Source organism: Pygocentrus nattereri, chromosome 8, assembly GCF_015220715.1.
Source record: "Pygocentrus nattereri isolate fPygNat1 chromosome 8, fPygNat1.pri, whole genome shotgun sequence".
Taxonomy (NCBI): domain Eukaryota; kingdom Metazoa; phylum Chordata; class Actinopteri; order Characiformes; family Serrasalmidae; genus Pygocentrus; species Pygocentrus nattereri.
The window spans coordinates 35813797-35957975 of record NC_051218.1 but is presented as its reverse complement, the minus strand read 5'-3'; the positions used below and the strand labels follow the sequence as shown (position 1 = coordinate 35957975).

Below are 144179 nucleotides of genomic sequence, written 5' to 3'. Positions count from 1 at the left end.
ATCTGTATCTGTTTATTTGTGATTGTGCTGATTTCAGTCAGGATCTACAATCATGTGCTTCACTTTGCTCTGAGATCAAAACTGCATGACTGAAAAAAAGCAGTCTGGTCTGGTATGAAGTGTCAGTTCTCTGAAGGAGTCGAGCGAGAACAGTTTTAGAGTGTGTGGTCACTCAGACGTGTGACAAACACATTCATGAGCTCAGATGGTGTCTGATATTGTGCAAATGTAGAAGACGTGTTTCAGGCTGTAGTGAGAACAGATCTATATGCACGACTGAACAAAAGTGTGTGGTCACTTTAGACATTTAAACGTGGCAAGCATGCGCTCAGATGGTGTCTGATATTGAGTTCATGAGGCTGTAGAAGACATATTTAAGGGTGTAGTGAGAATTTCCATATAATCAGTCTAAAATAAAGCTGTGGTTGCTGTTCAGGCCTTTAGAGATTGTGACTGATAGTTTGAAAATGAATTCATGCTCCACCTGTTTATCTACGTTTAAAAACCTCTGTTAATAGTGTTCGATTTCTTTGTTGACTGACGTATTGACAAATAATTGCCATAATTATTCACAAGTCAATGTTTTGTTATTTATTAGGTTTTTCAACGTGTTTAATTGAGCATATAAACAGTAATTGTTTACTAAAGTGTGCAGAAGTGTGTTCTCTGTAGAAAATCAACATTGTGATATTTACTTATTATTATTTTTACTTTACAAAGTATGACTTTTAGCAGCCAAATAAATACACTTCACATTTCAGGTGGTTGCAGGTTGCTTGTTGAATATAAATATAATCTTCTTATTATTTATTTGGTTCTGAATAGGTAAACAGACTTGGTGACACAGAGAAAGCTCTAATTCTTCAAGAGGGCACGTTTTAGTGTTTTTTGAAAGATGAGGTTGTTTAATTGTTTAAACCATCTTACATTGTCTAGACAACATACATTTTACATGAAAAAATATATTAAATAATTTTTTCCACTTATTCTTTGAGGTCACAGGGCAGACTTTTCAGCTTCTTACTGAGACTTGTTTTCTCCCCTTGGTAATGTAGAGTAAAAAGATGTGTGTGTTCATGGGCTTGTTTGTGCTCCACTGTAAGCACACTAGCACAGTGAGGAGTTTGTCATCATATCAAACCACACCACTCTTTTTTTTTAAACTGATTTTCCAAGTGTGTCTCAGAGGACTCTTGGGCTGGTGGTCTGATGCAGCCTGACCGCTTCAGAGACCTGATTGAAGTGATGTCACAGCCTGGACTGGCTGCTTGATTGACAGGTCACTGCAGCTGTGGGGCTGCCTGGACTGCTAGTGTTTGGCTGCATGATCAGCACTACAGCAGCACTAGAAGGCCTCTCAGGTTGGTTGCCTCAGCGACGCTACATCACACCTAACTGGCTGCCTGTGACGGCTACCTGGGTGATGCTGCATTGCACCTATGAGGCTGCCTGGAATGACGGTGTTTGTCTGTGGGAATATGCTAGCTTTTTGTAGCTAAGGACATTTTTGGTCTTTGAGGCTTTTGGCCTCCTGTGTGATGCATCGTAGTTGCAGGACTAAGGACTCCTTCCATGCCAATGAAATGACTCTATACCATGGTCAGAGAAACCCCCACCCCCGCTACCTGTGGATACCATGAAGTTGTGCGTGTGTGTGTGTGTGTGTGTGTGTTTGTGTGTGTGTGTGTGTGTGTGTGTGTTCTGTGATGTGTATTTAGGTATTGCTGATTACACATTTTGTTACTTTCTGATTGGAAAGCGTCTTGAGCATGGGAAAGGCACTATATAAATAAAAGTGATGATAATGATAATAAAGATATTTCATGATGAACTGATTGATATAAAAGTTGCCTGATATTTTTTTTTTCTTTCTCTTATAAAGTTACTGCTTTAGAGATAAAGGGTTTTATTCAGACAACAACCATATCATTCCTGTTTCAATCTCCCACCATAGTATACATCTGTCTTTTATATTAGTACTGAATTACTGTCAGTGTATTTCATAAACCTTATCATAATGATGAGCAGTAACATGATAGCGAGTTTGGTTCAGTGGTTTTAATTCTCATGTTGATAAATGCCTGGCTGGTGAAATTTGCCTGGTACTGGACCTTTTATATGTATTAATGGCATTATTTTTAATACCATATAATGTATTAAATATTTTATCTCAGGTTTTCAAGTTTTTGGCTTTGCCATTTATACAAGGTGACATTACAATGTTTATTAAGTAAAATATGAGTTATTTAGTTATTAAGCACTTAATGAAGATTTAAATAAATAAAATAGAACAAATTGAAAACAAAATGAATTGCAATCTAAGGCCAACCCTTACTCAAACAAAGGGAGACTGAATAAAAGAAAATGGCCATATGTTCCTTTGCAATATATGAGAAATACATTGTCTACAAGGATGGAAGTAGTTGAAGGGAAGTAAATCTCTAACAGCACAACTGAAAACCAAAACAATCCTACATTCTTTATTCTACAATGAAAACCTTCACAGGCAGATATTCTGAGCTGCTCATATATGACGGCTTCTCTATAGAGAGCTTATGACAGCTGCTGTTAAATATAAGACTATGACAACCAAAACTATTGATAAGAGCTCAAACAGAGCCCAGAGTACTTTTTATGGCCAAACAGATCAAGTCAAGCAGACAGAAAGACCCATGTGACTTTTACCAGCCAATGAGCTTCAGTATAAGACCCCAGGCTAATGCAGTTTGGTGCTTTGGTTCCATTCTTGCCTACATATTTGCCTTCAGGTTATAGCTGTTGCTTTTTCAATGATGGTTCAAGCTGCGATTATCATCTTACTTCTCTACAAGATATGTAAGTTTCATAAAGTTCAATGATTAAAAAAAATATCTATCTTTGTATTTATTATTGTTAATTCTGCTTGTTTTAAAATTAATCCACATTTTTCGAATTGACTGAAAGTAAACTTTGTTTTACAGACTCTGTTCCAGCAGTGATAAATTCAGAGCCAGTAGTCATCTCAGCTGAGCCTGGTAAAGAGGTCACTATCACCTGCACATTTGTAGATGACTCTAGTGCAGGTGTTGGGATTTGGTACAAACAAAGACTGGAGAACGTTCCACTTGAAGTGGCATCAATCTTTAAAGATAGGAAACCAGTAATGTCACCACATTTCAAACAAACAAGATTTAAAATAGACAGAATAGCGAATGGCATTTCTCTCAGGATTGAAGCTGTTACTAAAGAAGATGAAGGAATGTACTTCTGTGGGCTGGGCAGACAGAATGGGATGGACTTTTCTTCTGCTACATTCTTGGCTGTAACAGGTGATATAATTGATTCATTGTTGTCAGTGTTGCTTTAATGTAAAATGTCTTTTTTAATAAGTCATATTAATGTTTTGAGAATATTTGAAATCATATGAAGCCAGTAGTAAATTTGTTGGCATTGATAGTAGAAAATTTCTACACTGTCTTTATTATGCTTTCTAGGCCAGTCAGACATATCAGTGCTCCAAACTCCAGTACGGGGGTCAGGTTCTCCAGGAGATCCGGTCACTCTGCAGTGCACGGTCTTCTCTGAGATCAGAGCAGCAGATCTCCGAGTGCTCTGGTTCAGAGCTGCTGCAGGACAATCCTTTCCTGAAATCATTTACACTCATCAGAACAGCAGCAGCCGTCAGTGTGAGATCAGCTCTTCTACAAACTGCTCTCTGTATGAGTTCTCTAAGAACATCCTCGACCAGCACCACACTGGAACTTACTACTGCGCTGTGTCTGCTTGTGGGAAGATCATTTTTGGGAATGGAACAGCTGTAGAACTGAGTAAGTTGTTCTGTGTACTACTAGGCACTCATGTAGTGTGTATACACTTACAAACACTTTATATATCAACTTAAAAATTGTTAAGCAAATAAAAGGTTCATAAAAGAAATTGACAGTGCATTAGAGCTGTATAGACATACATTCTGCCACAGATGTGGGCTTCAAAGTCAATGACATGTGTCTACATCAAAACAGAAAACAGAAAATATGACAGAAGCAGGTGTTGTAATCCATATCGTGAGACTATAAATCATAGAGCCTTGCTAAACTATAGCCATGACTTTACAGTTTTGATCCCAAACTTTTGTTGCACCTTAAAGGAAAATTCTACAGTTGTTGATCTTAGATGAAAAGTAAACAAAGTAATTCAGAGCAGTTTAACGTGGCATGATTAACTTCAGAGACACTTAACTGAACCATATTTCTTTACAGTGGTGGTGATAAAAACCAGGGACCAGGGGCCATGAAATACAATGCAAAGTTTACTTATTATCCAAAATAAATATTTTTACAGTATGGTGCAAATATCTTAGAATATCTAAGAATATATGAGCTTCTTGTGAATAAACAATACTATTTAAGATACATGCAAACCAGCATAAATATATTAAAAACTAACTAAAAAATGAACATTACTGTGTCTGGTCACAGACTTCTCACTGCCCCCAGTCATTTTATAGTTAAATATATGTTATATATACATTTAATAAATATATTTAATTCTGTCACCAGCACATTTGATTTAATATATTGAGGTACTGATGAGTAAAATCTAAAATATTGGATGACAACTACAATTACTACTGGACTACTTCTAGGAGAAAATTGGAAAAGGTTGAACAAACATACTGATAGCTGTATTAATGTTATTTGTATTTATTCTAATGTTAGTGTTTGTCCGAGTAGATGCTTGCTGACCAGATAAATAGCCTTTTAAATCTAATTTTCTCAGATGCTTAAAACTTTTGCACAGTACTGTATGTGATAGTCATGAAGGGAAAATAGAAATGAAGATTCTTTCTCATTATTTATTTATTTATTTATTTATTTATTTGTTTGTTTATTTATGTACGGTGATCTATGTTGTAACCCTGCACATATTTCCCAACCATTAATGGAATTACAAAAAAAATTATATTTCACATCAAAAAATATATCAGGCATTTCATGCAATAATTTTCTGTGACATTAAACATTTACAGTCTCTGGTTTCTATCACCACCACTGTGAACAATTCTGTATGTTTCTCTACAATACTCCACCCACTGCAGCAAACCCCTTACAATGTGTTTATGTATTTTTTAATGATGCAGATTTTATTTTAATGGTGGAATGCCCCTGTACTGAGAGAAAGATGCGTATAAGACCCAACTGAACTAGCAGACCCAACTCAGGTCTGTACTGTGAGAAATAAGTATACAGCAGCTTGAGGTACAGGACGATCAGGGAGCCAGAGAAAGAATATAAACTTCAAGCAGACACAAAACTAAAATGTCTTTGATCATGTTTAAAATCAACTTTCTCAACACATGTAAAATTACTTGTTCAAGATAAAAATGTTTACATGGAAAATGGATTTCATGGCTTGAACTGCTGTGTTCATGTAAACAGTATTTTAAGAATTCCTGTCTGTAGATCCTGCAGGTCATATAGATCCTGTAATGCTGACTCTGGCAGTTTTCTCAGCAGTGTGTGTGGCTGTAATCTGCGCTCAAACCATTTTAATCCATAAACTGAGAAAATCTGAATGCCGTGCTGGTGGTAAGAGTTCATTCTGAGATTCAGCTGAACATTTTAATAGAAAGAAAATAGAAAATATTGTTAATACTTATTAATACCTTTAGCCACATTAAACTGTATTTGAAAGTGACTGTAAAGTTTTATATCCTCTACAGAGAAAGCTCAGGAGGGGGCTGTGAATGAGAGGACCACCAGACAGGTACTCTTTATACACTTAATCTTTAATGCTATACGTTAGTTTCAACCAGCAATAAATCTGCCTATTTCTATTTTCATTATGCTCTGGCTTTCAGCTGAACTCTCCAATAATTAGTCATCACAATGTAAAATAAATGCTTGAATAATGTAGCTATATGCAAAAGTTTGGGCACCCTGGTCAAATGATGTCTTTTGCTGATCTGTGTGACAATATGTTACACAAATAAGAAAACACAATATGTTAAATTTGTCAAAGTAACAGTAAATGGGTATTAAAATGTGCAGACATCTGTTGATGACAAAACATGTCATTTGACCGAGGACATCCAAGCTTTTGGACATATCTGTACTTTTAATGCAAATTATTTAGCATAAAGCACAAATTACCATCTAGGTTCTCATATTATTGGTATGAAATTTTCATCATTTCTTTCTTTTATGCTGTAGGTAGTGTCAGGTGACCTTTGGAGCTTATTGCTTTAGAGCTAATATGAGTTTAATAAGTCAATATAATAAGTTGTGTTCCATAAACTAAAGTAGACAGTTTTGATCATTACTAATTAGAGGCTAAAAAACTCTGAATGATTTTTAATAATTTGTCAATTTCTGACTGAAATTCCAAAGTAAGGGTCATTTCACAGGCAGTTAACAGAGGAAAGTTATAAACAAATGTTTTAATAATTTACACAAATCTAGTTATTAAAATGTGATTAATGTCTAATTACACACTCAAGATCTAAGCCGTTTATCTTTCTAGGTCATGGGGGCTGCTGGACACACACACACACACACACACACACACACACACACACACACACACACACACACACAGAGAGACCAAGGGGCAATTTAGACATGTTGTACCTCATGTCTTTGGACTGTCTTTGGACCTCACCCATCTGGAGAATGGAACCCAGGCCCTTCTTGTTAATGTGTTAAAAATCATAACACCACTGCGTCGCCGCGTTGTGGCCTACTAAACCCTGATTAGCTCTAATAAACTCCAGACCTGACACAACAGCCTATAAAATGAAAAGGAATGAAATGGCAATATTATGCTAATACGATGGTAGAACTAATTTGCATAAACAGATTAAGTAGATGTTATTATGTATAACTGTTTATTATTTATGATTACAACAACTAAAGCCATTCAATTTTTATATAATAGACCTCCCTGAATAAACTATGCCTTAATTTATTGAATAAAGAATGAGACCTTAATAATCCCAAATATGTAATCCTTAAACTAAAGTGTTGCCTTCACAATCAGGAGTTTACAGTCTGTCCTGTATTTGACAGACATTTTTCAGTTTCATGCTAGAGAACTTTCTTCTGTATTGTTTTAAGACAATTGTGTAAGTCAGTGAGTAAAAGTAGATGGTCTTTTGAAAAAAATAAGTCTGTCATTCATCAGGCAACTTGAAATAACTCTGGAAATTCAGTGTTTTTTAAGAAGAGTTTTTATTTTTTTCTCCATAATTACATCATTGTTTCAGTAAACGATTGTGTTTATTTCCTAGGAACAAAATCCTGAGAACCTGCATTACGCTGCCATCCACATCAAAGAGAAGAAAGCCAAAGGTGGGAGAGTGAAGAGAGAACAGCCTGAAGACGTTGTTTACTCTCACGTGAGAAGCTCCAATGCTGCTGCTCAGCGCTCACATCGCTAGTTTCCTAAGATGATCATGAGTGAAGATTTGAAGCTTTTCATGCCTCAAATGAGCTCCAGTCTTTAATCTGTAGCTTTTATTTCTTGTTAGTGATTGTTCTGCTGATTGAAATGAAGTCACAGTTCTCTGAAGGATGATGTGAGAACTGAGCTTTAGAGCGTGTGGTCACTATGATCACACAGACTGATGGGCTCTGATACTGCATTGTCTTCATGTGAATTATTGATATTGGCCAGAAACCTATGCCTCAAATAATGCATGAAAAATGACAGTGATGTGCCAAAGTCTAAGCAGCTCAGGTTAAATGACATGTTCAAACTTCTGCATACGACTGTAAGCTTGTAAGTGGTTTAGCTTCAGATAAGTAGCTGATGACCAATTGGACATTCACTTTAAATTAATAGTTTGTTTTTCTACCCCAAGTGCTGTTTTAATCACAACTTTACATTAAAGACAACAATAATGTTTTGTGTGTGGTGTTTTAGAAAGTGCTGCTTGCTTAGAGCTGCTTGCTTAGAAAGAGAACCAATGATTTTCATATATATATATATATATATATATATATATATATATATATATATATATATATATATATATTTCCAAATAGACTGGAAACACTATGAATGCAATAAAAACATAATAATAAGTAAATTACTTTTAATTATTAAATCCAATAACATTGTAAATTATTTCTGTTATTCAGAATCAAATGATGATGTAAAAATAGAATGTCACACATCATTCATGTATTCACACATATAATATTTTAGTCAGTGGTGTTTTCCTTTCATTTTCCACTAAATATTTTTATTCAGGGGGGCTTGGATAGTCACATCCACTAAACTCAGAATGGGAACAGGATTCAATCAGTTCTGAGTTGGAAGACATGGAGCTGAAATTCCACTCTCCTGCATTAATATATATAAAACTGTAGTAGATTATATTTTATTACTTTATTCATATACATTCAAATTCATGCCAGATTTACATTAATCCATCTATGATGCTGTTTTCTCTTCAGTGCAGATTTCAGCTGGTTTAACTGGTCATTTAAGCAGATTTAGATTCAAGCAAGTTAAATGTTTTCTAAAGTTCTTAAAGGACACATGACATTTTACACGTCAAACTCCTTTTCCTTTGTGTTTCTTTAAGGAGAACTATGATGATGCAACTGTGATTAAATATTCTATATGTCGTGTTTATACAAGAATCCAAGAATACAAGAATTTGTTCATTCTTTTATTTACAAGCAGTCAGTATTAAAATAGGAAAGTCATAAATGATTAGAATTATAACTGGAAATGTTATTATAAAGATTTATTCCCAAACAGTTACCAAAACTCTGTATTCTTATTTCTAAATAAAATATAATTGAAAGACATGATTAGATCAAGTGAATGAAGCACATCACTTGATTCTCTGATGATTCATAAGTCATGATTCATTAAATATTACTGAACAGACATTTACAGAATAATATAAACAGGATAACATGACTTTGTGATTGTGACAAAACCAAATCTCCATTTATTTATTTATTCATTCATTTTTATTTTTATTTTTGGAGTTACAGTTTACATTGCGTTAAACTAGTATGATCAGCAGACAAATAGAAATGGTCCAAAATGACTTTCAAAAATCCATTGTATTAAATTCTATTAAAAGCTATAGACTTTTCCTCTTTTTCTGTAAAATTTGTATGTTGGAGATACAGTTATATGCAGAAGCATGTGGAGGCTTTTTCGGTCTTGTGTTCAGTAAGTGAGGCGCTTCTCAATGGGGTTCAGATTTAGTAATTGACTTGGTACTTGAATAAAATTCTGCTTTTGAGCACCGAAAACTCCACAGTTCTTTTACGTATGGATGCATGTGAAACTTTCAGAGTGTGGCAACATGAGTGTTTGCATTTTTTTCTGTATTTGGTCCCAATTTATATTAAATGTCTAAGACAATGTAAATACAAGAATACATGCAACAGCAATGTAACTGCTGGTGATGCATTCAGTTTCCAGTTTATGTAAACACCGTTTATGTAAATACATATATGTATCAGCTTTAGTTCACTTCACTCATCAAATAGTTGCAGTTGTAGTTACAATGTGTAATAAAGTGAACTGCTATTTTTCCAACAATACTGTTCTGACTGTAACAAGAGATGCTACTGTGCATAGTATTAGAGTATTTTCACTGAAGCTGCTCAGCAAAAGCCAACTTTCCTAACATTTAGCTAGTTATAGTAGAAAACTTTAAATAGCCAAAGTTGTGGGTTTGAACCATTCTGTAATATAATGGTAACAGCACATCTTTAAGTGTAGCATTTATTAATGCATCTAATTATTTGTGTTGTATTATAATCCCAAAAGCTATGTCTGGATTATTTAATTTCACTGTATCTACAGGGCAGCTATATTTTCAGTTTTTGACATAATTTGAAAATGCATGTTGGTCTTTATAATGTGTGTAAATTTCATGAAGGATGGACCAAAATAAATGGCAAAAAATTACTTTAAAATATCTGGTTCCATTCACTTATAGATAGATAGATAGATAGATAGATAGATAGATAGATAGATAGATAGATAGATAGATAGATAGATAGATAGATAGATAGATAGATAGATAGGGCTTTATTGTCATTCACATCACATGTGGTACATGAGGTGGAATGAAACATTTTAACTCCCAAAGTGACAAACAATAAACAATAAATAGAAGGTGCATAAAGGGGAGGAGAGATAACAGCAGCATGGACCCCAGCAGTAGGAGTATGAGGTAGAAGGTGTACATCTTAATACTGGTAATGTATAAAGTGACATGTGTAGGCATGATATAGTGGAGGCATTGATTCAGTACAGCAGCAATAAAATAAATAAGGGGACATGAAGTGCCATTGCAGTGATTGTTCAGTTGGAATTTGAGAGTCTTACAGCTTCAGGGAAGAATCTGTTCCTCAGTATGGTAGTTTTGCTCTTAATGCTCCGCAACCTCCTACCTGAGGAAGTGGTAACTTGATCAAATTCATCAATCAATTTCTTGAATTTTGAAGATAATAATAAGAAAATATGTTGTTACAGATATCAAAATATTTGTGTAAATTATGTAATTCTATGTAAATGTAATTAAAAACTAGCTGACACAAACATTTATTCAAATAAACTGCATTGTCTGTAACATTGAATACACAATAAATAGTAACAACGATGTTCCATGTACTATTAATGTGTAATTACACAGTTATTAGAGGTGCTACATATAAAAAGAGTTACGTTTTTGTTTCCTAATTTTGAATCTGATTTTTTAAAGGTTTTGGGAAGTGAAGTATAATTTTAATTTCACTACTTTTCCATTAGAATGCACAAAAGCCTGTTGTTACCAGCAGGTGGCAGTGTGAGCATTGGCTGTGTTTTAAGTATCAACTGTGGTTTCATACTTCTTTTCTCTCAGACTTGAGAGACTATAGTGAATATAAGCCACATCTTCTGTCTAATTACTTCATTTCAACCCTGTTTTACAGGAACATTGTCAGACATACAGGACACTGACTTTTAAAAGAGTATCATGAAGAAAATTCTGTAACTGTTCAAATGTTTTTTATTAATGGCTCAAAGTATTTATTAGTCACTGTTGTAGTCACTATTGTATGGTATATATGACTGAGAATATATGTGAAATTCTAAGAAAACATGCATGGAGTTATTTTTGCAGTTAGCCTGTTTTTCCAAATCCTGACTTTGATTAAAGATGAATTCCACCCATTTAAAGAACATTCTGCATAATTCAAGTGAGGGGAAGTAAACTAAGTCATTCAGAGTGGTCTGATGTGAAATGGTTCACTGTATATGATACTGCACTGCGTTGGTGTTCTGACTTGGCCTGAATTAAAGGCCTAGCTCTAATAGTCTCATTATACATTCATGTCTTACATTCTTACATATCTCACATATATACATTCATTTCTTTGTAGACTCCTGATCATTCAGTGTTTCTTCTGAAATCAAAGCTATTTGAAAACTATTTGAAAGCCATTACTTATTACATACTAAGTATTATTCTTGAGTAACTACAGGGACTTCATTGCAAAGTAGGTGAGCTATTCTTAGGTTATAGAAGTGTGTAATAAAACTTCCAGCCCTGGAAGAGGTTACACAGCAAGCAGACCCAAAAACCTCAAATTTTAGCAGCCAATGACCTTTGGATTTGATCTACTGAGGCCAACCAGCTGATTGTACTCTGTACTTAAAATAAAAGCTGTGTTCTTCTTCTATGTTGAGTGTGAGGTTAAATTAATTTAAAGTTTTTACATATCTTCACTAAGAATCAACTGGAGTGGACTGTTTTTTTTTAATGGTACATAAATCATTATTAACAAGGAAGTCAGAAGAATGACTGGTGGGAAGAAAAAAAAAAAAAAACCTTGTGACATTTCCCAGTCAATGAGAACTCTTGAGCTCAGCATACTAATACAGTTTCCTCCTTTGCTAATAAGGTCCCTTTTCAAGTTACTTCAGATAAGCTTCTTAGAATGAGGATGATGATGATGATGATGATGATGATGATGATGGCTCCAATTATTCTCATTTTATCTCTCTACATCATATGTAAGTTATGAATTTCACAAAAGTTATTTTTAAATTCTGCACTTGTGTAACTTCTGTTTGTAGAATGTCATCCACTGTTTTTCTTCTTGCTCATAATTGATTTCATGTCATTTCGTAGGTCTTGTTGAAGCTCTGCAGCTTAATGAGCAGTTTATCTCAGTTAAGACTGGAGAAAATGTTACTCTGTCTTGCAAAGCTGAAAAGTCTGATACTCACGTTAAGGTTTGGTACAAACAACAACTGTGGCAGAAACCTAAAGAATTGATATCAAAGTTAGACAAGAAACCTCCAGTCATTAAAAATGGTTCAAAATTCAGTGTAAATGAAGATTTTTCTCTGACTATTAAAGAAACTTCTGAAGATGATGAAGTCTTGGCTGTGACAGTTAATCATATTACTGCTTTTAACATATAATCATTTAAACTCATTTAAAACTTTTCACAATAGCTTTTTTTTTAGTAATGTTGCAATCATATTACACAGGATTTATTATGTTTAGAACAGAACATTGGGTTAATGTCTTACACTTTAAATGATTAATATAATACCATTTTTGATCATGACATAATGTATCTGTAAGTAAGACATCCTTATTATATTCACCAGGGCATCCTCAGTTAAGCATATCAGTGCTCCAAACTCCAGTATGGGGGTCAGTTTCTCCAGGAGAGTCGGTCACTCTGCAGTGCACGGTCCTCTCTGAGATCAGAGCAGCAGATCTCAGAGTGCTCTGGTTCAGAGCTGCTGCAGGACAATCCTTTCCTGAAATCATTTACACTCATCAGAACAGCAGCCGTCAGTGTGAGATCAGCTCTTCTACAAGCTGCTCTCTGTATGAGTTCTCTAAGAACATCCTCGACCAGCACCACACTGGAACTTACTACTGCGCTGTGGCTGCTTGTGGGAAGATCATTGTTGGTAATGGAGCATCAGTCCACTTAAGTAAGTCTGTGTCTGTTTATGTACCTTAAAAAGTTTTAAATAGTATAAAGCTGTTGGTTCCTGGTTAACAGTGAAATGAAGGTGTATCACAAAGTCTAAAATTGTTTTAAATTTGACAGCATTCTAAAATCATGTGGACTAAATTCATTAGTTTATGCATGCTGCCATAAACCAAACATTAACTAGATATAGGCCTGGTTCTGTGGGACTTTAAAAGTAGGCAAAGAACTGTCAGAAAAGCTTTGCTGAGAACACCAGTGCTGTAGTGTGCAGCTCACCTTTCTGGTATGTAGAACGGCTCTGACAAATTATACTTCTTTTTTCTGAACATTAAAGAAAATAAAAAATAAAAAAAAATAAAAATCTGTAAATTCACAGTAAATTAAAGTAGGTACTGTAATAAATATGAACACGCAATATAAAGTCTTTTCTAATAATAACTTCTCGTGAAGTATTTACTAAACATTTCACTAAGAATCTGCAGGAAAATATGTTACATACAACATACAAGCTCCATTATTAAAATTGAAGCTGCAGCTATATAGTACTAAACGCAATGTGGGAGAGTCAATGTATGCCTGCGTTAGCTTGGCGCTATCATAACACTGCAAAACCCAAACACTCTTAAAACAGAAAGTTAACTTGAAATTGTAAAATATAACTGTATACACTGCTTTTCACTGCGTTCATCTAAATCAAACTTCCTAGTTCAGTCAAACGTTCTAGTAACTTTGAACAGCAACACTTTCATTTGTTGTGCAACTTTCTAAGAGGTCACCCCACCATCAGGAGATTGTAAGTTTGAAACCAGGTGAGCCCACATTCATAGGGATCCCTGTCCATATGAGAAAGCCCAATTCATGCCCCTGTTGCCCTTTCTTCCCCTTGATACCCTTGATGCATGGGCCTGTTTGCATCTTCTGTTATTGGTCCTCATGTTTACTTATGTTTACTTATCCAACTTATCCATGTAAAGCTCTTATATCATGTTATTCCTGTGAACCTTCCACAGAACATTGTTGTGTTTTTGTCTTGTGGTTGTAAACTCCACAATGTAAGTTAAAGCCTGGATTTTCCAGTAGTTTTGATGATATATTGACGAATATTGACGATATATTTCCAGCTGGCTTTCCTTCTATTTTTGAATAACCATGCATCTTTGAGTGAATACATTCATTTGTTTGTGATGCATCCACACTTCTGAATAGACGTCATTGGAGTCATGCTGAACAGTATTTTGTTTGCAACATTAATCTAAAGAAGAACTTTATCTCTATGACCTGTGCATCATTCATAGATTGAACTGAAGCTCTTTTCATTGCAGTGAAAGATCATGATCTGCTGCTGTCCAGGTTTGAACATCCGTGAATGTTAATATACAGTAGTATCAATTGTAATGTCTTACAGCAAGTCCCACTGTGTTCTATCTGGGAACAGCTTTGGGAATCTGTGTGATTGTGATCTGCATTCAAGCCATTCAAATCTGCAGGGGTGAGTGTAGCTTAATCTATTATGTACGATGTCTTTATGCTTTTGTAAATAATGATTGATTATGAATTTTTAACAGACCCTTTACATGTCTCTCTTAAAAATGCAATGGTTTGGTAATATTTACTGAACATGTACAAAAGAAAGAAACAAACAAAATAATAAAAATCAAAAACTTTGGTCAGGCCTGACCTCACACTGCATGATGCTAAGACAGTATATGTTTGTTTTCTGCAGTTCAGGTTATTGTAATACATTGTTCTCTGACATCTTCAAAAAGAGTATAGACAAACTACAGCTTGTATCGAATCAGCACAAAGAGTTCTTACATCAACACAGGAGAGTGAATATATTACTCCAGTACTGGCCGCACTTTACTGGACACATGTTCAGTATTAATAGACTAACACCATTTATTCAGTTGAGCTCAACATCTGCTCCCATTTCTTCTTTTATACTGGCTTTTATTTGCCTTCCTTTTATAAGCATTTCTGCATTTTAAAGTGACCAGCACTGAGGTCATATTCTCTGATCTAAACTGTAAATATGACACTGTGATCTTTCTTTACTACATCATAGGGAGAGATCACGATTCGGTGGTGGAGAACAAAGCCAGTCAGGTACTACATGTTCTCTCATCCACACTGACGCTGTCTAATTCTTATAGAGTTCTCTAATCTTCAGCCTTTAATATTTCATATTCATCTCTACAGAACTCTGCTGCTGTGGAGCTGAATTATGCAGCCAAAAGCCTGAGAATGAAGAGTGGACGCTCTGGACACAGTGTTTACTCTGAAGTCAGATACTTCTCAGTTACTGACCCCAACAATCACTGACTCACTGGACTCTCTTCTCTTGTAGCAGCAGAAGTGAAGTTTGGGGATGTTTTCTGTTACTGTCAGCTTTGTAATCTGTATCTGTTTGTTTGTGTTTGTGCTGATTTCAGTCAGGATCTACAATCATGTGCTTCACTTTGCTCTGAGATCAAAACTGCATGACTGAAAAAAAGCAGTCTGGTCTGGTATGAAGTGTCAGTTCTCTGAAGGAGCCAAGCGAGAACAGTTTTAGAGTGTGTGGTCACTCAGATGTGTGACAAACACATTAATGAGCTCAGATGTCTGATATTGTTCGCTCTCAATGGAAATGTAGAAGACGTGTTTCAGGCTGTATGGAGAACAGATCTATATACACAGTTACTGTTTATTTGCTTTGTTTAACATATTGGGAGAAAAATAAAATAAAATGTGGCCTCCACAAAGTTATGGAAGTTAACCTTAAACAAATACATAGAGATGTACACAAAAATTGGTAGAAAAAAACCCCAAACAGATTTAAATGTGTTCTTTGTAGAGTTTCTATACGTGTGATGTGTTTTAAGTGTAGAAGGATTTTTTATTACATGCAATGACTCTCAAGATGCAAATAAATGCTGAGTTTTTAAAGTGTTCTGAATGTGTTCTGAATGTCTTCTGATAGGTAACTTAGAGGCCACTCTGGTGATGTTATATTTTATTTTCCATTTGAAGCATTAGATTTGTTACTTTACCTGATTTTAATTATAATTTGGAAGAAAAAATAAAACACTTCAAACAAATCAAACGCTTTTGCAATGAGACAACAATATATAGATTTCAAATTCAGATTTAATGGTATTTTAAACAAGAATAATTGTAGAAAATGTTTTACTCAAACGTAAAATTGCAATAAATGGTTGTTTTACTCACTAGAATAAGTCTTTACTGTTTACTTCTCTTTGCAAAAGCATCTAGTTGTTTTTGATTAACTTGCTGTGGTTCCACACAATCAAGCCAAGTTTATTTGCTGGTTTGCAAGTGTAGTGAACATAATTGGCAAAAGGCTGTGCTATGAAGATTCACACTGAATTAAATGGAAGTATGTAAAACTTACATTAAAAAATGATTTACTACAATGTTAGTATTACACTGTATGTATTTTACATGAACTTACATTTAGAAAATTTAGCTTCTTCATGAAGCTTGTCTTCCTCCAGTTTGTCACTGAGGGGGTATTTAGACTGTCATATTACATTTACCAGTTTCTAGTTGCATATCATCACTGTCAGGAAAAAATGTTAAATCTCCATTTTTATGTGTTTTATTTTTTGCATATTTTGAAAAGTTCAGTTTAAGTTGTGTGAACATGTGGTGAATCAATCAAAATAAACAGATTAAAAGTATTGAATTAATGTCAGTCTGTATCACAAACATTCCCTGAATTTTAATAATTTTTATTTTTAAAAATACAAATCAAATACAAATACAAATTATTTTGTAATTCTAAAAGTCTAATTTACTAATTAAATATAATAAAATAATAATAAAATGATAAATGAAACCCAAATAAATAAAGAATGAGAAGCCGGTCAAAAGAAACTGGCAGAAAGTAACCTGTATGTAGAGCAAAACTAAATATTAATTGAATTTATAGCAAAAAGTTGTTTGCAGCCTAAATTTGTATATTAATTTCTAAAACAGGGGTGAAATTTTACTGTATTAATGAAAACCAAACAACCCTAGACCCCTATTTCTGCAGTTAATCTGGTCTTTAAACCCTCACAAGTTGATATTCTGAGCTTCTCATATATGAGCGTTTCTCTGTAGAGCTGCTAACAGTCTCTGTTAAAGACTAAGACAATAATAACCACAACTACTGATAAGAGCCCAGAGCCCAGAGCACAGGGCATGTTTTGTGGTCAAACAGATCAAGTCAAGCAGACAGAAAGAACCATGTGACTTTTAACAGCCAATGAGCTTCAGTATAAGACCCCAGAAGCTAATGTAGTTTGGTGCTTTATGCGGTGCTACAATTTAGAATATTGGCCTTTGAGTTATAACTGATGTTTTACTGATGATGGATCCAGCTGTGATGATCGTCTTACTTCTCTACAGAATAGGTAAGTTTCATAAAGCTACCATAAAAAAGTTTTTGTTTTTAATTATTTTTAAATATATTCAAGTTTTTTTTTTTTTATTCACTGAACTTTGTTTTACAGATTCTGCTCAAGCACTGAGAAATTCAGAGCCATTGGTCATCTCAGCTGAGGCTGGTAAAGCGGTCAATCTCACCTGCACATTTGGAGACAACTCTATTAAAGAGGTTATGATGTGGTACAAACAAAGACTGGAGCATGTGCCACTGGAAGTGGGATCACAGTTAGAGGGAAAGGCGGCCGTGATTTCAAATCAACTCGACAAAACGAGATTTAAACTCAACAGAATAGCGAGTGGCATTTCTCTCAGTATTGAACGCGTCACTAAAGAAGATGAAGGAATGTACTTCTGTGGAGAGACTGGAAAGAAAACTTCAGGACAGCTGAACTTCTCTACTGCTACATTCTTAGCGGTCACAGGTAAAATATTCATTTATTGTTTTCTGCTTCAGTTTTGAGTCTAAAGCATTGAATCATTCTCGTGTTTGAAATGTTATAAATAAACCTTCCTTTTCATTGTACATACTTACAGTCTGTTATTTGAGGCCAGTTTCAAATGCATCATGGCTATTTCTAGTGAAAATATACATATTATGTTTCTGTAGATGTCCATTAGTTATTATAAACACGCTTTAGCCTCTTAATATCTGCACTTTTTTACTGTTATGCTGTTATTGTACAGGTTTTATCCTGTGATGACACTGTTACTATTTAATATAATTACTTCCACTGACTGTTTTCTATTTTCCAGGGCAGTTAAACACCTCAGTGCTCCAAACTGTAGAACGGTGGTCAGTTTCTCCAGGAGAGTCGGTCACTCTGCAGTGCACGGTCATGTCTGAGATCAGAGCAGCAGATCTCCGAGTGCTCTGGTTCAGAGCTGCTGCAGGACAATCCTTGCCTGAAATCATTTACACTCATCAGAACAGCAGCAGCCGTCAGTGTGAGATCAGCTCTTCTACAAACTGCTTTCTGTATGAGTTCTCTAAGAACATCCTCGACCAGCACCACACTGGAACTTACTACTGCGCTGTGGCAGTTTGTGGGAAGATTATCTTTGGCAATGGAACATCAGTAGAACTGAGTAAGTGTTCCTGTGTGCTACTAGGAACTTGTAGTATACTTGTTTTATTTATGTGTAATTCTATCAACACTTTGGGCTTCAAAGCTTCAAGTCAATGATATGTATCAACATCAAAAGAGAAAATAGAAAATGTGACAGAAACAGGTTTTGTAACTTGTGTTGTAAGACCACACATCATACATTATTTATACAGTATAGTGTAGCACTTACTACAATGTTAAAAGACAGTTGTTGTTGTTGGACTAGAACTAGATTCGTAAAAGAGCAGTAATTGGTTAAAGAGTAATTGACCATAGAAAACGGAGAAAACACCACAGACCAAAAATTAAGTTTAGAATTGCCGGCTTTATCAAAAATAAAAGAGAAAAGAAAAGTAGTAGAAATGTATTATTAAGAAATAGGATCCTTCAAGACATTACAGACACGACATATAACAGAGATAAATAATTGCATATGAATGCAAAGAGAGTCAAACAAGTCTTACTCAGTTACCCTTTAAGTTAGGAAAACCGATTTTTGAATTCTTAACCTCTAGTTAACTTAACTTAGTTGGTTTTAGTAGTTTAATTAGTATCTCAGTTGAGCTCTTATTAGTGTTCTAGTATTAGTTTGCAGTTATTTGATATAACAATTTTTTTAAATTATTTTTAATTATCCATCTTCAATGTTAATCAATTTAGGCCTATTTTTGTTATAACTAAATGAAAAGCATTTGGTATTACCCTCTATCAGTAGGTTATTACAACCAAAAAAAAAACATAGGGCATCTCACTAAGCCCGCATGAGAAAGTTAACACCAGTAAATGCAGTATCAATCAACCTTACAGTTAAACACGTTCAAAGTATATACATAACATGAACCATAAAACGGTTAACTGTATCAATGTCCATTAAATCGAGTCCTTAGTGCAAAACAGTCCTTTAGCAAATGAAAGGGAGACGCTCCCTCTCACTCAGCAGCGCGAGCACTCCACGCACTGCTCACGTGATTCAGAGAGAAAGTAACGGTTCAAACTTGAACAGTCTTACCACGGTTGGTGATAGATCCTCAGCAGGGAGAGGAAGGGAAAGGCTGAAGCACCCGGCCTTCTCTGCGATGTCCACTCTCCCCGGATGGGAGAAAAAAAAAGACGTTTCTTTCGACGCACAACACACAGTTCAGTCGTAGCTCCTACCTCTGGTGGCTCGCCATCTATTTTCCCTGATCACGCGCTGGATGCGTGCTCCTCAAAACTTTTCTTCCGCGATTCTCGAGAGTAATTCAAACTAAAACGCTGAACAAAACCACAGTCTATCGACATAGACAGAAGGGTAAACAAAACTCTTACAGGAACAAAATAAATAGTCAAATACACTTAGATTTCTTTCTTCTTACTGGAGCTATTGTCAACGCGACTTCACCTGTTCTTGCTTCCTCGATTCTACACCAGAATCCTCCGGGAGAGAACGACTATCAATGCGGTGATTTGCTGATAGATATGATATGATATATCAACTTTAACCAATGATAAAATAAATGACCAAAACCATGAAATAATGTTTTTAATTCTATTTATCTATTTTAGATGTTTATAATATCACTAAAGTAAATTATTTAATTGAATTGAACTATTTAATAACCAATGACTACTTTCACCTGGGTTACAATAGACATTAGTTCATAGTTTTGATTTCAAACTGAACTTGAAATGAAATGAAAATGAATGAAGCAAAGTTAGTCAGAGTGATGGAGTGAAATGGTTCATTGTAGAGAAACTTTTTATGCAAATTTATTTACAGTGGTGTTGATAGGAACCAGGGGTCATAATATCAGCAACATATATTTTATTTACTATCCATGACCACCAGTCCAACCACACAAGTTTATGAATATTTGCTCATTTGATTAATTTAATGTTGGTGAGGAAATAAAGGCTGATTCAGATTTTCTTTTATGCTGTGGAAGGTAGTGACTTGTTAGAGGCACTAAACACTTCAAGTCTTTGATTCTTGTCATCAGCATTGTGAATAAATCTGTCTGTACTATGAGAGAGTAAAAGTAAATGATGGAATATTAACATAAAATTCAAACTAAAATAGTTAGATGGGAAATGGCTTGAATTTCTCTATTCATGTTTACAATGTGTTGATGATTCCTGTCTTACTGAAGATCCTGTAGGTCCTGTAATGCTGACTCTGGCAGTTTTCTCAGCAGTGTGTGTGGCTGTAATCTGCGCTCAAACCATTTTCATCCATAAACTGAGAAAATCTGAACACGGCGCTGGTGGTAAGTGTTCATTATGACACGTAGCTGAACATTTTAATAGAAAGAAAATAATTGTAATGCTTTCAAATGAGTTCTGCCTCATTAAACTGTATCTGAAAGTGATTGTGAAGTGTTATCTGCTCTACAGAGGAGGTTCAGCGGGGGGCTGTGAATGAAAGGACCACCAGACAGGTACTCTTTATACACTTACTCTTTTACTGCTGAGGATCTGATATGGGTGAAATTTCTTTAAGTGATAAATCTGCCTGTATCTGTTCTCCATGCTTTTAATAATGAAGCACAATGAACACTTGGATAATCAGCCATGTGTAAATCTTTGAACAGTCACATGACATTTTTCTGATTTTCTAAGTGAAAATAAGTTAACACATCCACAGACAACACAATAAAATAAAAATATGCAATTTCAATTTGCTTTAAGATGTGAAGAAAAGAAATAGAAATAAGAAAATTAAAAAAAAAAAATGGCCATATTTTTGCCATAAATGCGTAATTATATAGCTATATCTTGTTACGCAAATTGTCCAGCATAAATTATTATCTAAGTTCCCATTTTATAAATATAAAATTGCCGATATTTGTTTTCCTATAGGCTCTAAATAGCGGCAGATTTTTAATAAGAGTTTAATGAGTCAATGACACTTTAGTAATTGTTCCATATTCTGTAGTAGATTTGTATTCATTAAATTGTATTAAAATTCATGTATTCAAAGCTCAAAAGTGCTTAAGAAATTTTCAATAATTTGTAAGTCATATCTTAAAGTAAGTATCACTTCGAAGATTTTTAATAACCAGAGACATAGAAGTTGGGAATACTGTTAGACTGAAATTAACCGAATGTGTATTTTGTTTAATTTAATTTTTAAATTTAACTTTCGTTCAATTGTAACTGATGCATTAACTTTGCATAAATGTTCATGAAGATACATTATAATATGGAACAAATCTTGACATATTAGTGACTTATTAACCTCAATGCAATAAACTCCAGACCTGACACTGCCTAAAACTGATGAAATTAAAAGAAACTAAACATACCTTACAGTATATATGGTAGGGTAGGGTATAGGGTAATGGTCATTTTCATATTAAATTGTTTATTGTGCATTACTACATATAATACTACATAGAATAATTTATTATATAACAAATACAAAAACACATTAATAAACCCACAACATGTGTTCCTTCAAATAAAGCTTTGTCTTGCTGAAGGGCAAAATCAGGAGTTCTCAGTCTGTCCTGTATGTAACAAAATTTAATATTTCAACTTTTATATATCACAACTTTTATATAGGAATCAAACAATAAAACATTTAATCTTCTATAGAAAAATGATTCTCTTTGACATTCATTCAGTATTTTGAAGTAGCCCAGCAAATACTCTTCAAGTTTTAAATGGAGTATTTTTCAGTAAATGATGATGTTCATTCTTACAGGAGCAGAACCCTGAGAACCTACCTTACGCTGCCATCCACATCAAAGAGAAGAAAGCCAAAGGGGGGAGAGTGAAGAGAGAAGAGCCAGAAGACGTTGTTTACTCTCACGTGAGAAGCTCCAATGCTGCTGCTCAGCGCTCACATCGCTAGTTTCCTAAGATGATCATGAGTGAAGATTTGGACCTTTTCACACCTCAAATGAGCTCCAGTCTTTAATCTGTAGCTTTTATTTCTAGTTAGTGATTGTTCTGCTGATTGAAATTAAGACTTGGTTCTCTGAAGGATGATCAGCAGATATGAGCTGCGTTCACTGCAGTGTAGTAAAACATTGAGATTGACCAGCAACATATTACTAAATTAAGGCCTGAATATAGTCTCATGAAAAAGTTCTGGCTTTATGGATTTTCAAAGTGAGAATAAGAAGCAGAACATCTTCTATAGAGAATCACACGTCTCTCATTTTAAAGCACAGTTACTGTTCATTTGTTAAAATAAACACATTGAGGAAACACAATATGTGATCTGTGCTAATATGAAGGTACATTTTATGGTTTATTTATTTGGGGACTTCTCTGGTCTAATTATACGCAGTTAGTACCGTTCACTGTGAAATGGTGAGTCTTTGTCTCCTATTCTCTCTGGTGGATTTGTTAACTTATTTTCACTTTGGAAATCAACATTCAGGTGGATTGTGGGTAGGTTGATGATGTGCTCATCCTTCAGAACCTGTAAAGAACTAAGACTTTATATGAATGGTTGATATTTGTAGGGCTGAATTCCAGAAAAGAGAATTGAATTGTGAAATAATGAATGTCTGTGTTTGAAATGAAAAACATTGCATTGAAGAAAAGCTACGTTAGATGAGAGTCAGTCAGGATGGAAGCCACGTGTGTCCTTTGCAGGAGTAAAAACATTCAGAAGTATAAAAAAAGTGTTTGAAGTATAATTGTATGCATTACTCTGTGTGTCCTGGTCAAATTCTATGTTTTGCTGATTAATTAGTTATGCATCTTCTACTGAGAACACACTTATGCCATTTCAATTACTGTTAGTTTGCTAAATTTAAAATATTAGAATAAAATAATACATACCTTGTGGCATCTACTGTGTTTTATTTTATTTTTACAATATTAAAACTGCAAGGTCAATGAGATTTATCAATAGAAACATATTAAATGAATATAAAATATGTGGAAGTCACCTTTAAGGTGGACCTTTTCTTAACTTATATATTAACTTAGAGCATAACCAAAGCACTTATTTATTATTAGTGATTTTCACATATCAAATTACAAAACATGTACTAATTCGCATCAAAATAAATAAAAAATAAATGAGTTATATTTACTTAATTTCAGTGTTTAACTAAAATATATATAATATTGGTTTGAATCATGAAATATCAAAATTATATTAAAAATGTTCATAAAGACATGCACACCCTCCTCATCTACAAACATATCATATAGTATGTTACATTTTGTTGGCTACCAGAAACTAGAAGTGGAGATCTACATTAGGCATTCCCAAAACAACCTGCTTTGTCTGTGGTGCCTCTGTCCATGGTGCTGAAACAGATGAATGTTGCTGTCCACGGTTCTGAAAATCACTGGCCTCATTTTTCAAAGCTGAATACATTCCCATCCAGCCTTTAGACTCTCCTTTAAAACCTTTTACTCTCTTTTAATCTCACTCTGTCTCTCCAGTGATAGAAATATAAGTTTTGACACTGAGGATGTGCTGTGCATTTGGCTGACTGCATTGGTGTATAGCCACTAGAAATGTTTGGATGTGCATATGTGCTGAATCAGCAGTACAGGTGGAGTGACCTTAGTCTCGATAGAAAGGAGAGCACCTGAATCTGCAGGAGCTGCATGAGAAACTTAATAGCATGCATCACCAGAGAAATTATCTCAGAAAGTGAAAAAAATACTTAAAATGCATTCTATGCACTTACAGTGCTAGGTGAAAGTTTGGGCACCCCTGATAATTTTCATGATTTGCCCTATAAATCATTGGTTGCTCGGATCAGCAATTTCAGTTAAATGTATCATATAGCAGATGAACAACGTGATGTTTGAGAAGTGAAGTTAATTTTATAGGATTTACAGAAAGTGTGCAATAATTATTTAAACACAATTAGGCAGGTGCATAAGTTTGGGCACCCCCACAGAAACATTTACTTCTATATGTAGTAGATCCTCCTTTGGCAGAAATACCAGCCTGTAAACACTTCCTATAGCTTCCAATGAGACTCTGGATTCTGGTTGAAGGTATTTTGGACCATTCTTCTCTACAAAACATCTCCAGTTCAGTCGAGTTTGATGGTTTCCAAGCATGGACAGCCCGCTTTAAAACACACCACAGATTTTCAATAATATTCAGGTCTGGGGACTGTGATGGCCATTCCAGAACGTTGTACTTGTTCCTCTGCATGAATGCCTTAGTAGATTTTGAGCAGTGTTTAGGGTCGTTGTCTTGTTGAAGTATCCAGCCCTGGTGCTGGATACTTCAATATCTGCTGATATTGACTGGAATCCATGCAACCCGCAACTTTAACAAGATTCCCAGCACCTGCACTGGCCACACAGCCCCACAGTATGATGGAACCGCTACCAAATTGTCCTGTGGGTAGCAGGTGTTTGTCTTGGAATGCTTCTTCTGCATTACTCTCCCATATAGCCTCTCCTTGTGCAAAGAGCGCTGAATAATTGAACAATGCACAGTGACACCATCTGCAGCAAGATGATGTTGTAGGTCTTTGGAGCTGGTCTGTGGGTTGACTATGGCTGTTCTCACCATCTTTTTCTTGGCCTGCCACTTCTGGCCTTAACTAGAACTGTGCCTGTGGTCTTCCATTTCCTCACTATGTTCCTCACAGTGGAAACTGACAGCTGAAATCTCTGAGATAGCTTTTTGTATCCTTTCCCTAAACCATGATGTTGAACAATCTTTGTTTTCAGGTCATTTGAGAGTTGTTTTGAGGCTCCCATGTTGCCACTCTTCAGAGAAGATGCAAAGAGGAGAAACACTTGCAGTTGGCCACCTTAACTCTTTCTCATAATTGGAATCACCTGTGTATGTACGTCAAGGGTCACTGAGCTTAAAAAAAAATTGTGTTCCAATACTTAGTGCTAAAGGTATTCAAATCACTAAAACGACAAGAGTGCCCAAACTTATGCACCTGCCTAATTATGTTTAAATAATTATTGCACACTTTCTGTAAATCCTATAAACTTAATTTCTCTTCTCAAATATCACTGTGTTCGTCTGCTATATGATATATTCAACTGAAATTGCTGATCCGAACAACCAATGATTTATAAAGGCAAATCATTAAAATTATCAGGGGTGCCCAAACTTTTGCATACCACTGTAAATGCCAAAGCCAATGACAAGGGACAACCTATCTCTAATTAACCCCACCCTCTCAGTCCACCCACTAAAACGTAAAATGTGCTGTTCCATAGAGAGGACAATAACAACAGTAGTTCTTTCCACCACACACTTTGACTATTAAGGCATCAACTGTTAAAGCCTGAAGGTGTGAGGAGGAGCTACAGTCCACATGTTCCTCCTCTTGCTAATAAAAGTCCCTATAAAACACTTTATACAAACCCTTGATTTCAGAAGAAATGAGGCCAACATCATGAAGTGACCAATAAGTGTAAGTGCAAGCCAGGTATATTAAATAATGAGTGTACAGTATAAAGTTTTACATCAATTTTTATTTTTAAATATGTCAAAGTAAGTATACATTCATAGAGCTGTGTAAATTGATCCATAAATTTCACACATATATACACACACACACTTATGTATGTGTGTATATATATATATATATATATATATATATATATATATATATATATATATATATATATATATATAGTATTTCCAAAAGTATTTAGTCATCCATCCAAATTATTGAATTCAGGTGTTCCAATCACTTCCATGGGCCACAGGCACCTAGGCCTGCAGACTGCTTCTACAAAGAATGGGTCACTCTCAGGAGCTCAGTGAATTCCAGCATGGTACCTGTGAGCCAGGCCTTCTCATCTAACATCAGTGCCTGACCTCATAAATGTGCTACTGGAGGAATGGTCAAAAATTCCCATAAACACACTCCTAACCCTTGTGGAAAACCTTCCCAGAATAGTTGAAGCTGTTATAGCTGCAAAGGGTGGGCACATCATGTTAAACCCTATGGATTAAGAATAGGATATCACTCAATTTCGTGTGTGAAGGCAGATGAACGGATATTTTTGGCAATATAGCATATATGTATGTATGTAAAGGTATTAGGCCACACCTCAATCATTAAAGTTAGTTGTTGTATTTAGTCCTATTGCCACAGGTATAGAAAATCAAGCATCTAACCCTGCAGTTTGTTTACAAACATTTGTGAATAAGTGAATCATTCTAAAGAGCTCCCTGAATTCCACCATGGTGCTGTTATAGGATGCCACCACTGCAAAAACTCAGTTCCTGAAATTTCTTTCTCCTAGATATTCCTTAGTAAACTGGCCTAGACCCCTTAGTTCCAGTGAGGGGAAATTGTATTACAACAGCAGACCACAACATTTTGGACAGTTATGTGCTTCCAACTTTGTGGGAACAGTTTGGGAAAGAACCTTTTCTGTTCCAGCATGACTGAGCCCCAATGCACAAAGCAAGGTCCATAAAGGCCTGGTTGGGTGCTTTTGGTGTGGAAGATGTTGACTGGCTCACTCAGAGCCTTGATTTCAAACCCATAAATCACCTTTAGGATCATCCAACATCAGTGTCTGACCTCACAAATGCTCTTCTGGATAAATGGGTAAAGATTTTCCCAGATGCTCTCCAAAATATTGTAGAAACCTTCCCAGAGGACTGGAAGCTGTTATAGCTGCAGAGGGGGACCAACTCAATGTTATGATTATGGATTTAGAATGGGCTTCATAAAAGCTCCTGTAGGTGTAATGTGTAGGTGTCCATATATTTTTGTCAATAGTGTATATGGGTAGATTTACAGTATACCCACATTTTTCTTATTGGAATGAAGAAGTCTTGGGCCATCACATCCATCCATCCATCCTCTAAGCCGCTTCTCTGTCAGGGTCGCGGGGAGATGCTGGAGCCTATCCCAGCAGTCTTCGGGCGGAAGGCAGGATACACCCTGGACAGGTCACCAGTCCATCGCAGAGCAGACAGACAGACACAGACAGTCACTCACACCTAGGGGAAATTTAGCACGTCCAATTGGCCTGACTGCATGTCTTTGGACTGTGGGAGGAAACCCACACAGACACGAGGAGAACATGCAAACTCCACACAGAGAGGACCCTGATCACCCGGCCGGGGAATCGAACCCAGGGCCTCCTCGCTGTGAGGTGACAGCGCTACCCACCACCCCACCGTGCCGCCCTTGGGCCATCACAATTATCTAAAAATAGTATTTTTTTAAAAATACAATAGTAGAATAAAAAATAAGTTTTTCTCGATACCTTGCTGATTGTTTTACATTTTACTTCAGCTTGGAGTAGTTCCAAGATTTCAGAAATTTCATTAGTACCACACCAGATCAGCACACTGTGCATTTTATTGCGTTTTATTATCATTTTAATGCAGCAGCTTCTCTCTCACTTGGTACAGAAGTCAGTTTTTCAGACACTCTGAAAAATTCACACAGAATGTGAGCAGTGCAGAAGTACCAATGTGGTTTTTTAATAAGGGCAAACTATGAGATCTCACACCGTGTCGTCCTCTGCTGACTGTGAGCTTTTAGATTTCACACCTGATTACACACCAGAGACGCTTAAGGTGGAAAGAGAACAGAGCAAAAGAAAGACATTAATAGACCTGTGTGTGTGCGTGTGTGTGTGTGTGTATGTGTGTGTGTGTGTGTGTGTGTGTGTGTGTGTGTGTGTGTGTGTGTGTGTGTGTGTGTGTGGGTGTGTTTGTAGTATTCTGGCCAGAGACAGCTGGGACAGGCTCAAGCACCCCCTGAAAGGTATTGTAAATAAAAGGCTGAGATAAGGAGTGTGTGTTTGTGTGTTTTTTAATATCATCAAAAAGATTCAGGAATTCTACAGAAGTATGTATGTTAAAAAATACAAGACCATGAACCACAATGAACGCCCATGACCTTTGACCCCTTGACTGTGTTAAAAACGAATATGGATCTGTGATGGATATCACCACGTGGCCTCAGGTTTACTTGATAGACTGTTGTCAATAAACAGTTTTTATCCCTGCATCCAGAAATGCAAGTTCAGGCTGTCCTATGCACAGTGGCCATATGTGGAGAACATTCAGAATCTTTAACAGGCCGTGTTTTTGATACACTGTACTGTTCTTGCAATATATGAAGTCATATCATATCATTTCTACTTTTGCTGAAGTGAAATATTAATGGTGAAAATCTGCTGGAGGTATGATTTCTCTTCATTTACATTTATGTACACAGTATTAATAAACTGGACCTTTATGCTGTATGCAGATGTTTAATATTTGCATGTTGTATCTGAAAATAACCGGCGCATGTCCTGTGACAAACAGCTATAGCTGAGTCGGGAGGGGGGGAGGGTGCTTTTCTGAGAAACCTGATCAGAAGTGGTCAAAGTGGTCTGCAGAAATAGCAGTGCAGTAGGTGAAGGAGTGAGACGTAGAGGAGAAGAGCAGAGCTGCAAAAACCACCAACGGCCTAAACAGCACCTAGAAGCAGAGGCATCCAATGACACATCAAAGACTGAGTTCTAAAATACACACAAACACATGACCACACATTCTACATGCAGTACTTCCAGATCAAAATATAACAGCACATGCTTTACCCTAGAAATTCAGTTCTGAAAATATTAGCATGTGTTTCTGTAATTTAAAAAATAACTATAATCAAAAGAGTTGCTCAATATTGTTATCAACAAACACATTGCGCTTATCGTGCTGTGCAATATGCTGTGCAATGTGGATATTTAATGTGTATGTACTTGCATTCAACTCAAATTTAGCACAATATTACAGTTGAATGTTAAACACTAACAAATTCATGTACAAGTACACTGTGTGCCAAAGTTACTCAATACCAGTGCTAAAATTGAGCTGCCCAAACTCAGCTACTTGATTCAAAGAGAAAATTTTCTCTAGAATATCTTAGCATTCTAAAGGAGGAGGCTGCTGAAAGATGAACAGTTTGGAAAATCATGATCAAACATCATGACCATCATTATATGACCAAAAGCATGTTGTTACTTGATCATCACATCTACATGAGCCTTTTGGACATCTCATTCCAAAACCATGGACATTAATTTGGAGTCTGTTCCCACTTTGTAGCTAAAATATCCTTCAGTCTTTCCAGAAGATTAGAGTCTGTCTGTGGGAATTTGTGCCCATTCTGTCAAAAGAGCATTTGTGAGGTCTGATGTTGGGCAAGAAGGCCTGGCTGGTGTTTGACAGTCCTACTCATTGTCATACTCATGTGTTTAGTGGGGTTAAGATCAGGGCTCTAAGCAGGCCACTGGAGTTCCTCCACACCAAAATAATTGAAATCTGTGTTTTTTGCCCATCACAAACCCTAAAATATAGCCTCCATCAAACTTTACTATTGGCACTGTGCTTTCTAGTTGGTAGTGTTCTCCTGGAATCCACCTGACCAAGATGTGTCTTTCAGTCTGTCAGATAGAGAAGCATGATAGATGAAGCATCACCTTGGAAAAAGTGCAGTGGTGGCATCTTTTATATCACTTTAGCCAAGGCCTGGCATTGCACTTTGTTTTTGATGCACAGTTCTTGTTGTGATGTTTGCAGAGGCTGTTAGAAACTCTGTAGTGAGTAGACGTAACAGGGGATAGGTGATGTTTATGTACTATGCATTTCAGCACTTGGAAGACTCACTCTGAGTTTACATGATATGGTATTCCGTTGCTGAGCTACTGTTGCTCCTAGATGCTTCCATTTCAGAGGTGGAATTCTATGAAACTGCCATATAGTGTATGTAGTTCATATCTGTCTTCTCTGCATTTGCAAAGGAATTGCACCCATTTCAAAAACGTTGGTCTAGTTCAAGTTCATAAATTGCTCTGATTCATTGAGATGAATTAATCCAGTATTTGTGCCGCAACACTGTTGGTCCCTGAAATGCATATTCATGAAGTTAGGTTTGCTAACATCTGAAGCTCAGTGGAGTCCTCGTGTACATGTGCAAAAAGGCCTCTGCGCACCCGCAGTGCAAAAAAGTGCATCAATGGCAATGCAAATATTTAATAAATCTTGCACTATATGTCCAAAAGTATTCCGATATTTCAATTAATGAGTGAATTCAGCTACTTTAAATTGCACTAAAATGCTGGCAGGGATGTGTTCAACCTTACTTTATTGTTTACACATATCTTGTATTGTCTCCAAAGCAAAGTACTGTCAATATAGTGGTACATTCTGGAGCAGCCACACACATAAAGCCCCATATAAAACCCTTGCATTGGATTGTGGAGCATTGGAGCTGAGATCTCTGAAGTAATGGAGCACCACCTAATAACTTTGGGATGAGTTGAATTATCCAGAACTGATCATACAGCATCAGTACCTGACCTCAGCAATGCTCTTGTGGCTGAATGCAATCAAATCCTCATAGCAATGTTCTAGCATCTAGTATAAAGACATCACAGAAGAACAGAGGATGTTAACACAAAAAAGGAAAACAAACTCCCTATTAATACACTTCCATTTCATTACATTGCATATTTTTCCAAATTAATGATTCACTCAGGATCAGTTCCAGGAAAAATTTATTTTATTTGTTATGAAGTTTGAGTATAGGAAGTATGACTAAGTGAGAGAAGGAGCAAGAGACAGAGAGAGAGAGAGAGAGAGAGAGAGAGAGAGAGAGTGGGAGGATGTGTGAGTAAGTGAGAGGGGAGGAGCGAGAGAGAAAGAGAGAGAGAGAGAGAGAAAGAGAGAGAGACTTGGAGGATGTATGAGTAAGTGAGAGGGGAGGAGCGAGAGAGACAGAGAGAGAAAGAGAGAGAGAGAGAGAGAGAGAGAGAGAGAGAGAGAGAGAGAGAGAGAGAGAGAGAGAGAGAGAGAGAGAGAGCAATATATGATTGGTGGAGGAGCCCCAGTGAGAACTGAAGCTAACCCCACCCACACCGTCCCAAACATCTTGCACACAACATGGAACAAGTCTGTATAGTTTACACCTTATGATCAGAATCAGAATCAGGATCATTTTATTTCACCAAGTATGTTACACAGTAAGTCCAGCTGAGTGACACGTGTATGATATTTAACACTGAACAGTCCAGAGGAGCACAGACTGTTAACAGGTATTTCTCTTAGGGGAATAGAATAAGGAATAGTAAAGAGTCAATGTGAAGGGAACTAAAAAGATGTGTGAATTTCTGTTTATATACAAAAATTAATATCTATACTATGCCGGTTTAATAGACAGATAATACAATAAAGATTATATACAGAATATTACAGACTGATATGAACGTTAAAAAAAATAACATCTATATAGTCATGTAAATAAGCATTATGTGATCATTATGTGATCAAGCATTATCAAGGCAGTAGTGGGTAATTATATGATATGATATGATATATATATATATATATATATATATATATATACTTCCAAATACTTCATATTCATAAATGTAATCAGTTATTTTTGACCAGATTCTGCAAGCATACAGTATGTCATGTGCACCAGAAGACCTCAATGAATGTATATGTTAACCTTGCTTTAGGCCGGTGTGTGTCAGGCCCATGGGGCAAGTTAGGCCCGTGACACAGTCCTTTACTCGGTCCACGAAATCATTTAATTTTCTAATCTATTAGCCTGTTTTACTCTGAGATGCACTACAGTCCTCAGCATGCACAACAACATAGTGTGTGTTCTGACCCCCTTTCCCCAACTACAATCTCTGGGCCAGCAGTTACATAAAAATAAAAGATGTCTGGTGTTCAAGTAAATAGGCAGTTTCAAAAACTCTAAATCTATTTATTTATTTAAAATGATTTCTGAATAAGTATTTAATGCCTATTTTGCTGTTGCAGTTTTGGCATGTTTTGAATAACCAATGGCAGAAATGTTAAGTAAAAATGAAATAAAACCACAGCTGCCTGGCAGATTTGCTGAGATTTTTTATTATGGCCCTTTTAGTGGTTGAGTTTGACACAACTGCTTCAGCTTGACTGATAAATTAATATCTTTGAGTTTAGTAGTTTATATTTTATCCTTTTTTTAAACCCTATACTTTTTACATTAAAAATATGATTTTAGTATTCAGTGTATTATTTAAATAAATTGCTTAATCATCCATTATTCAGTGCTGGCAGTGATGCCTGTAGAATGATTTTTTATTCAATTATATTTATTTAAAGCTGAAATATCAGATCTAATAACCAACAGCTTAATAGTTTGTTAATGACTGTAATAGTTATGTAATAATTATGTTACGGATGCATTAATCAATGCACCATTTTAATTTTTAAACAAATATCACTATTAAATGAAAGTGACATTAAAGTTTAGGTATAATTCACACGTCTGATTAGACGGGGGATGATTCTGTCATCACTCCAGGGCTTCTTATTTTACTTTTCTCTCCTAAAACTGTAGGTTATGAAAAGCTACCATGATACACTTTCGCCGTCATAAAGTGAATGGAGTGAATGTTTAAAACTCTGCACAGCTGCACAATTGGACCTTAAGACCACTGTAATACCTTTGAGGGTGCATTTCAACAAACATGTACCTGTACTGTATCTTACAGTGTACTGACACCTAGTGGAGATTTACAGTACTTTTAAATACGCCAACATTTTGGATTTGAAAGTGTCACTGCTGTGCTGAGAATGACCCACCACCCCATGATATCTGGTCCAATGATAAATGAGGAAACTGACTAATGATAAATGAGAACTACTGACCACAGAATCATCACAATAGATAAGATATAGTCTGTAATTGAACATCTACAAAGTGGATAAATAAATGAGTTGTGGAAGTTTTTTTTTTTTTTTTTAATTTAAGTGGACCAGTGTCTTTATATTCTACATGGTCAACTGTACATTTAGTTTTATTTACACTGTGTCTCTGTTTTTGGGCTTGAAGCAGAACTGTGTTGCTCCCATGGTGATGAAAACCATAGACTGCTCTGGAGAACAGATTCTTTTATTTATTTCTCTTATTAAATGAAAATGATTTCTATTATTCTCTGTGGCTTATTCTTTTTCTCTCTTTTACAGCTCAAGAATCTGTAACATTTAGTGTTACAGTGTACGAAGAGTTTATAAAGTAAACTGTTTGCATGTTTTCACTGAATAAAATGTAAAAACAGGGTAACTCTAGAAATGAAGAAGACAGGGAGAAAGAGCAGGAGCAGTGGTAGCACCACACTGAGCAGACTGACCTGCCACTAATAAAGAGGAAAAATCTCTTCATTTCAAGAAAACACAAAATAGGTGAGGTAAAAGACATTTAAAGGAAATTCTATTCTTTCAGGTCACCCACAAAAAAGCAAGAATTGTGTCTAAAAAAGCACTGCTCCATGGTCCAAAGAAAACAATAACTAGAGTTCTGTCCTCAACCTGAAGGGGGCGTTTAATCTCCACATACTTCAACTCATCAGCACATGCACTGGAGCAATAATAAAGAGGCCAACTGTAAAAATCACAAAATCATAAGCACATGGAAAACACTAAAACAAATCAAACACACACACACACACACATGACAAAGCACATGAATTTTGAAGATATCTGTAGTAATACAACAAAACATTTGCACTGGTATGATTCTTTTAGGCGTTAGATCTCCTTTCTTCCTAATAAAGAAATGAATCTGTGAGTGATGGAAGCTCATAAGCTGTTTCTTCAGATGTAGACAGTAAAGGTCTGTTATGCTGCAGGTGAAATAAAGTTTTAGAGGTAATATGATACATATTTCAATACAACTCTGCACATTATAAAACAACAGACTTTCCCTTCAGTTACTGCAGGCAGCGAGACAGAAACTGAATAGCTGTGAAGGCTTTAGGGATCATTCAAACTCTTCTAACTAGTGTTTACAGAGGCAGTAAAAGCGTTTCCCCTGTTATGATGAACTATGATTTGAACTATTAGGATCTTTCTGTTGGTCTCTGTGCCTCTGTTGAACTCACTCACATGTCATGGGCTGGTTCTGTGTTTTCGTGGCAGCCTCTGGTGCAGCCCCTCATTTGCATGGGAGTTTACTAAGAAAGGGGAGCTTCATAGGTTTATCTTATATCTTGGATGATTTGTACTTTATTTAAGTAGCTATAAAGTTAGAATGATATGAAGAAAAGAAGAAAATATAAAGAAAAGATACACTTGTTACTGCTGTGGGGGTTATGATAATGTCACACTATGCAGGCCAAGTTTACCCTTGTGTTTAATTGTGTTTGAGTCCACATCACTGCGTTCTGTTTGTATTTACATTTTACACAGCATCCAAATTTTTGGGGAAATGGGGTTCTATACACCTTCTGAGTCATACTAGTCTTTTTCACTTGTAAAGGGGATATTTTTTATTTACTAGGATATCAGTACCTCTGCTACTGGACTTAATATCAGGATACTTCACAAAATTTTCAACACAAATAATAAATATCACAGTCTTTTGTTTTTCAGGAATTCACTAAGTTGGAACATACCAAAGCCCCAGCATTGCCACATATTAAAAGTGTTTTTTATTCAATATTTCACATATCAGACTTAACTAAATCCAGTTAAACAGGACTAATTATGCTCTTTCAAGTGAAAATTTAGTTGTTCACTGTTCTGTAAGCACTGATAATCTCCGCATAACTGTAAATCACAGACATCAACAGCTTTTTGCATAGAATGACAAATCCTACCAGCGTACTTTGATGTGAAATGCATACAGGTGGGCAGGTCTCTAGTTACAGGTTGTAAGTTGTAATATAATTTCTCTGTGACGTGAGAGTTCAAGAGCAAGTTCAAGATCAGCAATTCAAACACAAATTTGAATGCAACTCATTTACTCCACTAGTTAAACGTTCTTTTTTATATCTATATGTTCGTCTTTGTTTAGGCATCTGAGGTTCTTTCCTCTACATTATATAATTAAATAAAATTAAAGATTTGAAATGATGTAGTTTGACATGCTTATGCGGTGCGTTATCATGTCAAATCAGACGTCCAACTGACAGAAATTAACAAAGGCATATAATGGTTGGAATACAGCGAGAAGTAAGGAAGAGTTTTAAAATCTATTCTTGTTATTTATATATGTGTATTTATATTTGTGTATTTATTACAATGTAATAAGGTGTTGTACAATCAAGGCACACTGACTGCAAAAATAAACAGCTTCAAGACTTTTGTACAGAGCTGTAGGTAACTGGGAAATTAACCCCTTACCAAATCAAAGCTTTATTACATATTTGTACAACTTAAGAAAAGCACCATTAACATGCACTGAAGTCCCTAAAGTCATGAATAACAAATGTTAGTATGTCTCTCTTATAATATATACTATATATATATATATATACTCTCTTATAATTTAACACACAAGCACCTTTATTGCATTCATTCACACCCATTTAACTGCAGCAACTACAGTGTTGATTATTGTCTTTATGGGTCAGTGACATCACAATGGGTGACCTTTTCACCTGATGGACCAGGATTAAAACATTGTAATGTCATATTGGCTATGATACAGATAAATTCCACACGCACTGCCACTTCAAATCATTCTATGTAGATGCACGAGAGAAGACCAGCAGCACAATGAGCTGTCTCTTATTTTGGTGTTGCAGAGGCCGGCCGTCCGACTCTGACACGGAAAATGAAGCAAAAAAGAAAGATGGGGCAAGATTAAGAGGAAGAAAATGTGGAGAACAAGAAAAATGAAGGGACAACAGAAAAAAAGGACAAAGGATGTAGAAAGAGCAGAGGAAAGCCAAGCAAGACAACAGCCAGCAGCTGGAGAGAAGCAGAGCGATGCGCCACACGTCCCAGCAGGTCTTGGCTCTGGCAGCTTGGAGTTTATTTCTTCTGTGATTTCTTCTGTGACTCCTCAACATGACGACCTCAAGATCGAAGCTGAAGCTGAGCACGAAGCCGTAAAACCGATTATGTGCCCTGACCTGGATGAGAATGACGCAGATAACAACCAACCTCTGGGTAAGAAATGGACCTTAATATCTGCCAAAATAAAAAACAGGACTAAAAACTAGTGATAATAATGCTAAGATGAATTAGTCCAGCTCTGACCACCAAACGTCCACATAAACATATTCAATCATCAATATCACTAGAGTTTCACAACTACTATCAATATATCTCATAAAGCAACTCTTGAAAATGTAAAACATTAATCAAGTGTTATTGTAATCTTTGTTCTTATTACAGAAAAAATGGAAAATCATTAAGTTAATTACAGTCATTAAAAACTGATATCATGAAAATGACAAAGTTGCAGAACTGACAGTATCTATTCCTGTAAAAACAGAGAATGAGAGGCTGGAGAAGGCGGCTGCTGAAGCTGAGGCCGAGGCCATCCAGGAGCTGATGAACATTCATCTGGATGAAACAGAGGAAACAGTGGAGAAACATCTTGGTAAGTTCAGGAACAGATGGAATGATGATAACACAGCGGGAAACTGCTGATACCCAGATCATGTAAAATCATTTGGTTACTAGGGTGTTGCTAGGTGACTGAGGGCACCATGGAGAGACATCTAGGTATGGACAGGAACAGAGCTGATGGTGTGATGATAATACAACTGAAGAACTGTTGATATTATATTAATTTAAAAGCAGGAATTCAACTTAATAAGAAGACTAATTAGAAGAGCTCATAAAAAATGACTGCACAATGACCTTCAGGAGGCAGAGACAGAAAAATCTGGGCAAAAAATGAAAACCATAACAAGCTAACCATCACAGAGATATCACTTTAAAAATCCATCCATCCATCCATCATCTTCCGCTTCTCCGGGGTTCGGGTCGCGGGGGCAGCATCCAGACCTCCCTTTCCCCAGCCACTTCCACTAGCTCCCTGGGAGGGATTCCGAGGCGCTCCCAGGCCAGCTGGGCGATATAGTCACGTCAGCGTGTCCTGGGTCTTCCCCGGGGTCTCCTCCCCGGTGGACTTGCCTGTGACACCTCCCAAGGGAGGCGTCCAGGAGGCATCCTAACTAGATGCCCGAACCACCTCAACTGGCTCCTCTCGACGTGGAGAAGCAGCGGCTCTACTTTGAGTCCCTCCTGGATGACCGAACTTCTCACCCTATCTCTAAGGGAGAGTCCAGCCACCCTGCGGAGGAAACTCATTTCGGCCGCTTGTATTCGCGATCTTATTCTTTCGGTCATTACCCAAAGCTCATGACCATAGGTGAGGGTGGGAACGTAGATCGACCAGTAAATCAAGAGCCTTGCCTTATGGCTCAGCTCTTTCTTTACCACAACAGACCGGTAAAGAGCCCGCATCACTGCTGACCCAGCACCAATCCGCCTGTCAATCTCCCGCTCCCTTGTACCATCACTCGTGAACAAGACCCCGAGATACTTAAACTCCTCCACTTGAGGCAAGAGCTCATCCCCGACCCAGAGAGGGCTCTCCACCCTTTCCCGCGTGAGAACCGTGGCCTCGGATTTGGAGGTACTGATCCTCATCCCGGCCGCTTCACACTCGGCTGCAAACCGATCTAGGTGTCCGGTTTATTGACCTCAGGGTCACATCGCTGCTGTTTGCAGATGATGTGGTCCTATTGGGGACATCAGGCCGTGAACTTCAGCACTTTAAAAATATTAATTTAAAATGATATACTGCACTGTATTTGTTCATTTGTCTACAATGAAGCTGTTTACATGGTTGTTGATTCTATAATTGTGATATTTATTCATGTTAAAGCAGGAGATGAAACAACAGAGGCATTACTCACTGAAGCTGAGGTTGAAGCCGTTAAAGATCTAATGCTCCTTTTCATCGACAAGATCGAGGCTGACTTGCTGGGTAAGAAATAGAAATTAATGATACATAATAAACTTAAAATGACACTGATTTTTAAAATTATATTCATTTATAACAGTATATAGAATAATAAATGTTTAATAAAACTATTAACATGAAGTTCAAGACACATCTTTTATAGAAAGGCTCATTCACAGATTCCTTTAATTGAGCTTTACTACTGAGAAGAAATCCTAACTATTGATGATATTTCACCAAGAATTCATAGAAAACTGTCTGACTTTTTCCTTAAATTAGGATGTGAAGTGATGAATGTTACCGACACTGAGCCTGAAGTCCCTACACTCAGCATGCAGACATGTTTGGATGAAGTGGACACACCTCATGACCATCCTCTGGGTAAGTATTTCAAATTAACAGTAGATATCATGAAGAAAATAACAGTTTATAAATAACTCTTTATTGTATGAGCAAATGCTGAAACCACTGGGAGAGTAAGATTAAAGGCGAGGACCAGCACTATAGCAAAAACTCTAAATTCTCTGAATCTGTAAATTCTAAGCTCCAGGTGAGATCAAGGGTGAAATACTCGGTTCTTCATTTCTGCAATTGTTGATATTTATTTCATGTTAAAGTAGAAGAGGAGATGCTTGAGGTGATGAACACAGATGACCATCTGGACACTGAGACCGAAAATCTGGGTAAGAAGCAAATAAAAATATAATAACAAGTTAAAATGACAGAGATATTACTTTAAAAATATTCATTTATAATAAATTACTGCAAGATATTTGCTCATTTGTCTACAATAAAGCTGTTTACATGGTTGTTGATTTGTAGAATTGTGATATTGATTCTTGTTAAAGCAGGAGACCAGATGGCAGAGACAACACTCACAGAAGCTGAGGTTGAAGCTGTTAAAGAACTAATGCTTCTTTTCATTGATAAGCTCGAGGCCAAATTGCTGGGTAAGAAAAAGAAATTAATCACACATCATAAACCTAAAAAGATGTTGATTTTTAAAAAATATTGATTAATAAAGTTGTGCTGAATAAGAAATGCTTAATAAAACATATGACATGTTCACGTGACATCCATGACATTTGTAGTATTACAGTCCTCTAGTGCTTAAGAAAGGCATCAGCTCATTCACAGATTCCTGCACTTTACCATTACCATTATATTACAGAGATGTAATATTAGCTTTTGGGGATGTTTAATCAAGAATTTATAGAAAATTCTGTTCCTGTATCTCTGAATCAGGATGTGAAGTGATGAGCGCTGCTGATGAGGTTGAAGCATCAACACACAACATGCAGACTCATCTGGACATGACTGACCCATCTAATGACCAACCACTGGGTGAGTTGAGCAAATGAACACTAGATATCATGAAGAACCAACAGCTAAACTGTTAAAAATGTCAAAACAGGATTTAATATAACAATTTTAGCACCTACTCCTCCAACAACCATCTTCAGCCTTCACCAACTCATACTACATAATACTGCATACATAATCCTAAATATCTAACTTACGTCAGGATTTAATGACTGATTCTGTCTCCTGCATGAAAAGATGTGGAAAAGAAGTCCAATGACGAAGCAGATTGGAACACAAATAAAGGTCTGATGGCAGATCTACTGAATGATGTCCAGAAAACAGTTGACAAGAGTCTTGGTGAGTAAAAGAAACACAGATATTAAGAACATTAGAAGCTGTACAGCTGCTAATTCTTTCAACATCTGAAGCAGGAAATGAGATGCACAAGGATGCTGACGTAGAAGTTGAGGCTGAGGATATAAACAAACTGACGGACACTCAGCTAGACAACAAAAAGACTACTTTCAATCAAGTGCTTGGTACGTAAGACAAACCATAATTTATTAAGAACGAAGCAGTTAAACTCCAAAAGACCAAAACTGAAATAATCAAATCTCTTTTTATTGGAAAATCTGTTTTATTGCAGGAAAAGACGTTGGAATGTCTGTCGATCCTGAACACATTAAAAGTTGGGCTGGCATTGTGGATGAGACTGAGGGAAACATCAACCAGTCTGGTGAGTAAGACGTACAGGTGGCACTGATCTGATATGGGTGTCTGTATCGGTAATCAAACAAACATGTTAACAACTTTAATCATTTAAATATTAGTCATAAATTCTTCCAGATTATATTATTGGAGATGAGCTTTGTTACTGAGTTCTCTGATTTTTTTCTACCAGCTGAAATTGAAACATTGAAGAAAGACATTCCTGAGAATGAGACCAAAAGACTTCAACAAAAGAAGAAAAAGGAAAAGAGCGCAAGACCAGCAGCAGACAGAAGCATCCGAGTGGGAGCTGTAGATCAGTGGAAACATCAACTAGGATATGGAATGAGAAGAACACAGCAAGAGAACTCAGGAACCTGTGGAAAAGCACCTGAAAGTGATCCTCATCAGCAGAGGAGGGCACAGAGAAAGGAGGCGAGGCGAGAAACATAACATCTGCTGAAGACCCTACAAGCCCCTCCTGAGGAAAAGACTGCTCCACAGAAAGACATCAGTAAGATGGGAGAGTATCAGAGAGTGGATACGGCTGAAATCAGGCAGAGGGACAGAGGAACCCATTCAGTCGGACGCAGAACTGATGAGTATGGCTGGAGACGAGCTGCCCATTGCTAGCAGAGAGAATCCAGATTCCAGAGGAGGGACGCTCCACAAACTCCTTCACACAACGGAGGATGTGTTAGCGAAAGAAAAATGAGAGGACATCTTGCTCAATCTGCTCCTGCATGCATTGACAGAAATGCCCGGACAGTGAGAACATCACACCGGTGGCAGCATGATGACCACTCTACATGATGACCCTGATGAAATACAGACTGGAGAGAGACACCAGAATGGAGGAGTGGAAACAGGCAGTGGAAGAGTGGGAGAAGAACTGATGCTTAATACTGACCACTGAAGAAAACCTTTAGAGCAGCCTGAGAAGTAAGTCAGTGGAGACATCAACAAGGATTTGGAAAAAGAAGAACACAGAGAACTAAAGCACCTGTGAAAGAGCACCTGAAACTGATCCTCATCAATAGAGGAGGGCACAGAGAAAGGAGGATAGGAGAGAAATACATTACTTGAAAGCAGAACATCTGCAGAAGCATCACCAAACCCCTCCTGAGGAAAGAGTGCTCCACAGAATGACTGCAGAAACAACAGAGAGCAAGCATATGGAGAATACAGGTTAAGAATGTATTATGTACTGATGCAATCAAATGACACTAATACACAGAAAAAGCACCGGCTTCTCTGAGGTCCTCTAGTTGTACTTGTTTGGGGCAGTCGTTGGGCTGGAGGTTAGGGATCTGGCCCTGTGACCGGAAGGTTGCCAGTTCGATCCCCAGGGCTGACAGTCTATGACTAAGGTATCCTTGAGCAAGACACCTAACCCCCAACTGCTACCCGGGCGCCGTGGATAGGGCTGCCCACCGCTCCAGGCAAGTATGCTCACTGCCCCCTAGTGTGTGTGTTCACTAGTGTGTATGTGTTGTTTCACGTCACGGATGGGTTAAATGCAGAGGTGGAATTTCCCTGGTCGTGGGATCAAAAACGTGTCAATTAACTTCTACTTTTTTTATATAATGTTCAAATGTTCAGGCTGGATCTATAGCAAAAATATTCAGCTGAATATTTCAGGGTATGAATAGGGAGCTTCTCCTCCTTTGCTGCAGTAACAGCCTCTACTCTTCTGGGAAGGCTTTATATCACGTTGGAACATTGATGTGAGTATTTGCTTGCATTCAGAAGAGCGTTAGTGAGCTCAGGTACTACTGCTGGATATTATTGGATACTATTGGATAGAGCTCCGTCCCTTAAGAGAACACCCCAGTACTGGCAGGGCACTTGATATTTGCTGCTTGGCTATAGGCTTGGTGACCTTAAGCTCTCATGTGGCTCCTCCAGAGCATCACGCGCTATTGGTCAGTGATTTTCTGTGGAGATTTTACAAGCAGTCACCAATGCATGTACCTTAAAGTAACTGAATTGACTTCAGAAGCATTTTATTCGTATGTTTAATGTTTTGAGAGAACATTTTTTATATAATAAACCTCAATTTGTTTTAAATGAGGTATGGGGAATGCTGGAGGCCTAACATGAGTTAAAACAAGAGAGAAATAATAATAATAATAAAAAAAAAACCTTGTGACAGTGAGCCAATGAGCTTAATCTCCTGAGCCCAGCCCACTAATATAATGTGGCGCTCTTGCTTCATTTCCATTTTGCTTCAAACAAGAACAACTTCTTTTTTATGCAATGGCTTTAATTTGGTGGCTCACTTTCCATCTTTACATGATATGTAAGTTTATGAGCTCTAAATTAAATTTTCATTTTATTTAATTATGAATAATATCACTGTTTACTGAGCTTGTTGAACTTTTATCTGTTCATTTCTTCACTGGCTTAGCTCTTATAGATCCTGTTCAAGCTGTGGATCTTTCTAAGGCATCATTCGTCTCAGCTGAGTCTGGTGGAGAAGTTACTCTACACTGCAATATTTTGGAAAAGTCTGCTCAAAACGTTAAAGTTTGGGTCTGGTACATGCAAAGAACAGGACATGAACCTCAGGAAGTGGCAGCAAAGTTAACAACCAGAGAAGCTCCTACTTCATCGAAGAGACACAAAATTAGCCAGATTTTTAATCTAACTATTGAACAGACCACTAAAGCTGAGGAAGGAATGTACTTCTGTGGAAAAGGAGACGGGAACACCATTACGTTTACTAATGGTGTATTTTTAGCTGTGACAGGTAACAAAATTAGTGTTTTAAAATTCCCATTACATATTTAAAACTTCATTCATGTACTTCTTGTTTTAGACAATTAGATGAATCCAATTTACAGTGTATTGTATTGGTATCATCATCTTACTTACAGTAATAATACATGGTTTAAAACAGAGGTGCCCAGCCTGGTCCTGGAGATCTACCACTCTGCACAGTTTAGCCCAGCAGTAATCTAACACTCCCGAACCAGGTAATGAAGGTGTTCAGGGACATATGAACACTAGAGCAAGTGCGGTGGATTTAAACCTCTGAGGATGGTAGATCACCAGAACCAGGGACGACCACGTACACTGATCAGTCCAAAAATCCATCTACAATATAACCATATTTAACAAGGTTAAGTCTTTAGTATTGATCAAGCTGATAGAGAAGCTCAACTGAGAAACCTAAATGGCTTTATTTTATTCATCAGGTCAACATCAGTTAAACATATCAGTGCTCCAAACTCCAGTAGGGGGTCAGTTTCTCCAGGAGAGTCGGTCACTCTGCAGTGCACGGTCCTCTCTGAGATCAGAGCAGCAGATCTCCGAGTGCTCTGGTTCAGAGCTGCTGCAGGACAATCCTTTCCTGAAATCATTTACACTCATCAGAACAGCAGCAGCCGTCAGTGTGAGATCAGCTCTTCTACAAGCTGCTCTCTCTATGAGTTCTCTAAGAACATCCTCGACCACAACCACACTGGAACTTACTACTGTGCTGTGGCTGCTTGTGGGAAGATCATTGTTGGGAATGGAACAGCTGTAGAACTCAGTAAGTGTTTTTTTTTTTTTTTTTTAAGTTTTTGTACATTTCTTTTGAGAACTGAGCTTAGAGGTCAGTTTAAGTTCAATTTGCTATGCTGCTCTACACCACTCTACTGTGGTGCAGTACCAGCATCTACAGAGGTTTGATTAATAACCAGCACGCATCACCACAGCGTTTAAAATCCTACCAATAAAATTATAAATATTCTATTTTAGAAATTGTCGTGTGGCAGAATATTATGGCAAAATATATACTTCCAATGTACTTCCAAACATACCATTAGCAGTAAGCCGAAATAAGGATTTATGCCAGACTATGTGGAATGCTTAAATACCGTAAACCGTTAGTTCCTTATGATCATCATCATCCACAGCATCCTTAGCTAATGAGGGATTTCAATAACCATGGTACCACTTTGCTACCCCAGAAACAGTCCTTTCTTTGAGGGAAGCTTTCAAGGCTGAAAATGTCCTCAGTCATTAAGGCAGGACATTTTTCCAGCATTCGAACACCACCAGTCCAGGCACCCCTTTGGTACAATGCAGCGTCATCCAAGTGGGCAGCCCAGGCAGCCATGTAGCTGTGGTGTAATGTCACTTAGGCAGCCGGCCCAAGAGGCCTCATAGTTAGTCAAATTATGTTTCGTCCACAAAACATGTCATCTGTCCAGATGTGTTCAAACATTTGCATATGACTTCAGCTATGACGTATTATAGTGGGTAACATTACAGCCAGGGGTTTAAATCCCTGTTTGAGGAGTTGAGCTGGTATTTATGGCTGCTTTAGGAAACTCCAACACTTCTATGAATGTAAATATACAGTAGTGTCATATTCTAATATCTTACAGCCTGTCCTGTGGATCCCACTGTGTTCTATTTGGGAGCAGCTTTGGGAATCTGTGTGATTGTGATCTGTGTTCAAGCCACTCGAAACTGCAGCGGTGAGTGTAGCTTAATCTGTCATTTATGGTGTTATTAAACTTTGTAAATAATGACTGATTAATGCATTTTAAACTGATCTTTTACAATAATAAAATTTCACAACAATACAAAATTGCAAGATTTAGGAAATATTAACATACAGAATACATGTAAAGTCCTTTTTTAAAAACTATTAATGGAATAACAGCATTGAATGTCTGACTGTATAACTGAACGTGCAGTTTTTTATGTTCTCTTGCTTTTATTTTTTTGTATGCTTGCTTTTATTTGCCTTTCTAGATGTGATATGAAAATATGAATACAAAAGTATGAATAAATAATGTGCATTATTACTATTAGTGGGCTTCATTCAGTAGTATGTTCTTATGTTTTCTTCCTGATAAAAGTCCTAAGATAAAGTTTCAAATAAGAAAACATTAATGACTGTCAGAATCTTGAGGGTTTTAAGAAGAAATTTCATCTTAAGATTGCTTAGTGAATGAGGCCCATTATATGAGGCCTAATAATGAAAATGAGTAAAATAATGATTCATTTTTTATTAATTAGGCTTTGCAAACAGACTGTAACTAAAAGTGACCAGCACTGAGGTCATATTCTCTGATCTGAACTCTAAATATGACACTGTGATCTTTCTTTACTCCATCATAGGGAGAGATTGTGATTCGGTCGTGGAGAACAAAGCCAGTCAGGTACTACATGTTCTCTCATCCACACTGACGCTGTTTAATTCTTATAGAGTTCTCTAATCTTCAGCCTTTAATATTCCATATTCATCTCCACAGAACTCTGCTGCTGTGGAGCTGAGTTATGCAGCCAAAAGCCTGAGAATGAAGAGTGGACGCTCTGGACACAGTGTTTACTCTGAAGTCAGATACTTCTCAGTTACTGACCCCAACAGTCACTGACTCACTGGACTCTCTTCTCTTTCAGCAGCAGAAGTGAAGTTTGGGGATGTTTTCTGTTACTGTCAGCTTTGTAATCTGTATCTGTTTATTTGTGTTTGTGCTGATTTCAGTCAGGATCTACAATCATGTGCTTCACTTTGCTCTGTGCTCAAAACTGCATGACTGAAAAAAAGCAGTCTGGTCTGGTATGAAGTGTCAGTTCTCTGAAGGAGCCGAGCGAGAGCAGTTTTAGAGTGTGTGGTCACTCAGACGTGTGACAAACACATTAATGAGCTCAGGTGTCTGATATTGTTCGCTCTCACTGGAAATGTCGAAGACGTGTTTCAGGCTGTAGTGTTTACTGTTTATTTGCTTTGTTTAACATATCGGGAGAAACGTAAAATAAAATGTGGCCTCCACAAAGTTATGGAAGTTAACCTAAGCAAATAAAGTCCAGTCTAGTTTGGTATGAACTGTCAGTCCTCTGAAGGAGCTGAGTGAGAGCAGTTTTAGAGTCTGTGGTTACTCACAACTGTGGCTGCACGACTGAAAAAAAACACTCTAGTTTCAGGTCTCTGAAGGAACAGAATTTGTGGTCACATTAGACATTTAAACGTGGCAAGCATGCGCTCAGATGGTGTCTGATATTGAGTTCATGAGGCTGTAGAAGACGTATTTCAGGCTGTGGTTGCTCTTCAGGCCTTTAGAGATTATGACTGATAACTTGAAACTGAATTCATGCTCCACCTGTTTATCTACGTTTAAAAACTTCTGTTAATAGTGGTCGATTTGTTTGTTGACTTTGACATATTAAAAAAAAAGTCAATGTTTTGTTATTTATTAGGTTTTTCAACGTGTTTAATTGAGCATATAAACAGTAATTGTTTATTAAAGTGTGCAGAATTGTGTTCTCTGTAGAAAATCAACATTGTGATATTTACGTATTATTATTTTTACTTTACAAAGTATGACTTTTAGCAGCCAAATAAATACACTTCACATTTCAGGTGGTTGCAGGTTGCTTGCTGAAAATAAATATAATCTTCTTATTATTTATTTGGTTCTAAATAGGTAACCGGGCCTGTTGACACAGAGAAAGCTCTAATTCTTTTACAGTGTTTTTGAAAGATAAGGTTCTTTAATTGTTTAAACCATCTTACAATGTCTACATACATTTTTTATGAAATAATATTTTTTTTACTTATTCTTTGAGGTCAGTATGCTGAGGTCACAAGACAAACATTTCAGCTTCTTACTCAGACTTGTTTTCTACCCTTGGTAATGTAGAGTAAAAAGATATGTGTGTTCATGGGCTTGTTTGTGTTCCACTGTAAGCACACTAGCACAGTGAGGTGTTTGTCATCATATCAAACCACACCACTCTTTTTTTTTTTCTCTCACCAATTTTCCAAGTACGGCTCAGAGGATTCTTGGGCTGACAGTCTGGGTGACGTTACATCATAGCTCTGATGCGCTTCAGAGTCGTATCACGACTACAAGGCTCTCTGAACTGGGGACCTGATTGAAGTGACATCACAGCCTGGACTGGCTACTTGATTGACAGTTCACTGCAGCTGTGGGGCTGCCTGGACTGGTAGTGTTTGTCTGCATGAGCAGCACTACGGCAGCACTAGAAGGCCTCTCAGGTTGGCTGCCTCAGGGATTCCATTACAGAATGCTTGGATCTTCCATCAGGAAACTGATGCAAAACATCCCAGATGGCAAGCAGATGTGGACACATCTGGAAAACATTTGAAATTGCTGCTTGGTTGGCAAATATATATATATATATATTCATCTCTACAGGACTCTGTGGGGCTGAATTATGCAGCCAAAAGCCTGAGAATGAAGAGTGGACGCTCTGGACACAGTGTTTACTTTGAAATCAGATACTTCTCAGTTACTGACCTCAACAATCACTGACTCACTGGACTCTCTTCTCTTGTAGCAGCAGAAGTGAAGTTTGGGGATGTTTTCTGTTACTGTCAGCTTTGTAATCTGTATCTGTTTATTTGTGTTTGTGCTGATTTCAGTCAGGATCTACAATCATGTGCTTCACTTTGCTCTGAGATCAAAACTGCATGACTGAAAAAAAGCAGTCTGGTCTGGTATGAAGTGTCAGTTCTCTGAAGGAGCTGAGCGAGAGCAGTTTTAGAGTGTGTGGTCACTCAGACTCATGACAAACACACTCATGAGCTCAGATGGTGTCTGATACTGTTTGATCTCAATAGAAATGTAGAAGACGTGTTTCAGGATGTAGGGAGATCAGATCTATATACACAGTTACTGTTTATTTGCTTTGTTTAACATACTGGGGAAAAAGTACAATAAAATGTGGCCAAATAACAAAAGGTATGGCAAAATTATAAACAAAGTTATGGCAATTAACTTCAGCAAATACATGTACACAAAAATTGGTAGAAAAAAACATTTAAATATGTTCTTTGTAGAGTTTCTATACGTGTGATGTGTTTTAAGGTGGAAGGATTTTTTATTACATGCTATGACTCTCAAGATGCAAATAAATGCTGAGTTTTAAAGTGTTCTGAATGTCTTCTGATAGGTAACTTATAGGCCGCTCTGGTGATATTATATTTATTTCCGTTTGAAGCATTAGATTTGTTACTTTACCTGTTTTTAATTATAATTTGGAAGAAAAAGATAAAACACTTCAAACAAATCAAACCCTTTTGCAATGAGACAACTATATATAGATTTCAAATTCAGATTTAATGGTATTTTAAACAAGAATAATTGTAGAATATGTTTTACTCAAAAGTAAAATTGCTATAATTGGTTGTTTTACTCACTAGAATAAGTCTTTACCGTTTACTTCTCTTTGCAAAAGCATCTAGTTGTTATTGATTAACTTGCTGCGGTTCCACACAATCAAGCCAAGTTTATTTGCTAGTTTGCAAGTGTAGTGAACATAATTGGCAAAAGGCGGTGCTATGAAGATTCACACTGAATTAAATGGAAGTATGTAAAACTTACATAAAAAAAAAAGATTATTACAAATGTTAGTATTACACTGTATGTATATTACATGAACTTACATACTAGCTTCTTCATGAAGCTTGTCTTCCTCCAGTTTGTCATTGAGGGGGTATTTAGACTGTCATATTACATTTACCAGTTTCTAGTTGCATATCATCACTGTCAGGAAAAAATGTTAAATCTCCATTTTTATGTGTTTTATTTTTTGCATATTTTGAAAAGTTCAGTTTAAGTTGTGTGAACATGTGGTGAATCAATCAAAATAAACAGATTAAAAGTATTGAATTAATGTCAGTCTGTATCACAAACATTCCCTGAATTTTAATATTTTTTTATTTTTTAAAAAATACAAATCAAATACAAATACAAATTATTTTGTAATTCTAAAAGTCTAATTTACTAATTAAATATAATAAAATAATAATAAAATGATAAATGAAACCCAAATAAATAAAGAATGAGAAGCCGGTCAAAAGAAACTGGCAGAAAGTAACCTTATATGTAGAGCAAAACTAAATGTTAATTGAATTTATAGCAAAAAGTTGTTTGCAGCCTAAATAGTTACAACAAATAGTTGTATATTAATTTCTAAAACAGGGGTGAAATTTTACTGTATTAATGAAAACCAAACAACCCTAGACCCCTATTTCTGCAGTTAATCTGGTCTTTAAACCCTCACAAGTTGATATTCTGAGCTTCTCATATATGAGCGTTTCTCTGTAGAGCTGCTAACAGACTCTGTTAAAGATTAAGACAATAATAACCACAACTACTGATAAGAGCTCACGCAGAGCACAGGGCATGTTTTGTGGTCAAACAGATCAAGTCAAGCAGACAGAAAGAACCATGTGACTTTTAACAGCCAATGAGCTTCAGTATAAGACCCCAGAAGCTGATGTAGTTTGGTGCTTTATGCGGTGCTACAATTTAGAATACTGGCCTTTGAGTTATAACTGTTGTTTTACTGATCATGGATCCAGCTGTGATGATCGTCTTACTTCTCTACAGAATAGGTAAGTTTCATAAAGCTACCATAAAAAAAGTTTTTGTTTTTAATTATTTTTAAATATATTCAAGTTTTTTTTTTTTATTCACTGAACTTTGTTTTACAGATTCTGCTCAAGCACTGAGAAATTCAGAGCCATTGGTCATCTCAGCTGAGGCTGGTAAAGCGGTCAATCTCACCTGCACATTTGGAGACAACTCTATTAAAGAGGTTATGATGTGGTACAAACAAAGACTGGAGCATGCGCCACTGGAAGTGGGATCACAGTTAGGGGGAAAGACGGCCGTGATTTCAAATCAACTCGACAAAACGAGATTTAAACTGAACAGAATAGCGAGTGGCATTTCTCTCAGTATTGAACGCGTCACTAAACAAGATGAAGGAATGTACTTCTGTGGAGAGACTGGAAAGAAAACTTCAGGACAGCTGAACTTCTCTACTGCTACATTCTTAGCGGTCACAGGTAAAATATTCATTTATTGTTTTCTGCTTCAGTTTTGAGTCTAAAGCATTGAATCATTCTCGTGTTTGAAATGTTATAAATAAACCTGCCTTTTCATTGTACATACTTACAGTCTGTTATTTGAGGCCAGTTTCAAATGCAGCACTGTTATTTCTAGTGAAAATATCCATATTATGATTCTGTAGATGTCCATTAGTTATTATAAACACACTTTAGCTTCTTAATATCTGCACTTTTTTACTGTTATGCTGTTATTGTACAGGTTTTATCCTGTGATGACACTGTTACTATTTAATATAATTACTTCCACTGTCTGTTTTCTATTTTCCAGGGCAGTTAAACACCTCAGTGCTCCAAACTGCAGTACGGTGGTCAGTTTCTCCAGGAGAGTCGGTCACTCTGCAGTGCACGGTCATGTCTGAGATCAGCGCAGCAGATCTCCGAGTGCTCTGGTTCAGAGCTGCTGCAGGACAATCCTTTCCTGAAATCATTTACACTCATCAGAACAGCAGCAGCCGTCAGTGTGAGATCAGCTCTTCTACAAGTTGCTCTCTCTATGAGTTCTCTAAGAACATCCTCGACCAGCACCATACTGGAACTTACTACTGCGCTGTGGCGGTTTGTGGGAAGATCATCTTTGGCAATGGAACATCAGTACAACTGAGTAAGTGTTCCTGTGTACTACTAGGAACTTGTAGTATATTTGTTTTATTTATGTGTAATTCTATCAACGGTTTGGGCTTCAAAGCTTCAAGTCAATGATATGTATCAACATCAAAAGAGAAAATAGAAAATGTGACAGAAACAGGTTTTGTAACTTGTGTTGTAAGACCACATACCTCATACATTATTTATACAGTATAGACATTAGTTCATAGTTTTGATCCCAAACTGATGCTGCACTTGAAATGAAATGAAAATGAATGAATCAAAGTTAGTCAGAGTGATGGAGTGAAATGGTTCATTGTAGAGAAACTTTTTATGCAGATTTATTTACAGTGGTGTTGATAGGAACCAGGGGTCATAATATCAGCAACATGTATTTTATTCACTATCCGCCAGTCCAGCCACACAAGTTTATGAATATTTGCTCATTTTATTAATTTAATGTTGGTGATGAAATAAAGGCTGAGATTTAGGAAGGTAGTGACTTGTTAGAGACACTAAACACTTCAAGTATTTGATTCTTTTCATCAGCACTGTGAATAAATCTGTCTGTACTATGAGAGATAAAAGTACAGCAGCTTGGTTTGGAGAACGATCAGGAAATGATAGAATGTTAAAATAAAATTCAAACTAAAATAGATGGGAAATGGCTTGAATCTCTCTATTCATGTTTACAATGTGTTGATCATTCCTGTCTTACAGAAGATCCTGTAGGTCCTGTAATGCTGACTCTGGCAGTTTTCTCAGCAGTGTGTGTGGCTGTAATCTGCACTCAAACCATTTTAATCCATAAACTGAGAAAATCTGAACACTGTGCTGGTGGTAAGTGTTCATTATGAACTGAAGCTGAACATTTTAATAGAAAGAAAATAGAAAATAATATTAATACTTACAAATAAATTTAGTCCCATTAAACTGTATCTGAAGGTAATTGTGAAGTTTTATCTCCTTTATAGAGAGAGTTCACCAGGGGGCTGTGGGTGAGTGGACCACCAGACAGGTACTCTACACATTTATTTTTTATACTACGTTTTAGTTTAACCAGTGAGAAATCTGCCCATTTCGGTTCTCAGTGCTCTGGTTTTCAGCTGAACGAGCAAATTACTCTGCAGAGTTCTTCATCAGACAGTTGAAGTGGACGATAAAATGTACAGAAAATTGCATGCAGTCATCCGAGTGCCAAGTTAAGGAAAAGGAGGATAAACACTTTGATATTAGAGTCATGTGTAAAAGTTTGGACAATCCTGTCAAATTACAGGTCTTGTTCATTTTCTGAGTTATCATAAAGTAACACATCCTCCAAAGGAGAAAAATTTAAATATGGCAGTTTCTCTTCATTTCGGGGCATTTCTAGTCATTTGGGTTTTACATATTGGGGGAAAAAATCAAACAAATCATGTAAAATATAAATGCGTCAAAGCTTTTGCACAGGCCGTATATCATGTTTAATGTCTTTCTCCATGTACTAAGCAAATGAACAGTAATTCTGGGTGATCAAGGGTACTCAAACTTTTGCATATGACTGTCCATTCTTATGCAAATTATTCAGAATGAATCTTCACCTATATTCGTATTTTGTGTGTATTTCATGTATTTCATGTGCATTTTTGGCATTGCGTAGTTTATTATGAGCCACTAATACTTCACGATGTGCTCTGTCTACCAAAAAAATTTAATGGTCACTATATAGAGACTAATAAGTTTACAGTCAATCAATTTGTGTAATTTATGTTGTAAATTAAAGATCCTTGCATTGATTTTTTTGGGTGGGCATAAAAAGCACATAAACATAAAAAGCAATAAGTATTTTTAAGTTTATTGTAATTTCCAAAATACCAGACAAAAACCAAAATACAGACAAACTTTTGTTAGGTGTCACAGCGAGGTTGTGAAATTGTAATGCAAAAACATTTTTATGCCTCTAATAAGTGATGAATAAAACATTCATTAGTTTGTGGAATACATCTTGAAATATTTATGACTTATTAAATTCTTCTTAACTCTAATACAGTACCTCGAGAGCTCACACTACTTAAAGCCTATAGGAATAAAATGTAGTCAATATAAAATAAAATTAATAAAGTTGAATGCATAAGCAAATTATTTCCAATTTATAAAAAAAAAAGATGTTGATAAAGTCCAGATGGCCCTTCCTTAAAATAAAGTGCTCAAGTGGTCATTCAGGAGTTCACAGTCTGTCCTGTATTTTACAAACTTTCACCCCAATCTGTAATATTTTTAAGATGACTGAGTGAATCAGTGACATCACATATTATAAATCATCATCCTGAACAATAACTTCATGCAGATGATGATACACAGCTAAGAAACTTGCTTTAAACTCTGAGCGTCTGTCTGTATGAACGCTTAATTTCCTTGCTCACAACCACTGAACTCACACACAGTTTAAAATGATGCAGCTGCTTGAGTAAAAGAGTGAACTTTTACTACTTACTTACTCACAGAATATAAATAGTCTTTTGCTGAATGTAATTAGCAAGTAGTTAACAGTAATTACAGAATAATTCACAGTGTTTACTGAATGATAAATCTCAGGATTAATGTGTGAAATAGCAGCCTAGATATTGAGGAGTTTAACCCCCCTGCAGTTCTCTGTGGTCTATTATAAACAGAACTGAACTCCAGCAAACGATTGGTCTGTAACCACAATCTGAGCACAAGCACAAAAAAAAATCACACCTCCAGACGACGTGGATTTAACAGCAGTTCACACACAGAGCAGCCTGTCAGGGTCAGCGGTCAATTTCCTCATTTAGAATAAACGACATATAGACACTGATATTCACACAGATAAAATGTGTGAACTTCTTTCTTTCCAGGACAGAAGGTTCTTGACTTTCTCAGACAAACATAAATAAACAGAATAAAAAAAAAAAAAATGCTGTTCTTTAAAAATTCCATAACTTTCAGTTCCATTCCTTACTTTGAGTTATTCACAGAAATCTTCAGGGATATTTTTACACACCTGCACAGTTCAGTCTTAAAAAGTAGTTACATTTTCTGCTTTTCACAATCCCAATAACAAATTCAGATTCATCAGTTCAGAAAACCGCATTTCACAACTCACATCCAGTTTTAGTTCTATTTAGTACAATTTGTCTCTTCTTTTAGGTCATTTAACCGTCTCTTATTGTAAAATCCTTAAAGTATCATCTTCTAAATCATCAGTAAATGTTCATCTTTGTGTGTTTCAGCAATCGAGTAAAAAGCTCTGGAAAATGTAGCACAGATTACTCTGATTATATTTCCACTTGTTCATTTCTTTGCTGATCGTCTGTTTCTGAAACAGGACTCTGACTCTGAGGAGTTTGATTTCACTGCATTACGTTTCTCTGAGAAGATGAAGAGAAGAGCGCTAAAGGAGAAAGTTTTCACCCGAGTGAGATTCTTCCCTGTTTCTGACTACAGAGCAGTTCAGTAAAGCTGTATTACACCACAGGAAAGAAGTCTTACTGAGTTCATGTAGTCATGTAGACTCTCTGTGTTCTGCTGATATCCATCCATCCATCCATGCATCCAATTTCCAAGCCGCTTCTCCGTCAGGGTCGTGGGGGGGTGCTGGAGCCTATCCCAGCAGTCTTCGGGAGGATGGCAGGATACAACCTGGACAGGTCGCCAGTCCATCGCAAGGCAGACAGACAGACACAGACAGTCACTCACACACTCTCACCTAGGGGCAATTTAGCATGTCCAATTGGCCTGACTGCATGTCTTTGGACTGTGGGAGGAAACCGGAGAACCCGGAGGAAACCCACGCAGACATGGGGAGAACATGCAAACTCCCTGGTCACCCGGCCGGGGAATCGAACCCATCCTTGCTGTGCGCCGACAGCGCTACCCACTACGCCACCGTGCCGCCATTCTGCTGATATTTTATACCATATTTTATGTATGAAAGAGTGTCCAGATATACTCTATATACAGCTGAATAAAAAGTTTTGCTTGTTTTTGCATATACAGACTTTTTTATTTAATTATTTATCTATTTCTGGCCTGGCATGTGAACCATACAGTAAAGGTGAGTAAAGTAATGGTTCTCAGGCAGGACATGAGATGACCTTGGCAAATTCACTGTCTACACTGTTTTAATCTATATACAAGTTTTCAACTATAGTTTACAAAATTTGGGGGACTTCCTCAGCTGGTCTTTTGGTGGTTATATTTCATTTTTTTGTTTTAGTTTACAGCATTAAAAACAAGCCAAACTAAAGGTTTTAAATGTGAAAAACATGAATCCTGCTGGACTCTGACTCTGGTGTTTGTTTTATGTTACATCTATCGTGTGTGTTTATCGTGCATAGGTGATCAGCTCAAGCTTTCTGATGCATCTTAGTAGACATGTTGCATTCACCAATGATTAAAACTGAATACTTGGATAAAAATTATGTCATGGGGAATTGGCCAAACTGGCAACACCTTTAGACTCATTTAAGTGCCCTGAGAAACATCTGCTCATTTTAATTTGCTCCATCAATATATGCATGACATCATCCATGATGTCAGTCATTCACTGAAAGGGGTCAAGCTATTTAGATGCTCTAGTTATAACCTGATAAGATACTGAGGTCAGAATTTAGAGGGCTGTCACTGACAGAGTGAGTGTCCAGGCCTCTCTCTAAAAGCTGTGCAGTCTTTGATGCCCTGTACTGACAACAGCCTCTCAGTGCCATTAAAAAGGGATGCTGAGCCAGATATGGGTTTAGAGCTCACTGCCCTGGTCCTGGATATTGGTCAGCTTTCTTCAGCTAAACAGACTCACTGATACAGCAACACACACACAGGCCTACTGTGTATAAGTGAGTGGTGTGTGTGTGTGTGTGTGTGTTTGTGAGATGTCTTATAGATGATAATCTGGGGTTTTTGCTTGATAATGGGTGGTGCTTGCTCTGAAAGGTTTGAAAACCAAAGCTGTAAATCTTATCTTTTTATTCTAAGCATGTTTTCCCACTGTGGGGCTGAGGTGACCAGCTGTGGCCACCAGAGGGAGACAGAGACCCGCCTTTATAGCAATCAGGACGAGTAATAATAATAATAATAATAATAATAATAATAATACATTTTATTTTAAAGCGCCTTTCAAACACCCAAGGACACTGTACAGATATAAAGGGAAAAGGGTCAGATAAAGCAGAAAATAATATAAAACAATTAAGAGTTATTAAAAGCAGTCCGAAACAGGTATGTTTTCAGTTCAGATTTAAAAGTCTTGAGTGATGTGCAGGAACGCAGGGAAACGAGTTCCATAACTTTGGGCCAACAACGCTGAAGGCTCGTTCACCGAACCCTTGTAGTCGAACTGGAGGAACAACCAACAGGTGAGCATCAGCGGAACGGAGAGAGCGAGCAGGACAGTATAGTGAAACTAAAGAGGACAAGTAAGGGGGGGCAGGTTCTGTAGTGAACGGAAGTAGCATGACCTGTGGTCAGCCTGCTTGAGGAAAAGACCCCCACTATTCCAGTGGCAGTATATATGTGGGGACCAGATGAGGTCAGTAACGTCCACTTCCTGTGTGGTGGATATCAGGAACGCGTGAGACTGTGCAGACGCCTTAATGACACACATCTCCAGCAGGCTGTTCAAATCACCGCACAGTTTGTAGGAGCTGCACACAATTTTTAAACATGTTGAAGGAACAAAAACATCACAACTATTCAGCGCCATAGTGCACTTTCACCATAACATCACATTCAGTTACTAGTTCCTAATTATAATCATTATAAAAAAGAATAAATATTATTTACACTGTTTAAAATGACTATCATTCATATTATTATTATCATTGATCAGTGAATAAATAAATAAATACATAGCTAATAAAAATAAATATTGCAAGCAAACAATAGACAAAAAGATTTAGAAAAAAACAGAAGTCATAAAAATGTTATTAAATGCTTCATTTAAAAACAGATGTTGGTGGTATAGTTGTAAGCTTAGCTGCCTTCCAAGCTAAGGAGGTTAGGGACCCAGCCTCATGACCGGAAGGTTGCCGGTTCAATGCCCAGCACCGACAGCACGTGACTGAGCTGTCCTTAAGCAAGACACCTAACCCCCAACTGCTCCCCGGGCGCTGTGGATTGGGCTGCCCACTGCTCTGGGCAAGTGTGCTCACTGCCCCCTAGTGTGTGTGTGTGTGTGTGCTCACTAGATTGTATGTGGTGTTTCACTTCACGGATGGGTTAAATGTGGAGGTGAATTTTCCCCGCTGTGGGACTAATAAGGGTCTCTTAATCTTCATGAATTATGAACCATGATTGTCTGTATTGTTGAGCTGTTTTTGCCACACTAAACAACATCAAACACTGGATTTTGTTTAAAATTAACATCAAGTATCACTGTTTACTGCATGTTTGTTATTATTATTATTATTATTATTATTATTATTATTATACACTGAAAATGCACCATGCTTTATATCATTAGGGATTTTCTACTCCAGATGTTACATTGCGGTATTTGTGAGTCACAGTTTTCACATCATTTTCTGTACAATGTTTATTACTGAACGGTGTTTATTCTGAGGCTGTAAGATGATAGAAAGGCCTGTTCATCAAATGAGAGTCCAGTCTCTGTAGAAGTGGACAGGTACATAAGATGATAGTGAGCATCTGAGTATCTGGTGCTCGCTTGATAGATCTGGTGCTTACTAGGTAGTATCTGGTACTCACCACATACTATAGTACCAGGAGTGCACCAAATGTTTACCTAAAAAAATCATCCCCTTCACCTATAAATAAATAAATAAATATATAAATAAATAAATAATAATACACCACATCCCTTCAGGGTCTCTGTACCTACCTACCTGAAATTTTTTCTTAGGACTGTGAGTTCTTTTGTGAATCAGACCTTTGATGCTCCCTTTCTCAAAGTTATTAATGTTATTATTCATGCAGTTTATAATCTAAACTTTTTATATCTGCACAAAGCTGCTCTAAAGTCTGTTCTAGGTTTCTGCACCTGGTGGGGAAAAAAAAGTGACACTGTGACTTTTGCCAGCCAATGAGATTCATCTGTTGAGCTCAATGTAGTTTGGTGACTTGGCCAGAACTTCCCATTCCAGTTTACATCAAATAAGCAAAGCATCTTATGATGAGGATGATGATGATGATGATGATGATGATGACAACAATGACGATGATGAAGGCTCCACTGTGGATTCTTGGTTTATTTCTCTATGCAACATGTAAGTAAGGAACTCTTTTCAGAAGTATTAGATCCTCTATTGCTATTAGTTTCTGAACTTCTGCTGCTAAAATGTTTTCATTTTTGTTTAGAACTGACTTTCTGTTCTTTTGTAGGTCCTGTTGAAGCTGTGGAGCTTAATGAGAGAATGTTTATCTCGGTTAACACTGGAGAAAATTATACTCTGTCTTGCAATGTTGGAAAGTCTGAAAAAAACACTATTGTTTGGTTCAAGCAACAGTTGGGGCAGGAGTTTAAGGATGTGGTAACAAAGTTAGCCGACAAAAAAGCCATTTCAAACAATTTGAAATGGGATCTAAACAAAGATTTTTCTCTGACTATTAAAAACATTTCTGAAGATGATGAAGGAATGTACTTCTGTGGACAAAATGATGGGGTAATTTTTACATTTTTTAATGTGATATTCTTGGCTGTGACAGATCAACCTCAATTAAACATCTCAGTGCTCCAAACTCCAGTACGGGGGTCAGTTTCTCCAGGAGAGTCGGTCACTCTGCAGTGCACAGTCCTCTCTGAGATCAGAACAGCAGATCTCCGAGTGCTCTGGTTCAGAGCTGCTGCAGGACAATCCTTTCCTGAAATCATTTACACTCATCAGAACAGCAGCAGCCGTCAGTGTGAGATCAGCTCTTCTACACACAGCTCTGTGTACAACTTCTCCAAGAACATACTTGACAAGCACCACACTGGAACTTACTACTGCGCTGTGGCGGCTTGTGGGAAGATCATTGTTGGGAATGGAGCATCAGTACAATTGGGTAAGTCCATTATAGTGCTTTGTGTTGTGTGTCTGTGTGCTTCAAATAGTGTAAAGCAATAGTTTTGAGCCATGAAGGCAAATAACAAAATCCAAACATGTTTCAAATGTGCCTGTATTCTGAATTTATTGTCTATTGCATTTCACCATGAACTGGACACGGAACAGATTCAGGCCTGGTTCTCTTGATTGCACTATCAGAGTCTATGGCCTGGAATCTGCATGCATCATCAGAGTGTTTAACATGTCACCAATAAAATGATAAATAATCCATTTAAGATTATGTGACATTACATAATGTCAAACTCTCCAATATATCAGCGCAACAGCGTCATGTATTATGATCAATTCGTATCTTCAGTTGTCAGCTTGGATGTTCACTGATGTTGGGGAAAATACCACACTGTAGATAGACTACCATAAACATACACTGTTTTTTAAATGAATAATACTTAAACATTCAAAACACAAACCATACTAGTCTATTCTATCATACCATTCATATGAAGCACCAGTTGCCCATTGAACATCTAATGCTTTCTGCTGGTGGTTGTGATGTCCACTCATTAGATGTTAAAGCATGAGATATTCTGCCATTGCTTAGTCATGCACTTTTTGGTGGATACAACTGTTTACTTCTGATGTACCTTCAATGATTATCTTCTGGAAATGGACATTATTGGAGTCATGGTGAACAGTACCTTCTGCAGTATAGGAGGCAAGGGTGTCATTCACTACACTATACCAACCACTACCTCTACATGATCTGAGCATCATTCATATATTGAACTGAAGCTCTGACCACTTACATTTCTGTAAATTGAATGTTCAATAAGTATATAAAGTTTACTGTTTGCATGTTAGCAAAATAAGCTGTTTTGTTACATTGCTGGTTTGAGTGTTTATGTATGTAAATGTACAGTAATTCAAACTTGACAGCTCGTCCTAGCGATCCCACTGTGTTCTATCTGGGAGCAGCATTGGGAATTTGTGTGATTGTAATCTGCGCCCAAGCCATTCATAACTTCAGTGGTGAGTGTAGCTTAATCTGTTATGTTGGTGGATATTGTGCTTTTTAAATTTACGATTTTACATTTTAAAATGATGTTTTTCACTGGTCCCCCATCTCGCAATGCAAGGAACTAATAAGTTCTAAGTTTAAATGTAAGAAAGAGGCTGTATTAATAAGTTTTATTATAACTATTATTATTATTATTATTGTTGTTGTTGTTGTTGTTGTTGTTGTTGATATTTTGTGGTTGTTGTTGTTTAGTCTTTTAAACATAAGCAGGCATTTGACATTTTTTTTCACAAAAAAAAGTAAAGCAGTGGTTCAGTGGTCATTAACTAGAATTGTGCAAACTGACTGTAACTCAAAGTGACCAGCACTGAGGTCATATTCTCTGATCTAAACTCAAATATGACACTGTGATCTTTCTTTACTCCATCATAGGGAGAGATCATGATTCGGTCGTGGAGAACAAAGCGAGTCAGGTACTACATGTTCTCTCATTCACACTGACGCTGTTTAATTCTTATAGAGTTCTCTAATCTTCAGCCTTTAATATTTCATATTCATCTCTACAGGACTCTGCTGCTGTGGAGCTGAGTTATGCAGCCAAAAGCCTGAGAATGAAGAGTGGACGCTCTGGACACAGTGTTTACTCTGAAGTCAGATACTTCTCAGTTACTGACCCCAACAATCACTGACTCACTGGACTCTCTTCTCTTGTAGCAGCAGAAGTGAAGTTTGGGGATGTTTTCTGTTACTATCAGCTTTGTAATCTGTATCTGTTCATTTGTGTTTGTGCTGATTTCAGTCAGGATTTACAATCATGTGCTTCACTTTGCTCTGTGCTCAAAACTGCATGACTGATAAAACAGTCAGTTTTTATTTACTTATTTTGTTTTGGATGAGGTGTCAGTTCTCTGAAGAAGTTTAGAGTTTATGGTCACTTTAGTCTTTCACACGTTGGAAACAAAGGCGGTTAATGGAAACGTAGAAGACATGTTTCAGACGTGAGAATTTCCACTTCAGCATCATCAGTTTAAATGTAAATTTTCTTCTTTGTAAACTTCTTTGTTCAACATCCAGTGGTTTTGTTATTGTCCTGTGAAAGATGAAAATGTTTTGATTTTTTTTTTGCAACTTATGACTTCTAGTAGACAAATAAACACACAGGAATGTATTTTTTTCTGAATTCTACACAAAACACAGAAAGCATGAGTTATTCATCTTACTATCTTACTCAGATTCACTCACCTTGCAAGACTTTGACATCTGCACTTTAGTGGTATTACATTTATTTTCTTTTGAAGCATTAGATACGATACTTTAACTTAATAAATAAAAACAATGACCAAGTAGAACAACAAATTTACATTTTTAATTCATTTAAATTAATAATAAAATTGATGTAAACGGGTTATTTCCTTGCTAAAACATATTTTTTCCATTTTTTTCCTGACTCTAAAGGCAGTTTTTGATAGGTTGCTTTGATTCCACACAATAAAGTGAACAAATAAAGTTACATGAAAGAGGCCTCAAATATTCTGGAATAACTCTCGCTAGGATGAAGCAATCTGAAAGAAACAATGTGTTTCTCAGTATATGGAGCTTTGAACAAGCCAGGATGACCCTGAGGCACGACAGCCGTCATGATGTTTAACCTCCATTCGCAGCTTCTGGGTGCAGACCTCTGTACCCCTTCATGTGTCATGAGCATTTTGTGACGTACGAAGTGACAAAAATAGTTTATAAATGCTTTAGTTTCTCTTCTAAAGTGACTATTTTGAGATACAAGGTTCTGGGCTGACAGCGACTGTAAAAGACATTAAGTGCTCAGTGTTTAGAATGTCTGTTTAATTGAATTCTACCTACCACCAAAGTATCACATGACACAATAAACATTACTTAAACAGAGATGGTCTTAACTTTGAAAAGTTCTCTATCATTTATGAATAGTTCACTGGTCAAGCATATGTACTGATGTTACTATGTCAGGTCTTCTTCTTCATACTTTCACTAAAACATTTTTTAAGGCATCGTCTATGACCTAGTTTATTAATGGTGACAATCTGGTGATTTTATAAATAAACAAGTCTGTGTAACTTTGGTAGATTAAAATTAAATAAATATAGAAAATAAAAAGGAAATTTGTGTCTAAGGTCATCCATTGGATACACACACAGATACAACTGCTCATAAGAGACTGTCAGTAAGGAGATTACAGTCTCTTGGAGGAATGAAGTACAGAGGAAAATAATATTGTTTGTATTGTTGAATTTTTTATTTGCAAACAAAGTTAAATCACAATGTATAAAACACAATAACTTCTAAAACAAGAGTGTAAGCACTCAAATACAACTTCAGCAGTACCACTGAAAATTATCCCCCATTTCTTCTTAAACAATTGATGAGGATTTTAAACCTCACAGACAAAACTTCATATAAAGAAGTGCTTTCCTTTAGAGACTTATAACAGGTGCTGACTACAACAACCAAAAAAAACTGATAAGAGCTCACACAGAGCCCAGAGACCTTTTCTGGTCAAAAAGACCAAGACAGAAAGAGTCATGTGACATTTACCAGCCAATGTGGTTTGGAAAAACAACCCAGCGAGATAATACAGTGTGATGCTTTGGTCAGTTACACCTTTTAGAGTCTCCTCTGAAGTTATAACAGTTGCTTTTCCAATGATGCCTCCAGCTGTGATCATCATCTTGCTTCTCTGCAAAATGTGTAAGTTTCATAAAGCTACCCAACATAACTTGAGTTATGAGAAAAATTCAGAGACGTTGGTCATCTCTGTTGAGCCTGGTGAAGTCACTCTGAACTGCACATTGGAAGGCAAATCAGGGGAAGATGTTAAGATGTGGTACAAACAAAGACTGGAGCATGTGCCACTGGAAGTGGGATCACAGTTAGAAGGAAAGTCGGCTATGATTTCAAAAGAATTCGGCATTTCAAAAAGATTTAAAATCAACAGAATAGCGAGTGCCATTTCTCACGTATTGAACGTGTCACTAAAGAAGATGAAGGAATGTACTTCTGTGGATCAGCTGGATCAAACACACTGAACTTCTCTACTGCTACATTCTTAGCAGTCACAGGTAATAGAAGTGATTTCCTCTTTCCTGCTTTCATTGTTCTTAACATGTAAGATTTCTTTTACAAAAATCCCTGAGAATGCATTATAAATGTTGTATCTGCTACGTGAATCTGTTCTCAAATACATTGTTTCTGCTGATGTTTTTAAAATATATTATGTAATTATCCACTAGTCAATGTAATCACACTTTGAACTCATAACTGGTGCACTAGTTCCTTATTATACTGTTATTATACAGTTATTATATGGTTATTGCACTGTTATTATTGAGGAATTCTTGCATTGTCTACATTATTTTTCCCAGGGCAGTCAGACATACCAGTGGTCCAAACTCCAGTACAGGGGTCAGTTTCTTCAGGAGACTCGGTCACTCTGCAGTGCAGGGTCCTCTCTGAGATCAGAGCAGCAGATCTCCGAGTGCTCTGGTTCAGAGCTGCTGCAGGACAATCCTTTCCTGAAATCATTTACACTCATCAGAACAGCAGCAGCCGTCAGTGTGAGATCAGCTTGTCTACACGCTGCTCTCTATATGAGTTCTCTAAGAACATCCTCAACCACCACCATACTGGAACTTACTACTGCACTGTGGCTGCTTGTGGGAAGATCATTTGGGGCAGTGGATCAACTGTGGAAACAGGCAGGTGCTAAAAAGAATTAACATATTTAATTTGTGCACACAATGCAGAGAAGTTTATCGTAGCATCAGTTACTTCCTACAGTTACTTTACTACACTCATCAGAACAGCAGCAGCCGTCAGTGTGAGATCAGCTTGTCTACACGCTGCTCTCTCTATGAGTTATCTAAGAACATCCTCGACCACCACCATACTGGAACTTACTACTGTGCTGTGGCTGCTTGTGGGAAGATCATCTTTGGCAATGGAACAGCTGTTGAACTGAGTAAGTTTTTGTTGACTGTGGGCCTTTCTATAGTATTGCAAAAAAACAAGAAAAAATGGCACAGTTGGTGAACATAGTCAGTGTCCACTGACCCTTACTTCACTTCACTAAAGCCATAATTCATAATTTTTCAACCCAAACTGAAGCTGCACCTTAATAGTGAATTCTAGCATTTTGATCTGAGAAGAAAAGAAACTCATTCAGTGATTTGATGTGGTTCTCTTTAGAGAAGCTTATAGATTCACCACAGTGGTCACCATGCCTTCAAAACACATATAGACATTTTATTTACTATTCAAAATCACCAGAGAATCTACACATGTGCTCTGAGTTTATATAGGTAATGTTCATAATGGTGAAATTATGGTGAATATGAATATAATTAAGGGGAAGGGAGCTATTTTGTCTTATGCAGAGGTGGAAGAAGGTCTTTACTTAGTAAAGGTGCTCTGGTCCAAGTCAAATTTTTCCTTAAGTAAATGTTTTACTGTACATGCTTCTGTATTTTTTAAATCATTTCAGTTTTATTATAATTTTTTTAAATAGTGTCCTTTATTGAGAATTGATTAAATTTGCAACCATGACATCATGACATTAACCATAAGGAGTGATTTATGCTAGATGTGCAGACATATTACAAATTTTAAGATCGGTGATGTGTCAAGATCAAGAATGATTTTTTGCAGGGAATAGTAGGTCAAATAGTTCTTGTAGTTAAACTGTAGACAGGGATTTTGTTTTATATGCATGTATTTATACACCATGCAGCAATTTCATGGCAAACCACGTTGTTTTATCGTGATGTTTTTATTAGGCAGAATTTTGTAAAAAGTTGGTGGAATTCCCCTTCAATGAGATATAAGTATCAGTATTAGACCCACCAGCTTCAGTTCTGGACCATGCATCATAAAAGCTCACCAGCTTGGGGTGCAGGATGATCAGGAGAGCACAGGATGATTTGTTCACATTATTTCAGCTTCTAATATACAAAATATCCTTGATCAAGTTTAAAATGAATTTATCTACAAAAATATATAACATTCAACCCTAGATGGAGAAGAGTTTCCATTGCTTGATTCCTGTCTTACAGAAGATCCTGTAGATCCTGTAATGCTGACTCTGGCAGTTTTCTCAGCAGTGTGTGTGGCTGTAATCTGCACTCAAACCATTTTAATCCATAAACTGAGAAAATCTGAACACGGCGCTGGTGGTAAGTGTTTATTATGACACGTAGCTGAACATTTTAATAGAAAGAAAATAGAAAATAATATTAATACTTACAAATAAATCTAGTCCCATTAAACTGTATCTGAAGGTAATTTTGATGTTTTATCTCCTCTACAGAGAAAGTTCAGCAGGGGGCTGTGAGTGAGTGGACCACCAGACAGGTACTCTTTATGCACTCACTCTTTATACTACATTTTAGTTTCAACCAGTGAGAAATCTGCTCATTTCGGTTCTCAGTGCTCTGGTTTTCAGCTGAACGAGCAAATTACTCTGCAGAGCTCTTCATCAGACAGTTGGAGTGGATGATAAAATGTACAGAAAATTCCATGCGGTCATCCGAGTGTCAAGTTAAGGAAAAGGAGGATAATCACTTTGATATTAGAGTCATGTGTAAAAGTTTGGACACCCCTGTCAAATTACAGGTCTTGTTAAGGTCTTGTTAATTTCTAGTCATTTGGGTTTTACATATTGGGGGAAAAAACAATCAAATCATGTAAAATATAAATGTGTCAAAGCTTTTGCACAGGCTGTATATCATGGTTAATGTCTTTCTCAATGTATTAAGCAAATGAACATTAATTCTGGGTGATCAAGGGTGCTCAAACTTGCATATGACTGTCCCTTCTTGTACAAATTATTCAGCATGAATCTTCAGCAATATTCATATTTTGTGTGCATTTCATGTATTTTTATATGTATTTTTGGCATTGCATAGTGTATAATGAGCCATTAATACTTCACGGTGAGCTTTGTCTACTAAAGAGATTTAACAGTCACTATATAGAGACTAATAAGTTTACAGTCAATCAATTTGTGTAATTTATGTTGTAAATTAAAGATCCTTGCATTATATTTTGGGCGGGCATAAAAAGCACTAAAAATATTTTTAAGCTTAGTATAATTTAAAACCAAAATACAGACAAAATGAAAATTGCAAACTTTTTTTAAGTGTCACAGTGAGGTTGTGAAATTGTAATGAAAAAACATTTTTTATGCCTCTAATAAGTGATGAATAAAACATTCATTAGTTTGTGGAATACATCTTGAAATATTTCTGACTTATTAAACTCTAATACAGTACCTTGAGAGCTGACACTACTTAAAGCCTATAGGACTTAAATGTAGTCAAAGTTTAATGCATAAACAAATTATTTCCAATTTATTTAAAAAAGATGCTGATAAAGTCCAGATGTTCCTTTCTTAAAATAAAGTGCTCAAGCGGTCAGTCAGGAATTCATAGTCTGTCCTGTATTTCACAAACTTTCACTCCAATCTGTAATATTTTTAAGATGACTGAGTGAATCAGTGAGTAAAGCTGGACAAAACTGAAATATTGATATTCATAAGGCAAATTGAAGTAGCCCAGCAAATGTTGTTTATTCGTTATTTGTTTATTAGTAACAGTTTTTTGTGTGTAAATACAGTAACTGGCCTTTTCTTTAAGTTAAAATCTATTTTTCAGTAAATGATGTTTATTTCTCACAGGAACAGAACACTGAGAACCTGCATTACGCTGCCATCCACATCAAAGAGAAGAAAGCCAAAGGTGGGAGAGTGAAGAGAGAACAGCCTGAAGACGTTGTTTACTCTCACGTGAGAAGCTCCAAAGCTGCTGCTCAGCTCTCACATCGCTAGTTTCCTAAGATGATCATGAGTGAAGATTTGGACCTTTTCACACCTCAAATGAGCTCCAGTCTTTAATCTGTAGCTTTTATTTCTTGTTAGTGATTGTTCTGCTGATTGAAATGAAGACTTGGTTCTCTGAAGGACAACATGAGAACCCAGCAGATATGAGCTGGGTTCTAAAACATTGAGATTGACCAGCAACATATTATTAAATTAAGGCCTGAATATAGTCTTATGAAAAAGTTCTGGCTTTATGGATTTTCAAAGTGAGAATAAGAAGCAGAACATCTTCTATAGAGAATCACACGTCTCTCATTTTAAAGCACAGTTACTGTTCATTTGTTAAAATAAACACATTGAGGAAACACAATATGTGATCTGTGCTAATAAGAAGGTACATTTTATGGTTTATTTTATTTATTTGGGGACCTCTCTGGTCTAATTATACACAGTTAGTACCGTTCACTGTGAAATGGTGAGTCTTTGTCTCCTATTCTCTCTGGTGGATTTGTTAACTTATTTTCACTTTGGAAATCAACATTCAGGTGGATTGTGGGTAGGTTGACGATGTGCTCATCCTTCAGAACCTGTAAAGAACTAAGACTTTATATGAATGGTTGATATTTGTGGGGCTGAATTCCAGTAAAGAGAATTGAATTGTGAAATAATGAATGTCTGTGTTTGGAATGCAAAGCACTGCATTGAAGAAAAGCTACGTTAGATGAGAGTCAGTCAGGGTGGAAGCCACGTGTGTCCTTTGCAGGAATAAAAATATTCAGAAGTATAAAAAAAGACTATAAAAGTTGTAAAATGTCATGTTGCTGTTTCTAGTTTTAATATTATTGTAGTGTGTTTGAAGTATAATTGTACTACTAATTGTACTAATTGTATTACTCTATGTGTCCTGGTCAAATTCTATGTTTTGCTGATGTATAAGTTATGCATCTTCTACAGTGAACACATTTATGCCATTTCAGTACACAATTACTGTTAGTTTAATAATACATACATTGTGGCATCTAATGTATTTTATTTTATTTTTATAATATATTAAACTTTGGCAGCAAAGTCAATGAGATTTATCAATAGAAACATGTTAAATTAATATAAAATATGTGGAAGTCACCTTTAAGGTACAGGGACCTTTTCTTAACTTATATATTAACTTATTTCAACAAAGAGCATGACCAAAACACATATTCGTATTTGTCATTAGTGATTTTCATATAACAGATTACAAAACATGCACTAATTCATATCAAAATGAAAAAGAAGAGCTATATTTACTTCATTTCAATGTCTGAGTAAATTCTATTAAGATTGGTTTGAATCATGAAATATCAAAATTATATTAAAAACGTTCATAAAGACATGCACACCCTCCTCATCTACAAGCATATCATATAGTATGTTACATTTTGTTGGCTACCGGAAACTAGAAGTGGAGATCTACATTGGGCATTCCCAAAACAACTGGCTTTGTCTGTGATGTCTCTGTCCGTGGTGCTGAAACAGATGAACGTTGCTGTCCACGGTTCTGAAAATCACTGGCCTAATTTTTCAGAGCTGAATACATTCCCATCCAGCCTTTAGACTCTCCTTTAAAACCTTTTACTCTCTTTTAATCTCACTCTGTCTCTCCAGTGAGAGAAATATAGGTTTTGACATTGAGAATGTACTGCAAATTTGGCTGACTGCATTTGTGTATAGCCACTAGAAATGTTTGGATGTGCATGTGTGCTGAATCAGCAGTACAGGTGGAGTGACCTTAGTCTGGATAGAAAGTAGAGCACCTGAATCTGCAGGAGCTGCATGAGAAACATAATAGCATGCATCACCAGAGAAATTAACTCAGAAAGTGAAAAAAATACTTAAAATGCATGCTATGCATTTAAATGCCAAAGCCAATGCCAATGGGAAACCTATCTCTAATTAACTCAGGCCACCCACTAAAACCAAAAACATGCTATTCCATAGAGAGGACAATAATAAAAGCAGTTATGCCTATCACCACAAGGGGGTGCTTCCCACACTTTGACTATTAAAGCATCAACAGTTAAAGCCTGAGGGTGGGAGGAGGAGCTACAGTCCACATGTTCCTCCTCTTGCTCAAAGTTTCAAGATACCCTTTTTAATGAGTGAGTTCATTTATTTTAAGGCGCACCCACTGCTGACAAACAAATGTGCCCATTCAGCTATGTAGTTTAAAGCCTTTCCAGAAGAGCAAAGGCCATTACTGCAGCAAAGGGAGGAGTGTCCCTATACAGACCTTATGAACACCCTTGATTTCAGAAGAAATGAGGTCTCACACACACAAACACACACACACACACACACACACACACACACACACACACACACACACACACACACACACACATATATATATATATATATATATATATATATATATATATATACAGTATGTCCAAAAGTATTTACTCATCCATCCAAATCATTGAATTTAGGTGTTTCAATCACTTCCATGGCCACAGGTGTATAAAACCAAGCACCTAGGCATGCAGACTGCTTCTACAAACATTAGTGAAAGAATGGGTCACTCTCAGGAGCTCAGTGAATTCCAGCATGGTACCATAATAGGATCCTACCTGTGCAACAAGTCCAGACATGAAATTTCCTCACTACTAAATATTCTACAGTCAACTGTCAGTAGTATTATAACAAAGGGGAAGGGATTGTGAATGACAGCAATTCAGCCACGAAGTGGTAGGCCAAGCAAAATGACAGTGCTGGGTCAACATAGTGCGCAGAGGTCACCAACTTTCTGCAGAGTCAATCACTACAGACCTCCAAACTTCACGAGGCCTTCAGATTAGCTCAAGAACAGCATAGAGTTTTGATCTCATCCTGATAGAACACCTTTGGGATGAATTAGAGCAGAGACTGCAAGCCAGGCCTTCTTCTCCAACATCAGTGCGTGACCTAACAAATGTGCTTCTGGAAGAATGGTCAAAAATTCCCATAAACACACTCCTAACCTTTGTGGAAAGCCTTCCCAGAAGAGTTGAAGCTGTTATAGCTGCAAAGGGTGGGCATATTAAACCCTATGGATTAAGAATAGGATATCACTCAGTGTCATGTGTGAAGGCAGATGAGCGGATATTTTTGGCAATATAGCATATATGTATGTATGTAAAGGTATTAGGTCACATATCAATCATTAAATTTAGGTGTTGTATTTAGTCCTATTGCCACAGGTATATAAAATCAAGCATCTAACCCTGCAGTTTGTTTAAAAACATTTGTGAATAAGTGAATCATTCTAAAGAGCTCCCTGAATTCCACCATGGTGCTGTTATAGGATGCCGCCATTGCAAAAAGTCAGTTCCTGAAATTTCTTTCTCCTAGATATTCTTCAGTAAACTGGCCTAGACCCCTTAGTTCCAGTGAGGGGAAATTGTGTTACATCAGCAGACCAAGACAATTTGGACAGTTGTGTGCTTCCAACTTTGTGGGAACAGTTTGGGAAAGAACCTTTTCTGTTCCAGCATGACTGAGCCCCAGTGCACAAAGCAAGGTCCATAAAGGCCTGGTTGGGTGCGTTTGGTGTGGAAGACATTGACTGGCTCACTCAAAGAGTTGAGGTCAACCACAAAAATCACCTTTAGGATCATCCAACATCAGTGTCTGGCCTCACAAATGCTCTTCTGGATAAATGGGTAAAAACTTTTCAAGATGCTCTCCAAAATATTGTAGAAAGCTTCACAGAGGACTGGAAGCTGTTATAGCTGCAAACGGGGACCAACTCAATGTTATGATTATGGATTTAGAATGGGCTTCATAAAAGCTCCTGTAGGTGTAATGTGTAGGTGTCCATATATTTTTTGTCAATAACATATTTACACGTAGATTTATAGTATACCCACATTTTTCTTACTGGTATGAAGTCTAGGGCCATCTCATTTATTTAAAAATAGCACTTTTAAAAATTACAATAGTAGAATAAAAAGTTTTTCTTGTTTTCTTCCATATCTTACAGATTGTTTTACATTTTACTTCAGCTTGGAGTAGTTCTAAGATTTCAGAAATTTCATTAGTACCACACCAGATCAGCACACTGTACATTTTATTCCATTTTGATATAATTTTAATGCAGCAGCTTCTCTCTCACTCGGTACAGAAGTCAGTTTGTCAGACACTCTGGAAAATTCACACAGAATGTGAGCAGTGCAGAAGTACCAATGTGTTTTTTTTTAATAAGGGCAGAATGTGAGATCTCACACCGTGTCGTCCTCTGCTGACTGTGAGCTTTTAGATTTCACACCTGATTACACACCAGAGACGCTTAAGGTGGAAAGAGAACAGAGCAAAAGAAAGACGTTAATAGACCTGTGTGTGTGTGTGTGTGTGTGTGTGCGCGTGTGTGTGTGTGTGTGTGTGTGTGTGTGCGAGTGTGTATGTGTGTGTGTGTGTGTGCGCGCGTGCGTGTGTGTGTCTGTTTGTAGTGTTCTGCTCAGTGACAGCTGGGACAGGCTCAAGCACCCCTTGAAAGGTATTGTAAATAAGAGGCTGAGATAAGGAGTGTGTGTCTGTGTGTTTTTTGTAATGTAAAACATTGAGCAATGAGCATTCTGATATTTTCAAGAAACATCGTAAATGCTTCATGCCTTCATGCTTGAGAGTAAAAGGAGCATGCAGGAAAAAGGCCCTGTCCTTCAAGAGCTAAGGTGGATTGAAGCTTACCAAAAAAAAATCAGTAAATAGCAAACTGTTTCAGAACAATGTTTCTCAAAAAGCATTTACAAGTATTTTATGCCATACAGCCTGCATAATATCATCAAAAAGATTCAGGAATTCTACAGAAGTATGTATGTAAAAAAAAAACAAAAACAAAAAAAAAACAAGGCCATAAACCACATGAATGCCCATGACCTTTGACCCCTTGACTGCCTCAAAAACTAATATGGATCTGTGATGGATATCACCACGTGGGCTCAGGTTTACTTGATAGACTGTTGTAAACAATGTTCATCACTGCATCCACAAATGCAAGTTCAGGCTGTCCTATGCACAGTGGCCATGTATGTGGACGATGTTCAGAATCTTTAACAGGCCATGTTTTTGATACACTGTACTGTTCTTGCAATATATGATATCATATTTGATGTTGCAGTGAGGAGAAACAAATATAGACATTTTAATTTTTCTGATTTAGTGTACACATCCACCTTCTTATTTCAGTGAACATATCCACCTTCTTATTTCAGTGAACATATCCACCTTCTTATTTCAGTTCAGTTTAAGAAGTAAAAGGGAACATATTAGTATCACATCAGCGCTTTATTGCAACATCACTTTTCACATTATGTTAAAGGAAAATATTTGCATGACTAATATTACTTCTATTATATGAACTGAGAAATAGTTATAAAGTACATCATATAATTTTTACTTTTGCTGAAGTGAAATTTTAATGGTGAAAATCTGCTGGAGGTATGATTTCTCTTCATTTACAATTGTGTACACAGTATTAATAAACTGGACCTTTATGCTGTATGCAGATGTTTAATATTTGCATGTTGTGTCTGAAAATAACCGGCGCATGTCCTGTGACAAACAGCTATAGTTGAGCATCCTGTGGAAAGTTTGACGAGTCGGGGGGGGGTTCTGAGAAACCTTATCAGAAGTGGTCAAAGTGGTCTGCAGAGACAGCAGTGCAGTAGGTGAAGGAGCGAGGTGTAGAGGAGAAGAGCAGAGCTGCAAAAACCACTAACGGCCTAAACAGCACCTACAAGCAGAGGCATCCACTGACATGTCAAAGAGTTCTAAAATATTCACAAACACATGACCACACATTCTACATGCAGTACGTCCAGATCAAAATATATCAGCACATGCTTTACCCTAGAAATTCAGTTCTGAAAATATAAGCATGTGTTTCTGTAATTTAAAAAAATAACTATAATCAAAAGGTCACTCAATATTGTCATCAACAAACACATTGCGCTTATCGTGGATGCTGTGCAGTGTGGATATTTAATGTGTATGTACTTGCATTCAACTCAAATTTAGCACAATATTACAGTTGAATGTTAAACACTAACAAATTCATGTACAACTACACTGTGTGCCAGATTTACTCAAATTTAGCTGCCGAAACTCAGCTACTTGATTCAAAGAGAACATTTCCCCTATAAGATCTTAGCATTTTAAAGGAGGAGGCTGCTAAAAGATGTGTAGTTTGGAAAATCATGACCAAACATCATGACCATCATTATATGACCAAAGGCATGTTGTTACTTGATCATCACACCTACATGAGCCTTTTGGACATCTCATTCCAATCCCAAGGATATTAATTTCCAGAAGATTAGAGTCTGTCTGTGGGAATTTGTGCCCATTCTGTCAAAAGAGCATTTGTGAGGTCTGATGTTGGGCGAGAAGGCCTGACGGGTGATTCCGACATTCCTACTCATTCTGTGTTTAGTGGGGTTGAGATCAGGGCTCTAAGCAGGCCACTGGTGTTTCTCCACATCAAAATAATTGAAATCTGTGTTTTTTGCCCGTCCCAAACCCTAAAATATAGCCTCCATCAAACTTTACTATTGGCACTGTGCTTTCTGGTAGGTAGTGTTCTCCTGAAATCCGCGAGGACAAGATGTATATTTACCTATATTAAAAGTTTAATGAGTCACTAAAACTTTACAGCAGGTTAAGATGTAAAAACTGTTGATAAGGGACTTTTTTAGCTTACACTATTAATTACAAGCTTATATTGCTGACTATTTTCATCAAATAAAGAGGAAAATGTTACCATAACTCAAATTCAGAAAATGGGGACAGTACATGACAACCTTGTAAAGCCTCAGCAAGCAATATGAAAGCATCAGGTAATTAATACTTTTAATAATTAATCAATAACCAGGGACAATTAAACTTTTCCTAGAGCACATCTAATGATTTTCTAAAGACTTTTCAGTTGGTTATTTACTGGCTGATAATTGCCACTTTGTTAAGCACACAGTAGGGAGAATGTTGCATTTTAATTTGTATATTTTTATCACAGTAATGGAGTTACTTATTGCAGCTACTGGCTTGATAAAGTTTAATAAGGCCGTAACAATGAACACCTAAAATATTTTTATTTCAAATATTAACCACATACTTAATATACAAAATTATAATTCATTATAAATTCAATCAGTTATTTTTGACCAGATTCTGCAAGCATACAGTGTGTCATGTGCACCAGAAGACCTCAATGAATGTACATCTGTAAACCTTGCTTTAGGCCGGTGTGTGTCAGGCCCATGGGGCAAGTCAAACCCCTGACACAGTGTATTATTTAAATAAATTGCTTAATCATCCATTATTCAGTGCTGGCAGTGATGCCTGTAGAATGATTTTTTATTCAATTATATTTATTTAAAGCTGAAATATCAGATCTAATAACCAACAGCTTAATAGTTTGTTAATGACTGTAATAGTTATGTAATAATTATGTTACAGATGCATTAATCAATGCACCATTTTAATTTTTAAACAAATATCACTATTAAATGAAAGTGACATTAAAGTTTAGGTATAATTCACACGTCTGATTAGACGGGGGATGATACTGTCATCACTCCAGGGCTTCTTATTTTACTTTTCTCTCCTAAAACTGTAGGTTATGAAAAGCTACCATGATACACTTTCGCCGTCATAAAGTGAATGGAGTGAATGTTTAAAACTAATTTAAGCTGCACAATTGGACCTTAAGACCACTGTAATACCTTTGAGGGTGCATTTCAACAAACATGTACCTGTACTGTATCTTACAGTGTACTGACACCTAGTGGAGATTTACAGTACTTTTAAATATGCCAACATTTTGGATTTGAAAGTGTCACTGCTGTGCTGAGAATGACCCACCACCCCATGATATCTGGTCCAATGATAAATGAGGAAAATGACTAATGATAAATGAGAACTACTGACCACAGAATCATCACAATACATAAGATATAGTCTGTAATTGAACATCTACAAAGTGGATATATAAATGAGTTGTGGAAGTTTTTTTTCTTTTTTTTTGTAATTAAGTGGACGGGTATCTTTATATTCTACATGGTCAACTGTACATTTAGTTTTATTTACACTGTGTCTCTGTTTTTGGTCTTGAAGCAGAACTGTGTTGCTCTCCTTGGTGATGCAAACCATAGACTGAACAGATTTTTAAAATTTATTTCTCTTATTAAATGAAAATGATTCTATTATTAATAAAATTCATAATTAATAAAAGTCTAATTAATCAAATTCTATTAGTCTCTGTTGCTTATTCTTAATCTTTCTTTTACAGATCAACAATCTGTAACATTTAGTGTTACAGTGTACAAACAGTTTGAAAAAACTTTTCAGTGTTTTCAGTGAATAAAATGTAAAAACAGGGTAACATTAGAAATGAAGAAGACAGGGAGAAAGAGCAGGAGCTGTGAAAGCAGAGCACTGAGCAGACTGACCTGCCACTAATAAAGAGGAAAAAGCTCTTTATTTCAAGAAAACATAGACAAATTAATCTTCATTTATTCTAATAATTTGTTCCAATGGGTGTTTACAGAAGCAGTAAAAACTTTTCTCCTGTTATGATGAACTATGATTTGAACTATTAGGATCTTTCTGTTGGTCTCTGTGCCTCTGTTAAACTCACTCACACGTCATGGGCTGGTTCTGTGTTTTCGTGGCAGCCTCCGGTGCAGCCCCTCATTTGCATGGGAGTTTACTAAGAAAGAAAGATGAGGGCTCCAGTGAAGCGTTTCAGGCACAGTTACAGCTGACAGTGTGGTTTAACTGCTGGTTGGAGGACTTTAGGCATGGAAAACTTCATGGATTGTTATACATCTGTATTTAATTTGTTTCCCTAAAACTAGGAGTAGTGTTGGTTGCTCATTAGACAGCTAGCTAACAAACAAACTTTGCTTTGATTCTGATCTTTTATGGTCTGGACAGAGAAATACAATGAAAGCTTTTTTGCTTTTTTAATGACATTTTTCTTGCATAAACTCTCAAACATGCCATCAAGCTCCAAAGTGTTGCTTGGTGACTTTTCACAGCTGTGGTGTTGAGGGAGGTTCCTATTGGTTGGACCATCTCTATTGTGAAGGAGCATTTCTTTGAGGACCAGTGCATTTCTTTGAGGACCAGTTCCGATCAGCTGACATCAAGGATGTTTGTGTTGTGGGCTTGGACCTCCTGTTACAATTGGGTTCTACACTTCACTGGGCTTGGGAAAGGAAATATATCTGAACAGCACTTTGATCTGCCTTGGCTTCTCCACAGACGTCAGGGGTTGAGCAATCAACTACAGTCAGAGTGGTTCCTCCTGTTTTGACTGCATAGTTGTTCACAGTGGAGGGGAACATACTAGAACTACAGCAAGCCATGTCTGGAGGCCAAGAAGGATTATGTGGTGTTTGGCTGTAATGGATGAATACTTTAGGGAACCAGTGTGCTGAAGATCCTGAGTGTGTAGGAGGAGCTATGAAGAGCTACACTTACCTTTTATGCTGGTCCCTCATGGATGATGTTCTGGACTGTTCTGAGAGTTTCTTTGTGGATTGCTGGGATGGATCACACTCAGAAGCATGGGAGACTATGTACTGCTGATGTGGAGGATGTAGTTTTAAATGTAAGAACTCATGGAAACTGTTGGAGTTTAGTCCAGTAAGCAACTGGAGAATCAGAGAGTCGGCCTGTTCAGGGTAGATATTATGTTTTAGTAGTCCAGCTTTAATGAAATTCAGTTTAATTCAGTTCTCAGCTTCTGCGTTCTACTTTATTATTCTAATACTTTAGATCAGTAACACTCAATAGATGTAGAATGAGTCTGGAAAAAATGCAAAGAAAGCAACATAAATAGCAAATATAAATGTATAGCATACAAATATTATTACTCATCATGATGGGCAAATGCAGCAAAAACAATTGAGTGTCACATACAAACACATATTTACCATAAATAGTGGGGTCCAGAAAATTGAGCTCATGTTAAACATCTGGATTTTTTTTAATTTTATTTTAAACATAGAAATAAACCAAACATGTAAGTGAGCAAGTAAAATAGACATACTCTACATGACCTGAAGCTAATTTTTGACATTTAACATATAAATATTATGTAGAGATGAAGGTATTTAATTAATTAATTAATGCTGTTAAAGCTGTTAAAAAAATGCAAAGAGATATGAAATGTGACCTTTAACAAAATTGCTGAACATCCTGCTGACTGCAGAGTGAATAAAAACAGAGAAAACCCCTGATGTTTTGAAGATATTTGTATTGTGTTGTTTGTTCATCCAGTTTCTGTAGCTGCACTCTGTGTCTAAAGAAAGCTGCTATGTGTCCTGTGACACATATGATACAGATGAGCTTCCTGTGGAAACTTTGACAGGGGTTGTTTTTCTGAGAAACCTGGTCAGGGGGGGTCAAAGTGATCTGCAGAGATAAAGCAGTGAAACTTCAGCAGTGCAGTAGGTGGAGGAGTGAGACGTAGAGGACAACAAAACGCTGTGAAAACCACCAATGACCTAAACAGAACCTACAAGCAGAGGCGCCCACTGACACGTCAAAGAGTTTCACAAACACACAAACAAGCACAAACATTTACTCTACGATTCTGAAGTTTGGAACTACTTTTTACGTCTTATTATATAAAATAATACCTGAAACTTATATAATTAATAATATATAATAATACATTATTATTATGGTATTAAAATTACCCAACGCAGTTCAATAACATGACTTAAAGCAGTTAGGAAAATGATTCAATATTCCATATGTTCAAAATATATTAATAAATATATATAATAATTACAAAAAGTTCCACTTTCAGAAATGGGCTGAAAGGTCAGAAAGACGCAGGTCATTTGATTCTTATGACACATTATTTGCAGTTTGGGTTTGTTTAAATTCACTATTTCATTGTGTGATTCGGTCACCTTGGAGGTGAAAGAGAGAGAAAGAAGGGAAGTGGGTGGAGATCAAAAGGACTGAGAGGACCTCCAGCCCACAACTGCCCCAAGAACATTAAACCCATCTGATCACATCAAAAGTCTTAGACACCCAGTTCAGTAAACAGAACAGGAATCAGAGTCTGATCTGAATGTATGTCTGACTGGAATAAATCACTTCAGAGCACACATCATCCTGAGGCCATCTTCTCTTCTTCTTCCCTCTTTTAGTATCTGCCTCAGAGAAGGTGGAGTAATACAGCTCCATAGCATCACGTTCCTGTAATGAAATGAACATTTTATATATTCTTTTTAAGATTCTTTTGACTAAGATTATGCAGCTAAAGTCTGTGGAGCTGGTTTGCTGTAGCCAAGAACATGAAAAAACAGGCCCTACTGGGGCTTGAACACCTGCCCCTTTAGTTTCAGAGTGTAAGAGTGCCCTGTTGGTTCATATGTAGCAGTTCAGGCTCCATGAGCATCATTGCTCATGGGGCCCTCTATGGTGCAGTAAGAGCCCCTTCTAGATTTCACCTGACACCTATAACATCTGTAAGAAAGCAACACTTTGCATTATGTGGTCATGACCAAACAACCAGCCATAATTGGTTGCTGTTTATTTCGTGTACCAAGTTGTTATTGTAAAATATTTGGGATTTTCACAAGAGTCACTGCAGAAACAGAGCTTATAGCTATCAGAGTACGTGAATGGTAACATTATAGCTTAGCAAGTTGGAGTTCATTATTCTTAACTCTTATAACATTATTATAATGTTTTTTCTTGAAAAATCAATTTGCTGTGAAGAAAGTTATTGTTTCATTCATGTTGTCATTTTTTTCCTTGATTCCCTGCCACCCCAAAGGGTCTTTTCATAGGCCTGACCAAAACATTACTAATGACCATCTACTTCCATTTTCAAATCTGCTCCAGTAGGTGGGCACTCAAGAGGTCCTCCCTGAATCCAACAAACTACAGGCCGCCTTCACTTGTGATGACAGCTGGAACATCTTGTCCTGACAGCAGGGATGGAAAATACTAAAGTCATGGTGACTGGGTTACTAGACGAAAAGAGAAACAGGCACATTTGGCTATTTGAGTAAATCGGTTTATTAATTTTACATGAAATAGTGCATAAGTTGCAGCAGAGGCGGGGGTCTGGCCATGCTGTGCAGTGCCGATATAGCCACACCCTCACCAAGCTGAACCAACACAGATGAGCTCGGGGAGCTTCATAGGTTTATCTTATATTTTGGATGATTTGTACTTTATTTAAGAATTTTATTTAAGAAATAAAAACACATCTTACTGCTGTGGGGGTTATGATAATGTCACACTATGCAGGCCAAGTTTACCCTTGTGTTTAATTGTGTTTGAGTGAACTGCAGTCATACTAGTCAGCCTTGCTAGCCTGATTTACACCAAGTATGATCAACATGTACCCAGCATTAAAGCTAATAACTGCTAAAATAACTGTTAATTATATCTGTTAAAGGGCCTGTATCACAGAAAACCAAAAAACATTTCCTGTTATAAAATATTACTGGCTGTTGTCTTTTACGTTTAAGAACTTGTAGTTCTAAAGTGTCTGTGGTGTTTGTAAGTTGTTACCAGTATTAGCTCATTTTGCAGGTTGCTCTGGGTAAGACCACATTCTAAATAAATAATGTAAATAAATAAATAAATAAATAAATACATGTCAATTTATTAAACTGACTATTCCACTTCCAAAATAGAAATGTTGGTCTTTGTTTCAGAATGTTTAGTCAGTATGCTTTGGGAAACAGTTTTCCTGGCAGCGTCTACAAGTCTAATGCCAGAGACTAATGCTTTTACTGTGTCTGTGTGTTGGCATCACTCTTTAAAACAGTAAAGTATTCCCTTTATTATTATTATTATTATTATTATTATTGTTATTATTAGTATTAGTATTAGTATTAGTATTAGTATTAGTATTAATTAGTTAATTAATTATTTTTTTCTTGCTTTCAGGAAAACACAACTCCATAAAATCCCTTTCAATTTCTTAGAACAGGTGTTTGGTATGACTTCCCAAAAGAACAATGATGGCATACCTGCTCTTGTAGCTCGCCTGGTCTTGAGAGATCGTGTGTGTCAGGGTGAGATTTACTGCCTTGAAATGCACAGAGAAACAGAAGATCAGAGTTACTGAAAAAAAGAGGGAAAATATGTGGATTCCTCAATTAACTCACCTCGACAGTGTTTACAGATTTTTCACTTCATACAGAAGCAGCACAGTGTGACGTTCCAGACAGCAAACAAACCCAGAGCCAGTCCCATCACAAGTAGAGCTGAATGGTGAGGCACAGACTGAGCTAGATGTGAGAGATCAGATCTTAAATACATACAGTTTTAGTAGCTTCTCCTGTTGTTTAAGCTTTGTTTCCTGTGAAACTATCAGGAGTGAAGTGGAGGAGAACAAAGACATTGCCTTACTAAAAACTGTGTGGCACATACATCACTGTTAGAGTCCAAGATCATCCATGTGTTTAATATCCAATGAAAATTGACAGTTAATTATCTTCATTTTTATGTAATTTTATAATTATTCAACATCAAAGGGTTAGTGTTCGTAGTCTTGGTTGTTAAGAGTTACATTTTTTTTTTCCGTGGCATTGATTTTTTTGTTGTTGTTTTGTTTTCCCACTTATTTTTCTTTGACTATTTACTAAACCATTATTTTGATTATTAATGAGGGGCAGTGCTGTATTAGTACAGTACACAGTAATGTGTGGTTCAATGCACTCTCTAATAATTTCTGAGTACATAAATGGCACAGCCATCTAGAAGTAAGTGATGCTACGATAAACTTCTCTGCATTGTGTGCACAAATTAAATATGGTAATTCTTTTTAGCACCTGCCTGTTTCCACAGTTGATCCACTGCCCCAAATGATCTTCCCACAAGCAGCCACAGTGCAGTAGTAAGTTCCAGTATGGTGCTGGTCGAGGATGTTCTTAGAGAACTCATATAGAGAGCAGCTTGTAGACGAGCTGATCTCACACTGACGGCTGCTGCTGTTCTGATGAGTGTAAATGATTTCAGGAAAGGATTGTCCTGCAGCAGCTCTGAACCAGAGCACTCGGAGATCTGCTGTTCTGATCTCAGACATGACCGTGCACTGCAGAGTGACTGACTCTCCTGGAGAAACTGACCGCTGTACTGGAGTTTGGAGCACTGAGATGTTTAAGTGAGGATCAGGTCAGAATAATACAGTTATTAGACAGTGTCCATTGTACATATTGAGGTGCAAAGTTCTACTGGTATAAAGTAGTATAATAGTTCATAATCAATGGATATTCACAGTCCGTGTTTTTAAAAGATTTTAAATATTTTGCATAACAAACCAATCAAACTAAGCCTAAAACATCTAGGAATACAATAATAGTCATGACAGACTGAAATGAATTACTTATTTCTTCAGTTTTTGTGCATTATTTGTACATAATTTGGATAGGAATTTGATACACTTAACACTGTCATGAAATGTCATTTTCATGTTAATAGATACAGTGTGGCTACACTGATTAAACCCTTTAATTGCCAGGACCTGCCAGTAGGCCCTGATTTGTTTTAAACACCTCTATAACTTCAAAATAACAGTGATTTTGTACTGTAGTCCATGTTGTCACTGAATAATAAGGCTGAAAATAATTTTATGGTGGAAAAATTCAGATGAATAATTACCTGTAATAGCTAAGAATGTTCCAGTGGAAAACTTGATCATCTTCATCACAGATATCCCACAGTAGTACATCGCTTCATCGTCTTTTGTCGGGTGTGGTATAGTCAGACTAACGCTGTTCTCCACTCTCTCCAGTTTGAAGCTTGAGTTTTTGAAATGTGATGAATATACTGCTTCCATAAATGCCCCCTTGATGCCCACCTCCTGAGGCATTTGTCCCACTGGCTGTTTGTACCAAAACACATCTTCAGTACTCTGACGGTCAGCCAGTGTGCACTGAAGGGTAACGGCTTCACCAGGCTTAGCAGAGACATACGACTGTTTCTGGTAAATATCCACAGTTTCTGCAGCGTCTATAAAAGAATTATTGAGCAGTCAGTTTTAAACAAAACTGTTAGTGGCTTAAACAGAAACTGTTAAGATTATTACATAACATTAAAACTATAGAGCAATAAAACTTACATATTTCACAGACAGACAACATAAGAATCCAGGCTGAAACCGTCCTCATGACTGAAATGACTGACACTTTGAGTAACATGTTTGAAAGGAAGTGATTGACAGACTAGGCTGCTTTTGCCTGATGAGTTTACAACATTCTCACCTCATTGGCTGACACAGGTCATGGGTAACAGCAAGAGTAATTTTCCTTCACTTCTTTTGTTATGTAGTTTAACCACCAAAAGCCCCTCTGGCTTCCTTTTTAATCTTGCTGTCTATCACTGGTGGAGAAAGTGCAGAGAATTCAAGTTAAAGTTGGCAAAAACTGTCATTAATTTAAAAAAACAACTTCCCTTCACATTCAGGTGAGCAAAAGCAGGAATGATTTTCATTTTAACCAGTGAAGATGCTTTCTTGTGTTTTCCATTTTCATTTTTTTAAGTCATACATTTTGGATTAGTTTAAATTGTACTTCATAAAGATCTAACAGGAACCACGACTCCTCAAAATTCAGTTTATATTAGATGCACTGCGCTTTGCGTGACTCTTGATCATTGAGGAAAAATAAGACCTTCCTTATTCTAATATTGGGGTGGTTAGTGAACCGACTAAGACCAAAGTGTAATTTACAGTTTGGTCAAGTAAGACATAAAATAATGTAAATATATAGTAAACAAAAACAAAGTACTACTTCAATTAGTATTCAAAACAAGTTTAAAATAAACAGATAGAAAACACCAATGACACAAACAAAAACAATAGAAAAGACATCACACAAAAAGACAAATTTGACATAATTCAGAGAAACACACAGTGAACTCTCATGTATATTAAAAGTATTTTAAATGTACTGAACAGTGAAGGATATTGTATTTTAATTCTCAACTGCATGAAAATGCTCTCCTCCCAAATTCTCTGAATGGTCATTTAGATCATCTCAGTCATTCTGCATTTTCTATTTATTCTGATTAAAGAAGGATGAAATGTAGATTAATAACTTTTTTCAAAAGAGCTTTTTACAACCCAATTTCTAAATACAATACAATACAACAATACAATACAACCCAATTTATAAAAATGTTGGGACGCTGAGCAAAATGTAAATGAAATCAAATGGCAATGATGTGCAAATATTTAAACTCTATATTTATTTGAAAACATTACAAAGACAACATATCAAATTGATAAAGTTTCATATTGAAACTGAGAATGTTTAATTCTTTTTTGAAAATGATATGCCCATTTTAAATTTGATGTCAGTAACATGTTTCAAAAAAGCTGGGACAGAGCATCAAAAGACTGGTAAAGTTGTGTCATGCTACAAAAACACCTCAAGGTTAATTTGCAACAGGTCAACATCATCACTGGGTAGAAAACAGAATCTTTCAGAAGTTTAAATGAAGAAAGTTTTTTTTTTTTTCAAAAGAAATATAGTTTCTCAGTTTTAGCATTTGATATGTTGTCTTTCCATATTTTTCAAACAAATATAGGGTTTAAATGATGGACACCATTGCATTTTGTTTTCATTTACATTTTGCACAGCATCCCAACTTTTTTGGAAATGCGTTTGTATAAACCTGTAAGTGGAATTTCCTGCTTATGTACAAATATGATAAACCAACTTTGCAGGAGAGCTCACAATGATGTTTTTAAGTCTGTCCTCAGATATACAATAAAGTGCACTGTGTTAGATCATGTCTATTGGCTTCAGCAATGAGGGAGCTGCAGTGATATAGATATCGCCATAACCCAATACCATAAAAATGATTGCTTGAACATCTTTCTACTTTCAGAAGAAAAAAAATGACTCTATTTCTAACAATCCCAGCCTAACTTGATTTACTGATCAGTGTGTCCTAAAAGATACTATACAAATTCCCAAATCATTGTGATTTGAAACAGTCAACAACTGTACCATTCAAACACTATAAATTCCAAGAGATCAAGAGAACATTAATGATAAAAGTAGCTTATTTTAGTTTCAAAATAAAACATCAAACAAACAGACAGATAAACAAACAAGAAAGCAAACAAATACTAATATTGGAATTGGGATTTGATGTGTGAGTATTTTTGGCCTAACAGTGGAACTGAGGTTCTGTTGAATATAACATTTTTCTTTCCACCTAATATTAAGATCATGAAAGACCATAGAAATATATTTGTCATTTTCATTTGCCTCAAAAAAAAATAATAAATAGAAGGCAGAGTTGAATTAAGATTAGTATCTAGGTCAGTACTACTTTTATTTTTAATAATAATCAGTCTGAATGTATTATTATTATTGTTGTTGTTGTTGTTGTTGTTGTTGTTGATGATGATGATAAACTACATGTGAATTGCTGTCTATTTTCTTTTTCATTATACTCTTGGTCCTGGCTTTGTCTGTTTTTTCCTCCCCCTGTGAGTGAAAAATAGGTGGGCCTTCCTGTTTCTGTAAGTTACCAGTCCATGCCACCAACAGCCAGCAGAAGGTGGAGGCAGCTTTCTGAGAGGATTAGAGCCAGTGACCATGGGAACTCCATTTCCCTTACTTCCCTGGGTTCATCAGGCCAACTAAGCTCATGTGCTGAGGGCTGTATTAAAGACAGCACAAATTGAACTCAGCGGCACACCTTTGTAGAGAGGTGACTGGTAGAAAAGCAAAGAAAAGAAAAAAGAAAAGACAAAGTAGCTAAAAAAGAAAAAAAGAGCTAAAAGAAGGGGATATTTTTGAGGTCCTTTGTTCCTTTTGTGTGAAACTATCTTCTTTTCTTGAGCTCGATGCTCTCACGCTCTTTTGGTTAGAATTTTCGCATGTTTTTTCCCACAATTCTAGCTCTAAGCTGCTCTCCAGCCCTCAGACTGGGCCCCTGCAGATTTGAACTGGGGATATACTGATGTGCACATTACCACTGCAGACCAGTGGTAATTTGCACATCAGTATATCCCCAGTTCAAATCTTACCCAGGGTTGATCATGAAAACCAGTCACACCAATATTCACACATAAATATTCCTTACTGTTCAAAAGTCTCTGCATTTGTGTGTAGCAACCTCCACCACCCCACCCCCCATCCAAGCTATGCCATGACAGTTTCATTTGGATATGGAAATGTCTTGTTTAACTGGGGTATAAATATGAGGTGAAACGGCTGTTAATTGCCAGAGATGTTGAGGACAATGTTTAGCACGGCAAAAAATCTCTCCAGGGTTCGTGTTTTCACCTTTGCAGAAGATGGTACTATTTTGGGGTCACTAAGGCCCAATCGCTTTTCTTCTTTTTATCCCTATCCGTTGTTTTCAAGTCTCACAACTAACCACTTGGAACTAAGATACAAGGTTGAAATACTGTCCTATGAAATGAAACAACCCTCACCGTGCTTCATTAACGGGCTACTAGCAGTGCTCTGTACGTGACCCGGCCCGTCTTCAGTAATGGCAGAGAAGAGAAAAGTGCGGCAAACTTGCTGCTGGGTTTCAGTTACATTTAAGGCATCATGTGCTTTCAAGAAAGAATGTGCAAAACAGAAGTGGTAGGGGCAAGGGGTGAAATAGCATTGGGCCCATGTCTCCAAAACTACAAGAGGTGATCTCCATGTCAGCAAAGTATTTGGAAGATGTTTCAGGAGAAATCTTTTTATTTATCATCAAACCACAAACATAAGCACCTAGAGTTCCGTAGACTCTACTGAAACGTTTCCTGAAATTGGGTTTTATGGTCAGATAAGAGAAAAAAGTCAAGCTTTTGCCAACATATACATAAAGTGGGATTAGAGCAAAAAAAGGAGATGAAGCCTACAAAAGAGCTTCATCCTCACTGTTGAGGATGGTGGAGGATCTGTGATGTTTTGTTTTTCTTCCAAAGGAGGAAGTTGTTAGTATGCACATTGTTCAGATGATTTTAAATATAAATCTGGCTGCATCTGCAAAAACGTTGGTCAGTGTTAGATCTTCCAGCAGGAAACATATGCAATATATATCAGAGAGCAAGCAGATGTGGACACTTCTGGAAAACATATGGTACTGCTGGGACAGCAAAAACCCGGCACTGGTTAATAAGTTCATTTGTGGGTTGGATGATCATATTCAGCATTGGTCCAGAAATGAGCCACCTCCTGTCTGCTTTCTGATGTGGACAAAGCCACATAAAAATGTTTCAGTGACCACAGAATCAAACTTGTGACATGACCATGTTTGTTCTCTGACCTAAACCCCTTAATGTAAAGCTGTTTGGTTAAGAATAGTCACCAAACCAGGAATTGTTGTCATGTTGGCAAAGGGAAGCTGCTCAAATTACAAAATGCTTGGCTGCCAATAATAAAAATAATGATTGTGGTTTGATTTTTGTTCACTTTGATGAAGCTAATTACTCACAAATATACCTTTTCAAGAACCTTTTACACATTTTAACCAAGGGTGTTAATGATTATGGAGTGCACTGTTTCTTACAATGAGACTTGAATCATTGTAAACAAGGAAGCCAGAAGCACATCTGGTGGGTGGGAGGGTTGGTTGACATGTGACATTCACCGGCAAATAAGATTCATCTCTTGAGCTCACTATGCTAGTGCAGTTTGATGATTTGGTAAGAAGGTTCCTTTCCAAGTTACTTCAAATAAGCAAAGCATCTTATGATGATGACGATGATGATGATGATGGCTCCACTGTGGATTCTCAGTATATCTCTCTACATAATATGTAAGTTATGAGCTCTTTATAAAATTGTGAGATGTTAAATTGTGATTAGATTCTTTTGTAAATTCTGTTACTAAAATGTCAACCACTGTTTTTCTTATTGCTCATAATTGATTTCATGTCATTTTGTAGGTCTTGTTGAAGCTGTGCAGCTTAATGAGCAGTTTATCTCAGTTAACACTGGAGAAAATGTTACTCTGTCTTGCAAAGTTGAAAAGTCTGATACTCACGTTAAGGTTTGGTACAAACAAAAACTGTGGCAGAAACCTAACGAAGTGGTATCAAAGTTAGACCAGAAACCTCCAGTCATTAAAAATGGTTCAAAATTCAGTGTAAATGAAGATTTTTCTCTGACTATTAAAGAAACTTCTGAAGATGATGAAGGAATGTACTTCTGTGGGAAAACTGATGGAAAAACATTCACATTTTCTAATATCATAGTCGTGGCTGTGACAGGTAATCATATTACTGCTTTTATTATATAAACACACAACTTTTCACTATTTATTTTTATAATATTAGAATCACATTAGATTGTATTTAGAATATGTTTGTGCCTAGAATAATAAAAACTTTGATTTAAGTCTCACACTGGGAATGATGAACACAATGCCATGTTTAATCAGTATAAAGTGCAGCTTTAAACACTTTTATTACATTCACCAGGGCGTCCTCAGTTAAACATATCAGTGCTCCAAACTCCAGTACGGGGGTCAGTTTCTCCAGGAGAGTCGGTCACTCTGCAGTGCATGGTCCTCTCTGAGATCAGAGCAGCAGAACTCCGAGTGCTCTGGTTCAGAGCTGCTGCAGGACAATCCTTTCCTGAAATCATTTACACTCATCAGAACAGCAGCAGCCGTCAGTGTGAGATCAGCTCTTCTACAAGCTGCTCTCTGTATGAGTTCTCTAAGAACATCCTCGACCAGCACCACACTGGAACTTACTACTGCGCTGTGGCGGCTTGTGGGAAGATCATTGTTGGGAATGAAGCATCAGTAGAACTGCGTAAGCAATATTTAAGATGTTTAAAGTTATTGGTCATTGATCATTTGTGTGACATAAAATATCTGACAGTTTTCTGCAGCTATAATGACTGAATACATTAAATTGTGTTTGGCATAATTTAACAATTTTTAGGACCCTGAGAAATTTGTGTTTAAAGCAATAACAATTGGCAACACTTTAGGGTCTACTACTTATTGAAAAATTAACTATTGAGAAGTATTTAAAAATGCTTTAGTGCCTTAGAACTGTTGTTTAAATGCATCCATAGCACACAAAGTGGTCTGTGAAGTAATTATTGGTAATACTTTATTTTGAGTGCTCCTCTTTAGATGAAGCAAACACTCAACATTTACTTAGTAACACCTCAAGATATTAGTGATGAGCACATTCTGCAGATTATCAACAGATTTAATTAACCGTGTGAATAAAATCTGTTGATAATCTGCTGAATTCAGTTTTCCCTTCATTTGGAGAGTCCAAATTCATATCTGTAGATGTTTAACCTGACAGGTCCAATACAGACCATCTCAACATCCTCCACAAGCTGTTATAGACTTAATTGGAGCTTAACTGGACTGACTGGACTGGTTTTGGTGAAGGTTAAGGTTCGGATTAGGCCCAGAGTGAGGGTTAGGATTAGGTTTTGGATTGAGTTAAGGGTAAGAGTTAGGATTAAGGGCTTCGGTAAGGGTTAGGATTAGGTTTTGGGTTGAGGATAAGGTCAGGGTTCCAATTAGGGCCAGAGTGAAGGTGAGGGTTAGGTTTTGGTAAGGTTGGGTAAGGTTAGGTTTTGCATAATGGAAGTAACATATTAACAACACATCTACTTAATGTAAATAATGTATCAACAAAACATCTACAAGATATTTACTTCAGTGTATTCAGATGCTTCACTACTGCTACTTCACTGATACGTTGTTGATGTGTTACTGATTCTCTGTTAAGAGTTTATCAATCATCTACGAAGTACCACTCAGAATGAAGTTACCTAGTCATTAACTGTTTGTTGACTATGGATTTAAATGGTAATTGATTATAATGTTTCAGTTATAAGCATAATGTCTTTGTGACGTCTTAATTAAATAACAAACACATAAAATGTATCTGAATTCTAAATGGTGTAAATGGTGACATCAATAATGTTTACTTTTACAGTGATTGGTAGATGATTGTATTTGAAAATTAAAAAAGGAAATTATTTATTTAAGAGAATTTAACAGACAAATTCCCTTAATAAGGCATTTATCAGCTTTCAATGTGAAAGTTTAATAATACATAAATAATAATAACTGTATAAAATCTTTATAAAAATGATAAAATACATTTAAATGATTTAAATATTGATTACTAATTAGCAAGACCTGAAACACAGTGGAATATAATTATAATAACCAATGGCCTTGATTAAGAAAGATCATGATATTTCAGGTGTGCTTGTCACTGAAAGATCATAATTAAAGTATATTTTACTCATTTGTCAACAGCTAATTATTCTTGTTATTATTATTATTATTATTATTATTATTATTATTATTATTATTATTCTGGAAATCTGTTTTTATTTACTACATATTATTAATCGGTTGCTAATAATTAATTGTTAAGAAGCCTTAAAAAAGTTCCTAAAATGAAAGTTTACTAAAAGGTTTTTTTTTTTTTTTTCTGGGCAGTAAGGGTTCATTTGCTGTAAAATTCAGAAATATTACAGCAGACATGAATAACATTAATACAGTAAGTAGAGACTTTGTGTATGTTGGTGTTTGTATTTTGACATTTCCAGAACTCTGCTCTGTATTATTTGTCGTTGTCATGCAATACCTAATCCATAATTTATTACATTAAATTGGGAGCGCTGTGGTGGATTAGGACACATCTGTGTGATGGCTGGGAACGTCGAGATGGAATCCCTAACAAAACCTGTGTTCTTCTAATGAGCTCACATATAAACGTCTTAGAAAACATGAAATACTGGTTACTTTTTAATGTATTATTGTTTACAGTTTTTATAATTCTGATTTAATGCAGCATTCTTACCAACAAAGCACTTACTGTTCACATAAAATTACAAATACCTTTGACGCCTTTTGCAGAGATCTGTACTTTATTAGAGCATCGCTAAGACGTACATTATTCCTTTATTCATATTTTACCTTCTATGCTAATGTGGCGCTGAGTAACCCTACATATCAAAACATATTCAGGCATATAAAAGTACAAACTATGTTTAATTAAATCAAAAGTTTTTTGGTTCAGGGTGTTTAAGGTGGTGGTCAGTGGTGTGGTGACTAAAAATTATATGAATTTGGTTGGGTGTTTTATTAATTACAAAGAGATCAACACATATTACTATTATTATAGAATTACAATGTATGAATATAATAGAATTTTTATATTGAATATAATAATTGCATATAGTCAAGTAATTTAATTAAAATAAAACAAGTCTTTTGGCTTGAACTTTTTATCACACAAATATCCAGTGTTTGTTTGTTTGTTTGTTTGTTTGTTTGTTTGTTTGTTTGTTTATCTCTCTCTCTCAGAGGAGCCTGTTATAATCTTTCTGGGAGCAGCTTTGGGAGTGTGTGTGGTTTTGATCTCTGCTCAAGCCTTTATAATCTGTAAAAGGAGAAACAGTGACCGCTGCAGTGGTGAGTGGAGGAGTTTATACTCTTTTCTTTACATTAATCACAGAAAGGTCAGAGAAACTGTTTCACTGTTTAAGACCAAATGCTATTGGATAAAGTGTTACAGAAAGTTTGTGTTTATAAAGAAATGCGCTTATGGTGCCACTTTTATTGTAGTCAGCATGTATTTAAATTAACCCAAATTGTATGTAAAATATTTCAAAGATGAAAACATTACTGCAAACATTTTTTCCTCTTGCACACACACACACACACACACACACACACACACACACACACACACACACACACACATGCACACACACACAAACAAAAACATAAACACACACGCACGCACACACACACACACACACACACATGCAAACACACACACATACACACACATACACAGATGACAGAACAAATTGAGTATATATGATCCTAAACATTTTTTTTTTTCATTTGGATCTTGAAGCTTTCATTCCTCATATAAAATGATCTTGCAGAGTTTCTGAGAAACATAAGAAAAATACCCTCCACTAACTGACTTGTAAGAGATCCTAGACAGTGAGTTTGCCTCAGCTGAGTAAAGTGATCTGAACGAGCTGTAACGGATCAGGAGATCAGCTGATTTGTCTTTTAAACGTCTTAAGCAAGAACTTTTATTTACTGTGGAACTTGAATGTGACTGAATGAATATCCTTTATTTAATGTAGAAACACTTTATACACTATTCATTTTGTTTTAGGCATCAACTCCAATCACCTGTTAATGAAAATGTGGTAAAAATGGTAAAAAATGTTGGCTTGGAAAAAAAAATTGCCTGATCCAAACATGATCCTGTATATTGTTTTACCACCACAGGGAGAAAAGAACAAGGTTCATCAGCAGAGAACACAACCAGTCAGGTAACACCTGTGATCTGTACCACTTTCAGAAGATGCTGATACTGTTTAACCCACACAGAACTTACTTAACCTTCTGTGTTCTTCCTCACAGACTGCTGAGAGTCTGAATTACGCTCCCATCCATTTCAAAGAGAACAAAGCCAAACCTGGACGAGTGAAGAGAGAACAGCCTGAAGACATTGTTTACTCTCAAGTGAGAAGCTCTAATGCTAAAGCTCATCGGTCTCATCGCTAGATCTCTTTGTAGTGAGCAGTAGTGAAGTTTGGGGATGTTTTTTATTTTACTGGGATATTCAGAGCTGCACATGATCTCCAGGTTAGTTTAGTGATGTTTGTTATGGTTTCTCTTGATTTTGGACTGTGAGGGTGTTTGTTGTTTTTGTTAATATTTGCCAGGATCTTCAGTGAAGTGCTGTACTTTGTTAAAGTCCCTACTTTGCTTGAAACTGGGTGAAAAATGTGCCGTTCAGTATGAAGTTTCATTTCTCTAAAGGAGTGTGTGAGGACGTTTTTAGAGTGAGTGTGGTCACTATAATCTTTCAGTTAATGCCGATGGTGTCTGACAATGTGCAGCTTTCATACGACGGTGTTGTATTTTTGAAGGCAGCCTAAAGGTTTGACAGAAAATTTATTTCAGATTTTAATGGGAATTTTCTCATCATTTGTTTTTATCCATCACTGATCAGTTATTAAACACAACAATTACACTTCCAGAGCAACAGTGCTGTTTACACAGTACACTGAGTGTTATCCGTCTCAAAATAGATGCAGATATCAGATACAAGAAATGGTTTTCTGTATTGTGTGTTTTTTTGTTTGTTAGTTTTTTTAGCTTTTGACACATTTTCTGACATGGTTTGGATACTCCATAAAGAACCCATGATAATATACCTGATAATTGCCATTTGCGAAGGCACACTCAATACGTCCATTAAATTTTATGAAATATTAATATAAAATGACATTTCTAATGTGACATAATGTAACATAATAATTTACTGTTAATTCTCATCACAGACGTTTCACAAACTGTAGAGTCAAGTTATTAAGCACAATAGAAAGAACATCTGAACCTCTATGACAGTTTCAACCTGTTAATTTCTTTAATGCAGTGTTTTATTGTTGTTGCACCTGTTTTAATAAAATGAACATGATCTAGCACAGCTGCACTTTTTAGCAAGCCGATAAATATATGAGAATATATTTCATTTCTCAGGTCACAACATTATTTGCTGTATTAAAAATAGGTCTCACCTTACATTAAAAGTCCATTTTAGCCCCCTGAAGACTTTTTATTCCATGTTATTTCTAAGCAATTCTGTTGGTCTTTTCACTATGAAACATTATCAGAAGAGTGGCGCAGTGAGTAGCGCTGTTGCCTCACAGCGAGGACGGCCTGGGTTTGATTCCCCAGCTGGGTGACCGGGGCCCTCTCTGTGTGGAGTTTGCATGTTCTCCCCGTATCTGTGTGGGTTTCCTTCAGGTTCTCAGGTTTCCTCCTGCAGTCAGGTTGGGTTTAGGGTGTGCAAGTTAAAGGTACCTACAAAGAATCTGAAGTGTTATCTGAAAATAATCTGTGATGAGAGCAGAGCCTCTAAATTGAGAAGCTCATTTAAACCTTTATTCTGTTGTTTATATGGTTTTTAACTTAGTATATATGTTTTATTGTGTGTGTGTGTGTGTGTGTGTGTGTGTGTGTGTGTGTGTGTGTGTGTGTGTGTGTGTAGATGTTTGATTGTGAGAGGGCTGGGTGATTATAATCTTTCACACCTGCTAAACAGATGCAGGAGTTCACACTGATGGTGACTGATAAGGTGAAGTGAAGTCTTCATGGAACTGTGTTGTTATTTTAGGGACCAAAGAAGTTTAAAGGTCTGGAACGGTGAATGAGCTTTTTCAGATGAGGTCAGACTGATGGTGCCTGCTATGGTGCATCATTCATTGAAGTGCGGCTGTGATAATAGTTTCTTTTTTAAACTTTTTACTTTATTTATTTTTAGTTATTTTTTAAATGAAAGTTTCACCCTTCAGCCACCTGGTGAACTGAAACTTGTTCTAAAAGCTGTGAGATACTGAGTTGAAATGAAAGATGAAAAGATAAACTAATCATAAACACACAGTGAATCTATTGCCTTTTAAAGTTACACAGAAAATGTATCATTACTTTTTCACACTGTAAAGCTTTAGAATGTTCACTTTCTATTAGACTGAGGCAAAATATGAACTGTGTCTGCTTCTCAGCTTCTTTAATAAGGTGTCTGTCTTTTTTTTATTTTACTAATAATGATTCACTAATCTTTTTGTGAAAAATGCTCATAGGTTTTGCAACTCAATAAAAAAAACTTCTATATAAATATGAATGTGTTGCTACTTTCATTTTACTTAAAACTTGACCAAGTTTCATGCCCGGCATCATATTTATTCTACTATGAATGACATTTCACATCTACAGTATAATAAAAAAATGCAAACACCCCCAAAAGAGTTTGTATATTTTTATGTACCTATTATTATGATGTAAAAACAAACAAAAAACTAATTAAAAAAGTATTTTAATGTAATTAAAACACACACACACACACACACACACACACACACACACACACACATACTATGGTGGTAAAAGAAAAGCCTGAAATTTCACCATTTGAGTATGAAAACTACAATAATGTATAAGCCCACACATGAATACTGCACATGAATATGTGACCACAAAAACTAAATAATAATAAAAAATGATAAATGAACAATTCAGTGAGGATTGAAATCAAGAGATATTTCTACTTTTCCAGGCTGCCCTCCATGTTTAAATCAACCATATAACACACACACACATATACATCTATATATATATATATGTTTATTTCTAAAAGATGTATATGGAAGAATGGCATAAAAGCAAATACTTAGTCTTTTCATTGCCTAATATAGTGATATACTCTGAAACGCAGGCATATAAGGAAGTGATTTGATGCCCAAAACTACCGATCATAATCATAATCAAATAGAGAGATTGGTTCTAAAAGAGATCAGGTGACTCCTGGTGTCCAATCAAAGTTATTAATGGCACTGACAGAGAACCATGTGACTTCTTCCAGCCAATGATGTTTATCTAATGAAACTAGACAGCGAATACAGTCCAGTGCTTCAGTCAGTTATTTCCTTTGCGATTTCACATGTTTGTAGATGATGTCTCTACACAGGATTGGACTTATTATTTTATATTTCTACAAGATTTGTAAGTTCATCACATTTCCAAAAAATTCCAAAAATATTTGTAAGTATTTTTAATGATGCTTGAAAAATGATTAAAATGTTTAATATTCATCTAGAATGAACGTTTTACAGATTCTACTCAAGCAGTGAGAAACTCAGAGCCATTGGTCATCTCAGCTGAGGCTGGTGAAGCGGTCAGTCTCACCTGCACATTTGTAGACGACTCAAATAAAGATGTTAGGATGTGGTACAAACAAAGACTGGAGCATGCGCCACTGGAAGTGGGATCAAAGTTAGAAGACAAACCGGCTGTGATTTCAGATCAACTCGACAAATCGAGATTTAAACTCAACAGAATAGCGAGTGGCATTTCTCTCAGTATTGAACTAAAGAAGATGAAGGAATGTACTTCTGTGGAGAGACTGGAAAGAAAACGCTGGACTTCTCTACTGCTACATTCTTAGTGGTCACAGGTAAGAAAACTGATTTGTTTTCTGCTTCATTGATCTGCCTTCAGCAGAATATACTGAACATTGAGATGCCCTTGTGTTTGAAATATGCCATATAAATAAATATTTCAATGTTTTTAAGATGTAAATTTCTTTTCTCTATCAATGTTTCGTAAATACTTAACATCTTTTATCTGAGGAGAGCCTACAATGTAGTGTTACTATTAAAACTAATTTAAATATTTTATAAATATTTAGGGACCGCTGGGATAGACTCCAGCATCCCCCGGTGACCCTGAGAGAGAAGTGGCTTAGAAAATGGATGGATGGATAAATATTTAAGACTTCCCTCTTCATGCAGTTATTGCATTGTTATGCTGTTATTACATGTTAATATATTGTTAATGAGCATTTCTATTGAATGCAATTTCTTACACTGTCTTTATTGTGTTTTCTAGGATAGTCAGACATATCAGTGCTCCAAACTCCAATACGGGGGCCAGTTTCTCCAGGAGAGTCGGTCACTCTGCAGTGCAGTGAAATAAAAACGTCAAAAATGGAGATGTTTTACATTGCTGGTTGTAAATATGTTTATGTCTAACATGTTTTTTACATGAAGTTTTAGTAGAGCTTAAACTTTTACAGACTAAAATGATACATTTATTTATTTATTTATTTATTTATTTGTTTGTTTGTTTGTTTGATTGTTTGTTTGTTTGTTTATTCAGAATAATAATTTATTAGTTTAAAGTTTATTCCTGTTGTGATTGCACCTACATAAGATTGTCATTCCAACTGACATAACCCTACGTAACTGTTTATAAATGCTTGTTCAAATAAGCGTCATTCACTATAACAGTTGCATTTACCAATTTTGATCAAAGTCAGCTAAAGTAGCCTTTATGACGGATGATGCTTGTTGTAATAAGCATTTATAAAGAATTATGTAGGTTTATGTCAGTTGTAATGACAACCTTATGTAGGTGTCATGTAGCCTTATTGTCAGCACTCTACAGTAAAGTTTTACCATTTGCACTTCTAATGTCTTAAAATTCTGAATAGTTTGCATCATTTTGCTCTTGAGTCTACAATTCTGTTCATACTGAGGAACAAATAACAAACATGTAAATAGTAGTGAGTCTTTGTAAAAGCCTTATTGAGGTGACCAGAATGGCATCAATTTACTAACTTCAACAGTTTTGGACATTCCAGTTACTGACTCAGCTCTACGACCACTAGACTACCAACCAACCCTTGTCAAATAGCTTGAAAGAGGTTGTGTTTACTTCAGTTATAATTCTGAATAACAAACAGTGAGTGGGATTAATCTGTCTTGTAGATTTTAACATGTTTTTAATGAATTATAAGAAACACCCACACCTTCCCCTGTCTAAATTTACACCCTGGACTGCATCCACAACCACACACTAAACATAAGATAAAGAAATAAAGAGGCTGAAACGTTCACACCTCCAGAAGACGGCATGGTTTTATCACCAGTTCAGATCAGCGCAGCTATTCAGGCCCTGCTGTCAAGTTCCATGTTTGAGCATATGATACACATCCTCAGTTGACCCCCATATGTCCTATATTTACATATTTAGTTTCTACTGAGGTCAGACACACTAAAATGCCTGAAAGGCCTCACATGAGCATTAGTGAGGTCAGGTACTGATGCTGCATGATTAGTTCTGGATTAGTACAACTAAAAGTGTTAGATGGAGTTCCATTACTATACAGTTCAATGCTGGGGGGCTTTAGACCCCTATATTAGATACTTGGCTCTGGGCATGGTGAGCTTAGGCTCATGTGAAGCTGCTTCAGAGCATCCTGTTCTACTGGCTTTGCTTTTCTATTAGATTACAGAAGCTGGAGATTATTAAAGCTCTGTGTAAACAATGTAACTTGTGTTTGTGATGAATGTGTCTTAATGGTTTCATGAAAATCAAATGTAAACAATTTTTTAACAATTTTTTTTTCCCTTCATCAGTTGTAATCTGGAGCTTTGAGGCAAACATTCTAACTTGTGTGTATATTTATTTGTTTATTTTTTTTAAATAGGACTCCGTTGCAGAAGAGTTCAGTTTTGCACCTGACAAGAGCCGACTGCTGAAGGAGAACACTTTCACCCGAGTGAGATTTTTCCCTGTTTCTGACTTCAAACCAATCCAGAAACACAATATTGCTTCATTTCAAAGTATTCATAAACATGGGCAATGTTGTCTAGACACTTTCTTTTTCTTTCCATCTATCTTTTTTTCTTATAGCATATAACACTGAGCTGAAAACATCACAAATAACTTTCAAATGTTAAATAAACATGTATTTCTTGTTGCTATACCTTTATATCATAAGCTAATTTTGTGTAACTATCTGGAATTCAGTGATGTTTATGTAAATGTACTGTCATGTTCTTAAATGTCACGGTTGGCTCCTCCCACCTCTCCCACTACTCCATGTGCCCCATGTAAATATAAAACTGTCAATGGAAAATGTCACATTAAAGAAATTAAAGTTTTTCATAAATCTTCTTTTGATATTACTGTGGTGATTTTTTAGATATATGTGTTTACAATGATTTTATTAATGAAAAAATGGAAGGAACCATTTATTTCCAAGATAACAGAAATATACTAAATGTTTGATAGCATTAGGATTTCCTTCAGTGCTGCTCCACAGAGGAGACGACTTTTGGGTAATTCCTTAAAAACACACAACAAACAGACGAGCTAACAGATGGACATGATGTCTCTAAACCTCATCATCTGTAGATCATATACAGATGACCATCAAAATACAGTGTGACCCCAGTGCAGGTGAGGCCCCAGTGACCCTGATCATTAATAAGTAGGAAGTAGAAAATGTGAACAACTTCAAGATTCTCTAAAATTGGAGGAGAATGTAATTCTTACCCTTTTTTTCTTGCACTGCTTTAAAATAAAATAAAAAGAGTCGTGATGCAGGCAATGTTACAAATCTATGACAGAAAATGTGCTTTTACCATTTACTAATAGTCATGATACACATTAACGAGAAAACTTTGAGCATTTCGAGATTTTATTTGAAACCTTGCATTACCTTGAGGAATTCCATCCAAGGCCTAATCTCGTCCTCTCCCGTTCTCCCGAAATGTGGCACACTGTGTGGACTTAATCAGAAAATACTTTTTTCTAACTGTAATTTAATTAGGAAGCTATTTGCTGCTAACTGAAATGAAGTTCAGTCTCTTTGCCAATAATGTTGCAATCATTGTCCTAAAGAAGTTCTTGAGCAGTGTGATGAACTGAATTGAAGGCCTTTGTCTTCAGGATATGTGTCCTTCTAACTTTGTGCCTTGGGTAGTTTCTGTGCTGTGATGTATCAGTGATATCGAGGGATATGCTGTGATCTTCACTTCCTGCCTCAGTAAAGGATCTGGCAGTAGTCTGGAGAAGGTTCTTTCACCTCAGCAGCTAAAGCCTTTCTGAGAACCACTGACAGTGGGGGGCATTTGTGTAGGCAAGTCAGTTCTTCCAAGATCAGCTCACAAATGATGTCATATGTTGGTTTATTTATTATCGTCATCTCCGGCCCTCTTCCCACCTACCGGCGGGGATCCGAGCGGTTCAGCAGGCTCTTCGCGCTGCAGTCCTGGCTCCGCGGCTGGTGCGCCTGCAACGGGTTGGGCTACGTGGACAACTGGTCCTCGTTTTGGGAGCAGCCAGCGCTCTACCGGAGGGATGGGCTTCACCCTAGTCCTCTGGGGTCCGTCGTCCTCTCACGGAACATCGAGAGGGCCATCCGCTGACTTCAAAGCGGCCACGTAAGTAGCGGCAAAAATAGAAATAGAAATGTTACTGCTCACCATGCTAGTGTTACTGCTAGAAATAAGCCGATTGCTAGCACTTCTACAAATGCTTATTGTATAAATACAATTGAGACTGTGTCTGTTCCCCGAATAAAACAACACATCAAAAAGCCTCGAAACGTTTGCCTTAGTAACCTCATTCATATCAGACCAGTTACACCAGTTTACAACGACCGCACCTTTGGCCTAAAACTAGGCCTGCTTAATATTAGATCCCTGGCATCTAAAGCCATTATTGTAAATGAAATTATTACAGATCATGGTTTTGATGCACTGTGCCTCACAGAAACGTGGATTAGACCCGATGAGTACCTTAGTCTAAATGAAGCCAATCCCGCAGGCTACAGCTATGCACACAGCCATCGTTTAAGCGGTCGGGGTGGAGGTATAGCAACCATCCATGCTAAAGCTTTAGGCGTGAACCAGAAAGCAGGACCTACATTTTCTTCTTTTGAAGTTCTTGTACTCAATATGCTTGAGCAAGGAACAAATAAACATTCATTTCTATTAATCACAATTTACAGGCCACCCGGTCCGTATTCTCAGTTCTTACAGGAATTCTCTGAGTTTCTATCAAGCCTAATAACGTTTTCAAATAAAATATTAATTGTCGGAGATTTTAATATCCACATCGACAACCCTCACGACACACTAAGTAAGGCATTCATATCTATCATAGACTCCATGGGATTCACCCAAATTATAAATGGGCCCACACACCACCTCAACCACACTCTAGACTTAATACTGACCTTTGGTGTAGACATAGATAACTTAGCCATTCTCCCCCAGAGCACAGCCGTCTCAGACCATTACTTAATCTCATACAAAATCCAGTTTAGTGGTAATATGCGCTCATCACCATGCTACCAGGTTAAGAGGACTATAACTTCCTCCACAGCTGGCAGCTTTATCAGAAACCTCCCGCAGTTATCAACTTCAGTCAGCTGTCCATCCGATCCTACTGAGTTAGATACTATGACCAAATTCTTAGAGGATACTCTTCGATCTACGTTAGACAGTGTAGCTCCATTAAAAAGCAAAATAGTACGGCAGAAAAAACTCGCCCCGTGGTATAATGATCACACTCGAACTCTAAAACAGACGGCCAGGCAACTAGAGCGAAAATGGCGTCTGACTAAATTAGAAGTGTTCCAGTCCGCCTGGAAGGAGAGCCTTATACACTATAGAAGAGCTCTTACTGCAGCACGTTCAGCCTATCTCTCCTCTCTCATAGAAAACAATAAGAACAATCCCAGATTACTATTTAGTACAATTTCTAAACTGACAGAGAACAAAAGAGTCACTGAACCCCAGATGCCATCAGCCTATAGCAGCAATGATTTTCTGAATTTCTTTAGTGATAAAATTGAAAAAATTAGACAGACAATTCTGAACACACAGTTAAACTCCACAAACCTGGTGGCTTATAATTCCAGTCTAGACCCTGAGAATATTAGAGTCACTCCAGATAGGCTGGAATCGTTTACATTACTCCAAGAAAATGAACTAATCAAAATAGTCTCTTCTGCAAAACCATCGACCTGTATTCTGGACCCGATCCCTACAGGTCTACTCAAGGAAATCTTACCAGAAATAACTAAGCCTATTCTGTCAATAATAAACTCCTCTCTTAGCCTCGGATATATCCCAAAAACTTTTAAACTTGCAGTAATTAGACCGCTGATTAAGAAAGCTAACCTCGATCCCTGTGAACTATCAAATTATAGACCCATCTCAAATCTCCCCTTCATATCTAAGATCCTGGAAAAAGTGGTAGCAAAACAATTAAGCCCTTATTTGCATAGGAATAATCTACACGAAAAATTTCAGTCTGGTTTTAGGCCACATCATAGTACAGAAACAGCATTAGTAAAAATTATAAATGATCTTCTATTTTTCACGGACCAAGGAAATGTGTCGTTGTTAGTCCTCCTTGACCTTAGTGCAGCATTCGACACAATAGACCACGCTATCCTACTAGATAGACTAGAAAACCTTGTAGGGGTAACAGGAACAGCTCTTTCCTGGTTCAGGTCCTACCTCACCGATCGATATCAGTTTGTTAATGTAAAGGGTGAATCATCTGTTCGTGCAAAAGTAATTTATGGTGTTCCACAAGGTTCTGTTTTAGGACCTATATTATTTACAATATATATGCTACCACTAGGCACCATTATCAGTAAACACGGCATAAATTTCCACTGTTATGCAGATGACACCCAGTTATACATATCAAGTAAACCGGATGATAAAATTAAACTTGCCAAGATTGAGGACTGTGTAAAAGACATAAAAGATTGGATGTCAAATAATTTTCTGTTACTTAACTCAGATAAAACAGAGGTCCTGCTTCTTGGTCCAAAATTAGCCAGACACAGACTGTCTAACTCAACACTAAAACTTAACAATCTCTCAGTTTCATCAAGCCTATCTGTTAAAAATCTTGGTGTCATGATAGACGCTGATCTCTCCTTCGACACACATATATCTAATATCACTAGAACAGCTTTCCTGCATCTCCGCAATATCGCTAAATTAAGAAATTCATTATCTCTACAGGATGCAGAAAAGCTAGTTCATGCATTTATCACTTCAAGGCTAGATTATTGTAATGCCCTGCTGTCTGGATGTCACAGCAAAAGCCTTAACAAGCTTCAGCTAGTCCAGAACGCTGCAGCCAGAGTCCTCACAAGAACTAGGAAGTTTGAGCATATTAGTCCAGTTTTATCAGCCCTGCACTGGTTACCAGTTAAATTTCGCATTGATTATAAAATTCTATTACTGACTTATAAAGCTCTAAACGGGCTCGCCCCTCAGTACCTGAGTGAGCTCCTCTCCTACTATGAACCATCACGCCTACTTAGATCACAAGGTGCTGGCCTACTACTGGTACCTAGAATAAATAAAGCTACATCAGGGGGGAAAGCTTTCTCATACAAAGCCCCCCAGCTCTGGAATAATCTTCCTGCCAATGTTCGGGAATCAGACACAGCCCCAATCTTTAAGTCTAGGCTAAAAACTTATTTGTACAGTCAAGCATTTGGTGATTAGTCTTCCCTGTCAGGTCTAGACCTGCTGGAGTCTACACTCTACGCTCTGTTTTACTGTAATCTGTGGTCAGCCACTCTTTACAGTATTAACTCTGTTTTTTTTTTTTTTTTTTTTTTTTTTTTTTCTTCTCCTTTCTCTGCCGAGCTGATCAGCTGCCCATCCTGTGCGCCTGATGCTGTTGCCTCTACTGCCTTGATTGGTGCCGCTGCTCACCAGCCTTCTGGACCGGTTTGACCACCACTGAGCTTCTTGCTGTACAGCGCTGTGCAGTCCTCACCCTCAGATCTCTCTCTTTCTTTTCCCACTTTACTATAATACTTCTTACTAATAATGTTCGCTGTCCGGTGTCGACCATAGGAGGATGGGTTCCCCTTCTGAGTCTTGGTTCCTCTCAAGGTTTCTTCCTCTTTTAGGGAGTTTTTCCTTGCCACCGTCGCCGCTGGCTTGCTCATGGGGGCTCGGACCCGGAGTTTCTCTCTTCTTTTCTCTTCTCTCTGTAATGCTGATTGTTCTGTAAAGCTACTTTGTGACAACACCTGTTGTAAAAAGCGCTATATAAATACATTTTGCTTGCTTGCTTGCTTGCTTGCTTGCTTGCTTGCTTTTTTTTTTTTTTTTTTTTTTTTTTTTTTTTTTTTTGCTTGCTTGCTTGCTATTAATATGCCAACATGTATTTGGTCTGTGTGATCAGGGCACAGCTTTATTTTTGGTGTGTGTGATCAGGGCACAGCTTTAATTGTGTTGTGTGTGATCAGGGCACAGCTTTATTTTTGGTGTGTGTGAACAGGGCACAGCTTTATTTTTGGTGTTTGTGAACAGGGCACAGCTTTATTTTTGGTGTGTGTGAACATGACACAGCTTTATTTTTGGTGTGTGTGATTAGGGCACAGCTTTATTTTTCATGTGTGTGAACAGGGCACACCTTTATTTTCGGTGTGTGTGAACAGGGCACAGCTTTATTTTGGTGTGTGTGAACATGGCACAACTTTTTTGGGTGTGTGTGAACAGGGCACAGCTCTATTTTTGGTGTGTGTGTGAACAGGGCACAGCTTTATTTTTGGTCTGTGTGAACAGGGCACAGTTTTATTTTTGGTGTGTGTGAACAAGGCACAGCTTTATTTTTCGTGTGTGTGATCAGGGCACAGCTTTATTTTTGGTGTGTCTGAACAGGGCACAGCTCTATTTTTGGTGTGTGTGAACAGGGCACAGCTTTATTTTTGGTCTGTGTGAACAGGGCACAGCTTTAATTGTGTTGTGTGTGATGAGGGCACAGCTTTATTTTTGGTGTGTGTGAACAGGGCACAGCTTTATTTTTGGTGTTTGTGAACAGGGCACAGCTTTATTTTTGGTGTGTGTGAACATGACACAGCTTTATTTTTGGTGTGTGTGATTAGGGCACAGCTTTATTTTTCATGTGTGTGAACAGGGCACACCTTTATTTTCGGTGTGTGTGAACAGGGCACAGCTTTATTTTGGTGTGTGTGAACATGGCACAACTTTTTTGGGTGTGTGTGAACAGGGCACAGCTTTATTTTGGTGTCTGTGAACAGGGCACATCTTTATTTTGGTGTGTGTGAACAGGGCACAGCTTTATTTTTGGTCTGTGTGAACAGGGCACAGCTTTATTTTTGGTCTGTGTGAACAGGGCACAGCTTTATTTTTGGTGTGTCTGAACAGGGCACAGCTCTATTTTTGGTGTGTGTGTGAACAGGGTACAGCTTTATTTTTGGTCTGTGTGAACAGGGCACAGCTTTATTTTTGGTGTGTGTGAACAAGGCACAGCTTTATTTTTCGTGTGTGTGATCAGGGCACAGCTTTATTTTTGGTGTGTCTGAACAGGGCACAGCTCTATTTTTGGTGTGTGTGAACAGGGCACAGCTTTATTTTTGGTCTGTGTGAACAGGGCACAGCTTTATTTTTGGTCTGTGTGAACAGGGCACAGCTTTATTTTTGGTGTGTGTGAACAGGACACAGCTTTATTTTTGGTCTGTGTGAACAGGGCACAGCTTTATTTTGGTGTGTGTGAACATGGCACAACTTTTTTGGGTGTGTGTGAACAGGGCACAGCTCTATTTTTGGTGTGTGTGTGAACAGGGCACAGCTTTATTTTTGGTCTGTGTGAACAGGGCACAGTTTTATTTTTGGTGTGTGTGAACAAGGCACAGCTTTATTTTTCGTGTGTGTGATCAGGGCACAGCTTTATTTTTGGTGTGTCTGAACAGGGCACAGCTCTATTTTTGGTGTGTGTGAACAGGGCACAGCTTTATTTTTGGTCTGTGTGAACAGGGCACAGCTTTAATTGTGTTGTGTGTGATGAGGGCACAGCTTTATTTTTGGTGTGTGTGAACAGGGCACAGCTTTATTTTTGGTGTTTGTGAACAGGGCACAGCTTTATTTTTGGTGTGTGTGAACATGACACAGCTTTATTTTTGGTGTGTGTGATTAGGGCACAGCTTTATTTTTCATGTGTGTGAACAGGGCACACCTTTATTTTCGGTGTGTGTGAACAGGGCACAGCTTTATTTTGGTGTGTGTGAACATGGCACAACTTTTTTGGGTGTGTGTGAACAGGGCACAGCTTTATTTTGGTGTCTGTGAACAGGGCACATCTTTATTTTGGTGTGTGTGAACAGGGCACAGCTTTATTTTTGGTCTGTGTGAACAGGGCACAGCTTTATTTTTGGTCTGTGTGAACAGGGCACAGCTTTATTTTTGGTGTGTCTGAACAGGGCACAGCTCTATTTTTGGTGTGTGTGTGAACAGGGTACAGCTTTATTTTTGGTCTGTGTGAACAGGGCACAGCTTTATTTTTGGTGTGTGTGAACAAGGCACAGCTTTATTTTTCGTGTGTGTGATCAGGGCACAGCTTTATTTTTGGTGTGTCTGAACAGGGCACAGCTCTATTTTTGGTGTGTGTGAACAGGGCACAGCTTTATTTTTGGTCTGTGTGAACAGGGCACAGCTTTATTTTTGGTCTGTGTGAACAGGGCACAGCTTTATTTTTGGTGTGTGTGAACAGGACACAGCTTTATTTTTGGTGTGTGTGAACAGGGCACAGCTTTATTTTGGTGTCTGTGAACAGGGCACAGCTTTATTTTTGGTGTGTGTGAACAGGGCACAGCTTTATTTTTGGTGTGTGTGTGAACAGGGCATAGCTTTATTTTTGGTATGTGTGAACAGGGCACAGCTTTATTTTTGGTGTGTGTGAACAGGGCACACCTTTATTTTTGGTGTGTGTGTGAACAGGGCACAGCTTTATTTTTGGTGTGTGTGAACAGGGCACAGCTTTATTTTTGGTGTGTGTGAACAGGGCACAGCTTTGTTTTTGGTGTATGTGAACAGGGCACAGCTTTATTCTTGGTGTGTGTGAACAGGGCACAGCTTTATTTTTGGTGTGTGTGAACAGGGCACAGCTTTATTTTTCGTGTGTGTGATCAGGGCACAGCTCTATTTTTGGTTTGTGTGAACAGGGCACAGCTTTATTTTTGGTGTGTGTGAACAGGGCACAACTTTATTTTTGGTGTGTGTGAACAGGGCACAGCTTTATTTTTGGTGTGTGTGAACAGGGCACAGCTTTATTTTTGGTGTGTGTGAACAGGGCACAGCTCTATTGTAAATGGGTTTATATATGTAATTAGTGTAGAACTACTCAAGACTGGTTGTCTTCACCGACCTTGGAATCACTGGCTCCATGCGGACGTGCTCTCTGGGGGCGTGGCCTTATCAGGTAACAGGAATAGGGTCCACATTCTCTCCATGCAGGCTCTCCGCTGGTGTCCTGGGCTGGGTCTTACTCTCCTTTCACTTCACACTCGTTTTCTTGGTGACACAATATCCTCTCACGGTTTCTCTTACCACTGCTATGTTGATGACACCCAACTAATGCTTTCCTTCCCACCTACCTATCAACTTGGGCTTTAGTTTCTAGCAGTATCTGAGCTCAGGACCGGCTCTCTCTCTAGCATATTTGTAACTAACCAATATATTTTCTCTATCTATTTCTACTTGGTTACAGATAAGTTGATGATTGCATCAGATCTAGCAGAGCGACTGTGTGAAAGATTCCTTCAGTCTTTTTTGTTGTTTACTGGGCCTACAAGCACATTCTTTCTTATTATTGAATGTGTATTACTGGGTCTTTAGAGTTTTATAGAAGAAACTTTTCACAGAAACTGCTATATTAAGGCATAATAGAACATATGGGTATATTTCATGTTTATGGAATCATAACAATTAATCATGAGACGTAAAAATACATGAAAGAGGACCAAAAGATCAAAAGACTTCTGAAGGACAAATGTGAATTCATGAAGCAGTCAGAAAAAAAAAGAAAAAAAAGCCGTGACTCTTTCCAGCCAATGAGGTTACACTCACATACCCAGCATGCTAACCTGGTGCTTTTGTCAGTTGCAACCTCTTAAATTTACTTCAATGACGATAGGATTCTTTTACGGTGATGGCTCAGATACGGATTCTAATCTTATGTCTCTACATAACAGGTACGTTCATGAGCTTCTTATAAGATCTTCTGTCATCAATAACTCTTAATTCTTAGATTTTGTTTTTAACTGTGCTTGTTAAAATGTTATTAGCTATTGTTTTTATCAGTTTAGCTCTGATCTGATTGTATATATTGTATCTTGTAGGTTCTGCTCAAACTGTGGATCTTTCTGAGGCATCATTTGTCTCAGCTGAGCCTGGTGAACCTGTTACTCTACACTGCAAATTTGTGGAAAAGTTTCCTCAAAGAAATTGGGTTTGGTACAAACAAAGATCAGGACAGGAACCTCAGGAAGTGGCAGTGAAGTTACACACTAAAGGCCCCACTCTTTCATCAGACTTAAAAATCAGATTCAAAATAAACAAGAATTTTTCTCTGACTATTAACCAAACTACTAAAGATGATGAAGGAATGTACTTCTGTGGACACGGAAAGGAAACCATTACATTTTCTACTGGCACATTTTTAGCCATGGCAGGTGATGATATTATGATTTTACTCTTCATTATCATATAAACCACATGCCTGTGTCAAAAATATTAATATAGACTTTTGCAATGTTTTTATTTTCTTGACCAGCTCAATCTCAGTTAAATGTATCAGTTGTCCAAACTCCAGCATGGAGTTCAGTTTCTCCAGGAGAGTCGGTCACTCAGCAGTGCATGGTCCACTCTAAGACTGGAGCAGCTGAACTCCGAGTGCTCTGGTTCAGAGCTGCTGCAGGACAATCCTTTCCTGAAATCATTTACGCTCATCAGAACAGCAGCAGCCGTCAGTGTGAGATCAGCTCTTCTACACACAGCTCTGTGTACAGCTTCTCCAAGAACAACTTCAGCCTCTCTGATGCTGGAACTTACTACTGCGCGGTGGCCGCTTGTGGGAAAATCATTGTTAGCAATCAAGCATCAGTTCAACTGAGTAAGTAATATTTAAGAATTTTAAAGTTATTGGTCATTGGTGACTTGTGTGATGGATGTAGATATTAGAAGTGATGTTCTTTCACTTTATTGACTGAGGTAATTATATTGCATGCCAGCTTTATAAGTATTTAACCCTGCTATCATTCCAAAGGAGAACTTTTTTTGCATTCAGTATTTGCAAAAGTTTTAAGAATAAATATGTTTAAATCAAGTTATGCAAGATGTGTTTATTCACGCAAAAAAGTTGTAATAGTGGAATAAACACAAATAATAATTGAATCTGTAATTGAAATCAATTCAGCGCTTCTTTAAATTAAGTCAGCAACAGCAAATTTGCACAAATTAATGCATTACCCTATATTTTTTAACTAGCTCACAAGACACCAAATATTATGTTGAAAACTTGAAATACTTACTTTGTACTGTATCCATATTTATTTACATTTATTCTAATGTAGTATTGAGCTTTTGCTTAGCAACAACACATTTACTGTTGAGAAAACAATTTGCTTCATTACTTTTTTATACGTGTGTTTTCTGAGGGGGAACAAGAACAGAGAAACTACTGATATGAAAGTATGAGTACTTAAATAAAATCTTACTCAGTTAAATTTAAAGTACAGAGCTAAAATATTGTGAGTGGGAGTCATAATGTAACAATATCTAAATAATCTTCATGTATATAAGAGTAAAAAGCAGCTGTTTTATCAAATGAATGAAACATTTTTGTTCAGGGTGTGTAAGGTAGCTTATGTTCTTTAAAATGTAAGCAAAAAAATTATGTAAACTTAAATTTAAATTCAGTTTAAATAAATGTAAACTTTTCTAAGCAAATTTTAATGTATTTATGTAGATATGTATTTGTTGATTTGTTTATTTATTTATTTCAGTGGGGCCTGTGGATCCTGTTGTAATCTTTCTGGGAGCAGCTTTGGGAGTGTGTGTGGTTGTGATCTCTGCTGAAACCATTATAATCTTTAAGAGGAGAAACAGTGACCACGGCAGTGGTGAGTGGAGAATTTGACAGTTGGTGATTTTATATACACATATATACACACACACATACACACACACACACACACACACACACACACACACACACACACACACACACACACACACACACATATACATATATATATATATATATATATATATATATAAACAGCACAATTACAAACAGGAGAAAATGAGTGCACCTTAGACCAAACAAACATTTTGTACTAACTAAAAAGACATAATATTACCATAGATTATATTAAATTATCCTGATATAAAATATTAAAAAGAGTTCATGAGTTACATACAAAATTGATTGACCACCAAATGATGAGTTGTAAGAGGTTTTAGGTGTTTCCCATGAAGTTTCTTCAGCTGAACAAAGTAGTCTGGAATATAACACTTTAACAGACTGTAGTAACATTTAGATATGTAATGTAAATATGTTTAGTGTGCTTGTGCAAACTAACTATGAATGTAAATGTAGTGAAAGTGCTGCAAATGTCAACTTGGTGAATAAAAAATGTTGCCTGAACTAAACATGGTGCTCAATATTCTTTTTTCCACCACAGAGAAAAAACTACAAGGTTCATCAGCAGAGAACACAACCAGTCAGGTAACACCTGTGATCTGTACCACTTTCAGAAGATGCTGATACTGTTTAACCCACACAGAACTTACTTAACCTTCTGTGTTCTTCCTCACAGACTGCTGAGAGTCTGAATTACGCTCCCATCCATTTCAAAGAGAACAAAGCCAAACCTGGACGAGTGAAGAGAGAACAGCCTGAAGACATTGTTTACTCTCAAGTGAGAAGCTCTAATGCTAAAGCTCATCGATCTCATCGCTAGATCTCTTTCCTGTAGTGAGCAGTAGTGAAGTTTGGGGATGTTTTTATTTTACTGGGATATTCAGAGCTGCACATGATCTCCAGGTTAGTTTAGTGATGTTTATGATTTCTCTTGATTTTGGACTGTGAGGGTGTTTGCTGTTTTTATTGATGTTTGCCAGGATCTACAGTGAAGTGCTGTGCTTTGATTAGCAGTTTGTTTAAAAAAGAGTGAATATGTTTTTTCTCTAAATAGATGCACTTTTTTAAATAACTTGCTATTTTATAGTAGCTGTAATGAAATTACTTGAAATTATTCATGGTAAAGTGTATAAAATAATACATAATAATACATTATATCAAGTGACAAAATAATGTGAATAACAGTATTTACCATAATAACATAACTAACATAAATATTGTGAATAACAGTATATAATACAATATTTCTGGTAATAACAGAGAGGACTCAAACTGTAAAGCAATGGATGCCAAGCCTATTAAACCAGAATTATTTATTATTTATTATTTTATCATGTCATGTCCTTAAGACTAAGGAAAGCAATCGCTTCTTTCCTCAGGTTGACTCTATTATAGTATGTTCAATACATGGTCTGGCACATTTACTGTTTTTGCAATGATGGTATAATTTTAGCAAGTACACAAATGTATAAGAATATATAATACCTGAACAAATGTTTGTCATATTAAAAAATTTATCAGACTTCTTACTTATTTATAAAGCACTGTGATGTTTATCTACATAGATTTGAGTTATTAAGAACCTATGTGGTGTCATTTCATTCTCAGTTGATTTTGGCTTGAGTTTAGGATTTGGACTATTGGTAGAGTTGGCTTTAGCATTAGGGTCAAATGTACACCATAAAACCCGGCTTGCCAGATTTGCTTAAATAAATTACTTCATGTGGTGACATGAATTGAATAGTTTTAATCAATTAAAAAATACATTAAATAATCAATCATTTAAAATATGTATGTAGGCTGATTAAGACTAGTTAATGTACTTGTTACCTTCTGAAGTGAGTTTTTAAATAGATCTAATGAGCCACTTTTAACAGTGTAGAGCTAGAAAAAAAGGGTGAATTTAATAGACATTTTGTTGAATTCAGGTTAAACCATTTATAAAACATCTAAAGATTTGGGGAGATTTTTGTTATACTGGTGTACTCAGTGCTGTAGACGAGTTAAAGATATAATCCCTTCCACATGGCAAACGGAGGCATGACTTCTGACCGATGATGTCTGATATGGTGAAGTGATGATTTGTTTTTTAAACAAAACTTCAAACAAACTTTTTTCCCCATGTTGAAACTGAAGACAACTGCAACTTTGTGATATTGAGACGAAAATGCAAACCTATCATACTAATCACACTGTATGTCCAATGCTCTTTAAAATTACATGAAAAAAAATATATATAAAATTACTTTTTCACACACTGTAAAATATTACGAGTTTTCATGCCTTTTAGATTGATATGAAACAATAATTCTGTCTGCCTGTAAGTTTCTTTAATGAGTGTTTTTTAATGTTTTTAGTGCAAATATTTTGATATAAAGATATAATCTATTGATATTAAACAATGTATTAGCGCTGAAGTTCTTACAGTTTTGGTTTCATTCATTTTTAAAAATTAGTCTGTTTGTTTGATCTTACATTGATTGTTTATGATCTGTGTTCTGCTATGCATGAAATTAATGCCTGTGCTTGGTTAATAATAAACACATCTAGGATTGGGACAGTTCCACCGAGTTTTTTCACAATATTTTTCTGAATATTTCTGTATATATTTCTGAGCAGTTTTCTGCATCTTTTCCTCCTTGTTTTTACTCGTGGTCTTATTTACTAATCTTCATGTGTGAAGTACTGAGCAAATTTGTAACTGAAATAAATACGTGCATCATAAATATAGATTTGTTCATTTGTAATTTTTTCTTGCTGATATGCTGATAAGCTTAGGCATAATTTGAAATGTATATATAAACAAAATGTACATATACACTCACTAAATACATTGAGTTGTGGCCACTTTATTAGGTTCAGTTGCTTGTTAACACAAATAGCCAATCAGCCAATCACATGGCCACAACTCAATGTATTTAGACATGTAGAGGTGGTCAAGACAACTTGCTGAAGTGCAGACCGAGCATCAGAATGGGGGAGAAATGTGATTTAAGTGACTTTGAACGTGGAGTGGTTGTTGGTGCCAGACGGGCTGGTCTGAGTATTTCAGAAACTGCTGATCTACTGGGATTTTCACACACAACCATCTCTAGGGTTTACAGAGAACGGTCAGAAAAAGAGGAAATATCCAGTGAGCGGCAGTTGTGTGGAAGAAAATGCCTTGTTGATGTGAGAGGTCAGAGGAGAATGGGCAGACTGATTCGAGATGATAGAAAGACAACAGGAACTCAAATAACCAACCAAAATCTCAGAGGAACGTTTCCAACACCTTGTTGAAAGTATGAAAAAAGAGTAAAAAGTAAAAAAAAAAAAAAAAAATATATATATATATATATATATATATATATATTGAAAAAAATACATAAAGGTATTGCACTTCAAGCATTCCAATCTTTGAATTTTCTTATTGTTTTCAGTATGTTAAATTCAATAAACAGTAATTGTGTGTTAAAATTTACAGAAGTAGAGGATGTGTAACGTATTTATACTTAATAAATCAACAACACATGTCATTTGACCAGGGGTGCTTGAACTTTTGCAAATGACTAAGTCAGCAGGATATGACTTTCAGGACTGAAAGTACTGTTAATTATAATACATTTTCAAAGAAGGCCAATGGACATCTACTGACCAATCAACGTCATGAATGAAGTAAAAAAAAAACAAAAAAAACAACGTGACTGTTTTCAGCCAATGAGGTTTTACATATGAAACCAGGCAGTGAAAACAGGCCGAGCTTCAGCCTCTAATTTCCTTTCAAATAGTTTTACTGAAGTAAGCCTGTGTTTGTAGATGATGGCTCTACACAGGATTGGGCTTATCATCTTCTATCTCTACAAAATATGTAAGTTCATAAAATTACAAAACACCACATTTTTCTGTAAGTATGCTTGAAATTTAATTTAGATTTTTATTTATTTAGACTGAACTTTGTTTTACAGATTCTGCTCAAGCAGTGAGAAATTCAGAGCCGTTGGTCGTCTCAGCAGCGCCTGGTGAAACGGTCACTCTCAACTGCCCACCTGTAGGTGACTCAGATGTAGATGTTAATATGTGGTACAAACAAAGACTGGAGCATGTGCCACTGGAAGTGGGATCAAAGTTTAAAGCTAGGGATTCAATAATTTCAGCTCAATTTGACCGATCAAGATTTAAAATAGAAAGAACAGCTCAAAGCGTTTCTCTCAGTATTGAACGTGTCACTAAAGGAGATGAAGGAATGTACTTCTGTGCAGCGGCTGGAGAGAAAACGATGAACTTTTCTACTGCTACATTCTTAGCGGTCACAGGTAAGATCTGTATAGTATTAATGTTTTCAGAGCTCTTAATACATACAGAAATATATTTCAAAACACAATATTCAAGCTGTTCCAACACCGCGCTGTCCTGCTATTTTCCAGAGCTGTTAAACATCTCAGTGCTCCAAACTCCAGTACGGGGGTCAGTTTCTCCAGGAGAGTCGGTCACTCTGCAGTGCACGGTCCTCTCTGAGATCAGAGCAGCAGATCTCTGAGTGCTCTGGTTCAGAGCTGCTGCAGGACAATCCTTTCCTGAAATCATTTACACTCATCAGAACAGCAGCAGCCGTCAGTGTAAGATCAGCTCTTCTACAAGCTGCTCTCTGTATGAGTTCTCTAAGAACATCCTCGACCAGCACCACACTGGAACTTACTACTGCGCTGTGGCTGCTTGTGGGAAGATCATTATTGGGAATGGAACATCAGTAGAACTGAGTAAGTGTTTCTTTGCTCTTTTTGCTCTTATTTAATGTGTAAGTTTGCAACACAAAATTCAGGTCCCAAACAGTTGGGACAATATGTAAAAATGCTGAAGAAAAACAACAACAAAAAAACAAAACATAAAACAGTGATTAGTCAATTGTGTTTGATCTGTATTCACCAAAAACAGTACAAAAGCATACTTAATGTTATACATTATAAACTTTATTTATTAGTAGTATTTATTTATTTTATAATCATGTGTGGACTCAAGACACCAACTGAACCAGACTCGAATTTGCTATCGCATGCAATTCCATGAATTCCGCTTTTTTCCGTTTATGCACAGACATCATCTGCATTCTTTTGATGAGTCTTTTGATGATATTATACTTTGTTGAAGGGTGAAAAGCCTAAAATTCGTATTTAAATTGTTGTTCTTAAACTGTTTTTATTATTCACTGATGGACATTTTGGCTCTTTTATGCTCTGTTTAAGATGTTTTTGATTATTTGATTTGATTATTATTATTATTGATAAGATAAAACAGTATATATCAGATTTCTGGTGTTTTTACTTAAATCCCGAACGATCACTGCTTTCTGTTTTATTTACATTTTTCAGAATTATATTTCTATAAACTATTTTTCATATTTTTTATAGTTTTGTTTGTTGATGAGAACTGTTTACAGAGGTGTGCAAAAGTTTGGAAAATCTTCAGTCAAATTTCGTGATTTATTGATTTTCTAAGTGATAACACAACCTCTACAGACAACACACCTACAGAGGGCATTTTCAGCTGATTTTAGAAAACATTGTAACCTGTTTAAGAAATATGTTCTGAATATTTATTTATCATTTTCTGCACAGAGCTATAAATTATTCTGTAATGTTTGGTAGATGATCATCATGGCCAGTCTGTGCTGGTGGTTGTCATGGGAGTGGCACTGGGCTTGAGTGTAATGTGGAATATCTGGAGCTGGAGGAGAGGGAGCTGCAGTGGTCAGTTTATTCAGAAACAATATATTACATAATTTATTATCACATGGATGAATTTCTAACACGTTTTCCTCTCAATGCATTTCAAGGCAGAACATCTCAATTCATCAACCACAATTACTCAGAGGAGCTTCAAGTCCAGGTACATCATCATTCTCATTTCACTGAAACAGGTTTTTTTTTTTGGATGATCCAGTATTTGGCATGTACACAGTAGAGTTCCATCCATCCATCCATCCATTATCTTCCGCTTGTCCGGGGTTCGGGTCGCGGGGGCAGCATCCTAAGCAATGAAGCCCAGACCTCCCTTTCCCCAGCCACTTCCACCAGCTCTCCAAGGGGGATTCCGAGGCGCTCCCAGGCCAGCTGGGCGATATAGTCGCGCCAGCGTGTCCTGGGTCTTCCCCGGGGTCTCCTCCCAGGTGGACTCGCCTGTGACACCTCCCGAGGGAGGCGTCCAGGAGGCATCCTAACCAGATGCCCGAACCACCTCAGCTGGCTCCTCTCGACGTGAAGAAGCAGCGGCTCTACTCCGAGTCCTTCCCGGATGACTGAACTTCTAACCCTATCTCTAAGGGAGAGTCCAGACACCCTGCGGAGGAAACTCATTTCGGCCGCTTGTATTCGCGATCTTATTCTTTCGGTCATTACCCAAAGCTCATGACCATAGGTGAGGGTGGGAACGTAGATCGACCGGTAAATCGAGAGCCTTGCCTTATGGCTCAGCTCTTTCTTTACCACAACAGACCGGTAAAGAGCTCGCATCACTGCTGACCCAGCACCAATCCGCCTGTCAATCTCCCGCTCCCTTGTACCATCACTCGTGAACAAGACCCCGAGATACTTGAACTCCTCCACTTGAGGCAAGAGCCTATCCCCGACCCAGAGAGGGCTCTCCACCCTTTTCCGCCTGAGAACCATGGTCTCGGATTTAGAGGTACTGATTCTCATCCCAGCCGCTTCACACTCGGCTGCAAACCGATCCAGCGAAAGCTGAAGTTCGCGGCCTGATGTCCCCAATAGGACCACATCATCTGCAAACAGCAGCGATGTGACCCTGAGGTCACCAAACCGGACACCCTCCATCCCTTGACTGCGCCTAGAAATTCTATCCATAAAAATTATGAATAGAATCGGTGACAAAGGGCAGCCCTGACGGAGTCCAACTCTCACTGGGAACGAGTCTGACTTACTGCCGGCTATGCGAACCAAACTCCAGCTTTGTTTGTACAGGGCCTGAATGGCTCGTAGCAAAGAGCCATGTACCCCGTACTCCCGAAGCACCTCCCACAGATTACCCCGGGGAACACAGTCAAATGCCTTCTCCAGATCCACAAAGCACATGTGGACTGGTTGGGCAAACTCCCATGAACCCTCCAGAATCCTGGAGAGGGTGAAGAGTTGGTCCAGTGTTCCACGACCAGGGCGGAACCCGCACTGTTCCTCCTGGATCCGAGGTTCGACTATAAGCCGGACTCTCTTCTCCAGTACCCCTGCATAGACCTTGCCAGGGAGGCTGAGGAGTACAATTCCCCTGTAGTTGGAACACACCCTCCGGTCCCCTTTTTTAAAAAGAGGCACCACCACCCCAGTCTGCCAATCCAGTGGCACCGCCCCCGATGTCCACGCAATGTTGAAAAGGCGTGTCAGCCAAGACAGCCCCACAACATCCAGAGCCTTGAGGAACTCAGGGCGGATCTCATCCACCCCTGGAGCCTTGCCACCAAGGAGCTTCTTAACTACCTTAGCGACTTCGGCCTCAGTAATGGACAAGCCTATTCCCATGTCCCCAGACTCAGCCTCCTCACTGGAGAACGTGTCGGTGGGATTGAGAAGGTCCTCAAAGTATTCCTTCCACCGCCCAATGACGTCTTCAGTCGAAGTCAGCAGCACACCATCTCCACTATATACAGTGCTAGTGGCACACTGCTTTCCCCTTCTGAGTCGCCTGACGGTTTGCCAGAATCTTTTCGGAGCCGACTTAAAGTCAGTTTCCAAGGCCTCACCAAACTCCTCCCATACACGGGTTTTTGCCTTGGCAACAACTGAAGCCGCAGATCGCTTGGCCTGTCGATACCTGCCAGCTGCCTCTGGTGTCCCACAGGCCAACCATGCCCGGTAGGACTCCTTCTTCAGCTTGACGGCATCTCTCACCTGGGGTGTCCACCACCGGGTTCGAGGATTACCGCCCCGACAGGCACCAACTACCTTACGGCCACAGCTACAGTCACAGTAGAGTTCATTACAGATAAATGTCTGATGTCTTTACAGTGGTGGTGATGGGAACCAGGGGTCACAATGACTTCAACGCAAATGTATTCTTTATATTTACTATACAAAACCAGTGACCCCACACATTTCTTCTGAGTTTAGATGTGTAATGCTGATTCATTCTTATTCATCAAACTGCTTAGCCTATATCATTATATATATATATATATATATATATATATATATATATATATATATATATATATATATATATATATCTTTAAAGGAATTCAGAGCTAATTCTCTTGGACAATTCGACAATACACAGTGAAATTTTCAAATAAGTTGGCATGTTTTAAATTATAACATTTTGACAGTATATGTTTCATTAATATTTTATTCCATTACTATTAAGCTATATTAATATCCTCACAACTGTGGCAAAGAGGTTCCTTCAGTGATTGTCTGATGAAAATACATGCTTAATGGTAAAAAAAAAAACAACTCTCAAATTCTATTAAGATAATAGTAATGACCAAAATGTAAAATATATGTTCTTTCTTTTTTATTATTATTATTATTATGTTCATTACTCTTGAAACTGCTTTTGAAAGTTTCACATTAAATAACTTCATCTGACAAAATATACCTATTTTTAATATTTCACAGTGGCTTTTTAAATCTCTGACAGTAACAGTGCTGTACATGAAGACTGGCAGTTCTAGTTTTGAACCTGTCATAGCATCACATATGATAAATCTTCATCCTGAACAATAACTTCATGCAGATGATGATACACAGCTAAGAAACTTGCCTTAAACTCTGAGCGTCTGTCTGTATGAATGAACACCTCATTTTCTCACTCACAGCCACTGAACTCACACACAGTTTAAAATGATGCAGCTTTTTGAGTAGAAGAGTGAATTTGTAGTACTGAGTTACTGAGTGACTCAACTTACTCACAGAATATTTTACTGAATGTAATTAGCAAGTAGTTAACATTAATTACAGAATAATTCAAAATATTTACTGAATGATAAATCTCAGGATTAATGTGTGAAATAGCAGCCTAGACATTGAGGAGTTTAAACCCCCTGCCGTTCTCTGTGGTCTATTATAAACAGAGCTGAACTCCAGCAAATGGTTGGTCTGTAACCACAATCTGAGCACAAGCACAAAAAAATCACACCTTCAGACGACGTGGCTTTAACAGCAGTTCACACACAGAGCAGCCTGTCAGGGTCAGCGGTCAGTTTCCTCACTTAGAATAAACGACATGTAGACACTGATATTCACACAGATAAAATGTGTGAACTTCTTTCTTTCCAGGACAGGAGGGTCCTGACTTCTTCAGACAAAAATAAATTAACAGAATTAAAAATAAATAAATAAATAAAAATTCTTTATTCTGTTCTTTAAAAATTCCATAGCTTTCAGCTCCATTCCTTACTTTGAGTTATTCACAGAAATCTGCAGGGATATGTTTACACACCTGCACAGTTCAGTCTTAAAAAGTAGTTACATTTTCTGCTTTTCACAATCCCAATAACAAATTCAGATTCATCAGTTCAGAAAACCGCATTTCACATCTCATGTCCAGTTTTAGTTCTATTTAGTACAATTTGTCTTTTCTTTTAGCTCATTTAACCGTCTCTTATTGTAAAATCCTTAAAGTATCATCTTCTAAATCATCAGTAAATGTTCATCTTTGTGTGTTTCAGCAATCGAGTAAAAAGCTCTGGAAAATGTATCACAGATTACTCTGATTATATTTCCACTTGCTCATTTCTTTGCTGATCTTCTGTTTCTGAAACAGGACTCTGACTCTGAGGAGTTTGATTTCACTGCATTACGTTTCTCTGAGAAGATGAAGAGAAGAGCGCTAAAGGAGAAAGTTTTCACCCGAGTGAGATTCTTCCCTGTTTCTGACTACAGAGCACTTCAGTAAAGCTGTATTACACCACAGGAAAGAAGTCTTACTGAGTTCATGTAGTCATGTAGACTCTCTGTGTTCTGTTGATATTTTATACCATATTTTATGTATGAAAGAGTGTCCAGATATACTCTGTATACAGCTGAATAAAAAGTTTTGCTTGTTTTTGCATATACAGACTTTTTTATTTATTTATTTATCTATTTCTGGCCTGGCATGTGAACCATACAGTAAAGGTGAGTAAAGCAATGGTTCTCAGGCAGGACATGAGACGACCTTGGCAAATTCACTGTCTACACTGATTTAATCTATATACAAGTTTTCAACTATAGTTTACAAAATTTGGGGAACTGCCTCAGCTGGTCTTTTGGAGGTTATATTTAATTTTTTTGTTTTAGTTTACAGCATTAAAAACAAGCCAAACTAAAGGTTTTAAATGTGAAAAACATGAATCCTGCTGGACTCTGACTCTGGTGTTTGTTTTATGTTACATCTATCGTGTGTGTTTATTGTGCATAGGTGATCAGCTCAAGCTTTCTGATGCATCTTAGTAGACATGTTGCATTCACCAATGATTAAAACTGAATACTTGGATAAGAATTGGCCAAACTGGCAACACCTTTAAACTCATTTAAGTGCCCTGAGAAACATCTGCTCATTTTAATTTGCTCCATCAATGTATGCATGACATCATCCCTGATGTCAGTCATTCACTGAAAGGGGTCAAGCTATTTAGATGCTCTAGTTATAACCTGATAAGATACTGAGGTCAGAATTTAGAGGGCTGTCACTGACAGAGTGTGTCCAGGCCTCTCTCTAAAAACTGTGCAGTCTTTGATGCCCTGTACTGACAACAGCCTCTCAGTGCCATTAAAAAGGGATGCTGAGCCAGATCTGGGTTTAGAGCTCACTGCCCTGGTCCTGGATATTGGTCAGCTTTCTTCAGCTAAACACACTCACTGATTCAGCAACACACACACAGGCCTACTGTGTATAAGTGAGTGGTGTGTGTGTGTGTGTGTGTGTGTGTGTGTGTGTGTGAGTGTGTGTGTGTGTGTGTGTGTGTGTGTGTGTGTGTGTGTGTGTGTGTGAGTGTGTGTGTGTGTGTGTGTGTGTGAGTGTGTGTGTGTGTGTGTGTGTGAGATGTCTTATAGATGATAACCTGGGGTTTTTGCTTGATAATGGGTGGTACTTGCTCTGAAAGGTTTGAAAACCAAAGCTGTAAATCTTATTTTTATATTCTAAGCATGTTTTCCCACTGTGGGGCTGAGGTGACCAGCTGTGGCCACCAGAGGGAGACAGAGACCCCCCTTTATAGCAATCAGGATGAGTAGCATGACCTGTGGTCAGCCTGCTTGAGGAAAATGCCCCCACTATTCCAGTGGCAGTATATATGTGGGGACCAGATGAGGTCAGTCACGTCCACTTCCTTTGTGGTGGATATCAGGAACGCGTTAATGACACACATCTCCAGCAGGCTGTTCAGATCACCGCACAGTTTGCAGGAGCTGCACACAATTTTTGAACATGTTGAAGGAACAAAAACATCACAACTATTCAGCGCCATAGTGCACTTTCACCATAACATCACTTTCAGTTACTAGTTCCTAATTATAATCATTATAAAAAAGAATAAATATTATTTACACTGTTTAAAATGACTGTCATTCATATTATTATTATCATTGATCAGTGAATAAATAAATAAATACATAGCTAATAAAAATAAATATTACAAGCAAACAATAGACAAAAAGATTTAGAAAAAAACAGAAGTCATAAAAATCTTATAATCAGTCTAAAATTAAGCTGTGGTTGCTCTTCAGGCCTTTAGAGATTATGACTGATAGCTTGAAACTGAATTCATGCTCCACCTGTTTATCTACGTTTAAAAACTTCTGTTAATAGTGTTCGATTTATTAGTTGACTTTGACATATCGAAAAAAAAATGCCATAGCTATTCACAAGTCAATTTTTTGTTATTTATTAGGTTTTTCAAAGTGTTTAATTGAGCAAATAAACAGAAATTGTTTATTAGAGTGTGCAGAAGTGTGTTCTCTGTAGAAAATCAACATTGTGATATTTACTTATTATTATTTTTACTTTACAAAGTATGACTTTTAGCAGCCAAGTAAATACACTTCACATTTTAGGTGGTTGCAGGTTGCTTGCTGAATATAAATATAATCTTCTTATGATTTATTTGGTTCTAAATAGGTAACCGGACCTGTTGACACAGAGAAAGCTCTAATTCTTCAAGAGGGCACGTTTTAGTGTTTTTTGAAAGATGCGGTTGTTTAATTGTTTAAACCATCTTACAATGTCTAGACAACATACATTTTACATGAAAAAATATATTAAATCATTTTTTTCACTTATTCTTTGAGGTCACAGGGCAGACTTTTCAGCTTCTTACTGAGACTTGTTTTCTCCCCTTGGTAATGTAGAGTAAAAAGATGTGTGTGTTCATGGGCTTGTTTGTGTTCCACTGTAAGCAAACTAGCACAGTGAGGAGTTTGTCATTATATCAAACCACACCACTCTTTTTTTTTAAAACTGATTTTCCAAGTGTGGCTCAGAGGACTCTTGGGCTGGTGCTCTGATGCAGCCTGACCGCTTCAGAGACCTGATTGAAGTGATGTCACAGCCTGGACTGGCTGCTTGATTGACAGGTCACTGCAGCTGTGGGGCTGCCTGGACTGGTAGTGTTTGTCTGCATGAGCAGCACTACAGCAGCGCTAGAAGCCCTCTCAGGTTGGCTGCCTCAGCAACGCTACATCACACCTACTTGGCTGCCTGGGCCAGCCACCTGGGTAATGCTGCATTGAGGCTGCCTGGACTGACGGTGTTTGGCTGCAGGAATATGCTAGCTCTTTGTAGCTAAGGACATTTTTGGTCTTTGAGGCTTTTGGCCTCCTGTGTGATGCATCGTAGTTGCAGGACTCAGGACTCCTTTCATACCAATGAAATCACTCTATACCATGGTCAGTGAAACCCCCACCCCCGCTACCTGTGGGTACCATGAAGGTGTGCATGTGTGTCTGTGTGTTTGTGTGTGTGTGTGTGTGTGTGTGTGTGTGTGTGTGTGTGTGTGTGTGTGTGTGTGTGTGTGTGTGTGTAAGTGTGTGTGTGTGTGCGTGTGTGTGTGTTTGTGTTCTGTGTTGTCTATTTAGGTATTACTGATTACGCATTTTGTTACTTTCTGATTGGAAAGCGTCTTGAGCATGGGAAAGGCACTATATAAATAAAAGTGATGATAAGTTGCCTGATATATTTCTTTCTTTCTCTTGTAAAATTACTGCTTTAGAGATAAAGGGTTTCATTCTAACAACAACCATATCATTCCAGTTTCAATCTCCCACCATAGTTTACATCTGTCTTTTATATTAGTACTGAATTGCTGTCAGTATATTTCATAAACCTTATCATAATGATGAGCAGCAACATGATAGCGAGTTTGGTTTAGTGGTGTTAATTCTTATTTTGATAAATGCCTGGCTGGTGAAATTTGCCTGGTACTGGACCTTTTTTATTTATTAATGGCATTATTTTTAATACCATATAATGTATTAAATATTTTATCTCAGGTTTTCTAGTTTTTGGCTTTGCCATCTATACAAGGTGACATTACAATATTTATTAAGTAAAATATTAGTTATTTAGTTCTTAAGCACTTAATGAAGATTTAAATAAATAAAATAGAACAAATTGAAAACAAAATGAATTGCAATCTAAGGCCAACCCTTACTCAAACAAAGGGAGACTGAATAAAAGAAAATGGCCATATGTTCTTTTACAATATATGAGAAATACATTGTCTACAAGGATGGAAGTAGTTGAAGGGAAGTAAATCTCTAACAGCACAACTGAAAACCAAAACAATCCTACATTCTTTATTCTACAATGAAAACCTTCACAGGCAGATATCCTGAGCTGCTCATATATGACGGCTTCTCTATAGAGAGCTTATGACAGCTGCTGTTAAATATAAGACTATGACAACCAAAACTATTGATAAGAGCTCAAACAGAGCCCAGAGTACTTTTTATGGCCAAACAGATCAAGTCAAGCAGACAGAAAGACCCATGTGACTTTTACCAGCCAATGAGCTTCAGTATAAGACCCCAGGCTAATGCAGTTTGGTGCTTTGGTTCCATTCTTGCCTACATATTTGCCTTCAGGTTATAGCTGTTACTTTTTCAATGATGGTTCAAGCTGCGATTATCATCTTACTACTCTATAAGATATGTAAGTTTCATGAAGTTCAATGATAAAAAAATATCTATCTTTGTATTTATTATTGTTAATTCTGCTTGTTTTAAAATTAATCCAGATTTTTCGAATTGACTGAAAGTAAACTTTGTTTTACAGACTCTGTTCCAGCAGTGAGAAATTCAGAGCCAGTAGTCATTTCAGCTGAGCCTGGTAAAGAGGTCACTATCACCTGCACATTTGTAGATGACTCTAGTGCAGATGTTAGGATTTGATACCAACAAAGACTGGAGCACATTCCACTGGAAGTGGACTTTCTATGTAAGTCAATGGAACCAGACATTTTTCAGACATTGGCCATTTAGTTTGGTCTATTCATCATAAAATTTACACACAATGTAAAGGCCTACAGGAATTTTCAAATTATGTCAAAAACCGAAAAACATTTATAATGCCTCCTAATGTAGTTGCCCATTTCAGTAATAACTGTTTCCCCTTTATTCTCTCTGAAATAGGAGAATAATTTCGAGGGCTACTATTTCAATCTTTTATATTTGACAATGAAGAAAAAGGGACACAAGGAGAACATTTTCACCCCAAGTGAGGTCCTTCCCTGCTACAGACCAATTCAGAAAGACAACATTGCTGAGAAAACAGGAAAAATAATAAGAAAATGAGAAAAAAAAAGTCCTACTGAATTAAAGGTACTGATGTGAAGTGTCAGTGTTCTCTGGATGTTTTTAATAGCATGAAGAGGGTGTTAAATGTACCAATTGATGTTAAATCTAAAGCAGATAAAATATGTCATTCTTAGATCCTTTATTTTATAAGCTAATAATTTAATGTTGCATAATTATTTGGTATCCAGTGATGATTCTTAACATTTGTGGACTACTGTTTTCCTCTGAGCTCTAAAGTTGTAGGCTTCCTATAAACAGCACTTTCTGAGGTTCCTCTGTGTTTTGTGCATCATGCTTTCACAGTCATGAACTGAAACATTAATACATACGGAAATATTACATTAAATACATTTAATTCTTTATTCAAAGTTCTATTCTGATGTATTTTGATGTGATGTGAATCTGTTGGAAATATGAAATTTGCCATTTGCTCCTTTTTGTCGTGTGTTTGTTTTTACTCTCTGACTATTAAACTGACTCATATTAAAGTCATCATTCAAATGCATCCCGTTTCTCTGAGTTACTACTTTTATAAACCAAATAAAACACCAACACAAGTGAAATGCTTATACCTGTCTGTTCATCATGCTGTCACATTCAGGAACTTTAATATCATTTGAAAATATAGCATTAAAGCAATTTCATTCTTTTTTCTTATTTTATACAAAGTCTTATTTTAATGTGATTTAGTCAAAATATTTTACCTAGAAATATTTTACCTAGAATTTTAAAAGAGTTTAAAGAAATTGTAAATATTTAAAATATTTTAATATTTTCTTTATTTTGTTATGGTTTCTTAGAAAAAACAATGCCGGGAGCTATTTCCTTCCAATACAGTAGATCATTTTAAATGAGGAAATATGCGAAACTTCTAATATTTGTTGTACAGTATTTGGAATTCCTTCAGTGCTGCTCTTTACTGAGTGGATGCCTTTTAAGTAATTTCTCAAATATAACTAACTGCTGTGATCCTGCAGGCTGAACGGTGCAGTTCCAACAGTCCAACTCTAGATGTCTCTAAAACCACACACATACACACACATACACTCACACAAACACACACATACACACATTTTTTAAGTTGATTAAAAAGGGGGGTGCTGGAGCCTATCCCAGCGATCACTGGGCGGAGTCTCTAAAACCAAAGAAACTAAAATTCTTTGATAGTTCTCTGTAAAATCTCAATCTGTCTTTAAGTAACAGTCACAGGAATTTCTATAATATCTATCTCTAATAAGTGTAACCAAACTTGAAGTCCATGAGAGATTATTTTAAGTCTAACCCTGGTCTTAACCTCAACACTTACAGCTACTCCTAAAACAAGCCCTGTAGATCATATATAGGGGACCATCAAAATAAAGCATGACCCAAAGAACTTTGTTGTTGTCTTTTGTAAAGAAGATGAGGCTCTACTGGCCCTGATCATTAATAATTAGGAAATGAAAACTGTGAACAGCTTCAGGTTTCTCTAAAATTGGAGGGTGAATTAATCTTCATCTTTTTATTTCTCATTCAAATGAAACGTGGAGCATGTTTTTCAAATAACTGTAATTTGCTAACTTTTGCTGAAAACACTGAAGCAAACAAACTTTCTCTCTCTCGGCCAGTGAAGTTGGTATCATGATGAATTGTAAATGATAAACTGAATTAAAGACCTTTGTCTTCAGGAAATGTGGCCTTCTAACCTTGTGCAGTTTCTGTGCTGTGGTGTATCAGTCATATTAAGAGATGTGGTGCTCTTCACTGGCTGGCTGAATAAATGGTCTCGTGTTAATCTGGGGAACAACATTTTGGTTCTGTACGACACAAGTAATGAAATGATTCTGTCCTGAGTCACTCAAGGACAGTTGTAGATTCAGACCAGAGATGGTATCCAATGATGATTCTTAAAATATCTGGACTGCTGTTTTCCTCTGAGGCTTCCTATGAACAGCACTTTCTGAAGAACCTCTGTGTTCTGTGCAGTTATGAACTTAACTATACTTAATATGGCATTAAAGAAATTTCATTCTTTATTCAAAGTCTTGTTTTGATGTGATTTGATGTGATTCAATGAAAATCTCTGTTGGATTATGTAATGGGCCATTAGCTCCTTTTTTGCCTTGTTTTTTTTTTTACTCTCTGACTTTTATACTGCTTTGTTGACCCGATTTTACTTGTATTAAAGTAATTCATCTTGCCAGCGCATCCTCTTTCTCTGAGTTAATACATTTATAAATTGTTTATAATTCTTCTGTAGCGTGTACTGGAAAGCCTCAATAAAACCAGTGGAGTGGAATTATTCCTATCGAATACCTTGAAAAAGATACAAAGACATTCATGAACATATCCAGCCTAGATTGATATCCTCTAACTTTGCTTAATGGTATAAATTATTTTATTACTATTCTCAGTTTATATCAATGAGTAGCTGCTCCAGGAGCAGAATACTCCACTGATATATAGTGTCCTTTATCCTACATTCACATTTATGGCATTTGGCTGATGCTCTTATCCAGAGCGACTTACAGTTTGATCATTTTTACACAGGTAGGCCAAGGTGGTGTTAGGAGTCTTGCCCAAGGACCCTTATTGGTATAGTGTAGGGTGCTTGCCCGGGTGGGGGATTGAACCCCAGTCTACAGTGTAGAAGGCAAAGGTGTTAACCACTACCATGTTTAGAGAGATACAAGTAAAAAAAGACAACACTATTAGCATTAGCTGAGTTAACAGACCATTTTTCTGTTCTTCTAAAAAGACTGGCTGCCTCTGTTCTTTTCAAGCCATATCTTCTTAGGCTTTATTTTCTCAATGTGGCCTTAATTTTAATATAGTGAGAATGCTGAGTGGAGAACCTGAACAGTGCTCAAAGTCACCGAGCGCCAGTGCACAACAACGCCAAATGTCAACACTGGTGCGCCAACCTTTGTTAAAAACAATATTGTGCTACATCCAAACATTGCATGTTATTTCAACTGTTTGAAATTATGTGAGAAATCTGTGGTTTCGTAGCTGTCACAGTTTAAAACTCAAAATGCTCAAATTTCTGTTTAGCTCAGTTTTAGTCAGTAACATCAAAAAGAAAGCAGCACTAGCCTTCAGTTGTTCTCAACACTTTACTGAACTATGATCATTAGTTGACTTTTGCCATTACAATTATTAATAGTCTTTGTTTTCTTTATTATCATTATATTTATCTTTACTGCAGTATTCTGCTAAAATATAATAACTTGCAGACCCAGAATTTCAGTGACACAATGGAAATAAAAGAAATGCTATTGTAATAGGCAACAGAACTGAACCTCTATACCAATTCTGTTATATTATTATTATTATTATCATTAGTATTATTATTCCTGTAATTAATATTATTGATTTTTTGCATTTTAAAACTGACACATAAAATATGAGATATCAATATGACAAGAAAACTGTCTCCTAAACCGCCCCCGCCCCACTCCCGATAAAATTAAAAATGGTAAGCATAAACATGTTCACACAGAAATATTTTAAATGTCATTAAATGGGACTCATAAAATAAGTTTGTCATTTCTTATTATTCATATTATCCATCATGTTAAAACAAAATTCTCTGTAGTGATATGAATATGAAGTAAACAAATATACCTCCATAAAGCGTATTGTTGTTTGATTGATATTGTGTGTACTGCCTCTAATAGAGTTCTCTATTACAGCACTGATCTCATTCATTCAGTCAGTCTGAAACAGGACTCTAAAGCTGAAGACTTTAAATTTGCTACTTTAAATTACAGAAGACGACTGAAGGAGAATGTTTTCACTCACTTTCAGTGACATTCTTTCCTGTTTCTGACTTCAGACCAATTCAGAAAGAAAGTATTGCTCTCAATATTGAGAAAATAAGAAAATAAGTCATACTGAGTTGAAGGCGCTGATGTAAGGTACCAGTATTCTCTGGATATTTCTTGTTTTAAGGGAGGATATTTCTCTTCTTTAAGGTTTTTTATCAGCAGATAAAACCCAGCTGAACAGTGTAAAAAGAACTCAAATTGTATGAAATGTGAAATGAAAATATATTTCTTGTTGGATCTTTTATGTCACTAGCTAAGCTAATTTGTATAATCATCTAGCATTTAGTAATGTTATTACATTTTTTTGATGTCTGCTTCTTCTGTGGGATGTAAGGTTGAACGCTTACTGTAGGCTGTGTCATGATGTTTATAGATCATGCTGTCATGATCATAAATTTAAAATTGCCATAATAAAATATCTGAAATTCCATTCTTCTTTATTTTGTTGTAGAATAGATCATTTTAAATGAGGAAATATGCAAATTTGGGCAATTTCTCTATTACAACTTACTGCTAGAACTCTGACGGGTCATCAGTGATGTGGGATCTGCTCTGGTGAGGTGTGAACTGGGTTTAATGATTTTACATGTGGAAAAATCTTTGCTACAGTATCAACTGATTTGATGTCGGTCCCTGCCTGGAGAAGAATATAACTAACTTGACTCATCATCAGTCTTCTGCAGATTAGAACTTGGGCTTAGGTAAGGCCTTTGTCCCACCTCAAGAAGTCTCTCTATCTGTCCTCATAACAACAACAGATTAAATACTAGAGAGACCTTGACTTGGACACGTCCTAACAGACACTAAAAGGCAGGAGGTGAAGCTGGATCTAGTAAATTTGGGGGATTTCTTGTGTTGCTACTATGTTTGCTGCAGGAATGATGTAAAGCAGTTGGAAGAAGGTCTTGATGAGGCCCCAGTTAATAACGGATCAGTTGTACTAGGAAGTGATGATGTCTGTGAGGCCATCCAGTAAGATAGGGACTAGAAACAGTGAAGATCCATTTATTAAGAATTTCTGCAAAATAAATTGTATAATATCATGTATAATAGTTACAGTGTGATTGATCCTTTGATGCCAAAGTCATCTGTTGGCAAAAATTCAAGAGAGTATAAATAGCCTCATTCTCTGTGGGTGGGTAGGAAGCCCCTCGCTCTTTTCCTTTACTCAGCAGGATGGTAATGTGGCATCTGTTTGCTGATGTTGAGCTCCCAACACACTGCGCTGTCTGATGACGTTGCATTATCAGCAGTTAAGTACAATAAAGTTATAGCTCTTCACAACCACATATTAGCCGTCACTCTTCTAGGTTAGAACCTATCAAATCTAACTGAGACCCTTAGACATCATCACACTCTGGTCATCCTTTCTGGTGATGTTCTGTCAAGCATGTAATTCACATTTTTGTGGGCTTTTACATTCCAGCTTATCTTCAGTCAGTGTAATGCTATTAAAGAGAACTTGTTTTAAGAGTCTATTGAACTTTTATGGCTTTTATGACTTTTACAAGAATGCTCTATTATCTATTATAGTTTTTGCTGCTTTTATTAAAGAGAGTTTCTACATAATCTGCTATATTAAAGCATAATAGAACTGATAAACATGATCACATTTTGTTTATATGACAATAAGTACTTATAATAACACTTAAATAGTTTTGACAGGAGGATCCTTCAGGTGGTCAAATGCGCATTAAACAAGCAGTCAGAAAAAAAAAGGCTGTGACTATTTCCAGCCAATGAGGTTACAGTCATGTGCTCTGCAAGCTACGTTGGTGATTTTGTCATTTGCTTCTCCTAAGACGTACCTCAGTGCTTCAGTGGAGATCTGTCTTTTTTGGGTAATGGCTCTGATATGGATTCTCATCTTAATTCTCTACATAACAGGTACGTTTAACAGCTCTTGAGAAGAAAGGTTTTTGGTCATCAATTACGTTTAACTTTAGGTATTATTATTATTATTAATTGTGCTGATAAAATATCATCAGCTGAGCTCTAGTCTAATCCTGTCTTATAGACCCTGTTCAAGCTGTGGGACTTTCTGAGGCGTCATTTGTCTCAGCTGAGTCTGGTAAAACTGTGACTCTACACTGTAAATTTGTGGAAAGGTCCGGTCAAAACGTTAAGAGTTGGGTTTGGTACAAACAAAGAGCTGGACAGGAACCGCAGGAAGTGGCAGTGAAGTTACCCGAAAAAAGAGCAACTACTTCATTAAACAGATTGAAAATAATCCAGAATTTTGATCTGACTATTGAGCAAACTGAGAAAACTGATGAAGGAATGTACTTCTGTGGTGTAGTCGGGAACACCATTACATTCTCTAAAGGCACGTTCTTAGCCGTGACAGGTAATAAATGACCATTTTACATTTAATTACCATATAAACTCATGTGCTTGTCTGAGAAAAGTACATATATGCACTAAGATCTTACAATGTCTTTATTATATTGACCAGATAAACCTCAGTTAAACATATCAGTGCTTCAGACTCCAGTATGGGGGTCAGTTTCTCCAAGAGAGTCGGTCACTCTGCAGTGCACGGTCCTCTCTGAGATCAGAGCAGCAGATCTCAGAGTGCTCTGGTTCAGAGCTGCTGCAGGACAATCCTTTCCTGAAATCATTTACACACATCAGAACAGCAACAGCCGTCAGTGTGAGATCAGCTCTTCTACACACAGCTCTGTGTACAACTTCTCCAAGAACATCCTCCACCACAACCACACTGGAACTTACTGCTGCGCTGTGGAAGCTTGTGGGAAGATCATTTTTGGGAATGGAGCATCAGTACATTTTCGTAAGCAATATTTAAGAAGTTTAATCATCATCATTAATCATTTGTATGATGGCATAACAGAACTGATAGTATTCTCCAGCTAGATTGAATGCATATATGCTGTGCCCATTATTAAACAGTCTTTAGACACCTGAGAAAATGTAAAAAGTAGATCATCAGATCTACGTAAAAAATACTTCATGTGGTAACAAGTAAATAAACTAGTGTTATTCAACTTAAAAACTATGCTGTTTGAAAGACTCGTTGATTTATCCAGGTTGAATAAAACAAATTTATTTGTTCCCAAACGTTATTTTTTTAAGCAGATATGACGAGTCACTTTTTATAGTGTTCACTCAAACAGTAAAACTTTGATCACATCATATTTCTTCATTCATACTTTACAATCCATTATGCTGTATCTCAGAGTGGGATAAAGCTGAGAAACTATATTTCTATGAATGTATGAATTAAAATTTGAAATATGAAGCCAAAAATATACTTGAATGAAAGTAAATTATTGACATTTCAACATTTTCTAGTGTATAAAAGTAATGAAATGAAATGTAGTGAACTCAAATATGCAGCAACTCAACTGACCGATGAGAAAAATGGTATTTCCATGAAAATACGTAATTCAATTAAAATGAACTTTAAATAATACCTGAATAAATATAGAATAACTAAGCTCAACTATCCCAAAATAATGTTTTCTCATGGTTTGAACTTTTGTGAGCAGAAATATACAGCAATATTTATTTATTTATTTTTAGAAAGTCCTGTTGTGCTTTGTCTGGGAGCAGCTTTGGGAGTGTGTGTGGTTGTGATCTCTGCTCAAGCCTTTATAATCATTAAAAGGAGTGACCACTGCAGTGGTGAGTGGAGGAGTTTACGCTCTTTTCTTTACATTTATCCCAGTGTTAAGTTCAGCTGTTTCCCTTACTGAGGAAAAACACCATATGATAAAATGATACAGAAAGCGTTTATGCAAAAAAGAAAGAAAGAAAGAAAGAAAGAAAGAAAGAAAGAAAGAAAGAAAGAAAGAAAGAAAGAAAGAAAGAAAGAAAGAACAGTTTTATGCATTAAATATCACTGCTGTTGGAAGAAAATTTTTCAGTCTTTGACTTTTTAATTTTTTTTTTTAAATGCCTGTTGTTCTTCACATTGTGCGCAAAATTCAGTAAGACAGTGTCAAAAGAAACATCCCAAAATAACTTGGAAAAAAGTCTGGTTCCTTAGACTTACATTAAAAGTAAAGAATGTTTTTTTTCTTTTTACTGTAAAGTTATCATTCTAGAGTTACAAGGTTTTCTTCCAACAACAGTGATATGCTTGTGTGACTGTACATGGAAATGTGGTGAATGTGATGAAAATATCGTCTTGGCAAAAGTAATGTTGCCTGATCCGATCATGATCCTGTATATTCTTTATCCACCACAGGGAGAAAACAACAAGGTTCATCAGCAGAGAACACAACCAGTCAGGTAACACCTGTGATCTGTACCACTTTCAGAAGATGCTGATACTGTTTAACCCACACAGAACTTACATAACCTTCTGTGTTCTTCCTCACAGACTGCTGAGAGTCTGAATTACGCTCCCATCCATTTCAAAGAGAACAAAGCCAAACCTGGACGAGTGAAGAGAGAACAGCCTGAAGACATTGTTTACTCTCAAGTGAGAAGCTCTAATGCTAAAGCTCATCGGTCTCATCGCTAGATCTCTTTCCTGTAGTGAGCAGTAGTGAAGTTTGGGGATGTTTTTTATTCTACTGGGATATTCAGAGCTGCACATGATCTCCAGGTTAGTTTAGTGATGTTTGTTATGGTTTCTCTTGATTTTAGACTGGTGTGTGCAGGTGTGGATTGTTTAGGTCCCCATTTTGCTCAGAATATTTTTACAGTGAGTGTGGTTACTACCATCTTTCACCTGTAACAGACACGCATGAGTTTAGGCTGATGGCATCTGATATAGTGTGATGTAATTTTTGAGGCTTTCTAAAGGTTTAACAGAAAAGTCATTTCAGATCGTGAAGTCAGTTTTCCCATAATTCATTTATGCATCACTGCTCTTTTATTGAACACTTATTTATTTCCCTTGTGTGTGTACTTGTTTACGTACAATATTTTGGGAAAATAGCTAGCTGTCTACATAGTAAGCTGAATTTGAGTTACATCAGCCCTGAAGCCGAACGAGAATACAAGATTTTTTTCTGATTATATGTCTGCATGATTTCTAAATATAACTAGCATTATAACAGAGATGTTTCATAAATGTAGAGCCACAATATTAATCAAATAAAAAAAATTGAGAGTATCTCAATTTTTATATTTTCAAGACAAAATAAAACCACAGGCAGTTTCAACCTGGTAATTTGTCCATTTCATTGTCTTATTGTTTTGCATCTATTTCAATACAATCAATACATGATATAGTATAGCTACAGGTTTTATCAAGCTGACACATGTATAAGAATATATTTCACATTACAGTTCCTTCTTATTAATGTAATTGTAACTGAACAAATGCTGGCAATATTACAAATGGAATTCACTCAATTTTCATTTTTATAGTTACCTTTAATCTAACTTTACATGGGAGGGTAAAAAAGTGTTACAATTTAATGTCAGTTAATGTAAAGAAATATTATTTTATTCCAAGTAAGTTTTGAGCATTTGTTCTACTCACGAAAAAAATTAAGATGAAATGTTATTATTTTTTGTATTTGTTATTTTTTTTTTTTTCATGCACATTGACCTTGTATTCAAAAGGTTAAGAAAATATCTGGTGAAATTCAGTTCATTCCAAACAATGTTAGGGTTGGCTTTAAGGCCAAGTGTGGAAATAAAGGTGAATTTAATAGACATTAAATTACATTTACAAAGAATGTAAATGTATAATCCAAATAAAGAGTTGTCCAAAATGAATGTGGGACTAAAGGAGACCCTCTAGAGTGAGAAGCTCTAATGCTGCTTCTCCTCATACATATCGCTAAATCTCTTTTCTTTCATGAGCAGAAGTTTGGGGACGTTTTCATATTTCTGGATCATTCAGTGCTGTAGTTGAGCTCCACTTCAGCTTTAAGATCTTTAATGCTTTATTCTGTTGTTTATATGTTTTATATATAGATATATTATGTTTCTGCTCAAACCTACCAGACTCTATTCTAAAGTGCTGCAAAGTCCTCACTGTTCTGTGTTTAAACTGAAAAATTGTCCAGTTCGAGTTCTCTGTTAGAGCAGTGTGAGTGTAGTGTTAATGATCTTTTACATGTTTTCACACTTTTTTTCTGTTGAACGAGTTCAGACTGATGGTGTCTGATATGATGAAGCCTTCTTGGAACGTGTGGCTGTGATGAGAAGTTCTTCTTTTTTTAAAGTCACATCACACTTCAGCCACTTGGAGAACTGAAACTTGTTTTGACAGTTGACAATATTAGTTTCTCTGAATTTATATGGAAAAATGAAAACTAATTATAGTCTGGATGGGAGTTTCTTTAATGCAGTTCTTTAATGTTTTTGTAAACATATTTTGGTACATGAACTATATAATCTATGAGCTAATATTCTTACAATTCTGCTACAGTTTTTAATAAAGGCATAAGAATTTACTTCAATTGTTGGACTTTTTTTTCACTTTTCCTGAAACTGAAAAACCAAAAACGATGTGTGCTGTGCATGAAAGTGAAGTCTGTGCTTCTTTATTAATTGATTCATAAAAGTCGAGAATCATGTCATTTTCATAGAGTTGTCGACAAATTACAATTCAATAGTTTACTACGCTTCTTGTGTAAAAATATTTGACATTAGCAACTGAACTAATGAATAAAATGTTATATGCACATATGATTGTTGCTATCTGACAGTGAAAATGAGCTTTTAAAGCATAGGCATCATACTCAATCCACTAAAAATGAAATATCAAATGGAGACATTAACATTTCCTTAATATTTGTCATTTGTATATGTACCTGAAAAAGTTTGCATTTATGTTTCTTATAAAAATCAGAATTGGGGTATCAAAATCTAAATGGCAGTGCAACAATATATACAGACATACTTTGACTGCAACAATGAATTAAAAGAAAAAAGACATCAATAAAATTATATGTTTGGATGCAGTGAGGCCTTTAAAATAAACAGGTATTCTTTCTATTGCCGACTGCAAATTCATTTTACAATCATACAGGTTTCATATTTCTTATATATAAGAAGTGTGTATATAAGAAGACCATTTAAATATACACATAAAGTTAATAATCTCTTCTCATGCCTAACTTAACTTTATAAGAGAAAACTGCAGACAGGCATCTTTCAAAAGAAAAAGAGTGTGTGTGTGTGTGTGTGTGTGTGTGTTGGCTGGTTGGCTGTGTAGTTATATTTAAACACCCCACAGAGATTCTCTGCAGAGACAAAATGTTAATATTGTAAATTTTAATCAATTTTGATTCATTTATAAATAATTACTAAATATTGTTATAGGAGGCCGGGGCGTGACGACTACAGGCTATTAATGAAACTGACAAAGAACCATGTGATGTTTTTCAGCCAATGATGTTTAACTAATGAAACTAGACAGTGAATACAGTGCAGTGCTTCAGTCAGTTATTTCCTTTCAGATTTCACATGTTTGTAGATGATGTCTCTACACAGGATTGGACTTATCATTTTATATTTCTACAAGATTTGTAAGTTTATCAAATTACCAAACACCAAACATGTCATATGTTGTAAATTCTTTGATACATTCATTCATATTTTTATTAATTATTTAAACTGAACTTTGTTTTACAGATTCTACTCAAGCAGTGAGAAATTCAGAGCCATTGGTCATCTCAGCTGAGCCCGGTGAAGCGGTCAATCTCACCTGCACATTTGTAGATGACCCAAATAAAGATGTTTAGGATGTGGTACAAACAAAGACTGGAGCATGCGCCACTGGAACTGGGATCACAGTTAGAGGGAAAATCGGCCGTGATTTCAGATCAACTTGACAAATCAAGATTTAAACTCAACAGAATAGCGAGTGGCATTTCTCTCAGTATTGAACGCATCACTAAAGAAGATGAAGGGATGTACTTCTGTGGAGCGTCTGGAAAGAAAACGCTGGACTTCTCTACTGCTACATTCTTAGCGGTCACAGGTAATGTAATTGATTCATTGTTTTCTTCTGTTTGATTCAGCAGAATATAGGGGACACTTGACTGACTGTCCTTGTATATGAAATATGCTACTTAAATAAACTTGCATCTTCAGAGGTCTTGACAGGTAAATTTTCTCTGACCATGCATTATAAATCATAACATCCATTTTCTGAGGCTGGTCTAAACTACACTGTTTGTATTGATATTCATTTATCTATTCTGTTAATATGTATTACCTCACACTTTAGATTCTCAGTGGATGCGCTGTTATTTCACTATGATTATTATATGGCTATTATATTGTTATTGAACTGTTACTATTGAATATAATTCCTGCACTGTCTATATTATATTTTCCAGGGCAGTTAAACACCTCAGTGCTCCAAACTGCAGTACAGTGGTCAGTTTCTCCAGGAGAGTCGGTCACTCTGCAGTGCATGGTCCTCTCTGAGATCAGAGCAGCAGATCTCCGAGTGCTCTGGTTCAGAGCTGCTGCAGGACAATCCTTTCCTGAAATCATTTACACTCATCAGAACAGCAGCAGCCGTCAGTGTGAGATCAGCTCTTCTACAAGCTGCTCTCTGTATGAGTTCTCTAAGAACATCCTCGACCACCACCATGCTGGAACTTACTACTGCGCTGTGGCTGCTTGTGGGAAGATCATCTTTGGGAATGGAACATCAGTAGAACTGAGAAAGTATTTCTTTGCTCTTTCTAAGGTCTCTTGTTTGATATATAGGTATAAATTACAAACCACAGTTGCAAAAATGTTGGGACAGTATGTCGAGTAATAAATGCTAGTAATAAAAAAATAAAAAAATAAAATAAGTTTGACACATTAATATAAAGTAAAAAAATCATGATCATCCGATGAATAGTTTTTTAAATAGTAAATAAATGCTCATTTCAAATTTGATACCTACTTTCTAGTCATTTCATATAATACCATGCATGTGAAAGGTCACCAAGTTTTCTGCTTTCAGCATTCTTATACTGATATTATTCACTGTAGTCGGTGAAGCACCTGAAATCCCAAATGGGAATGTTGTTCTAAAACTGCTGGATTATTTGCTGACACGCATTTTGGCTCAATTTCAGAACGAGTGTATATTTACAAAAATAGATGATGCTGATAAGATAAAACATTGCAGATCTCACTTTTTGGACTTTTTTAAAACAGTGGATCAGTTGCTATTTTTGTTTTCATTTGCATTTCTCAAGTGCCAATGATTTTTTTTTTTCATAACTTTCCTGACTTAAATTTTCATTTCTGTGCTTGTTGTTGATCATTGCTTGCGGTGGTATGAAACACTTTGGACACCCCCAGTAAAATTACATATTAAATTTGTGAAAATAAGTCATCATATCCTCTGTAGAGAACTCACTTAAAATGGCTTTTTCCTGTAAATTTTATTTCACAATTTCTGTTAATTTGCTGAATTTAACATATTAGAAAAAAAACCTAAAATATGAAATGTGCTTTATTTTTGCAAAAGCCATGTTTTATATTTTATTTCCAATCAATTGCTCAGATTGACAGTAATTGTGCATTAACATGTGCAGAGGTGTGTTTGTTGTAGAGAATGTTTTGACTTACTTTCACTTAGAAAGTCAATATTACATGTTATTTTACAAGAGGCGCCCAACGCTTTGCATGCAAAAAATTCACAGAAGGATTTTAATTATATTCCTTTTATTTCACACTTTAAAAACTTTCTATAGAAGCCTATAATTTATATTCTGATCTCTGTTTTCTAGAAGATCATCATCACCTGTCTGTACTGGTTGTGGTCATGGGAGTGGCACTGGGCTTGAGCTTAATGTGGAACATCTGGACCTGGAGGAGAGGGAGCTGCAGCGGTCAGTTTACTCAGAAACAATTAGAACATGACACACTTCATTAACATGAGGCTGAATTTCCAACATGTTTCTCTCAATGTATTTCAAGGCAAAACATCTCAGTCTGTCATGCACAATTTCTCAGAGGGGCTTCAAGTCCAGGTATGTTATAACTATTACAGTATAATTTATATTATGTATATAGTCATTTAGTCATACTCATTAAGTGATTCCACTGAAGTGACTGAAACAGTTTAAAAGCAGGTTTTTTCAACTTTTGACATGATTTAATGACAGAGATGGCAACAAAGTCATTCAGAGTAGATTAGTGTGAAATATTTTGCTGTAGAGAAACTGACTGAGATGTCTTTACAGTGGTGGTGATGGGAACCAGTGATCACCATGTCTACAACACAAATATAGCCATTTTATTTTATTAGTGTCTTCTGAGTTTGTTTGTAACGTTGTATGTTTGATTCTAATGAATTCTCATTCAATAAACTGCCTACAGCTCAGCAGACATAAACTCCCCTAAAAACTCTCTTAAGATGAAATAAAGAGTAAAGTAGCGATTAACTTGCAAAATGCACGCGCAATTTATTGGTTACTTAATAATTTATATCATAATCTGGAAAGCAATTATTTTAATTTCTTCAATTTCTTTGTTTTCTCAAGGCTATAAGACGGTAGACCTCGTTTATCATAAAGCAAACTTTCTGAATGAGTTCTCTATCAGATCTTTTTTTTAAACTGCTTTTAAGTATTAAAATAATAACTTGTTTTTTCAGGTTTAATGTTTTTTTTAATGTTTAAAGCCTTTTTTTATCTCTAAGATTCAACAGTATCAGGAACTCAATCCACGGCAGTGCTGTACATGAAGAATGTCTGTAGTTCATCTACTTTTGTAAAGCAGCATCGCATATTATGAATCATCATCATCCTAAACAATAACTCCATGCAGATGATACAAAACTAAAAACTCGCCTTAAACCCTGAGCGTCTGTACGTCAGTGAACACTTCAGTTCCTCACTCACATTAACACACAAGCTGCTCAAAATGATGCAGCTCTTTATTTTAAGTAAGCTGGTTCATTTCAAATTTAACAGGTTAACTGTTTTTAACCCAGAAGGATGAGCAGCTTAGAAAATGTTTGTTTGTGTGAGTGTGTGTCAATGTGTGTGCATCTGTGCGCGTGTGTGTGTGTGTGTACATGTGCGTCTGTGTGTGTGTGTATGTGTGCGTCTGTGTGTGTGTGTGTTTATATATATATATAGAGAGAGAGAGAGAGAGAGAGAGAGAGAGAGCGAGAGAGAGAGAGAGAGAGAGAGAGAGAGAGTTTGATCTCTTCAGGAAAGAAAATGTCTCTAATTGGTACAACAGAGAAAAACAGAGCTAAACATAAACAAAGTTTTGTTTCTAAAAATATGAGGTCCATTTTTAAACCACCTTAAAGAGCAAAACCGTTTTCTTTAGGTTCCTGAGGTTAAGATTAGGGTTAGGCTTAGGCTTGTACTTTACTGTGTAAACACATTCATTTACATTTATGTTAAAACAACCAATAAGCAAAAGTTACATTTTCAAGAGGAAATACAAGAGAGGGCGGGAAACATATTTAACAGAAAAGTCCACAGACGTCTCAACAACTAAGCTGAATTTGTATTTTTTTATTCATATCTTAATGTTTTGTCTTCATTTCAGCTTCTGTTCTTTGTGGGATGTTTTCAGTTCCATTCCTTGCTTTCAGTTTTTTTTAAAGAAATCTGCAGAGATGTTTTCCTAAACGTCTGAAGTTCAGTTTTAGAAGCTGGTTGTATTTTATATTTTTTACAATTCCTTATTTTACCTATAATGTAAGTCTAGACCACACTGCTGATTGTCCACTCCAGCACTGATCGTCTGTTTCTGAAACAGGACTCTGACTCTGAGGAGCTTGATTTCACTGCATTACGTTTCTCTGAGAAGATGAAGAGAAGAGCGCTAAAGGAGAAAGTTTTCACCCGAGTGAGATTCTTCCCTGTTTCTGACTACAGAGCAGTTCAGTAAAGCTGTATTACACCACAGGAAAGAAGTCTTACTGAGTTCATGTAGTCATGTAGACTCTCTGTGTTCTGCTGATATTTTAATATCATGTTTTGTATTTGAATGAATCTTTAGATATGCACTGTAGCGAGCTGAAGAAAAAGGTAAAAGAGTCCAATGTAAAATACATGATTTAACTAATTTTACTTGTTTTTCTCGAGAACTTCTGAAATTTCTGACCTGGGATGTAAACCATACAATAAATCATACTATAAATCATAGTTCTTCTGCTATTCATGCTTCGCCATTCAAAAACTGCAAAGTTTATGAGCATAAACTCATTAAAGAAGTTTTTATTCCATTCTTTAATTTAAGTAATCAAGCACACATTTAAGATGCCACTGTCATCTTTATCAAAATATGGAAAAGAAGGTTTTACAAACAAATAAATAACAGACCGCACCCTTTACTACTGAAGATTAATGCACAGCACAGTTTTTGATCAATTCAAGAAGCTTTTATTGTCATTCCATCTATCTACAAATACACAGTGGAGTGAAATGACGTTCCTCCAGGAACAACACGGTGCAACAAGGAACACAAAGTACAAAGTGTTAACGTGCAGACAGTGTACAAACAAACAAAATAAGCTAGAAACAATAAACACGATAAATTAAACAGACATTAGACACAGTAAACAGACAGGACAGTGCAGCATCGACACAGCACTCATTTCTGGACATGATGGTGAGAATAAGGTGCAGAGACATTTAACATGCTGTGATCTGTGAGTCACGCAGTCAGATAACAAACATAAACACAGCAGTTACTAGTAAAACTTGAGTGAACTGACCATGACTGACTCTCCACTTCTAAACCACTTTACACTTTATCAGTTTACAGAAATCTACAGGCTCCTGCAGTAAGTCTCACCATGCATCTGTCATGCATCATCACCAACACTGTACCATTTCAACTATGACTAATTAATTTCTTTCTGCTATGAAAAAAAAAGTTTGACTACACATGCTCACATTTACACATTCCCAATAAGAGATAAACACTGTTATTGGCTCCCAAAGGAAGGTTGGCTTCAGAGAGTATATTTCAACACAACTCTGTAAGAACTGAAATATGTTCTGAAATCAACCCTTTTTTTATTGACCACCATCAGCTAAATCATTTTTAGTTAGCACAAATAAAAACATCAGGGCCATCAGGGTTACACAACATCAGGCTGTACCAGCGGAAGCAGAGAGCCTTTTCCTAGCAATCAGATCACTGTGATCAGCGTGCTTAAGGAAAACAGTCCCATCGGTCTTGATTTCATACTGATGTGAACTGGAGACTCCTGCTAATCTCTATTAAGTGCTCCTGAGTTTAATTAAGGTTGATTCTGTTGAATATTTGGGCTGCATATGGAAACTAGTGATAGCAAATGGAATCTTTCTGAAGCGGTGAGGCTTTTATTTAACCTGTGTTAAGGAAGGTTTACTCAAAGTTTTGAAGACCAGCATACATGAATGACACCTGGTGGTAAGAAGTAGGAATGGTACCTATAAATCTGGTTTGGAATGAAAACTTGCAGTCACACTGGGCCTTTGCCCAGGAAATTCCACCTCTGCATTTAACCCATCTGTGAAGTGAATACACACACACTAGGGGCAGTGAGCACACTTGCCTGGAGGGGTGGGCAGCCCTGTCCTAGGCACCTGGGGAGCAGTTGGGGGTTAGGTGTCTTGCTCAAGGACACTTCAGTCATGGACTGGGGGATTGAACCGGCAACCTTCAGGTCACAGGGCCAGTTCCCTAACCTCCAGCCCACGACTGCCCACCAGCCAATGGCTTCCCAATAAAGCTTAGTAAAGGTTAGTTAAGGCATATAGTTAGTGCTATAAACCTGAAACTGGTAATAAGTACATCACCTTAGATGCTCAAGATAGTTCACAGCTGGCAATTACAACAAATCTCCTGACAAATTCATGCAGAATCTTATTCACAGATAATTTTGCTCGAGTCTTTAACATACTGTTTCACCTATGTTTCTCTTTTCCTTCCTGAGTCTCTGACCTGCCCTCACCAGTTTCTGGATTCATATCTTTGACACGTCATGTTTATTGTTTAATTTCTATTTATTCCAGTTAGTTCCAGTCTTCCTCCTTCGGGCATCTGACAATCAAATGTCTTTCTTTTTGGTTTTCTTTTATTTTCTAGTGTTCATTGTTTTCTAGTTTTCACCTGAGCCTTTACTAAGCTCTGCCGCTCCAACAAATCCTCATACATCTGTGCTTTGTTTTGGTTCTTAGTCCAGCCCCTTGTTTCGTGACTCTGCCCCTGATTGTCACCACCTGTTTTGTGTCTGTGTTTTATAAGCCCCGTGTTTGCCTTTAGTTTTCACTGGTTTTTGTGTTGTTTGATATGATTTATCATATTGGATGTATTGTATTCTTGTGGTGTTTGGTTCTTGTCTGAGGTTCTGTTTTCATTTTGTCATGTCTGTCCCTCTTGCTGTCCATATCGGCTTTTTGAACCTGGACCGTTTTGACCATGACCCTGGATTTGCCCTTAATAAAAGTCGCTTATCTCCGCATATGCATCCACCTCCTCGCTCCCTGGAATCACACCATGAAGCACTTTTCCCCTGATAAAGTGAATGCAGTGAACCTTTAAAGCTCATTTGAGCTGCATAATTGGACATTAAGGTCACTTTAGTACCTTTGGTGCATTAAAAAAAAAAAACCTGTTCTGTACCTTACAGTGTAGTGCCACCTAGTGGAGGTTTACATTACTCTTTAATACTCTAAAACGGCAGATTTGAAAATGCTACTACTGTCCTGAGAATGATTCACCATCCAAATATTATCTGGACAACAGTGATCCTGTGGTCAGACACTGATCCAATGATGGACAGAGCAGAGTGCAGCTGATCACACCATCATTACATCTCCAGTCTGTATTTATACACCTATAAAGTGGATATATAAGGCAGATAAAGCTCATAAAGTGTTCAGTGAGTGGAAGGGTTTCTAATAAAGCAGGTAGTGAGTGTCCATATTGTCTATAGTGACCACTGCATATGTAGATTTATGTACATGTAGTCTCTATCTGTGGTCCTGAAACAGGACTGTGCTCTCCATGGTGCTGAAAACCAGGGGCTGTACTGGAGCATAAATAAGTAAAACATAAATAAATAAATAGAAATAGTTTAAAATAATTTTTTAATGAAATAAAAAAAGATTTCATTCACTCTTTGGTGCTTTTGTCTCTCTCACTGGCTGATAATCAGAGTGACTACAATGTAATATTCAGCTTTACAGTGTAGTCGACAGTGTGAATGTTTCCCCTGAATAAAGTAAACAAATGAATATGAACTACAGCAGAAATGATGGTGAGGAGAGTGAGCAGGAGCAGTGATAGCACCACCACCACCAAAACTAAGGACAGTCTTTTCCTTCAGGCCACCAACTAAAAAAAAAGAAAAGTGACTAATAAAAAGTGTTGTTCCATAATCCAGAGAGAACAATGACTGCCGTTCTTTCACCTTCACAACCTTCAACTCATCAGCACATGCCTGGAGCAATTGTGAGGAGGCCAACTGTACAATACCTTAGAATAACAATATAAAACAATAAAACACACAGATTTCATATAAAAATATATAATATATGGGAAGATCATGTTTGGGGATGTGACCGCAGTAGAACTGGTTAAGTGTTCCACAATATACACTTATTTAATTGATGATACAATAAGTCTTATTGTCTGTGTGTTGTTACTGAAGTCTCTAGAGAAACTTGGTCAAAAGGTGCCAGAGAGCAAAACCATTTCAGATGTGCAGTAATAGATCAGTTAGTCCACAGGAGGATTTACCTTTGCCTTTTTTCCTGGTATAAAGCTCTACTCTGCTCTGACGGGTGAAATATCCTTCAAATATTACATTTAAACAATTGCCCTTTTCTGAAAAAGGGCAAAAACCTGCAATTTCTGCAAAAACCTGTAAGTAGCCTGTTAAATATCATTATACATTTGAAAGGAGCCAAGTTTTTTATTGTAATATAAAAATGAGATATTGGAGGTTTTAGTGGATCTTATTTGGTGGATACTAATCAGCAGACTCACACAAACCCATGCCTGATCCCATGAATAAATTTATTAAATGTGCTCCCTTCTACCTTAAGTAAAAGAAGTAGAAACAATTTAGAGTCCAATATGATATTTATATTTTTGTAGATAATACATACAGTGCGCAAGCCAAATGCTTCAAAGTTATTACCAATCCGATTTAGGTAAGATATGCACGGCTGGTATTTGATTTTAAAAGTCACAGTAAAATAACATTTTTTTTAGATGTGCAGTGAGACACATAGGTTAGTTTGTTTTATAATGCAGTTAATAGTATCATCTATTTTAATAACTGAATTATTAGTGCCATTGCTTTAGTGCCATTATTACCTATATGACATGCTCAAAAATACAGATATATAAGAGCTCTTCTTTAAACTCTCATGTCTGTTCCTGCAGGACGAAAATGCTGAGGAGCTGAATTGTGCAGCCTTAAATTTCCAAGAAAGGAAAACTAAGAACAGCCACAAGAAGACACTCTGTATTCTGCAGTAAGGGGTTCCTCTGTCAATGACTGCAGAGTCACTCATTAATTTCTGTCTTTATTATTTGTATCATCTGTACATTCAGTGCAGTGGAGGAGGACAAGTCAGGTACCCAACTGACAGAAAATTAAACTCCATGTTGTGATTCTGATTTAAAAAGTAATTAATTGTGCCTACCAGTGTTGAACTCTCAGAGAGATGAGGGTCTTCATGAGGTCATTCAGTCATTGGCCTAAATGATTGTGTCAGAAAAATTGTACAGAATTAAATAATTAATGATGAAATCAATTATGAACTGCTTTGATAATTTATGATTCTCATAAATTACTTTTCTTCACCAATGAGTCGTACAAACTAAAGCATAAGCCAGACACACATGAAACTCAGTCAATAAATAATACTCATTGCTGCTACTGAGGTACATAAGATGAGCCTGATTGGAATGAAGAGGGTGCTACGTCACAGTATTTAACATACCCCCTACACTATGATATACAGACATAATTGTGGGTGCTACTGATTCCTTGGCTCACATTAAATCAAAATTACATGTCAATAGGGGGCACTATAAAAACTAACTAGCTGTTTCTCAGCATCTGTACATCTGATCAAGATGAATTTTTTTTTTAGTTTACTAATATTTAAGGATGACACAATGATTTCAACAAGCATTTAACAGGCTTAAATTTGTTTTCATATATAAACACACACACACACACACACACACACACACACACACACACACACACACATATATATATATATGTGTGTGTGTGTGTGTGTGTGTGTGTGTGTGTGTGTGTGTGTGTGTGTGTGAAAGCGATGCATATAATGTATTCTTTTTTCAAGCTAGTCTTAGTCTTTTATCTGATCATTTCATTTGAATCATTTGGATGTAAATAATTACTGAGAACTTTTTTGCATACCATAGTCACCACAAAATAATTAATTAATTCATCAATAACAGTTCAGAATTAAATTACTCAAAAAACTTGTTCTTATCATCTGAAAATGTAACGCACTTACATGAATTGTTCAGATGCAGCATACAAAATTGAACCCATTTGGCCTTAATAAGTCAGTGTACAACAAGACTTAAAATCAGTAAAACAGTCTCACTGGTCTCATGTGACTCAGGGTTTTTTTTATTTTTCATTTTTGCTAATTAACTTAAATTGAGCTGCTTGTCTGAAACTTTGACTTATTTTTTTCAAAGTCTGCAGCTTAGTATGCAAAGGTCAAAAGGTCAATCTCTACTTAAGGCTCTTACAATCTCTAATTCAAGGCTCTTGATCAATGATCATGACATATAAAATATTTTTGATGAACTGTGATAGACTGTGCTTTATGCTATGTCTGCAAAAAAGCCCCTCTGTGACATCTGTGGTTAGTATAG

General features: G+C 36.7%; 1 protein-coding gene and 2 long non-coding RNA genes across 3 annotated transcripts; all 3 read left to right on the top strand.

Annotated features, from left to right (window-relative positions):
* The first annotated feature begins 49497 nt into the window (after positions 1-49497).
* LOC119263830 lies at positions 49498-91054 on the top strand. The gene is made up of 7 exons (XM_037540366.1): positions 49498-49540; positions 49640-49996; positions 63061-63071; positions 86966-87287; positions 89828-89935; positions 90776-90819; positions 90911-91054. Exons 1-7 carry the CDS (start codon positions 49498-49500, stop codon positions 91052-91054), a joined length of 1029 nt encoding a protein of 342 aa, XP_037396263.1.
* Positions 51385-54206, top strand: LOC119263815. The gene is made up of 3 exons (XR_005130542.1): positions 51385-51481; positions 51619-51662; positions 53973-54206. It is a non-coding gene; the product is annotated as an uncharacterized LOC119263815 (long non-coding RNA).
* A 16665-nt stretch (positions 91055-107719) lies between the features above and the next one.
* LOC108415033 lies at positions 107720-108864 on the top strand. Its single transcript, XR_005130543.1, has 3 exons — positions 107720-107813; positions 108378-108421; positions 108513-108864. It is a non-coding gene; the product is annotated as an uncharacterized LOC108415033 (long non-coding RNA).
* The last annotated feature ends 35315 nt before the right edge of the window (positions 108865-144179 follow it).

Bases quoted from the DNA above. Each gene is read 5' to 3' on its own strand.
- LOC119263830 (XM_037540366.1), top strand. From the start codon at position 49,498: ATGGATCCAGCTGTGATGATCGTCTTACTTCTCTACAGAATAG. The intron at 89,936-90,775 runs GTGAGTGGAGGA...TTACCACCACAG, and splicing joins AAACAGTGACCGCTGCAGTG to GGAGAAAAGAACAAGGTTCA. The intron at 90,820-90,910 runs GTAACACCTGTG...TCTTCCTCACAG, and splicing joins CAGAGAACACAACCAGTCAG to ACTGCTGAGAGTCTGAATTA.